This window comes from Garra rufa, chromosome 10 (genome assembly GCF_049309525.1).
Source record: "Garra rufa chromosome 10, GarRuf1.0, whole genome shotgun sequence".
Lineage (NCBI taxonomy): Eukaryota > Metazoa > Chordata > Actinopteri > Cypriniformes > Cyprinidae > Garra > Garra rufa.
The window spans coordinates 28916058-29059421 of NC_133370.1; the positions used below are offsets into that span (position 1 = coordinate 28916058).

Genomic DNA, 143364 nt, shown 5'->3' on the forward strand with positions numbered 1-143364 from the left:
TAATTGTTAATTTTATTTAAGATACTGTAGTTATTTTCTTAATATGTCATGATAACTGACAACTTTATTTTAAAAAAGGCAACAATGTTTAAGAGGTTTTAAATAAACAGTAGAACAGTGTAGCATACTTTCTGATTATGCTTGGTCTTTCTTTGGTGCTGTTAAAACCACCATATCAAACCTGTAGCTCTTTTATGAAATAGTAGTAAATCGCATTTTAAATCGCAAATCGCAATTTTGATCAGAAAAATCGCAATTAGATTTTTTCTCCAAATCGTGCAGCCCTAATTTGGTGGCACGTTATCAATAAAAACAAAACTAATCCAATGCGTCGGGAGAAAATTAAAACTCTTACGTTCACTTTTACATCTAACTACAAAGGGTGAAAATATGCTAATATACGACAGTCTGTCAGCGGTTGTGGGCATGGCCTAAAAATCAAAACAGCTTGATAATTGAAACCATTTTGTTTTTTTGGCTATTAAAAATAGGAGTGAATGGATTTTTATCATTGTAGGATGGTTGTGTCCACACATTTATATACAAACCATGTAAAAGTGAATTTTGCATCCGATGTCCTTTAATATAGTTCTATAAAAAAAAAAAAACATTTATACATCATTCATGGAATGTTTTTTTTTTCAGAGTAAGTTCAAGTTTTTTAGAAATACATGCAATTTCTATAAAGTGGCCCTTTTACTTTGTCGATCAATGGGCTTGAACATGTTGTGATGTTATAGAGATGTGATCTTCATGAAGGCAGTTTTTAAAGACTGATCCATCAGTGTGCCAGCTTGCTGGCTCTCATATTCTCATCAGTGGAGGCATATCCTTTATATATGGGTTATGATCATGCGCTGCTGTTTCCCATTACTCAACACAGCACACTCTGAAACTGTAGGAGACTAAAACATCTGTCAAAGGGAACAATGGGGTTATCATGCCCATAAATTAATGGAAATAACAGACTTGAGTTCTGCTGAACAATACATATTGCGGTTAAGCAGCTCGCAGTTTAATCAAATGGAATAATAAAAGCTTGGTAACCCTTGATTCACATCCAGTCATTACTGCCCTGATAGTTCGGGAAAGGCTAAAGAAAGCCTAATACATTATATCTGGGGGTTCAGTGATATTAGGCATGGATCGGGCCAGGAGAAAATTCACGGAAGATTGGTATGTGAATATGGTTTTTGCAGGCCATGTGTACATCCTAGATCTCAACAAGACTGCCAGAGTAATTTTTTCTGAAAGCTATGAAACACTTTGTACCTCAGTCATCATTGTGGGATAAAGCGAAGAGCATTGCTTGTGTAGAAATAGAAAGGAAAGGAAAAACTCCAATTTGTTTACATTATTTCAACAATTTGTCTTTGTTACATAATGGTGTTTTCAGAGTCGCTTGAGTGCAATATCATAATGTGTTCTTGTCCTTTTCTCATCCTTTCCTGTCTGTTTTTCTATTTCCTCTTTTCCCAGACTCGGACCTTAGCATGCGAACAGTGAGTACGCCAAGTCCAGCTCTGATTTTGCCGCCTCGTTCATCTCCAGGCGTGCTTAATGGCTCCTCCACGTCTTCCTCCACGTTCGGCACGGAAACCATCGCCATGGTTCACACGCCGCCCACTTCCCTCACCCATCCTCAAAGGAGCCTTCGGCAGCCGAGAGAACAGCAGGGGGCGCCCATCGACATCCTTCCGGACCATGCTTTCTTACAGATCTTTACCCACTTGCCCACTAACCAACTATGTCGGTGCGCCCGCGTGTGCCGCCGCTGGTACAACTTGGCGTGGGACCCGCGCTTATGGAGGACTATTTGTCTGACGGGAGATGTGCTACATGTGGACCGCGCACTTCGGGTTCTCACTCGCAGACTGTGCCAGGACACCCCCAATGTGTGTCTCACCCTGGAGACGGTGGTGGTCAGTGGCTGTCGGAGGTTGACCGATCGAGGACTGTACACAGTGGCACAGTGCTGCCCAGAGCTCCGTCGCTTAGAGGTGGCCGGATGTTACAACGTGTCCAACGAGGCCGTGTTTGAAGTGGTGTCACGCTGCCCCAATCTGGAACACCTGGATGTTTCAGGTAATTCATCTTGGGTGATCATGTTTGGTTGTATATAAGTATTTATCTGTCTTAAACATAATACTTCAGTTTCAGCCAGTCATGAGATATTTAAAGGTGACTTATCATGGAAAGCTGACTTTTTTTGTGTTTAAGTGCTATAATCGAGTCCCCAGTGTATCTACCAACCCAGAAAACATGAAAAAGAACAACCCAGTAAATGTTTTTTGTTAAGCCTTTCTCTGTAAGCTTGTGAAAAAATGAGAGCATCAGATTTCGCTTCCCCCGTTATGTAGTAAGGGGATCTTATTGTAATATTACCGCCCCTTAATCTGCACCACTTCCTCCCACGGCGCTGTCATTGTGTTTTTACAAGCGACAATTATGTACCAGCTTTAATGTCATGGCGAAAGTTCAAGCAAAGCATGCTAAGTGTTCTGTTGTTGACTCCACAGATGAGCACAGAACACTATTTAGAGTTCCAGCCTCAGAGAAGAAGAGAGAGCAGTGGATTTATTGATTTATTTACTGTATATTACCCTGCTGACATACAGATCTAATATAAACGTGATTTCTTTCCCAGCTGTTTACCTTTACAGACATAATCGACTGTTTTTGTAACTTGTGTGTTTTTAACATTAACTTGTGTGTATTTGACAGGTTAAGCGCAATAAGACATGAAAGAGAACTTGGTTGGTATGAGCTGTAAAGGCACAGTCCTATTCGTGCACGAAAACAGAGTGTTTCTGTGGTTGTACTCTGTCAAAAACAGCTCTATTCACAGTGACCCATGTCAGTGCATGTCTCTTTAAATCAGAGGTGTCTGAAGTCCGGCCTGCGGAGTAAAACATGAGTAATAATAATTGAGCTGCAATTTCTTTAGCGCATGAGAATTCCTGCACATGCCAAAAGCAGAAGAGTGCTATTTGTTTAAAGCACTCGGTGCTCAAAACAAATGTGTTTACTTGCTGACTGATCTCGATAATGCGACCACTAAACAGCGCTGTGAGATTTGGAGCAGAGGTCTCTGTCTGATACAAACCACAGATGTCGTGATCAGTGTTGGGGGTAACGTATTACAAGTAACACGATTACTTAATCACATTACTTTTTTCAAGTAACTAGTAAAGTAAAGCATTAATTTTTAATTTACAAGACAATATCTGAGTTACTTTTTCAAAAAAGTAATGCCAGTTACATTTAGTTTATTTCCTTTATGTATTTACTCCTATTTTATTAACCAATGTCTTTGCTGCTGTCCTTTGTTGATCCAATTCAACTATACTAATAAGCAAAACTTACTTTAGATTAACATTTGTAACACTTCCTTTTCCTATAGTTCTACTGTACAGATGTGAATTTACTTTTCCTTCAGCCTTAGGCTTATTCATTTTACTTTTTGGTGTGAAAGGGCTTTTTTTTTTTACTTTCCATGAAAAGTAACTATGTAATGTAATTAGTTACTTTTTTAGGGAGTAACTTAATATTACTTTTATTACTGGCTGAAATATGCTAATAAGGTACAATCCTACAGCGGGTGTGGGCGGGGCCTGAGCAATATGACATACTGCTCAGAAAACCAAAACGACTTGATAATTGAGACTGTTTAGGTTTTCTGGGCATTTAAAAAAAAGGAGTGAATGGATTTTTATCACTGTAGGGTGGTTGTGTCCACACACATCTATATGCAAACACCATATAATAGTCAACTTTGCATTCAACGACCCCTTTAATGTTTAATGAACAGTTATAGCAGGAAAAAGACTGCGAAAAATATAAAAATAGTCCGATTAAAAAATGAAAGACATTGTGATTGTTGCATGGTTTGGTTTGGACACAGTGTAAAAGTCATTATAGTAATGAACATAATTATTTGAAATAAGGCCGTGTCGATAATATATGTTTTAAATATATGTTTTAACTAACTTTATTTACTTATTTACCAACTTTATTTCAACTGGTTTTTCTGCATAGCCCAGATTTTATGTTAGACATCAAGTGGCGTCCCAACATGGCACCAAAATTGTTTATTGTACATCAATTTTGTGTCTACGTGATACAGTATTACATGAACTGCATAGGCCGTATGCAAAATTATGTAAGTTATTCATGATCTAGTCTGAATAGGAAAATTGGTCAATTTTGGTTTCTGAAAATCTCTTCAATTTCAGTGGTCTTATGCTCTTGGCAGCCAATAATTCACCGCACATATCAAATTGTGGTTGGCACTGACTATGTCACTGCAAGTGAACCCAAATTTAATCTGGACTGGGTTGTTCCTTTTACCTTGTGACCCATAACAAAATCACTCAGAAATTCTTAGTAAAGTTATTTTGTTCATGTTTTCAAGGATGAGAAACTATAGTTGCATTTTGTCATTTGCATTCATCGTAGATTTTCCCCTGCGGTTCACAACCAGAACAGACCTGTGGCCCAGTTGAGAACCAGCGGTTTAACATTTGGCATAAAAAGCATAAATAATGAAGTATTTGAGTCTGTACTAACACAGCTATATTGAATTTGACATTCTCAACAAAACATGTCAGTAATGTAGCTGTGTTGGTCTACGAACTCTCTGAAAACACAGAAGGATTTTTATTCAGCTGTATAAATGACTTCCTGACTCAGAGCCAAACAGCCTGTGCTTCACCTGCTTTGTTGTCCAGTGCAGAAGACAGTCGACTCTTTTTTTTTCTCACAGAGATTATTCTGAAATGTCCAGGACTTCCTCTTGGAAAAGCTGGAAAAGGTATTAATAGCTCTGGCATTCTGTCTGTGCTCTCTATACTTCCCAAAAGAAACATAAGCCCAAGCAGAACCAGGACCTCTGACTTTAAGGTGCTTAGGGAAAATCTGCTACCCTAATTTAGAGAATCAATGATCAACTGTTTTTTGACTATTTAATGTGCATATAACTTTAAACTGTTTATATAAAATAGCTTTTATATTAATATTTGTCCACCTGTCCAGTATACATTATATAGCTTTCTCTGTTTATGGTTTAATGACTTTACCTGGCAACCTTTGTATCAGTATTTCTTTTCAGTTTTCTTAGAAGCATTATATTTCACAGAGGACTGTATAGATGTTTACAGTTTAAAAGTATGTCAGAAAATACTCCTTCTCCTCATGTCCTCAAGTTCCTTCCCTGGTGTTTTATTTCCAACTTCCTGCGCTGCACTTCCTGTTCAAGCATGTTGTTTTTCCTGTGTGAGTGCAGGGGTCCGGCTGGGGTCCCTCTGCCGTTGGACTGGTGCGCTGCATTCTCAATGTGCTCCTAAAGGAGATGCAGAGAGATCCCATCCCCCACTCCTCCTGATATAACTCATTTCAGATGTCTTTCCAAGGTTTAGATCAAACCCTCCGCTGCCATTTTCATGTTATTCAGATATGCTGCAATAACCTTCAGCTTTAGTTCTACTGTGAAGTCTTTTGTTTGTCTGATGTTGGTGTTTCATAAGTTAAGTCAGATGACAGAGGTGAAAAGCAGACAGCAGAGTAGATACATTTCTCAGATGGCATGTTTCACATCAAGGCTTTCTTCTGTGATTTCTGTAAAAACAGATCTAAAAGCAAACAGTTGGTTCAATTTCTTTTCATGTGCATCTGTCAACATGAAAAAGTCGTCAGTCTTTTGGGAATAAAAAACATCTTATACACATGGTTCTGACAGAAATGTTTTGGGATTTTTCTTTTTCACAATGTCTAAACAGCCCCTATAATTTATCTTCAAAGACACAGTTTAAAGCTGAAATGTGTAATTTTTGTTCAAATATTTTTTCCTATACCGCCTTAATATGCAGAGACAATTATAAGTTTGAAGAAAAAAAATATTATCCAAGAGCACATCTGGTTCTCAAATAAGAAAAAAAAAACTAAGGATGCTCCAGAAAGCGTAAAATATACAAAAAATATATTAGTGTATATATAATATTTCTAAAGTATATATATTATGTCCTTATGAGAGCATATTTTCATATCCAGGTACATTTTGATATTAAAAAGAAAAAATTGTTATTAAAGGGGTTACATCTTTAAAAACACCAGCGTGTGACATCTTTTTAATATTAAAGGTGACATCGGATGCCCATTTTCCACAAGTATGTGAGAGTAGGAGATATTAACTAATATATTAACAAATATATTAAAAATATATATTAATTCCAAAGCTTATATTTGTTGTATATTATTTTTTACATATTTAAGTCATTAATAAAATTTTAAATCTATATTAAAATTTAATGTAATTGCTTAAAGGTAATCCATTAAACAATGTAGACAGACCTAAAATTTTATAAATGTGACCCTGGACCACAAAACCAGTCTTAAGTCGCTGGGGTATGTTTGTAGCAATAGCCAAAAATACATCGTATGGGTCAAAATTATTGATTTTTCTTTTATGCCAAAAATCATTAGGAAATAAAGTAAAGATCATGTTCCATTAAGATTTTTTGTAAAATTCCTACTATAAATATATCAAAATGTAATTTTTGATTAGTAATATGCATTGTTAAGAACTTAATTTGGACAACTTTAAAGGTGATTTTCTCAGTATTTTGATTTTTTTGCATCCTCAGATTCCAGATTTTCAAATAGATGTATCTCGGCCAAATATTATCTTAACAAACCATATATCAATAGAAAGCTTATTTATTGAGCTTTCATATGATGTATACATCTCAGTTTTGTAAAATTAAACCTTATGACTGGTTTTGTGGTCCAGGGTCACATATAATATTTTATTTTTATTTATAAATATAATTACATAGTAACTATATAAAAATAAAAATACCATTGATATTTATCATTACTTGTACTACTTTATTTGGTGATACTAGAAGCACAGAAATTACAGTTTTGGTCGATTTTTAAGATTACGGTTCAGTCTGTGTTCAGTTAAAACAGCACAAATACCGGCCACCTATTATTTTTACAATATGTAATATAAGTCTCAGGTGTTTAATTTGTGAAGTTTCAGCTCAAAATACCCCACATTTCATTTATTATATCATTTTGAAAATGCCTATTTTGAGAAGCAGAAACACAAGGTATGCGAGTACTAAAGATCTCTTTCATGTCTTATTGCGCTTAAACTGTCAAATACACACAAGTATATGTTAAAAACACACAAGTTATAAAAACACAGTTGAGTTTGGTTATGTCTTTGAAGGTGATGATGAAGACAAAATGGTGGAGTGGTGGGAGGAAACGTGCAGATTTAGGGGCGGTAATATTATAATAAGATCCCGTTTCAACATCCCTATGGTAGCAAAATCTGAGCGTCTCCTTTTTTCACATACTTGCAGAGAAAGGCTTACTAAAACAAAGTTACTGTGATTTTCCTTTTTCACATTTTCTAGGATGGTAGATGCTCCAGGGAGCCAATTATAGCACTCAAACTTGGAAAGAGTCAGATTTTGATATTCCTCTTTAATATCCTTCTAATATTCTGTCTTTATTCTCTGCAGGGTGCTCTAAGGTGACCTGCATCAGCCTAACTCGGGACGTGTCCGTGAAACTCTCCCCTCTTCACGGGCAGCAGATCTCCATCCGCTTTCTTGACATGACTGACTGTTTTGCTTTGGAAGACGAAGGCCTGCACACCATTGCTGCCCACTGCACTCAGCTCACCCACCTCTACCTGCGGCGCTGCGTGCGCCTGACCGACGAGGGCCTGCGCTTTTTAGTCATCTACTGCCCGTCCGTGCGGGAGCTCAGCGTCAGCGACTGCCGCTTCATCAGTGACTTTGGCCTACGGGAGATTGCGAAACTAGAGGGCCGCCTGCGCTACCTCAGCATAGCGCACTGCGGCCGCATCACAGACGTAGGCATACGCTACATAGCTAAATACTGCAACAGACTGCGTTACCTGAACGCCCGTGGCTGCGAGGGACTGACGGACCACGGTATTGAGCACCTCGCCAAGAACTGCCTCAAGCTCAAATCCCTGGACATTGGGAAGTGCCCGTTGGTGTCGGACGCCGGCCTGGAGCAGCTTGCACTAAACTCATTCAACCTGAAGAGACTGAGTCTGAAGTCTTGCGAGAGCATCACGGGCCGTGGGCTGCAGGTGGTGGCGGCGAACTGCTTCGACCTTCAGCTGCTGAATGTACAGGACTGTGACGTGCCACTGGAGGCGCTGCGCTTTGTCAAACGTCACTGTAAACGCTGCGTCATCGAACACACCAATCCAGCCTTTTTCTGAGAGCTGCACACATGGACGGATTTGAGAAGATAATCTCTTTTGACCCGGGCCGGTGACGTCTCTGCTAGAAAACACAGCGGAGATTTGCACTGCTGCACCTCTGTATTTAATTTGCATGGTTGGGAGAAATCGTAACTTTTTTTTAATCCATTATTTATATTTTTATTCACTTATATATATTTTTGATTACTCATCTTGTCTATGTCAGATTGTATTACGTGTAGCATGTAAATTTCATCATGAATGCAATTTGTTGACGCGTAGAGGATAACCAGAAATGAAACTAGACACATTTTGCAGAACTAAGGCGGTCCACGCTTCAGATTTTTGTTGTTTACATTTGATATTTCTGTTATGAATGTTTTGCTTTGTTTCATTGTGCAAGCCTTGTAATAGCTTGGTTTCTATCTTGGTTTTCATTGTCCAGGAATATTACCAAACAGTGCCATTTTTGCTGTGACGTTCACCTTTGTAATGGTCAATAAGGCTTTTTCAGGTGTTTAACAAATGGGAGGCCACAGTGGAATAAAGAGGTCTAAGCCATATTAAACAGAACCATAATGTCTGCTTTTATTTAGCTAACCTAATTTATCCGGGTCTTGGAATGAAAAAAAATGGAGCAAAATATGCTATTAGAGTGGTTGTCAACCTGTGGGCTGCAGCCCTGTAAAGGACCAGGGAAGTACTGCAGGATGATTTTGATTAGTTTTAATTTGTTCCTCCTGTAAACAAGATATATTAGTCAAAATAAAATAGCACAGTTTTTTGTTATATTGTCATATTATATTAATCTAATATGTGGGATGCAGACCATTTTGTTGTTGGGAAGGAAGATAACACCTAGAGGTTATTGTGACTTTTCTCAGAATCGTGAGATATAAACTTGCAATTGCAAGTAAAGTCAGAATAGCAAGATATAAATTCACAATTCAGATTTTTTTTTCTCAGAATTGCGTGATATAAACTCAATTCTGAGAAAAAGTCACAACTGAGAGATATAAACTCGCAATTCTGCAAAAAAAGTCAGAATTGCGTGAAATGAACTCGCTTTAGCAAGTTAAAGTCAGAATTGCAAGGTATAAATTCACAATTCTGACTTTTTTTCCTCAGAATTGTGATATAAAATCTAAATTCTGAGAAAAAGTCACAACTGAGAGATATAAACTCGCAATTCTGTGAAAAAAGTCAGATTTGCGTGATATAAACTCGCAATCGCAAGTTAGAGTCAGAATTAGAATTAGAGTCAGACTTTTTTTCCTCAGAATTGTGTGATACAAGTCAGAATTGCGTTTTAGTTTGTATCATGCAACTCTGAGAAAAAAAGTCAGAATTGCGAGATGTAAACTCGCAACTGCGAGGAAAAAAGTCGCACTTACCTTTTTTTTTTTATTCAGTGGAAACAAGCTTCCAGGCATCCTCTAAGGTAAGCATTGTGTGATTTATTTTCAGGCAGTATGTGTCATTTATAATGAAACATTTCAAACAAAGGTGTTTTGACAAAGTTACTTAAAGTTGATCTGTTTTTGCTATCATTTAGTCGCTAATCGACACCTTGGTCAATTGCCACAGAACACAGCTAGCTGGCGAGGCAGTGGTGAGAAAATAAACGGAAATGTAATCAGATTCAGTTGAGTCTGATTCTATTTCCCAGTGATAAAACAGAGAAACAGCAGCACGGTCCAGTGTAATATTACATCCCAGAGCAGCAGCGCAGGCCAGGCTAACAGACAATATACAGCTGATTAACATCACAGCAGTTCAGAATAGCAGTACATAAAACTGAATTTCCCAAACTGTTGGGAAAATCCACAAATTAGGATGTTTTGTATGGAAAAATGGTGGGGTGAAATAGAAAATGATAATTCTTGACAGTTACTGACAATGGAGTTTTTGTTTTTAAATTGTTGTGGGTTCTACAATTGTGGGTACTATTATGGAAAATAATAACCATTGCAAATAGCAAACAAATCAAAGCAGCATTATATTACAGCATACATAAACGCAATGAGGAAATAAAACTAGGAAACAATTATTGAATAAGCATGTCCTATTCTGTGACCTAAACTCCTGAAACAGTGGTGTCTCATATTTTAGAGCAGACTGTGTAATTTGGAAAAGAACTCAATTAAATCTATGTGTGTGCGTGTGAAAATATTCAGCTGAAATTCAGCTGTTTATAATAGTTAACGTTTTCATAAGTAACTGTAATATATTTTCACATTTAATTCCATACATGTAAATAGTTACTCCCCAACACTGGTATTAGTACAATTTCTTAACTTTTTAAATGTTATTTAATGTTTGTACTTTTGGAAATACATCTTTACTACACTCTAAAAAAAACGCTGGGTTAAAATAACCCAAATTGGGTTATTTTGGTAACCCAACGCTGGGTCAAATATGGACAAACCCAGCGTTGGGTTATTTTAACCCAACTTATTGGGTTAAATCTTTGACCCAACACGTTGGGTTGTTTTATTTACCTAGACTATTGACAAAAAAAATACTACGTTGCTGGTTGAAAACAAACCTGAAATATTTAATAATAAAGAGAATAAATAATAATCAAAGAGAATTACTTAAGACAACAAAAAAAGAGACAAAATGAATTTATAAAAGGCTATTTTAATGCAAAATAAAAAATACAATTTGCATTAATAAATGTTAAAATATACATGTGTGTGTTTGTGTGTGTGTGTGTGTGTAGTAAGACAACTTTCTTTTTTATAAACTCATAATTTATCATAGAAGTATGTTTAACAAAGTGGCACAAGTAAAGATTCTAATCTAAGTAGTCTGACAAATTTCCTCTTCATATAAACCCATATTAATTTCAAACTCACATTTAAGACATACATTTTTATATACACATATATATATATATATATATATATATATATATATATATATATATATAATAGGGGTTCTATACATTTAACTTTCAACTTTTCAATTCATATAAACCAATATTAACTACATAAACTCACATTGTAGATGCACATAAATAGAAGTAAATATCAAGTCACAACATTTCAGAAAGGGTTCTTTATGTATATATTAATCTGACAACTTTCCTCTTCATATAAACAACATTTTAGAGAGGGTTAGTTGTTGTCCAGTAACACTTAAAATAGCTACGAAGCAGTTTTACTGAAGGGGATTCTGTTCCTGGTAGTTTGTAGACAACAGCCTCCTTTAGGTACTCCACCATGTTAGTGCCAACCTGTTAAAAACAGAAAAACGTTAAAAACATACAAATCACTTTACACACACAATGCAGCATTAAACAAAACCAATCCATGACAAATAATTAATTTAAAGCTCTCCTGAGCTGATGTTTTTCTTAATAAATACTGTAGTCTGATGTCCACTTATGATATTCGTGTGTTTTTACATTAAAAATCATAAGAATCAATAAGTTATGTTATTTTATACCCTGGTTTTGAGAAACGATCGATTTTAATGGGCGTGTTGCACTAAAGACTTTTGAAGTTAACGCCTAACGTACAGCTCTGTGATTGGATAAGAGTTTTGCGTAGTAAGTTACGTTAGAGTTTCTGTGAATAGACACGCAGGCTACGAGTAATCAGGATCAAGCGGTCTTTTACAGTGCAATATTGACACATTCTCACATTAAAACACTGCATATTACTGTCAGATCAGTTACTGATGAAGCAGTGTTGTTTTAAAAAGTCAAACTCCCTGCAAATGCAACGTTAACCTCCGTTTTGTTTACACAAGAATCGCGTCGAAGTGAACAGACATGCTGCATTTAACTCACATCAGCTAAAACGTCTAATTACATATAATATATAAAGACACGTTTACTAAACGACTCACCAAGTCACATATTCCAGAGGAAATGTTGACCAAAAAGACGTTTTCAATAAATATTGAATATAACTTAAACATGTAAAGGCTGTAACGTAATTACAGGCATACCTTTACCGATTAGCAAACCAAAACGAACTAAGTTAGATTATACTGTTTAATACTGCTAATGTAATGTGAACCGCCAAATTTGGTATATTTTTGCATTTGTTGGTGTAAAGTATTAGTTTCATACATTAAAAACCCACAAACATACCTTTTCTGTCGTCGCTGAAGGACGGTTGTTCCTGAGGTGATTCAAAATGGCCGCGAAGGTAGCGCTTGGCTCGTCGAGTAGGGGGAGTGGTTTACTCTCTTAACTGTCACTTGATTGGATAAAATCAGTAACCCAATGTTGGGTTACACAAAAACAACCCAACACTGAGCAAAACAACCCAACTAAATGACCCAACAGGCTTAACCCAGCAGTTGGGTTAAAAAAACAACCCAGCATTTTTTAGAGTGTATCTACTTAAAGGCCAAATATTTAACATATGCTTTGTGCATTCTGCAAATGTAACTGTCTATGTGTAACTGTTTAGTTTATCATTATATATATTTTTATTATTCATATTGGGTGTTTGCACTAACAGATGGTCAGTTACCCGGATGCACGGCCATATTGGCGATACTCGGATGTAAACAACAGCATGGATTGCATGGTCAATGTACTAATGATAGTTAAGTAATATTCTGACAAACTAAAGTTAATAGGTGGTAAAGATACGTACACACAGTATTAATTGAGATATTAGCCTAATATTTCACCTACCTGACCAGAAATAATAAGAGCAAACACAAATGTTGTCAAGATTTTTGACCTGGAAAACCTGTTTCAGTTTGACCAACTACAAACATTTTGTTCCTCAGTTTTTTGCACTCTTCTCCTTGATTTGTTGTAACTTCAAATGTTTTTCCCAATTTGAATAATTAGTACAGCCCAAAACATGGCAACTGATCATTTTCAGCAGCGATAATCAGCTAAATATGCAAGTTTTGTCCGGTTCAGTGGCATTGTTTACATTCAGTGCCACCATGGCCGATTTATGATGCAAAACACTCACACAAGATGTGTCGTGACCGTGGAACTAACTTAAACGTTTAAAATTGTATTTAAATCAACCCACATGCTAGTCAGGCCTAAATATATCATACATACAAACAGTATTTTGATTACCACAAATAAATATGAATACCTCGAAACCGAAAAGGGTGTCTCTTTTGATAATTGATGATAATAGTGCTCCACTCTGGTCCAGGTTATGTTCTTCATGGTGGTGGGCCATGATGGATTCTAGCTTCCGTTTGGATGCTCTCGTCTTCCGGTCTCCACAGAAATCCATGTCAAAACTAAGTAAAAACTGAGTAAAAAGACATTTAATTAATTAAACTTAAACTCTTTTTTATAACTAAATCTAAAAATGTGCACAGGGTTATGCTGTGCTATTGTTGCCTGATAACAGCAATACGCTTAAAGAATTCCTGTAAAGTACTTGTTTAGCGTTTCAGCAAATCTGTGTAAATTCAACTAACCGCTGGTCGTTGTGTGTCATCTTTCCACTCATTAAACTATGACAGGTGAGTTACTTAAAAAAGACGGTCATTGCGACACAATAAAGTGACGAAACTAAGACACCGTGCTTTTTAAAAACCAGTTTCATAGGTTTAACGTTAAATTATCAGTTTGGAAAATACGTTAATTTGACTAGAAACAGGAAATGTCAAGCATCGTTCCAGTCAGGCGAGACTTTCGCGATCAGGAAAAAAAGTGGAAAGCCACCTCTGTTGGTGACAATAATCACTACACGATTGCATTGATGATATGTGTTTGTTGGGTTTTTGCAGTGTATTTGCGCTATGTTTTGAACATGCTGTAAAACGGGAAACCTTTCGGGGACGGGGACAGCTCCAGATGCTCAAAACCGGGACTATCTTTGGAAAAAGAAGACGTCTGCAGAACTAACTTCCAGTCTGAAACTGCTTGTTTGGCGCTGCTGGCCTGAAACGTACTCGGTTACTAACGTAACCTCGGTTCTCTCAGAGAGGGAACGAGTACTGCGTAAGCTTACGCTTGGGAAAATCCTTTCCGCGAGAGATATTGAAGCCAAAAAATTATCCTTAATTTTGTATTAATGTAAAACGCGTTGCCGCAGTGAGCAGACATAGGCGAGGCGTATTGCGTGCCTATTGGCTGCTCTGCAGCAACTGCAGCACCTATCGAGCGAGGCTTGGCGCGATGCCAGCTCCAATGAGGGCATTTCGCGCCTAATACGTCATCTCCCGCCGAAAGTGGTGTGATCCAAGCCTATAAATATCGCTCGAAGGCAGCTACACTCTTTTCATCATAAAAGCGCCCTGAGCACGCGCTTGCACGGCAAGGTACGCAGTACTCGTTCCCTCTCTGAGAGAACCGAGGTTACGTTAGTAACCGAGTACGTTCTCTTATGAGAGGTCTCTCGTACTGCGTAAGCTTACGCTTGGGGACCCCATGTAAAACGCCGTGCATGCCAAGATCTGATACCATAGACCCGAGGGCGATAGCCCGGGGTTCATATAGTGCTTGAACGTGCTTGAACGTATAAGGGGATTAGCACCCTAGAAACACTGGCTCCTGGTGTATCCGGGCAGGTAAACGACCTGGATAAACTTGGAACATGGGTCTAGATATCTGTTAATATCTAGACCGATAGCAACTTGGCCTGTAGGGCGGGAACCTCCAAGTTGTAGAATCTTATGAATGTAGACGGAGAGGCCCAGCCTGCCGCCGTACAAATGTCTTGCAAGTTAATCCCACTCGACCAAGCCCACGACGAGGCCACGCCCCTCGTGGAATGTGCTCTGACACCCAGCGGGCATTGCATGCCCTTGGACTCGTACGCCAGTGCAATAGCATCCACTATCCATCTGGATAAAGTCTGTTCTTGACGCAGCCATTCCTTTAGAATGCCCGTAAAACGAAACAAACAGCTGTTCTGTCTGTCTAAAAGCAGACGTGCGAGACACATAGACTCTTAGCGCTCTAACTGGACATAAGAGTCTCGCGTCAACCTCTTCATCCACAACCGGTAGAGCAGACAGTGCGATGACCTGTGCTCGAAACGGTGTGTTAATAGACTTTGGCACATATCCATGCTTGGGTTTGAGTATAACTTTAGAGTCGTTAGGTCCAAACTCCATGCATGTCGCGCCCACGGAGAGCGCATGCAGGTCTCCGACGCGCTTCACTGAAGCGAGCGCTAGGAGGAATATAGCCTTAAGAGACAGATATTTTAATTCAGCCGCCTGTAGTGGTTCGAATGGTCCGCCCTTCATAGCGTCCAGCACCACAGAAAGGTCCCACGTTGGGACTGAAGGCGGTCTGGGTGGATTTAATCTCTTAGCTCCTCTAAGGAAGCGTATGATTAAATCGTTCCTCCCTATTGACTGACCTAGCGTTGTCCTCGAGAACGCTGCTATGGCCGCCACATAAACTTTGAGCGTGGACGGGGACCTGCCCTTGTCCAGCAGCTCTTGTAGGAAGGAAAGTACATCTGTCACTCCACAGTCTGTGGGTGAAGATCTGCGGGCTGTGCACCAGTCCACAAATATCGACCACTTCGAGGCATAGAGCCGTTTAGTAGCCTGTGTGATCGTTGATATCACTCCTGTGGGGAGTTCATCATATATTCCCTGGTGACCCATACATGAAGGGACCACAGCTCGGGGTGAGGGTGCCAAATCGCGCCGTCCGCCTGCGAGAGGAGGTCTCTCCTCACAGGTATTGGCCACGGTGCGATGCTCGTCATCTGCATCAGCGCTGGGAACCAAGGCTGGTTCCCCAAAACGGCGTTATTAGCAGTATTGCACACCCTTCCTCCTTCACCCTCTCTATCACCTGAGGTAGGAGAGAGACTGGGGGAAAAGCATAAAGAGGACGGCGGGGCCACGCATGGGCTAGCGCGTCCTTGGCTTTGGAAAAGAATTCTAGACAATGAGCGTTGTCCTGAGATGCAAATAGATCTATCTCCGCTCTGCCGAATATTTTCCATAATAGCTGCACCGTCTGAGGGTGCAGCGACCATTCGCCCGCCGGAACATTGTTCCTGGACAGTCTGTCTGGTCCTACATTTAGGGTCCCCCGCACGTGCGCTGCCCTCAGCGAGCGCAGGTTGCGATGAGCCCATACCAGAAGGCGTTCTGCAAGTGCATGTAGGTTTCTGGACCTGAGACCGCCCTGGCGATTTATGTAAGCCACTACCGATGTGTTGTCGGAGCGGACTAATACATGACTTCCCTTCAATAAGGGAAGAAAGTATGTCAGCGCATTCTCCACTGCCATCATTTCGAGGCAGTTGATATGCAGTGATTTCTCGCGTTCTGACCATAGGCCGAACGACGGTCTGCCCTCTAGCAGCGCTCCCCATCCCGAGGTGGACGCGTCCGTGGACACTACTTTCACCTTCGAGGGTCTCTCTAGAGTGACACCTTTTCGGTACCAGTCGGCTGCTCTCCACGGCATCAGGGCTGTAACGCAACTCTGATTGATCGTGAGACGGAGTCGACCGGACGCCCACGCTCGGCGCGGCATGCGCGCTTTCAGCCAGAACTGCAGTGGGCGCATGCAAAGCATCCCTAACTGTAGAACTGATGATGCTGAGGCCATAAGACCTAACACTCTTTGAAAGGTCTTGAGCGGGGCAGACGTGCTGCAGCAGAGCGCGCTCACTGCGCTCTGAATGTTCAGCGCGCGCACTGACGATAGCTTCGCTGTCATTGACAGCGAATCCAGTTCTATGCCCAGGAAGGAGATATTCTGGCTGGGGTTCAGCGAGCTTTTCTCCCAATTGACTTTCAAACCCAAGTTCTCGAGGTGATCGAGTAACATGGTCGTGTGCTCCCTGAGCATTGAGCGAGATTGCGCTAAAATCAGCCAATCGTCCAAATAATTCAGTATTCGCACGCCTTTCAGTCTGAGCGGGGCGAGCGCTGCGTCCATGCACTTCGTAAACGTACGGGGTGCTAGGGACAAACCGAATGGCAGGACTGTGTACTGATAAGCTTGGCCCTCGAAGGCGAATCTCAAAAATCGCCTGTGACGCGACGCTATCTGTATTTGAAAATACGCGTCTTTCAGATCCACTGACACAAACCAGTCTCCTCGGCACACTTGTGCGAGGATTTTCTTGGTTGTGAGCATTCTGAACTTTCGCTTCACCAGCGCTTTGTTCAGTTGTCTTAGATCTAGTATGGGCCTGACTCCCCCGCCTTTTTTCGGAATCAGGAAGTATTTGCTGTACAGCCCTCCTTCGCTCTGACCTTGAGACAGGGGTTCTATGACACCTTTGCTCAATAATGTGGTCACTTCGGCTCGTAGCAGGTGTGCTGCATCTGCCTGTATCGTGGTCTCGACGCGCGCCGTGTAACGGCGAGGGCGTCGTCGAAACTGGAGCGAATAGCCTCTCTTTATGATGTCCAGCACCCATTTTGAAACCCCTGGGAGTTTTTCCCATGCATTTGCATGTAATGCAAGGGGGTGGGTGCGAAGCGCGCTCCGATCTGTTAATAACGGGGCCGCTTCGGTGTCTGTGACATGCAAGGCTCGGGGTACGCTGACCGCGGGGACTGCTATCTCTGTGTGTGTATGTGGTTGCGTGGTAACGGGCACATTTAACACACTCGATGCAGCTTTTAGTCGCGTAGATGGGGCGTCGTCCGGTTTCGTTTTTACAGAAACCGTAAGACCTGCCTGATGTGATATGTGTGGGCACTCTGGGGTGGGCACATATACCACATGTGAAGCGCAGTCGATTTGGGTCGACTTTATGTGCGGTTTGTATGACAGGATGTGCTTATGTGTAGTGATGGCAACTGGGCAGTGGACATGCGTGCTACACACAAAACACCTTCGGCCGTGGCCGGAATACCCGAAATTACACTCTTTTGAGGATTTATTTGGGTAGCCGTGAGAACGGCTTTTGTGTGCAGACAGACAGGCTGCAGCGCCGGCCTGATGACTGCGGATGATGCTGGAACAGCCACATTTCCTGGAGCTGAGCGAGCGAATACTTTCGGTGGGAGTCTGGCAGCCGCGGGACTCGCGCACCGGCGTTTTCCTAGCTGTACTAGGCCTGCTTCGGAGGGTTAGGTTTCAGCTCAACCTTGGGTCTCTGCGCACGCTCTCCGTGGCGGCGACCTGCAGAGCGGGAACGAGGTCTCGCTCCTTGCGTCTGGTGGCGTTGTGAGACGGCTGCAGCGGGCTGATGCTGGGGTCTAGAGCTCTGCGCTGGCGGCTTTGGGCGACCGGAAGAGCTAGACCGCTTAGGCAAGAAGTGCTTCATCGCCTGAGAAGTCTTCTGAACCTCAGCAAACCTCTCCGTGAAGTCCTTCAACGATGTGCCGAACAGACCCGTCGTGGAAAACGGCGCGTCGAGAAAGGCTGTGCGCTCGGACTCCGCCATCTCTGAGAGCGTGAGCCACAAGTGCCTTTCTGTCACCGTCAGCGCCGCCATGTTGCGTCCAATGGCCTGAGCTGCCCAGGCTCGCCGTGGCTTGGGTTAAAATCCTCATGAGCTCTGACTCGATCGAGGCTCTCGCGCTGGGTGGGGCGCGGGCAGGGGGGGCGATGTCCGCAGAGTTCGCCCAATCCTCGCTGCCTGACGCTGTCAGCGAACAAGAATCCTCCTCCCCCTCCATTCCACTCCCCTCAACAGCGCCTTCGGCGGGGGCAGCGGCTGACAGCGGCTGCTCCGGATCCGGCACCGAGAAGGTGAATATCGGCAAAGCTAGCAGGCGCGCCGGCGAGCTTTGACGGCTGGAGGACGATTCTGGTAGCCTCTGGGCACGGCGCCGCAGTAGGCTTCGGAGCGGGCTGTGAGAAAAAGGCCAAGCGAGTCCTCAGAGTCGCCATGGCCAGAGACTCGCACTGAGGGCAACCTCCCTCGGCGAGCGCCATCACAGCGTGGTCCTCTCTCAGGCAGGAAACGCACACGGCGTGGCGGTCCCCGTCGCTGAGTGCAACTCCGCATGAGTCGCAAGAAGGCATCTTGAAAAAGACGCTGCTCTTTTAGAAGTGGTAGCAATAAAAGGATATAGGCGCCGGAAAGCGCAGCAGGAAGGCAGGAAGGCGGCGTAGCCAGCAGCTTCAGACTCGTCCCGCTGATGAGCTTTCAGTCGACGGCGGCTTCTTCTCCAGCTCCAGCGATGCGAAGGCGTCGCGTGAAGGATGAAAAAATCAGAGTGTAGCTGCCTTCGAGCGATATTTATAGGCTTGGATCACGCCACTTTCGGCGGGAGATGACGTATTAGGCGCGAAATGCCCTCATTGGAGCTGGCATCGCGCCAAGCCTCGCTCGATAGGTGCTGCAGTTGCTGCAGAGCAGCCAATAGGCACGCAATACGCCTCGCCTATGTCTGCTCACTGCGGCAACGCGTTTTACATTAATACAAAATTAAGGATAATTTTTTGGCTTCAATATCTCTCGCGGAAAGGATTTTCCCAAGCGTAAGCTTACGCAGTACGAGAGACCTCTCGTAAGAGAACTGTTGTCTGCAGTTCTGCAGAACTAACTTCTAAGTAATATAATTAAAACAAAAAGAACTACATTAAGAAAAAAGAACTATAGGCGATATATTGTTATCTTGAAATAAAAGTACTCATATTGTAAAAATAACGGCAATTACTGTGCTTGATAATAGACGTCACGGTTTGGTCAGTTATCCGGATGCGCTGCCATGGTGGAGATACTCGGATGTAAACAACAGCATGATTGCACGGTTAATGTAGCCTACTACTGAATAACGTTCAGAACGTTGTTCTACTCATTTAAACGTGTGAAAGCTGCTAAACCATATAGAGAAGGACTTAGTAAGCAGGAAAGAGTGGAATATTTCGGTAATAGGTGCTAAAGATATGTATGAGCAGTATTAAGATATTAGCCTAATTATTTAACCTACCTAACCAGAAATTATAAAAACAAACAAATGTTAAGATTTTTGCCCTGGAAATCCTGGTTCAGTTTGGCCAACTACAAACGCCTTTTGTTCCTCAGGCAGTTTTTTGCACTCCTCTTGTTTTTTTTTCTATATCTTTTGGCACTACAATTGTACTCCAAATGTTTTTACCTGGTCCGACCGATTAGTACAGCCCAAAACATGACAATAATTGACTATTTTATACAGCAATAATCAGCAGAATTTGCAAGTTCAGTTATTTTCTGACAGGTAACCTTTCGCTAACTTATCAATGTTGCAAACATATGCAAACGCAACATTTATACTGTCGTCTGCTGAGGTCTCTCCCTTATGCTGCGTTCACACCGCCCAAACCGTCATGCGTCAGTTGCGGCAAGATTACATGTAAAGTCAATGGTTGAGTCCGTCAGAGGTCCGTCAGAGGCTCTGCGTTGCGTTGTGTCCGTTGGATCCGTCAACTTTTCAAGCGTTACCTGCGTTTCAAGCGTCAACGCAGCCAACGCAAGCAACGCAGAAGTTCAGCTAGTTGAACTTTTGACGGACTTAACGCACTTGACGCAGTGCGTCAACCAATCAGAGCGTCTCACTGTAGCGACGTCACCACACGTATTTTGAATGAAGCGGGAGCAGAAAAAACAAAAACATACAATTCTCTGCGATTGAAGACGGCTACAAACTTATTCTAGCCGTCTGCAATCGCAGAGAATTGTATGATCCGTCCTCGTTGTTGTATAAAGACAGGAATGTAAAGGAACTTGCTTGGATGAAGATCGCTGAAGAGATCGGGTTGTCAAATCTTTTCTCAACGTAATTATTTCCCATTTCGTTAGCTAGCGAAACATGTTCATGAGAGGATTCCAAAATGTCCAGTCCCAATAGTTTGCCATGGTTTATTCAGGGGAAGTGTGCAGAAAACTAGATGCGTTGGGAGCGTTGCCTGACGTGTGCGGTGTGAACGCACCAAAAAGCAAGCGTTGCCAGCTTCAACGTACATGCGTCAAACTAGATGCGTTAGGTGCGTTGCCTGACGCAGACAAAGTGTGCGGTGTGAACGCACCATTACACACTGAAAAACCACATGGATGCAGATTGGGCGTCCAGGCAACTACAGAGAGATAAAGGAAAAACCAAAAAAAAAACAATACAAAAGTCGGCTAGTCATTTTAGACTAGACTAGACAAAACAAAACATTTACTGGTGTGAGGTTTGGGCACCACCTGCTGTCTTGACCTGTTAATTCAAGGCAAGTTTAAAGCGGAGAAAATGTGTTATGAACACAAAATACATAGTGGATAAGTGTATGTGTATTTAATAATGTAGCTGTTTTAATGCAAGTCGTTCATTTTCAAGTTCGGAAATACTTTTTATTCGTGTGACTCTATTTCTTATTGTGTATTTTAAGGTTTTCTCTATCAGCCCGGCTAGCTCAGTCGGTAGAGCATGAGACTCTTAATCTCAGGGTCGTGGGTTCGAGCCCCACGTTGGGCGCACATCTTTTCCACCTCACAGAAAGTTACAACGGATCACCATTTTTGTCCATTTAGTTCCTATTCAACCTCTTAACCATCTCTTTATGAAGTAATAACAACTAATAATCAATATACTTTTATTAAATATTGTAGGCCTACTTATTAAATATCAGACCTAGCGACAGTAACTGGGGTAGGACTTCTTGCATCCCTCCAGCATGTCCTGGTCCAAAAATTTTATATGATAGTAGCGATTTTATATCTCCTTCAGTCAAATGTTTAGAAAATAGCTGAACGTTATAATTTTAAAACAGGAGAAGAACTGTAGTTGTACTAGCCTTGTTCCACCAACAGGGGGCAGTTCTGATACATGCACATATGGTCACCGGTCAGGCATTAAATATTCTCTAATAACAGATTTTGGTTTTAAAACATGTTTTAGATGTATTTAAAAAGATTATAGCTTTGGAAAAAATGATTTCAAAGCTTTGATGTCTCTGATGAGATCTTTTTTTTACTTATTGACGCCTTGTTCATGAAAGGTGGTAAATAAATCAAAGTGAATGGAAACCTGTATTAACAGGAAAGCTTTTTTTGGTTTGTGAGGATGTTACCCTGGACTCTTATTAGCAGTGGATAAGAGAATATTCTGAGGGAGGGTGTTGGTTTGGGTTTTGCAAGAGACACCTGTCGTTCCAGTCCCTGGGTTTTGCTCTATTTAATTTGAAAACTAAAATGAAGACAAAGATAAACAAGCCAATTACATGGAAAAGTAGGCCACATATGTTTAACTAGATGCTGTTAAACTATCAGTCATGCATGCCTGGCCAAATCTGTGTCAGTGAATGCACCACAGAGCTCTTATAGACTTAGGGTGGAAGAGGGTGTGCTGGAGATCAGGCAGTGTTATCATAAGGTAAGCTAAATATTGAATATTATGAATATGACTGTCAGTCAGCTGGGGGAAAGTGTCAGGGTCAATGAGGGATTTTGATATTTTAAATATTGTGGCGGGAGTCCCGAGGAACAATCAGCGTCGCCCTGGCAACTCATCAGGAACACCTGCAACTGCTCAACACGGACCAATCGATCACGGCGAGATCTCCTTTATAAACGAGCCCCAAAGGACAGAAGGGTGAGAAGCTTCTCCAAAGAGCTAAAACGCTTACCGTCTCTCTCTATCGTTCCTTTCACAGACTCGCCGTGACGATTGGGCCGCACCCAGCCTGGACCGCTTTCACTCGGGGTGACCGCACGTTCCTGCACTCACCCCTCACTGGCCACAGTCACCAAAGAGCACGAAGGGACAGAGGATTCACGAGACACCGAGCACCGAAGACGCCACATCGCCCTTTCCCCGTATTATCTCCTTCACTTCTGCACTATTGTCAATAAACGCACCCTCCGGGGCTCACCTAAACCTCTTGTTCTGTCGTGCTATTCCCCGCCCGGCCACAAGGTGGTGGAGAATGCGGGCAACGTGACGGGCCTGGGAAGCCGACGAACAAGACACTCTTTGTTTACACCGCCATCTTGCCTCGTCTCTCACTTCCGGTTTTTTCTGTTTTTCAGGCGCGCTCCTCCCCGGCAGAATGGAGGACATTGTGAAACAGCTGGCAGAGGTTAGCGTCCGCCAGCAACAGTGTTTTGAGCTTTTGACCGAACAACACGGCCAAATTCAAGGTTATTTAGCAGAACTACGACTACCAGCCGCTCAACATATTCCCCTACCTGATCCCCGCGTCACTGCTGCTCGGCTTTTACCCAAGCTAACCGCAGATGATGATATTGAGGCTTACCTCAAAATGTTTGAGTCAGTCGCTCGTACAGAGGGCTGGGCTAGAGGTACTTGGGCTGCGTTACTGGCACCGTTGCTTTCGGGGGAAGCTCAGCGTGCTTACTTTTCATTACCTGCGTCTTCTCAAAGTAATTATAATGAACTGAAAAGAGAAATTTTAGGCCGCTTAGGGCTATCAGCGACCACTGCCGCCCAGCGCTTCCATGAGTGGGAATTCAAAGCGCGGTTGCCAGTACGCACCCAAGCCGCCGATCTGATGCGGTTAGCCGAACACTGGCTGCTAGAGGACTCGCCATCCCCCTCCCAAGTCGCCGAGCGGGTAGTGGTTGACCGGATGCTGAGAGCGCTCCCGCGCTCGATGAGGCAGGCTGCCGGCATGCGGGGCCCAAAGTCCATCGCAGAGCTCGTCGAGGCGGTCGAACTGGCGGACGCAGCCTATCATCGGGAGGCCGGGGAGCGAGCGCCGCCTTTTCCCCGGAGGGTGCCCCAGGAGCGACGGCCGCCAGAGGGCATCCCACGACCAGTGCGCAGACCGTCCAGCCCCCGCGACGAACCGATGCCCACGGACCCACCGTCTCCGCCTGTGAAGCCTTGGATGGCGGGCTGTGTGGTTCACCGCAGGACCCCCCGTGGAGCCCCGATGACCACGGTGAAAATTCAAGGCCGCTCCTGTCAAGCTTTACTGGACTCAGGAAGTGCCGTGTCCCTAGCAAGGCCCGGCACGCTGGAACCCCGGCCTAGTCCCAAAGCTGTAATGCCCATTACTTGTGTCCACGGAGATACCCGCCACGTATTTACTAATCTTCTCACCTTCCACAAAGGTCGTAAAGCCTGGACTCTGGAAGTTGGCGTCCTCAAGGACCTACCTGTGCCGCTGCTACTGGGACGGGACTGGCCGGGGTTGGAGGCCGCCCTAGCCGAAACCACACAGCCCGCCCGTCCACGCCGACGCCTACGTCGCCAGCCGTCGCGGGGGTCTGAGAGCCCACACAGCCTGCTGACAACCGACAGTGGGAGAGAGGGTGAGTCCCCCGCCCGTGATACTAACCTTTTCCATAATGTTTTCCAGCAGGTTACGGGTGGGGGAGACTTTGGAAGAGCCCAGAAGGAAGACGACAGGCTGAAACACTGCTGGCGGCAAGTACGCGTCCTTGAAGGCCAGGACGTCCTTCCGGCCCCTCACCCTCTCCCACACTTCGTCGTGCAAAACGGTCTGCTGTACTGTGTCGCGGAGCGGCGGGGGGAGGTAAAACGTCTTCTCGTTGTCCCCAAGGAGAAAACGGAGACAGTCCTGGAGCTGGCGCATGCTCACCCCATGGCTGGACACCTGGGCGCCCAGAATACCGTGCAACGTATCCGTGATAGATTCCACTGGCCGGGACTCGAAGCAGAGGTCAAGAGGTTCTGCCAGGCCTGCCCAGCATGCCAACGGACATCCCCACGGAAACCTCCCCCCAGCCCACTCATCCCTTTACCCATCATTGGGGTGCCCTTTGAGCGGATCGGGATGGACATCGTAGGGCCGTTGCCGAGGTCTGGCCGGGGCCACGAGCACATCCTCGTCATTGTAGACTACGCCACCCGGTATCCAGAGGCCGTTCCGCTACGCCAAGCCAACGCGAAATCCATCGCCCGGGAACTGTTCCTGCTGTGTAGCCGGGTGGGGCTACCGTCGGAGATACTGACCGACCAGGGAACGCCCTTCATGTCCCGGCTAATGGCTGACCTCTGCCGGCTGCTGAAGGTACGACAAATCCGCACATCAGTCTACCACCCTCAGACCGACGGGCTCGTCGAGAGGTTCAATCAGACCCTGAAGCAGATGTTGCGGAAGGTAGCTGCTGAGGACAAGAAAGATTGGGACCTCCTCCTCCCCTATGTGCTGTTCGGAGTCCGAGAAGTTCCCCAGGCATCCACGGGGTTCACCCCATTTGAGCTCCTCTTTGGACGACAACCCCGCGGCCTCCTCGACGTGGCCCGAGAGGCCTGGGAGCAGCAGCCGGCAGTCTACCGGACCGTCGTTGAGCATGTGCAAGATATGAGGAGTAAAATCGACCGCGTCATGCCATTAGTCCGGGAACATCTGGTGAAGTCCCAGCAAGCCCAGCAACGTCTGTACAACCGGGCGGCCCAACCGCGGGAGTTCCACCCAGGTGACAAGGTGATGGTCTTGGTCCCCAACGTAGCCTGCAAGTTCCTGGCACAGTGGCAAGGACCCTATACAGTGGAGGAACGAGTCGGCCCGGTGAACTACAGGGTAAGACAGCCCGGCCGAAGGCAGGCTGTACAACTATATCATGTCAATTTGCTGAAGAAATGGGTCGGGGACCGAGACCAAGTGGCCGCCCTAGCCGTCCAAGAGCCCGCGGTTGTGGACGCCAACCCTAACCTCTCGGCCGCCCAGAAGACGGAGCTGCGGCACCTGGTCGGTCAGTTCCAAGACGTCTTCTCCGACACCCCCGGCCAGACTAACGTCCTCTCCCATGACATCCACACTCCTCCAGGCGTCGTCGTCCGGCAACGGCCCTATCGAGTCCCAGAGGCCCGCCGGCAGGCTATAGAGCAGGAGGTCCAAAAAATGCTCAAACTGGGGGTAATTGAGCCATCCCGGAGCCCTTGGTCCAGCCCGATCGTCCTCGTCCCGAAGCCAGACGGCACCCTGCGCTTCTGTAATGACTACCGGCGCCTCAATGAAGTCTCTGCCTTCGACAGCTACCCCATGCCCCGAGTGGACGAACTCCTAGAGCGCCTGGGAAGGGCCCGGTATATCACAACACTCGACCTGACAAAGGGCTATTGGCAAGTCCCCCTTTCTTCCGAAGCCCGACCAAAAACAGCCTTCTCCACTCCGTCTGGCCACTGGCAATACCGGACCCTTCCCTTCGGCTTGCACGGGGCACCCGCAACATTTCAACGCCTCATGGATGTCGTCCTTCGCCCCCATCAGACATACGCGGCGGCGTACCTTGACGACGTAGTCATCCACTCGGAGGCATGGGAGGACCACCTGGAGCGGCTCCGCAGGGTGCTGTCTGAGCTCCGTCGGGCTGGACTGACCGCCAACCCCCGCAAGTGTCACCTAGCCTACAACGAAGCACGCTACCTGGGGTTCACGGTCGGGAGAGGACTCATACGACCACAGGAAAACAAAGTAAAGGCCGTCCTGGACACCCCCCGGCCCACCAACAAGACCCAGGTACGTGCCTTCTTGGGGTTGGCGGGCTATTACCGGTGTTTTATCCCCAGTTTCTCCTCTATAGCTGCCCCCCTGACGGACCTGACCAGGAAGGGACAGCCAGAACGGGTCCACTGGAATGATTACGCGGAGCGGGCCTTTACACGCATTAAGGAAGCCTTGACCACGGAACCCGTCCTGAGAGCTCCAGACTTCGGCTGTCCCTTCTTGCTCCAGACGGATGCCTCTGACACGGGGTTGGGAGCCGTGCTCTCCCAGGTCCAGGAGGGAGAAGAGCATCCTGTCATGTACATCAGCCGTAAGCTGTCCCAGGCCGAGAAGAAATACGCGGCCGTGGAAAAGGAAGCCCTCGCCATCAAGTGGGCAGTCCTGGAGCTAAAATATTACTTACTGGGTCGACATTTTACTCTCTTTACAGATCACGCCCCCCTACAGTGGATGGCCCGAGCAAAAGACACGAACGCCAGAGTCACAAGGTGGTTCCTTTCGCTCCAGGACTTCCACTTCGATGTGCGCCACCGAGCCGGCACCAGCAACACCAACGCAGACGGGCTCTCTCGGTCCTGGGCAGCATACGCAGGTCTGTCAGGGGTCACTTTCCCCCCACCCCCAGTCTCCCCCTTTTCTTCTCTCCTCCAGAACCAGGACGTCGCTTGGGGGGGGGAGTGTGGCGGGAGTCCCGAGGAACAATCAGCGTCGCCCTGGCAACTCATCAGGAACACCTGCAACTGCTCAACACGGACCAATCGATCACGGCGAGATCTCCTTTATAAACGAGCCCCAAAGGACAGAAGGGTGAGAAGCTTCTCCAAAGAGCTAAAACGCTTACCGTCTCTCTCTATCGTTCCTTTCACAGACTCGCCGTGACGATTGGGCCGCACCCAGCCTGGACCGCTTTCACTCGGGGTGACCGCACGTTCCTGCACTCACCCCTCACTGGCCACAGTCACCAAAGAGCACGAAGGGACAGAGGATTCACGAGACACCGAGCACCGAAGACGCCACATCGCCCTTTCCCCGTATTATCTCCTTCACTTCTGCACTATTGTCAATAAACGCACCCTCCGGGGCTCACCTAAACCTCTTGTTCTGTCGTGCTATTCCCCGCCCGGCCACAATATAAATATACATATGACTGTCTGAAAACAGTTTGAAAAAGTGCCCTAAAATCAAGATAAACATAAATCCGTTCCATATTTCTAACACAGGTGTACTATAGTCTAAATTGTATGTTGTGCGGTGAACTATACAGCAAATACATTTGTTTTCTGAGAATTCAGATGTCCCCACATATGACTGACTGATAAATGGTTTTCATGTTCATCAATTCTTCCTTTTTTAGACAAAAATACAGAATTGTAATGCAAAAATAAAGGTTATTTCTGAATTTGTCCAACCAAAGATGTCAAGTGACAATAGCTAATAACAACATTGTCAATTATCTGTTAGACATGGTAGATAACAAAGATGATCTGAACAAAGACACATTTTTCCACATTTTTGATAACATCCGAGACAGGAATGTATTGAGGCACAGATCTGGGGAAGGGTACAGAAACATTTCTGCAACACTGAAAGTCCCAATGAGCACAGTGGCCTCCATCAGCCATAAAAGTAAGAAGTTTTGAACCATCAGGTCTATTCCCAGAGCTGGCCTCCTTTCCAAACTGAGCAATTGTTTGAAAAGAGCCTTAGCTACACTCTTAAAAAATAAAGGTGCTTCACGATGCCATAGAAGAACTTTTTTGTCTAAATGGTTCCACGAAGAACCTTTAACATCTGAAGAACCTTTCTGTTTCACAAAAGGTTCTTTGTGGCAAAAGAGGGTTCTTCAGATTATAAAAAGGTAAGAAAGAGATGGTTTTTAAAGAACCTTTGACTGAATGGTTCTTTGTGGAATCAAAAATGGTTCTTCTATGGCATTGCTTGAAGAACCCTTTAAAGCACCTTTATTTTTAAGAGTGTAGAGTGGTGGCCAAGAAGATGGTCACTCCAACTGAGCTCCATGATCATGTGGAGATAGGAGAATCCTACCGAAGGACAAACATCACTGCAACACTTCACCGATCTGGTCTTTATGGCGGTGTGGCCAAACTCAATCCTCTCCTTAGTGAAGACACATGAAAACACACTTGGCATTTGTAAAAAGGCACCTAAAGGACCCTTAGACTCTGAAAAACATGATTCTCTGGTCTGATGAACCTCAATTCTAAGCGTCATGTTTGAAGGAAACCAGGCACTGCGTATCATCTGCAGAGTACCATCACAAAAGTAAAGTGTGCTGGTAGCAGCCTCATGCTGTGGGGCTGTTTTTCAGCGGCAGGTACTGAGGGACTCCTCAGAGTAGAAGAAAAGCTCAATGCACCAAAATATTGAGATTAAGCCTTAATGAAAACCCAGTCCAGAACATTCAGAACTTCAGACTGGGCAGAAGGTTCACCTTCCAACAGGACAATGAACCCAAGCACACAGCAAGAGCGGCTTATAGACAACTCCGCGAATGTCCTTGAGTGGCCCAGCCATGGCCTGGGCTTGAACCCAATCAAGTATTTCTAGAGAGACCTGAAAATATGCGTCTGCCCCCATCCAACCTGACAGAGCTTCAGAGGAATGACAGATAATTGCCAAAAGATGATGAGCAAAGCTTGTAGCATCATACTCAAAAGACTTGGGGCTGTAATTGGTGCCAAAGGTGCTTCAACAAAGTGTTGAGCAAAGGCTGTGAATACTTATGCCCATGTGATTTCAAAGATCTAAAACAAACTTCTTTCACATTGTCATTATAGGGTATTGTTTGTATAATTTGGAGGAAAATAATGGAAAATAATCCATCTTGGAATAAGGCTGTAACATAACAAAATGTGGAAAAAGTGAAGCACTGTGAATACTTTCCGGATGCACTGTAAATAAATCAAATGAAGCACAAATGTAAGCACTGCATGAAAGAGAAAATAAAAACCAATAAACATTCTTGAAAACATGCTCATTTGTGTTTCTAAGAAGAGAGAAAGTCATACAGGTTTGAACAACAGGAGGGTGAGTAAGCTAAATGAGAAAATTGTATTTAATTAATTTAATGTACTAAATTATATTGTTATATAATTGTTAGAATAAAATGAATGACCTTTTACACTACTATTCTAGAACAAATTCTAATTATCATGAAGGCATTTTTTACCTACTTGGTGACAAATCTGATTAATATGAATAATAAAAGTGCTTACAACATATACTTTGTGTCTCATCTTACTTTTAAAGCACATATGTTTGTTTTTTTATTACACAGCAGTGTTGCTTGGGTCCTTGGGCTACGTTAACATTGTTGCCGCGGGTTAAAGCAACCCTAGTAACATGATATTTATCCCCAGGAATGTGAATTTTCCTAGACAGCACACTTGTTTTGGAAGTCATCTGCTGTGTACAAACACAGATGTCAGTTCTACATTCATTCTAAATCATAAACATCTTAAAGACATCTAATAGACGTCTATTTAACATCTGATAGCATCCTATAGATGCCTCTATGATGTATGTGTTATCAGGGTTATCGGGGAACCCCTCCAAAAAACATGTATTTTATCCCCAGAATGTGATTTTTAATGGGGGACTCCTTCGAAACACAATCAGGCTAGTTTTGAGTAGCAGTTGGGCTGGTTTTCTTGTGAAAACTTGGCAACCCTGGACAATAATAAGATCCAAACAGAGAAGTTTCGTGTGTAAAAGCTTAAACATTTGATCTATTTTTTGTATGCACTACATTTCATCTCCAGCAGAGGTCCCTCCAACAACGACTCTAAATCTGACCGACCATGTGCTTCCTGTTGCTCTACTGAATAGGCTGTTTCATTTGACCTAAAGTGTGTTTTCAGACATTTTTGCTTGACCATGAAGAAAAAAAACCTCAGCCTGGCTTCCTTTAGATTTGCTAGTCTGGAAAAACAACAAATATTTAAGCAAAGACATAAACATATATAAGCGCATGCAAAAAATGCATATGAACACACAGCACAAGCCAACAAGTCTGATTTTGACACTTGTTAACATGTTTAAATGTGTGATAGATCAGATTTCATAGCTAAATGTGATTTTTATCATGTGAGACTTGCCTTCTGTGTGATCTACCCTGTCAACACTTTTTCTGAAAGCAGCTAGTGGCTTATTTTACCACTCAACACATATTATAATGCTTAAATGAATTTAAACAAAACACTCCGACTGAACTTCGAGAGTAACAAAAGATGAGAAATAGTCTCTTAGTGCCTAAATATAATTTTATGAATGATTTCTCTCACAGAAATGAGATTACAGAATCACTCTAGATATTTACATATTATACATCAATCTGTAATTTCTGTGCTTTTTAAGTACGCTTTGCTCTTATGTCTTGTTTTATCTCATCAGGCTTCACAGCTTGTCATTCCAAGCGTGTTTATCTGAAACAGAGATGCGCCCCTGTCAGATACGCACTTGATCCGCTGAGGAGGACCGTGGCATCAGTGCAGAGACGTGAACTTCTTCTCCGTGTCCATGACGCATCCCCTCCTCCATTAGCCATCAGGACAGGGGGAGTAGGAGGTGGCCGGTGTGGGGGGAGGAGCTCTTTAGTCCTGAGCGGCGTTGTGGCTAATCTAAAGACCTGTGATGGACGCCTCTCTGGCGGCACAGGCCGCTGGACTCCACCCCTGAGAGGAGCGGGGAGGATGGGGGATCGCGTGAGAGGGCACGGGGGGAGGGGCGGAAGGAGGAGGAGGAGGAGGCGAGGGCTGGGGGAGGGGGGAAGGTCATTAGTCAGCATGGCGAAAAGGAGAACAGCAGGACACAGTGCCACACATTACAGCCCCACCACCTCCTGCATTGTCCTCCCTCACAGGCCAAATGACTGCTGGAGGATCCACCGACTTAAGTTTCTAATCTCTCACGAGGGGGTTGGAGTGGCTCTTTTGTCGTGGTAATCTAGAGTTCTGGGCAGGTAAAGTATGTAACACATGTAAATGAATGAGAACGGAGGAGGAGATGGGGACGTTTGGTTTAGGATTAGGCGTCCAGTCAATAATAAGTATTGAGACCCTGTGATGTGCTTCTATCTTTAGATTTCTATAGGCCGCCCCTGTGTGCGTGACAGCGAAGAGTAAATGCAATATTTTTGTGCCCGGCTCCATCAAAAGTGACCTTTACTGCTCAGCATGGCACCACAGCAACAGACACCTGCTGTTCCAGTCCTCGAAGAGCCGCTAGGCCATCAAACCACACGTCTCTCACAGCAGACACCCTTTCGAAGAACTTCCTTTGTGATTTAGAAAGGTATTTTACTACTGTGGTTGTTTCGAAGAGTGCTGTAAAAAGTAAACTGGCTAGTGTTTGGATGTTGATTCTTAACCATCTCAGTAGAGCATCCATGTGTAGGCAGCAGCCAGAACTCAGGGCACAGACGTGGTCCAGGCTCGCGGCTGGGTTTGTGTGTCACGCTGATAAGAGATGCAGCTGGAGGGGAACCAGCCCATCACTTGGTCAAAGACAACGGCAGAAGATGCCAGAACACAGGAACGGATGAATGGGGTCATTGAAAAGTAGTAAAAATAAAGAGAACTATATCAAGATGGTTTATTCTGAGTAACATTACGAAGTGTATTGTGAGATTCTCAACAAGTGACGGCCCCAGAGCCTTTAAAAAAAAGTCCATAAAATTAATCAGTAAAATGTATTAAAAGATTAATTCAATTCCAGAATAAAAACTTCCTGATAATTTACTCACGGCAATGTCATCCAAGATGTTCATGTCTTTCTTTCTTCAGTCAAATTAAGGCTTTTAAGGAAAACATTCCAGGATTTTTCTCCATATAGTGGACTTCAATGGTGGCCAATGGGTTGAAGGTCCAAATTGGTTTCAATGCAGCTTCAAAGGGCTCTACACGATCCCAGCTGAAGAATAAGGGTCTTATCTAGCAAAACAATCGGCCATTTACTAAAAGTAACTCACAAGTAATGGAAGTTACGTAATCAGATTACTTTAACTACTAAAGTAATGCATTACTTTTAAATTACTTTTTCAAATAAGTAACACCAGTTACTCCCCCCCCCCCCCCCCCCATGTATCAATTGAAAGCTCTCCTATCCCCATGTTTTGAGAAATCGGGAGATTTCAAAATGAAAAAAACAAACAAACAGTGAAAAATGCAACTCAGAATATGACGCAAACCTGCAATAATTAAATATCTTAAATGTGACCCTGGACCACAAAACCAGTCTTAAGTCGCTGGGGTATATTTGTAGCAATAGCCAAAAATACATTGCATGGGTCAAAATTTTTGATTTTTCTTTTATGCCAAAAATCATTTTTTTGCACCCTCAGATTCCTGATTTTCAAATAGATGTATCTCGGTCAAATATTGTTCTATCCTAACAAACTATGCATCAATAGAAAGCTTATTTATTTAGCTTTCATATGATGTATAAATCTCAGTTTTGTAAAATTTTACCTTATGACTGGTTTTGTGGTCCAGGGTCACAAATGTCTTAAAGGATTAGTTCACTTTCATAACAACATTGCACAGATATTGTACTCACCCCCTTGTCATCCAAGATGTTCATGTCTTTCTTTCCTCAGTTGTAAAGAAATTATGTTTTTTTGAGGAAAACATTTCAGGGTTTCTCTCTTTATAATGGATATAGATGGCGCCCCGAAGTTTGAACTTCCGAAATGCACTTTAAATGCACTTTAAATGCAGTTTCAAAAGGCTCTAAACCAGGGGTTTTCAAACCTGTCCTGGAGCCTCCCCTGCCCTGCACATTTTGTATGTCTCCCTTATTAGGCACACCCAATTCAGGTCTTGCAGTCTCTACTAATGAGCTGATGATTTGAATCAGGTGTATTAGATGAGAGAGACAAGCAAAATGTGCAGGGCAGGGGAGGCTCCAGGACAGGTTTGAAAACCCCTGCTCTAAACGATCCCAGTCAAGGAGGAAGGGGAAACGATCGGTTATTTTCGAAACAAATTGACAATTTATATACTTTTTAACCTCAAATGCTCGTCTTGTCTCATCTCTGCGCAGCGCATGCAAAGTCTGTGTGATTCAGATAAATACAGTTAGGATACGTCTAAAAACTCCCATCTCGCTTTCTTCCCTAACTTCAAAATCACCTTAAATCGCTGCAAAAGTACCAACATAGTGTTTACAAAGTGAACATACAAAGAAACTCAAACTCCCTTTACAAAAAAAGGTAAAAACAGCATTATAGGACGATTTTGACATTGAAGACATAAACGAGATGGGAGTTTTTAGATGTACCCTAACTGTATTTACCTCAATCACACTGAGTTTGCATGTGCTGCGCAGAGATGAGACAAGACGAGCATTTGAAAGTAGGGCTGGGCGATTCTTTCGATTTTTTTCGATTAATTCGAATTTACGTTTTAAGACAATTTAATTTTTTATTAAATCGAGGTATCGTGATTTTTTAATAAAAATATTAGATACATTGTAATTGCACCAATGGCAGAATAATTAAGAGGCAATGTTGTCCGACCACATGATGGCGCGCCTAACTAACCGCTGTATTCAGAACGGAAAACAAATAACGCGTTCTGGTAAAATAACGTGAGTCACTAAGGGGACATGATTAGCTGCTTGCTAGCAAGTTAGCCTGTTATATTACATACAATTTCACTTATCACATAAACAGAGTAGAGAGATGATTGAAGACAATAGCGAATTATTTGCATATCAAGGCTCGAGTGCGACCAGCATATTACGGCATATTACGGCCATATTACGGCAGCAAACTTCCTTGACTATTACGCCGGAAAATGTAGTTCCTAATCTTATCAGCCTAGAAACTCGCAGCTTTGCATTTCCACCGGTCTTAGTACACGATATAACTACAGAAGAGTCAAGTTTTAAATACAACAAATATGGAAACTCGTTGGTCATTTTTGAATGCGATGCTATTGGTCTAATAGGATTCAAAGATCTATGCTAAGCTATGCTAAAAGTGATATCGCCAGAACAGGAGAACGGCTGAATGGATTTCAAAACGGTAAAAATCAACTTATTAACTCAGGGGGAGTTGGAGAATGAGCCTATTTCCAAAAAAAGTGGAGTGTTCCTTTAAGTGTCTTTGTTGCTGACCTTCGATGATCCAATTCAACCATACTGATAAGCAAAAATTACTCAAGATAAACTAACAAATTTCTCTTCTTTTTTTATTGCTGAAGAGTGTTGAACTTTGTTCTTCTGCATTCAACTGTACAGAGGTGACTTTACATTTCCTTCAGCCTGAGGCTATGGTATGAAAGGGCTTTTACATTTGCCAAAAATAAAGGAACGTTTTATATTAAAAACAAACAAACAAGCCCTAGGCAGATTTAAAAAGTAACTCAAAGGTAATGTAATGCATTACTTTCCATAAAAAAAAACTATGTAATTAGTTAGTTACTTTTTAGGGAGTAACACAACATTTTAATGCATTACTTTTAAAAGTAACTTTTGGTTAGTAACACTGATCAGTACTCTCGCCTATGTCACACGTGACCTTTCCAACGCGACTCTGTAATGCGTGAAGTTGGGCTAGTGCAGGACAAGCATTGTGATTAAAAAGTATTTAATTTTTTTTTTAAGAAAACGTCTGATAGATTCACTAGATAAGACCCTTACTTCTTGGCTCGGATCGTGTAGAGCCCTTTGAAGCTGCATTGAAACTGCAATTAGGACTTTAACCCTTTGACCCCCATTGAAGTCCACTATATGAAGAAAAATCCTGTAATGTTTTCCTCAAAAACCTTAATTTATTTTCAACTGAAGAAAGAAAGACATGAACATCTTGGAGCAAATTTGGAGCAAATTTTGGGGATTTTTTTATTCTGAAGAGAATGTTTAATATTGCCATGAGCATAATAAAGCATAATTTAAAATGGCAAACTGACTTTTTAGCTTTGTAGTATTTTGACAGAATGTTTGGTTTGTAAACATGTCTTGAATTTTGATTCAGGACTAAATTTCATGCTCTCTAAAGTCAGTAATTGACCGTACAAAACACATTTTGCTTAGCACAAACCATGTCAACCACTATTTAAAGGAATAGTTTACCCGAATTTTTTTTTTTTCATTTCTCATTTCTCATTTTTCATTTGTTCACTTTGAAACACAAATAAAGATATTTTAGTAAAACTTTTTTTGTCCAAGTCCATTTAAGCGTTGATATCATAAAAGAAATAGAAAAACAGTTCGATCCAAGCATTCTGAAGAGACACAATTGCTAAACATGGATCAAATCACATACATAGAACACATCAAATATTGTAAACAGAAGCTTGCCATACTTGCTTGACACGCAAGAACAAACCCCATTGGTTCTTGCACATCAAAACCAATGAGATTAAATCCAGCAGAAATCTCATTAATAGTATCTTCTTTTGTGTTTCAAGGATGAACAAAACATACAAGTTAATAGGTGGTAAAGATACATACCAGCAGTATTAATTAAGATATTAGCCTAATATTTCACCTACCTGACTGGAAATGAAAAGAACAAACATGAATCAATATTTTTCTACTGGAAATACAGGTTCAGTTTGGCCAACTGCAAACGCCTTTTGTTTCTCAGACAGTTTTTTGCTCGATTTGTTATAACTTTTGGCAGTCTATAGTACTCCTAAAAACCCAAAACAATAATAATTTATCATTTTCAGCAGCAATATTTAGCTAATTATGCAAGTTTCACTTGATTCAGTGGCATTGTTTACGTTGAGTGCCGCCAATATGACCGATTGAGTGAAAACACTCTATTCATGATTATTTTGTTTAAGTTCATTGTATTATTAGCATTGTTGCTATCCACAATTGAATCAGAACAGTCAACCTGACAATTTATTACATTGAGACTTAAGGATTTAGGATACATTTTTCTTCAGAGATGAGAAACTGCCATGTGTTAAGTTATGCATTCCTCTCCTCCACCCTCATTTCAGCAGAAGTTGAGCAAAACATTCTGCCGCAAATCTTCCTGGGCCAACGGGGTATAATGAGGGTGTTTGTGTAGCGCAGGAGCGTTTAATTTCACAGTGAAATACAGCCCGTCTCTGGGGCCACACAGCTCACAGACACCGACTTTGGGCAACATGGCTTCTGATGAGTCATACCTGTGCTAAATAATCAGTTTTCATCTCAACTGTGTGAGAAGCACAGCCCAGCCAGCAGGATCAATCGGCCTCTCATAAAGACTGTTTCCTTTTATTGTATATCCATTTATTTGATCAAAAATACAGAAAAAGCAATATTATGAAATATTATTGTAATTTAAAATAACAGTTCTTTTTACTTTAATATACTTTGAAACATAATTTATTTCTGTGATGCAAAGCTGAATTTTCATCAGCCAGTGTCGCATAATCTTTCAGAAATCATTCTAATATGCTGATTTATTATCAGTGTTGGAAACAGTTGTGCTCCTTAATATTTTTTGGAACATGTGATACTTTTTTCATTAAAAAGTTACTAATTCTTTGATGATTTCTTTCAAACCCCAACCTTTGAATGGTAGTGTATGTTGTTACAAAAGATTTCTATTTTAAATAAATGCTGTTCTTTTTAAGGTTTTATTCATCAAAGAATCCTAGAAAAAGTATCAAAGGTTCCAAAAAAGAAAAAAAAAATTAGCAGCACAACTGTTTCCAATATTGATAATAAATCAGCATATTAGAATGATTTCTGAAGGATCATGTGACACTGAAGACTGGAGTAATGATGCTAAAAATTTAGCTTTGTATCAAAGTATTTTAAAATAGAAAACCACTATTTAAAATTTCAATAACATTTCACAATATTACTGCGTTTTCTGTATTTTTAAACAAATAGACGCAGCCTTTAAAAAAAACATTAAAAATCTTACCGACCCCAAACTTTTGAACAGCAATGTATAGGTGTAAAATGTTTGTGGGCATCAGTGTTGTTTATTTATTTGGTAACACTTTACAATAAGGTTCTTTAGTTAACATTAGTTAACCACATTAGTTAACTTGAACTAATAATGAACTGCACTTATACAGCATCTATTAATCTTTGTGAATGTTAATTTCAACATTTACTAATACATTACTAAAATCTTGTATTAGTTAATGCAGTGTGAACTAACATGAACAAACAACGAACAACTGTATTTTCGTTAACTAACTTTAATGAAGATTAGTAAATACAGTAACAAACGTATTGCTCGTGGTTAGTTCATGTTAGTTAGTACATTAACTAATGTTTAACTAATAAACTTTATTGTAAAGTGTTACCTTTCGTTTACATATGAACTAGGATTTTCCCCTCGAAATGAGAATTGTGTCGCCATTTACTCTTTCTTTCAATAAATACAAAATTAGATGTTAGATGAAATGTTCATGCTGCTCTTTTTCATACAATGAAAGTAATATGACATATTTAAAGCTGCAGAGGATATTCTCAAGATATGATATGACTTTCAGACGACTTAAAATGTAGTGAAAGTTGAAATTCTTTCATGTGTTTTCGTGTTTTAGTCTTTTTTTTTGTCACTTATGTTTTATGGAATAGAACAGCGTGAACATTATGCTAAATTTCTCCTTTTGTGATTCCTGTAAGACAGAAACACAAATGGGTTTGGAAGCAAGACCCTTTTTTAATTCTTTTATGGATAGGCTATAAATTTTCTTTACTTGCAGTACAGAGTAATTCACAAGCCATATGCGCAATAAAGAGAAGCTTCACTGAAAAAGCGATAGACATTTGCAAGGTGGTTTCAATGGATTTTTGGCAAGTTTCCACCTCATCCAGTGCTCATCTATCTATCTATCTATCTATCTATCTATCTATCTATCTATCTATCTATCTATCTATCTATCTATCTATCTATCTATCTATCTATCTATCTATCTATCTATCTATCTATCTATCTGCGTGTCTGTCTTAAGAAAGACAAAATAAATCAGTATGGCATTGAATGATCTTTATTTATTTATTAACAATTTTGGCATTTAGTTCTGATTCTAAACAGCTTACCAAAAACTTTGCGGAAATATTATCAGTGAAAATTATTCTCACTTCGGTGTAGGGTCATCTCCATTGACAGATAATTTTACAGAGACACAGAAGTAATTTACCGGGGCTCGTGTCCCATAAAAAGGCTCTAGCGACGTCCGTTTTTGTAACGATAGGAGGATGTGCAAATGACATGATTTTTGAGAGAACTATGTCTTTAAAACATATTTCTATTTTTATATCCCTCGCTCTTTTCTTCGAGATGCTGTCGGTAGTTTTAAGTTGACATCTGTTTGCACTACTGAGTGAGAGCGTGCACAAGTGTGTGTGCGCGCAGTTTGAGAAACAGGCCAGGCGAGCAGTCGGCATGACACTTATCACCCAGTCTGCGATTGATGCTCTGCCTCTCGCCCTCAATGTCACGCACGACACATCCGTCTCCGGGGGAAACAGGAGGTGTGAGAGCGTGTGACAGTTTTAAATCCCCTCAGCCGGGGAGAAGGACATCGGCGCTGCATCTGATAGAGCCCGGCTACGTCCCTCCCCCCCTACCTGTGTCACCGGCGCGGGATACTGTGATCAATCACGTAACCAAGACGGCGAGGCACTAGGTCGTCAAGGCGACCGCAAATCGCTCTTTATCGGAAAGCTGCAGAGACAGGCGGCCTGGCCAACTCCAGCTGGAAATGACATGTTTATTGGCTCAGAATAAGAATCAGCTGGCCAGAGCCTGACATTTGAAGAAAACAGTAGTTTTTGGGGCTCATTGGCTGGGTGGTTTCGTGGGGGGCCAGAGGGATAGATGGTGTATAACTCATGCTTTTTGTGACACATCCCCTGGAATAGTGTAAGAGGAAACTGTAGGTCATCGAGATCACATTCCCGTGCATTACTAAAACCCTGAAGGCTCTCCGATGAATATCAAATCAGTTCTGCAGCTGAACGGAGCATATAGTCAACGTATTAAGAGATGCAGGACCTCTGCTGGTAGATGCAAGCACACAGAGCCCCAGGCTTCAGAGACAGACCTGTCACAACAGCTAATGAGCTGCTCTCATTAAGGGAGCGTCTAACAATTAGCTGATTATGTAATAATAATTTTGATTAGTCGCACCTCGATGCCCCGGGTCATTTCTTCTGAGAGACCGTACCTGCGTCCCTGAATCAATGGAACATTAATATACTGTCAACAAGGTGATAAATCTCCTGATGTGCATTGGAACTTTTTTGATGATACAGTGCATCTGGAAAGTATTCACAGCACTTCTTTTTCCACAGTTTGTTATGCTACAGCCTTATTCCAAAATGGTTTACATTATTTTTTTTGCAAACAATACCCTATAATGACAATGTGAAAGAAGTTTGTTTGAAATCTGACACCTTTGGCACCAGTTACAGCCTCAAGTGTTTTAAAGTATGATGCTACAAGCTTGGCACACCTATTTTTTGGGCAGTTTCTCCCATTCTTCTTTGCAGGACCTCTCAAGCTCCATTAGGTTGGCTTGGGAGTGTCCGGTGCACAGCCATTTTTAGATCTCTCCAGGGATGTTCAATTGGGTTCAAGTCTGGGCTCTGGCTGGTTTTAAATCGGTTCTTTATCTTTCGGCACCAAAGCACCAGCTCAGAACCAGGAAAAGTGGTTCGTAAGTAGCACCAAAACGTTTTTGGCCTAGAAGTAAGTACCACTTGCGTCAGGGGCAGGGTTACCATAACCAACAAGATGAACAGAAACTTGTTTGGGATTTAAAAAAAAATAGCAGCTAAACATGAACACAATGGATTCCCCGTAATTGGATGCTGCTGATGTAGATTAGCAAAGTCATTGTTGATATTAGGCTTTTCGGGATGTGTCGGCACTGCGCGGATCGGTCACTTTGTGGCGTTGAAGTACTGAGAGAGCAATTTAAAAGCTTAAAGAACCTTCTGCTCTCCAATCGCTTTCGCAGTGCTTTGGTGTCAGTTGCGCGGGGGCCGATGCATCTCGTGGATCTCTAGCCTGTAGAAAAGCAAACAGGTTCTTAGAAGGCTCGCCAGTCGAACCAACTCTGAACTGGCAATAGCACTAGCTCTGAACTAGCACCCAGTTCCTCACAGAGTTGTCACATAGCTACTCCTCCCTGCTGAAAAAACCAGCATATGCTGGTTTTTTCAGCAGGGCTTTGTTATCTTGGCTGTGTGCTTAGAGTCGTTGTCCTGTTGAAAGATGAACCGTTGCCCCAGTCTGTGGTCCAGAGTGTTCTGGAGCAGGTTTTCATCAAGGATGTCTCTGTACATTGCTGCATTCATCTTTCCCTCGATCCTGACTAGTCTCCCAGTTCCTGCCGCTGAAAAACATCCCCACAGCATGATACTGCCACCACCTTACTTCACTGTAGGGATGGTATTCGCCAGGTGATGAGCGGTGCCTGGTTTCCTCCATGACATGACGCTTTGCATTCAGGCCAAACATGGAGGCCCTGTGCTCATTGGGACCTTCAATGCTGCAGAAATTTTTCTGTACACTTCTCCAGATCTGTGCATTGATACAATCCTGCCTCGGAGGTCTACAGACAATTCCTTGGACTTCATGGCTTGGTTTGTGCTCTGACATGCACTGTTAACTGTGGGACCTTATATAGACAGGTGTGTGCCTTTCCAAATCATGCCCAGTCAACTGAATTTACCACAGTTGGATTCCAGTCAAGTTGTAGAAACATCTCAAGGATGATCAGTGGAAACAGGATGCACCTGAGCTCAATTTTAAGTGTCATGGCAAAGGCTGTGAATACTTTTTATTTTATATTCAATAAATTTCACGTTGTCATTATGGGGTATTGTTTGTAGAATTTGGAGGATAATAATGAATTTAATCAATTTTGGAATAAGGCTCTAACACCTTTCTCCTGTGTAATAAGCCATGATGGATTCTAACTACCATTTGGATGCTTACATGTTCCAGTCTCCATATAAATCAATGTTTAAATGGGGTAAAAAGTTAGACTGAATTAATTAAACTAAAACTTTTTGAATATATCTAAAAGCTGTGTTTTAATTTGACTAGAAACACCAGAGACTGGAAATGTAAAGCTCTTTCTGTTATAAAGCGAGATATCCGCATTCAGGAAAAAGATGACGGATAACTGTCACTTGACGCCAAGCTTACAGTTAAGGGAGCTAATTACTTTTTTGTAGCCTGAAAAAAATTCCACCTTATTTTGAACATACACTCTTAAAAACAAAAGTTCCAACAAGTTTATGCAGAGATGCCATAGAAGAACCATTTTTAGTTCCCCAAAGAACCTTTTAGTGAACAGTTCTTAAAAGAACCATTTTAAAGAACATTTTTAAAAGCTAAAGAACCATTTTTGACTATAAAGAACCTTTTCTGCATTTGAAAGAATCCGTGGATGTTCAAGGTTCTTCATGGAACCATCGATGCCAATAAAGAACCTTTTTTTCAGAGTGTAAAAGTAGACCAGCAGGTGAAAAGATGTAGATATGAAAAGTTAAAAAAGTGATACAAATCTAGTGACTGTGGAGGCCATTTCAGTTTAATGAACTCATTGACATCTAGTTCAAGAAACTAGTTTGTCATGATTTAAGCTTTGTGGCATGGTGTGTTATCCTGCTGGAAGTAGCCATCACAAGACAAGTACATTGTGGTTATAAAAGGATGGACATGGTCAGCAACAGCACTCAGGTAGGCTGTGGAGTTTAAAAGATACTCAGTTGGTACAATGGGGCCCGAAGTGAGCCAAGAAATTATCCTCCACACCATTACACCACCAGCACCAGCATATACTGTTGATACAAGGCAGGATGGATCCATCCATTAATGTTGTTTACTCCAAATTCTGATCCGACCATCTGAATGCCGCAGCAGAAATCAAGACTCCTCACACCAGGCCAACTTTTTCAAGTACAATTGTTCAGTTTTGGTCAGCCTGTGCAAACGGTAGCCTCAGTTTCCTGTTGTTAGCTGACAGGAGTGGCACCTGGTGTGGTCTTATAGACCAATTTGGAGTAGACGTCACAGTTATGTCACCGGAAGCTGCGTGCACATTGTGATAGAAAAACACTGGTAACAAGTAGAGGGAAACAAGTAAAATCAATGGAATCAAAGGAAAAATGTATTGTTGTGCCTTTGGATGTCAGAATCAGAATGCAAATCATTAGAATAGAATACTGTCATCAAACATGCCATTTAAAGCTAAACGCAAAAGACTATGGATGAAACCTGCTATGTTCAAAGGGGGCATATCGTATTACAGTTGCAGAATGAAATAATATTTAAACCTGTAACATATTACATAACATTTACCTATTTGATCTCACATTTCTGACTTTATAACTTGATTTTATTCAAAAATAGCTAGTTTGTCAATTCTGAGGAAAAAAAAAACAAGAAGTGTGGGTTATAAACTCAAGATTCTAAGCCGGTGATTTACTTTATTTTTGGTAAATTACTGGTAAATTACTGTTAAAGGGTTACTCCACCCCAAGATGAAAATTTTGTGATTAATCACTTACCCCCATGTCGTTCCAAACCCGTAAAAGCTTCGTTCGTCTTCTGAACACAATTTAAAAGACTTTGGATGAAAACCGGAAGCTTTGTGGCTGTCCTAGTGACTGTCAAGTAAATAACACTGTCAAGGCCCAGAAAAGTATGAGAGACGTTGTCAAAATAGTCCATCTGCCATCAGTGGTTCAACCGTAATTTTACAAAGCTACGAGAATGTTTTTTGTACGCAAAGAAAACAAAATAACAACTTTAACAATTCGTCTCTCCGCGTCACCGTAGCACCATTTTGGAGAGTATCCCCTGGGGCCTCATTTATAAAACTTTCTTACGCACTGATTTGATCTTAGAGTGTTCGTGCGATCAAATCCACGTCAAAGTACAGATTTATAAAAACCGTCTTTGACGTGGAAAAGTACTTATCTCCACGTCAGATTCCAGCTTGGCGTACAACCGTTTCCTTGTGGTAATGCCTGGTATTGCAGATAGTTCAGCCTCACTATAATTTGATTTCTTGCGCTCCTTTTTACTTGCCATTGTCACAGAGTTTTTGCTTTAGGAATGAGCTCATGTTATATGTTAATTAATTAAGCAGGGGCGTTTCAACGGCGGAACATTCAGCTGCACACAATTCCACGATCATTTGTGATTTATAACCGAATGACTGGCGTACGCATGGATTTCGCCTACGTTCGTTTTCTCTGAATCGCTCTTACGATCAAATCAGAAAAAGTTCTTAGATAAAATCAAGGATGGTTTCTACGCAAGTCTTTATAAATGAGGCCCCTGGACTCAAACAGCGTACGTTGTTCTCTGTCAGCTGCGTCACACGGATACGCTGTTTTCGTTCGAATCAAAGCGTACATAAATGTAAATTGTCGTTAGTGTGGTCTGTGTGAACGTAGAATGAAAGATTACCGGTATGAGCATGTGGGTTGTTGATGTGACATGGCATTTTCACTGTCCCACAAGATAAAATTAATATAATTATTACTGTCCTTATTTAAAATGCTGTAAATTGTAAAACATTTCTTTGTCCTACATGGGCCTGTTGTTATAAAAGCTGCAGTGTTATTTTATTTATTTATTTTTTTTTTTTTTGGGCCAAATATCAAAATTGTCCTTTGTTGTGACTATCTCAAGCATGATTCAATAAATTACAACTTTTATAAATTAAAAAGAAAACATAAAAATGTTAATAAATACCCCCGCCATAATTGTGCAAGTGTCTATTTTAGTAAATGGCAATCATTTTTGAATTGTTCAAATATTTAACTTTTTTTAACCATTACAAAAGTTTTGTTTTGTTCATTGGACACCGCTAAATTATATATTTTTAATTAAAAATATAATAATGTATGTTAAACTACATAATCATGGAAAATTCTGCAAAAATGTGCTCTGGTTTTAACCGCTAATGACAGGTTAGCTCGGAATAGCAAGATTATTAATTGACACAAAAGGCTAAAACTTCCTTTGGTGTGTGTGTGACAGGTAATGTCAACCCGTAAGACACCTGTATTGTCACACCACAGGACAAAGATGTCACACCAGTGGACAAGGTCTCTTTAAGAAGCATTTTAAATAATTAATTAAGGTTTGTTTAATTTCTTTTTATTCTTTTTTTTGATCATTATTCACAGCTTCTGCCACTGAATAAAAATAAAAAAGGTAATTGCAACTATCTCACAATTCTGACTTTTTTTCTCGCAATTGCGAGTCTACGTCATATAAACTCGCAATTCTGAATCTTTTTTTTTGCGAGTTATAAAGTCAGAATTGTGGGATATAAACTCACAATTGCAAGAAATGAAGTCAGAATTTCAAGACATAAACGCAATTCTGACTTTTTTCTTGCAATTGTGAGTTTGTATCTTGCAATTCAGATTTTTTTTCTTCTCAGAATTGTGAGATATAAACTCGCAATTACCCAGTTCTGAGGAGAAAAAAGACTGATATGATAATTAAGTTTATATCTCACAATTCTGACTTAACTCGCAATTGCGCGTTTGTCACAATTCTGACTTCATTTGTCAGAAATGCGAGTTTATATCTCGTAATTCTGACTTTACAACTCGCAATTGTGAGTTTATATCTCACATTTCTGAGAAAAAGAGTCAGATTTGTGAGATAAGTTGCAATAACCTTTTTTATTATTTAGTATAGCTATTCATATATTATTTTATTAATGCTTTGTTTGTTTTGTTATGTCACACCATAGGACAAATTTATGGTACAGTTCAGTAAAAATATATTTTTTTAAATTTAAGAATTGACTCTGTGATCCTTTATTTATTTTTTTTTTTCAAAGATCAGACTTATATATTAAATATATGCATTTCTTGGTCAAAAATGTCTTAAAAATAAGCATTTTTTTACTGGTTTGTTAGCTACCCAGGTACAAGTTTAGAACACGCTGATGTAAGACATCGACTCTGGGCCAATCATAACATTCTGAAGCAGTTGACGTATTTACTCCACGTTGTGTAGTTTGGTTTAAAGTTGTAATACGATGTAACAAAAACACTGAATGCGTTTGGAGGCACAGCCATTTAGAGGAATTACCAGTTATTGATGTCACAGAATTTACCGGTATTTTGAAACTGATGTGTGAATGGTGCTTTACCGGTAAAAAGACGTAATTTCATTGCCTGTGTTAACAGCTCATTTTTATATATTTACCATTTACCAAGTAGATTTTGATCTTGATAGCTGTACATGGCTAGAAATACTAAATTTTTAGTTGCAAATTATGGTCTTGCCTTTAAGGGATTTTGGAAAAACAGAACAAGCGTTTTTGTTTTGGCTTGAAGCACGGATTAAAACAACGTGATTTTCTGACATACTGAATATCACTGGAAAACAATACATATGGGTAGACGTTGATATCACCCTTTCAATGCAGGAGCCCTTGGTCGTCTATTACAGACTACTACAGCAGCACAGCAGCAGTCGAGGGAAGCATTCAATTCGGCCTTCCCGAGAAAGGGCCTCTCCCAAGGGGAAGCTGCCAGCTCTAATCCCAGCGGCCCAGCGCTAGTGAACTGTGCTGTGTTGCCATGTTTGACGCTCAGTGGCTAACCACAACCTGCCTCCTCGCCAATGACAGACTTCACACCCAGCAGTCAGTGGTTTGTGAAGGAGGCACGATGCCGGCGGTGACGAGCCCTCTGCGAGCGACTGCGCCATGTGTCAAGATGGCACATAATGACTAGGAACCACAGAAGATTTTCACTGCCACAAAAACCGCTCTGACAACACGAGAACTCGCTCTTCATTAAAAACAGGAAGCGGAGAAAAACCATTCGACAAGCGCAACGGCTGCTCACCGTTATTTGCTTATAAAGGACAAAGGGAAAACAGTTCCCACGTCCAAAAACTCAATTAACGTACATTAACACCTCAGGACTTCCACGGCAACAATAAAAGCCATCATTTTGACAACTCTGTGCACGAGCACCTCCTGTCCAAATCTCAAACTCCAACTCCTGCCAAGAGCTGCATGCTGGGTGCACACGAGACCTATGGATTTCACGAGCCACTTCATCGGAAAGTGCAATTATGAAAGATGTCTGTCGAGAGCGGGGGAAAAAAAGCCTTGTTCCAGGCGTTAGGCTCATAATGGCTGGCTACTGGAGCGGACAGAGAGCCCCTGCCATGTCCTCTCGTCCTGTCGGAGCGCGTTATGTCAGCCGCTCCACAGGACTGATGGTGTTTATGATGGCTAGAGTAAACAGGCCTGTCGGAGCCTCTCTTTCCCTGGCAACCAGGTCATGCAGTGCTACTGTATGAGGCATCTACTGCACAATCCTTCAAATAATTCTGGTTTCGAAATTGATTTTTCAGTATTAACATTAAAATATATCAGATTTTTCACTACACGATTATCTATAAAAATCTTGACAAATTAAAAGAATAAATACATTTTTTGACCAATAAATCACACCATTGCATACAAAAGGAACAACTACACTAAACAGAAGTGAAATGACAACTAATGAGAATAACTACATATTTTTACTCCAAACTTGCATTATAGTGTTTGGCATAACTTCTTTCTGTGAACTGATTCTTATTTTATAGTATTCTATACAGTGATAAATACAGTTGCAATCAAAATTATTCAACCCCCTTGACCTGCAAGACATTTTGCTGCAGAGAACAAAATTTTGTGAAAACAATTCAACAAAGGCATCAGTACACTATTAGAGAACGTTTATTCATACACTTTTGAGTAATTTTGAGAATGTAAGTTGATGACTAATGAAAGAAAATTAAATTGGCTCTAAATGTTCATGTTCAAAATTATTCAACCCCCAAAAGTAAAATCTGGTGCAGAATCTTTTATTCTTTAAAACTAGCAATAAACACTGCTTGAAAGTATTTAGAAGCTCTTGTCACCTCTCTACTGCAATCTTGGCCCATTCCTCGCCTGAAAAAGCTTTTAGACCACTGATAATATTTAGTTTCACATTGCTACTGCTTTCTTCAAATTCAACTAAATATTTTCAATGAGAATTAAATCTGGAGACTGAACAGGCCACTCAAGAACATTCTATGACTGATCCCTGAACCAAGCTTAAGTAGATTTGGATGTTTACTTTGGGGTGACTGTCCTGCAGGAAAGACAATTGATTAATAGCTTCAGCCTTTGCACCAAAGGCATCACAATTCTTGCAAAAATGTCCTGATACTTCAAAGAATCCAGGATGTCCTTCATACAGTCATGTTTTCCACTTCCTGCTAAAGTAAAACAACCCCATAACAGGACTGATCCACCTCAATGTTTGACGATGGAGATGGTGTTCTTCTGCTTACAAGATTTGCCTTTTTTGCACCAGACATACCGCTGATCCATGGGTCCAAAAAGTTCTTCTCATTCTTCCAGAACTCCACAGGTCTATCCAGATCAATTTTAGGATGTTCAAGTCGGCCTTTTTGTTCTTCTTGGTCAAGAATGGTATTCGGCAAGATGCCACAACATGAAGGCCATACTTGTCTAGTGTTCATCTTGTGCTCTGCATTGAAATGTTTTTCCTCCTTTCATTGGGTCATCTTGCAAGTATTTGGCTGTACATTGCAGGTTTTTCTCAGTTGCTCTGATCAAACATTTTATGATATTGTGTTTTTTTGTTCAACACCCTCAAAGGTTTTCTGGTACAACACACTTTAAACTAAAGAATAATGCTGCCAGCTGTGTCTCTAGGAACTTTTAAATGTCTTGAAAATCTTCATACAGCCTTAGACTTTACAATATAATAAAACTATTTCTTCTCTATAGCTTTTGTGAGAGCTCTGTTGACTTTACCATATTTGCTACTCAACTTCAGCACATGCATGTACTAACTGTATGTATGTGCAACAGCTCAAGCTCATTCTGTTTTTAAATAGTGTTTCTAAAGGCTTTATTGTGTTTTAAGGCAATTTTGTTCCCCACCATAAAAATAACTGACTAAAAAACAGCAATGTTGAACAGGGGTTGAATAATTTTGAACATGAACATTTAGAGCCAATTTAATTTTCTTTCATTAGTCATCAACTTACATTCTCAAAATTACTCAAAAGTGTATGAATAAACTTTTTCTAATAGTGTACTGATGCCTTTGTTGAATTGTTTTCACAAAATTTTGTTCTCTGCAGCAAAATGTCTTGCAGGTCAAGGGGTTGAATAATTTTGATTGCAACTGTATGGAAGACAGTTACTGCCACTGAATAGAAAATTAAAAAAGAAAAAAGGTTTCAAATTTTTTTTCAAAATTGCGTGATACAAATTTGCAATTGATTTTTTTTTAGAATTGCATAATATAAACTCACTATTCTTGACTTTTTGTTCTCAGAATTACATGATACAAACTCGCAATTGTGAGTTATGAAGTCGGAATTGCGAGATATACTCACAAATGACTTTTTCTCAGAATTGTGAGATATAAACTCAATTCTTATTTTTTTTTTCTCAGAATTGCATGATACAAACTCGCAATTGTGAGTTATAAAGTCAGAATTGCGAGATATACTCACAAATGACTTTTTCTCAGAATTGTGAGATATAAACTTAATTGTTGACTTTTTTTTCTCAGAATTACATTATACAAACTTGCAATTGTGAGTTCTAAAGTCAGAATTGCGATACAAACTCATAACTGATTTTTTTCTTCAGAATTACATTATACAAATTTGCAATTGTGAGTTATAAAGTCAGAATTGCGATACAAACTCATAACTGATTATTTTTCCCCAGAATTGCATTATATAATCTCATAATTCTTGATTTCCATGAAGCCCATATTTATAATACATTATAAGGGTATTCTTAAGGCATTATAATGAATGCATATTGCATTATAAAAAACCTTATAATATGTTGTATCATCTCATGAGTATTCATAAGAACAGTTTTAATGTATTATAATTTTTTACTTATTTGTGGTTATAGCTTTTAGGAGTATGATTACCTCCTCATAGTTAAAACGTATTATAAGTCTCATATCTTGCCATGTTACTCATGTCACTTTACTTAAAGCATACAAAGACCACTAAAAATATTAATAATTAATATTTCTCAAAGAGCCATAAGATCAGGTATCAGATCAGATGAATGTGTAATACGTATTATCAGTTTGATTATTTTAATGCTACCCTTTAGACAGCTTTTGATAAGTAACTAGCTGATAAGTAATAAGTTGAGATATATACTTAAAATTGCGAGTTATAAAGTCAGAATTGTGATATACTCACAATTGACTTCTTTAAAATTGCATGATAGAAACTCAGTTCTTGACTTTGTTTCTCAGAATTGCATGATACAAACTTAACTTTTTCTCAACTTTACTGCTCAGAATTGTGATATAAACTCAGTTCTTGACTTTATTTCTCAGAATTGCATGATATATACTCAAAATTGCAAGTAAAAGTCTGAATTGATACAAACTCACAATTGCATGATAGAAACTCAAAATTGCGAGTTAAGTCATAATTGTAAGATATAAATGAAAAAATTGAGCCTTTTCCTCAGAATTGCATGATAAACTCACAATTGCAAAAAATAGTCTAAATTGCGAGTTAACAAGTTTATATCTCGCAATTTTGACTTTTTCATCAGAATTGACTTTATAAATTGCAATTGCTAGTTTTTATCATGCAATTCTTACTTTATAACTCTCAATATAAACATACTATATGAAAATACCAGAGATGGCTTGAAGAACAACATGCTGTTACAGTCGTCTGCTGATTCTCAACAAATTCTCTACAAAACATTTCTTTCTGCACTTTATTCACTTATTGCACTTAACTTGTCTATATAAGGGATTTCCAGGAAAGTAATTTCATTACTTCTATGAGTCTCTGGTACCGCTATCAAGTGTGAATGAAACAAATCACACATGCAAGTTTAATGCTTCATAACGGCGGTAGGTTATTATTATGCAATATTTTGTGTCACGTGTACTATACATTTTTAAATATTGCCGATACTGGTATATTGGAACACCCCCTAATCAACAATATTTCACGGTTGTTGTCAATACTGGTATATCACAACACCCCTAGTTCCAAGTGTAGAAATAAAGTACTTTGCACCTAAATTCAACATTGCTACAGCTGGAACTACACATTTGGTGCTAATGATTAAAAAAAATCTTTACAATTATTTCAAACAAATCTAATTTAGCAGATCAAATAGATGTAGGCATGAAGTGAATGAACAATTTATTCTGGTAGATATATAAAAGGTTAGTTGCCATCAGAGGATGCTGTTTGAAATCCCCACAGAGCTACACAAACACCGTTTTGGTTTCCTAGGCGAATATTGTGAGTCACTTTTATTAAAAGCATCATTACTACAGTTGGCAGCAATTTACAGTTCATCATACATGATGGTTTCAAAAAAAAAAAAAAAGAAAAAAAAGAAAAAGGACACTCACAAAAGAAAAAAAAAAAAAACATGTACAACATTTATGTCTGTAAACTTCAAGGCTAGTTAGAATTGAGGTAATGCTGTTCAGCTTTGTGGCTAAAGTAACAAAAGTCCATTCAAATAGATAAAGGTACCTGATTTTATTCTTACACCAGTGCATTAACATGGATACAATGAGACAATTTGACTGCAGTAATTTATTTCATGTCGCTTTTTCACACTTTCCGGTGTTTAGTCAAGAGAGTAAAATTGAACATTCAAAAGCTGCCTTCGTTATTGCTGTCTCCACAGGTCGAGAGGTCTCCTCACCCGTTTGGATTGTCAGTGTGAGAGACTGGGAACAGTCCGAGTGTAGGCTATGATATGTGAGAACTTTGCCCGCTCCTCTCAGCAGAACAGTACAACGAAAACCACGATTCTTCCTCAGCAGCGGAGAGTGTCTTAATGCCGTTAAATTGTACACCACTGAATATTACGAGATGCTACTCATTGTTACAATATCAACAGTAGAGAGAGAGAAAAAAATATGACAACAAAACAATAATATTAAAATAAGGAGAGAGCAGCATAGCACTATTGGAACGATTAATTCCTATAATATTTCAGGAAATTTCCATCTCATCTAGAAGGCACCCACACAGTGCCAAAGACTTCAAGAAAAAAAAACAACAACAAAAAGTAAGGGAAAATACAGGAAAAAACACCCTTTTGACATCCGCACAACTGTTCACGTCATCCCTGGCTATGCTAATGGTTACAGAGACAGCTTATTTGCTTTCCTCTCAACGTTACCTGTCAACAAAAACCAAACGACCAAAGTGTTTTGGATATTGAGTTGGCATGTAAACAACTGGAATAACCATTCTGTCAGAGTTCAGTCTGCGTCTCCATAGCCCTGGGGAAATGTTAGAAGGCCTGATTCAGTTCATTTTTTAGTCACTTTTGTCATCCTCATCAGCAGGGTCATCATCCTCATCATCATCATCATCATCGTCCTCATCATCCATTCCACCCTCCATGGAGTCTATTTCCTCTGCCGGCCCTGCCAGGTCATCATCTAGTACTGATGAATCAGCAGTCTTGTTCTGGCTCTCCTCTGAGTCACTGTCTTCAAGTGTGTTGTCAGCAGTTTCCACGTCAGCCGTGGAGGCGTTCTGGTCCTGATTTGTGCGGGGCCCTTTACCGGGCTCCTTGTCCTCGCCGGCGGCCCCCAAGGCTCCGGACACAGCGCTCTGGAGGTCAGCTAGAGAAGCTTGGGGGAAGCCTGGGATGCCCAGGCCGCCGAGGCTGGGGGGTAAGAACATGGATGGGTAGAAGAGGCCTGGGGCCATGGTGGACAGTAGGAAAGGGTTGAAGGCTAGCGGGTTGGTGGACATGCCGGCGGCGGTGGCGGCAGCGGCTGCTGCGTTCAGCGCGGCTGCATCGCCGGTTCCCTCTGCAGACTCTGTTTCGGTCGATTTATCCTCTTCCTTCTCCTCATTCTCATCTCCTTCGTCCTTGGTCTCCTCGTCCATCTTCGGCTTGGGATTCTCCTCAGATTCTGCCTGTTCTGCGCCGTTGGTGGCCGTCGCTGCGGCCGCCAGGTTTCCTCCAAACAGACCTCCCAGGCTGAACATGTTGGGGAGGCCACCCATGCCAGGAAGCATGAGAGGCAGCATGGCTGCGGCGTGCTTGGCGTCCACTCCCCCTCCGAGAGCAGGGGGAAAGCCCATGAGGCCAGCAGCCAGCTGGAGACTCTGGAGGTTCTGCAGGCCCTGCAGACTGGTCAGGTCCATACCTCCAAACAGCCCATTCATCAGTAAAGGATTAACGCCGGATGTGGAAGCCGCCGCTGCTGCGGCAGCCACCTGGGCTGCTGCTGTCGCCTTGGCGATCTCTGATTTGGGTCGCCTGCCTCTGCGGCGCACACCCTCCTCTCTGACTACTGGCCCAGTCAGAAGACGGTCAAACATGGCCTCTGGGAGAAAGCCCTGGAAATAAAAAGGAAATATTATAACTTGAGTATATACAATAACAATGAAAAGTTTGCCATTAGTATGATTACGCTTTAAAAAAATGTGTCATTTGGGAATGCTCCAAAATTAAAATTCTGGATAGAAACCAAAAATTCTGGCAGCACTTGGCCGTAATAATCATTTACCATTTTGTTAAATATAAAATAAGACTTTTTAAATTTAAATGATACTGAATTAAAAAGCCAATAAAAAAATTGGGCAGAAAACATCTTAAATATCAATATATTATTTTTGTTTTAAACTGATTTTTTTGTTGTTTAATTATTCAAATAAGTTACATTCATTTTCAGTGCATCTCTAGTCTCTTTGGCTCTTCAAAGCTCCATTTATTTGATCAAGACTACAATAAAAACAGTAATCGTCAAATACTTCAGTTTAAAGTGCTTCTTATTTATTCCTGTGATGAGGAAACATGTCAGTCTTCAGTCAGATGATCTTTTAAAGATAAATATGCTGACTTATTGCTCAAAAAAATTTCTTATTGAAAGTTGAAATCTGTTGTGCTGCTTTATATTTAAAGAATTCTGAAAAAAATGCAGTTTCCACAGAATTTTTTTTTATATATAGTTCATTTGCAAAAACAGGACATGCATTATGCATTCCAATTAATCTCAATCAAACTGCAGTTGGGTTATTTTGATTAAGTAAAAGTAACAAATTACAGCTAACTAACAAAAAAAAAAAATCATAGAAAAACATGATTTTTTTGAAAAAAAAAAAAAAAAAAAAAAAAAAGATCAGTTTTGGCGAATAAACTTCATATATTAAACCGAAATCTTTTGTAATATTACAAAATGCGGTTTGCTGAATAAAAGTATTTAAAAGAATAACATTACTCAACTTAAACGTTTGAGTGGTAGTATAGTACATAATTTTTTTAAACAAAGTAATAAGCAATTTTATTTATGCCAATTACTAATTATTTAAACGTAAATAATCCAAACGTAAATAAAAGACTCACTGATTGCTTCACAATATCCGTCCAGTCTGGGGCGATAGCAAATTCTGGATTTTCAACCAGCCAGCGGGGTAAATCCTTCATTGGAGGTGCCATGGCTCCTCCCATCTGTAGTTACACAAGTTAAAAACGTTATAGCGAGTGTAAAGAATATTTTGTGGGAAATAAACCAGCTCCATTCATAAACATTAACACTTGCCTTTCTTCCATTCCTAACATTAACAACAGGGACCCTCTCCTCCCCAGTCAGCGTATTAATGTCGATCTTGTTGGGATTGCGGCATCTGTGTCTCTTCTGTTTGGGCTTGGCAAACTGAGAAAGGAGGTGGTCCTCATTCTTCTGAAAGATAAGAAGAGTGCTCAGTAAGATAAAACACAGGACATCCCCACATCAGCCAACAGGGGAGGACAAAAAAAGAAGAAAAGAAAAAAAGGAAGTTGAGTGGGCACAAAGAAGTGAACTCACTGGTGCATATCCAGGCATATCCATAGTGTAAGTGGGGTGCTGTCTCAGCCACTCCCGTAGGTCCTTAGTGCTGGGTCCATCTTCCCCTGTAAGATGGCTTCCCTCTTCTAGAGCTTCAACAGGAGCTTTATGTGCAGGAGATGACATGGGTCTGTTTGCACGCCCATCCACAAAAGCTTTGGTCCCATCGGAATTTTCCTGTAGATGCAAAAGGAACAGAAAATGTGCTTAATGGGTTAAAATGATGAGTCAATGCAAAACTCCCACATCACATCCTGACAGGATACGTACCGCATTGAGTTGTCCTCTCTTGTTCTCCACAAAGAGCAGCTCCAACCCCTCCACATTTTTCCTGCGACCTCTCTTTCTCCGGTTGGGGAGTTCAGAGTCAAGTAGAGAGCCGTTGGCTCTTGGTCTAGAGGAAGCGCCTGCTTGCAGAAGCTCCATCTGTGCTTTCAGGGCTGCGGAGGAGGCCATGGCTCCAGGGAAGGCGGAGGAGGAGGCGGACACGCCGTGCAAGGCCTTGGTCAGGTCCATGGCCTGTGCTTGGCCTTCTGAGGCATGAGACTCTCGTAACTGAGCGACCATCTCCATGAGGTTCCTGCGCTTGGCAGCCCGCTCTGCCTCGATCTCCACCTTCCTCCTCCTGCGTCTGCGCTGCCGAGGTACCGACAGGCTCAAAGCATCGTCCTGGACCAAAACAATGAGAGGGTGTTTAATAAATGTATTTTATAATGTTAAACTTTTTAGACAACAGGTGCATCACCACCCATAAAGTGAATCTCAGGGGGCGCAGTAGGCCAGGTTGGGGGGGGACTTGCCTTGTTGACCTGTGGTGACATGGTGAGGTCCTCACTGCCACTATAGCTGGTCTGACCCACCATTGAGAGATCACCAAGACTCCGCCTCTGCAGGGGGCTGTCCGTTGCCATGGAGCTGTAGCCAGGCAACAGGCCTGGGAAGTCAAAGAACTGCCTCCTGTTGGAAGGCCACTTGCCCTTCATGACCGCATCACAGATGTTGTCCATACGATTGATCATTACCCTGTCCTGAAGTACAAACACAAGAGCAGCACAAGTGTGAGTGAGTGTGTGCGCGTGGATGCATACATAATGAACTAGAGGGTACACACAAAGGGTATCTCATTTTCTCCATTTCAGCTCCGGTTTCATGTCCCAAGGATCTTATAATGCAATTTTGCTGTTATTAAAGGAGGAAGCTCTGAACCCATCAATACAGTCTTTTCACTATGCATCACATCATCATGTCTTCCGCAAAGCTTTGAGCTTGGCTTCATTTAGCTTTAAATCACTTTTGTGGCAAATTATATATGTATATTAGTACATGCTAGAAGAGGGGGGAAATGGATGTGTTAAAGGAGAAGTTCACTTCAAGAAACAACATTTGCAGATAATTTACTCACTCCCTTGTCATCTAAGATGTTCATGTCTTCAGTCGAAAAGAAATTGCATTTTTTGAGGAAAACATTTCAGGATTTTTCTCCATATAGTAGACTTCAATGGTGCCCGCGGGTTTGAACTTCCAAAATGCCGTTTAAATGCAGCTTCAAAGGGCTCTAAACGATCCCAGCCAAGGAAAAAGTATCTTATCTAGCGAAACGATTGGTTAATTTCCAAAAAAAACAAAAAAACAACCTTACTATTTATATATATTTTTTTAACCTCAAAAGCTTGTCTCGTCTAGCCCTGCGTCCTACAAAAATAGTCCTAAATTGCTGCAGAAGTACCGAACCAGTGTGTACAATGTGAACACACAACGAGGGTCCAAAGCCCTTTGCAAAAAAAACAAACAAAAAAAAAAAAAAGGTAAAAGGGAGTGTTTCAACATAACCTAACTGTTACGAACCAGAATGTACAGTTCCCGCAGAGCTAGACAAGACGAGCATTTGAGCTTAGAAAGTATATAAATTGCTTTTTTAAATTTTTTTTAAATTAACCGATCGTTTTGCTAGACAAGATACTTCGTCAGCTGGGATTGTTTGGAGCTTTTTGAAGCTGCATTTAAAGTGCAATTTTGAAGTTTAAACTCACAAGCACCATAGAAGTCCACTATATGGAGAACATTCCTGAAAATTTTTCCTCAAAAAACAGTTTCTTTACGACTGAAGACAAACAGACATTAACATCTTGGATGACAAGGGGATGAGTAAATTATCTGTAAATTTTTTGTTCTGGAAGTGAATAACTTCTTTGATGCATAGAGTTAATATATATATAAAAAAAATGTAATTGAAAATATGGGAAAAATCGTTTAACTAACCTTGGGCCAGAAGGAGAACAGTGAACGTTCACTGAACATCTGAGAGGCTGACGGCTCAACGTCATCAACGCTGAAGCAGTCCCTGGTCTCATCACGGGCCGTGCTCAAGGAGGCGTTACTCTCCTCATCGAAATTCTTCCTCTCAGAGGCGGCTCCAGCTGCAAATAAAAATGATCTTTTAATACAAGCTAGCGCACAATTAGACTTCTCAGATCAAAATCAATGCCGTTTTGCCAAATACAGCATCTTAAAAAGGTCAAGTGTGTAATTTCTTTCTATCCCCAGCAAAATATGAAGAGAAAGCTTCATTTCCCCTCCAAAATAAATAAACGCTTTCGAAGTGTTACTTTTTAGGAATCCTGACCAGCCAACAATTTGATACTGGCTCAGTAAAGTAAATTTAGGGCAGGGTAATCAGTACAATTGATTTTTCTTTTATGTCAAAAATCATTAGGATATTAGGTAAAGATCATGTCCCCTGAAGATATTTTACTGAAAGATATCCGACTGGAAATATATCAAAACTTAATGTTTGATTATTAATATGCATTGCTAAGAACATTAGGACAACTTTAAAGGCGATTTTTCAATATTTGGATTTTTTTTTGTTTTTGCAACTTTCAGATGATATATAAATCTCAAAATAAATTGATCCTTATGACTGGTTGTGTCACATTTGTATGTTTTATATTAATATTATAATTTATAGCCTATGTTTGACACATGATTTAAAGGCTAAAATGTGATAATTTTTTTGTTTTGTGAACACTTGTATCTGTACTGTAAACTAAAGTGCAGTTCTGTTTCCTGTACATTAGACATACAGAAAGTACACACTTCATATATTTTATTAGGAATTTGAAGCTAATTTAAGGTACTCCAGCAAAGTAACATGAAAGAGGATGTAGTGGATTTAGCCTAATCCTAGATTAAGTAGTCATTTAAAGTAATTAAAAAAAAGCTTGTTGTAAAACTGGTTTGATTTGCTTTGGGATCATACAACAGTGTCTTGGGCATGTTTCTCTGATGCACAATGAACGTAGAGTCAACAGAAATAAAGTACTAAATAATGCCTAACATTCACCTTCAGCTTGTGAAGATTTTTCTGATTTGTCATCCTCATCTATCTTTTCTTCCTCATCTTCTTTACAGGTTTTGTCAGTAGAAAGTTTAGTTTCAGTGATTGAGGGTGGCTCTTTCTCATCCTGAGCCATTTTGTCCTCAGGGGTCGTGGGCTCCTGAATCATGGGCTTCTCATCAGCCATACCATCCACAGGACAACCCTCCTCTACCTTGGTCTTAACCTCCATTGTATCATCTTTCTCCTCCACTTCCATCTTTTCCTCTTTAGGCTCGTGTTTAAGACCCAAATCGTTTGCTTCCTCTTCTTTTTTAGGAGAGAGGGCTTCAGGTTTTTTTTCTTTGACCTCTTCCATGTCACCATTCTCAACTTTGGGCACCAACACATCTCCCTGTTCTTCCTTCACCTCCTCATCTTTAAGCAGGTTCAGAGGTGTAAGAGGATCAGAACCGATGGGCAATTCTGCACCCTTGCCCTGTGTGAACTTCCTATGAGCCTCCAGGAAGCTCAACTCGGGGTCGTTGAGGATGTGATAGTCAGTACGGCTGACACCGTGCTTTGCGGCACCCCGCAGGAGGTCTCGGTCATGGCGTCCGGGCTCCCACCAGGCTGGGAGGTCGGGGCTCGGTTGGCACAGACTCAACCTCTCATCTAGCTGAGGGTGCGGCAACACCTGCTCCCTGATCCGTCGCAGCAGCTCGATACGATAGAGCGTCCGTGAAGCCCGTTCTTCTGTAATGGGGTCAATGATAAGGGTGGGGTCTGGCAGCTCTGTAAGCAGAAAGATGTCCGGTTGCATAATTAATAGGACAATTAAAAATAAAAAAACACAGCAAAATAAGAAAATGTTATACTGTTTTGTATGAAAAAATAAAATAAAATAAGAAAAATCGCCTTTAAAAGTTTTAAAGTTAACTTTTAAAGTGCAAATAAAGCTCTTAGTAATGCATATCAATCAAAAATTAAGTTTTTATATCCTAATGATTTTGGCATAAAAGAAAAATCTATAATTTTGACCCATACAATGCATTTTTGCTACAAATACACCTGCACTTCTCAACACTTGTTTTGTGGTCCAGGGTCACATATAAGCTAATATCAATACTGTTTTGAAAAACTTGCATGTATGTTTCTTTTAGGGATGAAGATGTAAATAGACAAGGAACTGGAGCTACTTAAAGGTAGCGGAAGCAGGCTAGGTTGTGATCACAATGAAGAAAAAAAATGTTGAGACTAGACAAAAACAGACAATGACGACAGAAGTTTACCTGTTTCGGATTTGACCTGCATCCGACACACCCGCTTGCACATGGCCACAAAAGAGTAGTAATATTTTTCCAGGCTTTCGTCTGTCTTCTTGTCTAGACGAGCAAAAGCACGGAACTGGGACCAGTCAAAGCACTGTCTGTGCACATCATAAACCACACCGAATGTGGATACCACACGGTAGAAATCGGCCTCTTCACGCCTTGTCCATCTGGAAAACAGATGTTCGTAAATGGAAATGAGGTGATGTGTGACTAAAGAATTATAGACTTTTCTTATATGAAAGATCTAGACGTAACTAACCTCTGCCGTCTCTCTTTAAAATAAGCCGCTCCGTCAGCCAGCAGGGCGGCGCTGTCAGGCATGAAAGGTGATCCCTTGGCCATGAAAGGCCCTCCTTCAGCCATAAAAGCCACCGCTCCATCCGAAGCATAAGCTCCTCCCTCTGTTACCATAGCAAGGATGTCATCGCGAGGACGGCCTCGGCGCCGGTCGGGTTTGGTCATGGCTTCCTGCCTCAGTTGCTCACGCTTGTGAGTGCGCTGATAGGCCGTGATGAGGCGGCGCAATCGGGCTGTCAGGGCAGAGGCCGGTGGCCAGTACAAATTGCCTGCTTTCCCATTCTCACCAAGCTTAGGCACTGAGAGTGGACAAACAGACAGGAATAGTGAGGAAAAATCTTAAGTATGATGGGTAAAACCTGTGTGCTGGGGAAATAAATACCTTCCCGAGTCTCGCCATCCATCCCATCGTCTTTATCATCCAAAGGAGAGTTTGTAAAATCCTGTGAACATGGCAAAGACGACATATTAGTCTATTACCAATGCTGATTTTAGATACAGTCAAGACTAATATTTTCCGAACTCACATCCAGATCATCTTTGAATGGCATCCGGAGTGGCTTGTACTCTGGGTCCTCATCCTCTCTATTGTGAAAAAGAAAAAGGCTTTTAGTATGGGAGAGAAAACAAAGAAAAGAAGCAAAAGGAAAGCGGGGTGAGGGATAAAGAAAGAGGGAGAGAGCCAGAGAAAGAAAGAGCAGGAGGAGTCCCTCTTGCTGGGGCTGTGATTTCGGGCCAAACTTACCCCTCGACACCATCTGCCATCATGTCCGCTCCCCTCTGCTCGGCAGCGATGGCCTTGGCATCGGGCATGCCCACCCTCTCCAGGAAACACAGGGTGGGGTCAGCACGCATAGAGTTATACTTCTCGTAGCCTAGCGGAAGAAAAGAGAGCAGCGGTGAACATAAAATATGCATAATTACAGGCTGGGCTGTGGGCTGGGGAGCTATTATTTCCCCTGGTGATGTGAAAGCAGGGAAAAAGTATTACTGGTGTGTCAAATGCAGTTTAAAACTAAATTGAAAAAATTAAACATTTAAATAAAACATCAGTTGTGTGAGGTGGTAAAAACCTCTTCGAAAAGCTACCAAAAGAAAAAAAAAAATCCTTGAAAAAAACTGATAAAGTAAACCTTTTCAAAAATGACCAGAAGATTAAATCAAACCAAAGAACAAAAAAAATTAAAAGAGACAAAAGGCCGAGCCAAAGGAAAATGCCCGTTGAAACTGTCCAAGCAGAACAGATTCGAGCCTGCGGATCCCTACAGTGCACAACAGGGGAGGCGATTGGCAGGCTGGACCCACTTCAGCTGAGCCGCTGATCAGACGGGGCTTGAGCACCCCCCCTCCCCTGCAAGAACATCACATTTCAATTAGGATTTATGCGGTGACACATTGTTCCTAACTGCCGCCGCGCCCCGAGCCAAACTGTAATCATGAGGGGGTTTATAGGCCATCACTCTTTCCTCTGCAGTCCAGGCCTGCCACCTCTTCTCTCCCTGTTTCCTCCCCAGACCTCCCTACTGAATTGGGATTATGATTAAGAACAGGCTGCCTGTGTTATATACACGCTCCTGTGTGTGTGTGTGTGTGTGCATACGCATGTACGGAGGCCAGCTGAGTTAACGAGGTAGCGCAGCGCACCGGGGGAGACCAGAGAGAGAGCTCTCTGTACACACATTTACGAAAAAGACCAATCTGAGAGAAGCATAAAAACCCCTCGCCAAGATTAATATCGGTGGCGAGAGGAGCAGACATTATTAAATAAAGCAGCTATTACTATACTTAATACAATTAAAAGTCAGCAGCTGAGAAACCCCTCTCCATCTCTCTCTTTCTCTTTTTTTTAAATACAGCTTTTGGCCCTGTTTTCCGCAAAAGATAAATTGGGACAGCTGCGCAGCTTCACAAAAGAAAACAATCACGTCCCAAACTGGGAATTTAGCAGGTTCTCCCAGAACACTTCTTAACACTGCGGGTCAATGTTAATAAAATGTGCTGAGAGGTGCCTGTTGCCTCTGATGGATTAGATCTCGGCTCTTTCCCCCATCCATTTTCCCAGCCGCCCTCCATCAGCCATTCGGAAAATATCACAGATCAATCTCTAGGCGATATCACAATAGGTCAACATTAGCAATTATTGTCGCCTGTCACCGCAGACATACCAATCAGAGAGCGTCAGCTGAGAAGAGGCGGAGCTTACCATGTTTAAAGACGCCGATTAGGAGGGACTTGTCCGCTTCGAGATCCCACCAATCAGTGGGGACGTCGGCGTGGAACGGTTGTGGGATCCAGATATCCAACTCGCTATAAGACAAACAAACACAGGAAAGAGTGATTAAAACCAGGAGATGGCCACAGCGGCACATAATCTAATGAGAGCAGCATTAATGTCTATCTGCAGACATCTGGTAGGAAACACGAGCATTAGCGAGCCGCATCTCATTTAGGCCCATTTCTCATCTTGTTTATTCAGGGCCAACCTGATTACGGCCAGAGATCTGAGCCACTCGCTTATCTCACCCCGTGCACTTGCGTGCACACGCGAGCCCCTCGCAGTCATTAGAACTTCAGTCGAGTCCTTGAGAGCATCAACATGGCAAGCACGTTTGCACATTATAAATGCATGCACATCTGGGTGGGGGTGTTGTCAGAAAGAGGGGGAGGAGGAGGAGGAAAAGGTGATGGAGGGAGAGGAAAGATAACAGCAGGCAGGATTCGGTGGAAGGGAATGGAGAGAGATGCCAACCTTGAATCAGTTCCCTCCAGGATTCTGTCGGCGTGGTCTCCGATGACTTCTTGTCGCAGATAGTAGAGCATGCGGACCCGCAGCAGCACTCTGTCAGAGATAGAACGAGAAAAAAAAAACACACACAAAAAACAAAGATGAGTTGGGGTTAATGGAGTGACACACAGATTGAAAGGAAGGAAAAAGGGACAAAGGGAAGCGGAGAAGGCAGAAAACAAAAGAGTGAGTAAGTTTGGCCAGCTCTGAGCTGTGCCAGCAGCAGTAGCAGCAGCAGCAGCAGCTCTTTGGCATGTGCCATGGCTCATCCATCATGCTGCCAGGGCTGATTAGCCACGCTGTGCGGCAGCCTCCACGCCTGACAGATGGCTGCACATAATCACCTCTGTGTGTGCCGCCTTTCACCCGCTTCCAACAGGTCTGCCTGGCACCTGGCCTGGCACCGCGCCGCTGCGCTTGGGGAGCCGCCCGTACCCACCCTCACCCCCCTCCACGCGTACACACTCCAGCACCTTCATCCTCTCGTTTTCATTTCCTTCCTAATGCTGTTAGGGAAGTTGGGGAGGTGCTAACGGGACGCCTCCAAAGTACAGAGGCAGAAGTTTGCAGTGCGGCGAGCAGATGGTTGGCGGTCTAAACACCTCGCATTTATCGTCTCGTAACGTTTCCTCAGCTGTTGCTCTGTTCCCATTCTCTGGATGCACATCAGAGCCAGCAGTGTAAACCATGTATTGCTTTCTCTCTCTCTCGCTGTCGCTGTCTAGCGTTAGGCAGGACACAACAAGAATGCTGGCCTGGCAACAGAAATTATTTATCAAATGAAACCGGAGAGGCCTCGCAAAACAAAAGACGCAAGCCGGCGGCACACAGGGCATAATAGACGTGCGGGGCGAGAGAAGAAATCGTCATGTGCGGCCTGATGAGCTGAATGATGAATTATTGAGTGATCTTAAAATCTTTAATTTCAGCTTTGAAAAAGATTCCTGTCATTCATTATTTCAGGGACTTGGCAGAAGCCTTTGCCAGAAAGATGGAACTCTTATTTTTTTTTTGCCAGATTCTCTACAGCTGGCCATTTTTTAACTGACATTCATTAGTCAAAGCTAAACTACGGAGGAGCCAAGCAACTTAATGAAACATCTGCACCACAAGGTAACAGCACTAACTCGCTTTTGGACACGTTCAGCTAATCGTGCAAGTTTGCTTCAATTACTTTTTCAACTTGAAAAGCTCTTCATAAGCTTTCAAATGCACCTGCTTCTGAGGATATCAGGCTTGGAAGGCAAAAGGTTACTTTCAAACAAGACGGCAGGAGATAAAAACTTTTGAACATAGGCTTTTCAGTTTTTTTTTATTTTATTTTTTTAACTTAAATTACTGAAATGATTTGTTTATATATGACCCTGGACCACAAAACCAGTCATAAGTAGCAAGGGTATATTTGTAGCAATAGCCAACAATACATTGTATGGTTCAAAATCATTAGGATATTAAGTAAAGATCATGCTCCATGAAGATATTTTGTACATTTTCTATAGGAAATATATAAAAAAATTTTATTTGTAATATGCATTGCTAAGAACTTAGTTTGGACAAGTTTAAGGGTGACTTTCTCAATGCACCCTCAGATTCCAGAATTTCAAATAGTTGTATTTCAGCCAAATATTATCCTATCAAAACATAAAATGACCCTTAGGACTGTTTTTTGGTCAATATTTTGAATAGATCTATATTTAACTAGTGTACCAATGCCTCCAAAAAGACTTTCAATGGAGAGATATCCCGTTGCCCTATGGCTCTTACTCAATTACTTTCAATGCGCAACATATTGAGAATGAAATATTTAAAGTAGTGGAAAACAAGGGTAAAAATGGTATATTAACCATTACACAAATGTCAGTAAAGGTGGGAAAGAGCAGTCTGTGAAATGGTACATACTTGTTACAGTGGTGTTTTAGATGTCTCTTGTAACTGTCCTCTTGAAGGAGGATGTCAGGATTACAGTCAGCAAGCCAGTCAGCTTGTGGCAAGTGAGTTTGAGCAGCCTGCGGCTTCCCCTTCTTTCCTTTACGCCCTCGGGGCACCGGAGCAGACAGTCCTAAAAACCAAATAAATGCTATTTTTAGCATGTGAAGAGGTAGATGCTGAGAGCAGAGCAAAGAAATTATGCTGTTTTCAGACTGGTTTCGAATCCGTGTCCTACCAGAGTGGTTGGTCAGTGTGCGGCTCTGGCCATCTTCGGTAGGGGTTATGAGGTCCCAAACGAAGCTCTTGATGTTCTCGTCTCCACGGTAGTGAAGCAGGCAGTAGGCCAGGAGTGCACGGCAGATGGTCTCTACGTCTCGCTCCCTCAGCGGGCGCTTGAAGCGTCCATGGGACAGGATGTCACCCCAGCGGCCCCAGCTACGCACAACAGAAGAGAAGTTAGCCAGAGCAAATATAGCATGTGAACATTTCAGTCATTTAAAAAATTCAACCCATGGATGGAAAAAGTCACTGACAAGACTAGTTAAACTAATTCAAACAGTGCATTTGTACTGTCTGGGGGGAAAAAACCGAGCACAGTGTCAGGATCGTTTAAGCATAGTATTACTCTATGATTGTGCCATTTCTCACAAACAGTTGGAGGAGGAGGAGGGGTGGCACCACTGCATTGCTGGCATGGTGCATGACCATGAGGAGACCCAATGCCCTTGTTATTTGATGGAGTACTCAAGCACTCTCTAAGCACAGGCCTAAAGGGCTTTTTGGGAAGAGAGAGGCGGGGGGGGAGGTCTGCTCTGATTTCACAGCCCTACACTGCTTTTCCAAAAAAACCATCAGAAGAGACAAAGCCCTCAGACTTGATGGATCTAATTTGCCGTATAGCCCAGGGGTCTAGACGCGTCTGACTGAAAAGAAAAAAAAAAAAAAAAAATACTGGTCAGACATGGTGCGTGCAGCCAGCCATGATTAGTGCTGAGTGCACTGAGGCCTGGCGCTTAATTAACTGTGTGCGTTAGATAGCGCCGTGTCTGCCACTGCCCCGGGACAAGCAAGCGTGACAAACTCGGCCACTGCACTGGTGGGCTGTGAGCTACCAGATATTCTCATTCCAAATGGAAAACAAGACGAGACAAGGGGAATTTGGATTGCGATAAAACAAAGCAGGAAGCTGAATATCCTGTCTCATGGCACTGGGATGGACTTCCTGCTAAATCTGGTTTTCATGGCGAGCTAGGATTGAGGGAAATGGAGATCTGTTAAAGTTTTTTTTTTAAGGGATATGGACTGAGAAAGTCTGATGGATAGAAATAGTTGGCAGCAATAATTTTAACTTGTATGTTTCTATGTGGGAAATGCATGGGGACTTTCTTTTTCCCCAATGGGGGCGCATTGTTGCCCTGTAGGGTCATGTATAGTTGGTGCTCTCAAAGCAGCTTTTGAGGAAAAAAGCATCTGCTAAATGGCAACTAATTATAGGGATAGGCCCCAGGGACTGCTCAAGTGCAAGATGGTGATTTAGCACAATCTCAGTAAATTTTCAGGCTACAGCAGCCCACTAAAAAGGAGTATGAAGCTGTTAAAACCAACATCAATGCTTTAATATGCATATCTCTTTAATCACGCAGCGGTATATAGAGTAAAAAATGCACAGATCTGTACATAAATCTAATTTAAGTCTTATTATTTAAATGTTTTCTGTTCTCATGTCAGATATGTATAAAACAAAAAACAAAAAAACGTATTCCTTGTGTGTCTGTACACACATAGTGAATAAAGCCAATTCGGACTCTGATATGACCATTTCCAGACTGCACTCACCCATACACCAGCAGGTTCTTCTCCACTCTGAAGCACTCACTGCGGGGGTACCCCTGGGCTCGGTCCTGGGGCCTCCGTGGTTTCTGAATGGGCTTGTCTTCTGAGTCACTCTCAAGCTCTGAATACTCCATCAAATCATCCTCCTTCATAGAACTGTAGTGCCGAGTCTGCTTCCGGACCCGAGGAGTGTCAATCACCAGATTATTCTGACAAGAGATACGATCTGGGGTTAGAATGTTCCCTCAAGGGTTTAAAACGGCAGAAACGGATTCTGCACATTCAGCACTTTTAGTACTATACCATAGTAGCACTATGATATAGGTGGCTGCTAGACAAGATGGAAGACCTCTGCTCAAGGACACATGCAGAATACTGTGATAAAGCATTTTTATTTAGACATAACATGGCGTTTCCCTTCAAGCAGATATAAGCTGCTTAGCGCTTCCAATTCTCCCGAGTGCAAAGAACAGTGGTAATTACAGAAAATGCTTCCCATGGCCAAGTTTAAACAATTCTGCCTTTGCTCAATTACGGCTACATTCCACGCACTGTTAGCCTAGGGAAATCAGCCTCATTAATTATGCCCAGATAGCATATTTATGAGGAGTGACACCACCGAGTGTGGTGGAAACTAACCAGATTTGGATTCACACCATCTACAGTTATCAATTGTCAGACAGAATTATGAATATCATACCTGTCAAAAGCTGCTAATGCATGACCCCGGCATTAATGAAACAATGAATAATAGTCAGCTGTAAGTGCTCCACACATGATTAAACAAGAGAGAGGTGCTACAGATTAGTGCCTCACTTCATGCAACATCTCCTGCGAGGCATTTCACAGCACAAGAGATCTCTTTTTGCAGCTTACCCTGCCGCTGATCGCATCCAGGTCCAGCTCTGCTTTCTTTGCCCATTTCTGCCAGAAATCTGGGTCCTCCAGAGAAATGTCGCTTCTGTTCCCAGAGGCCACAAAACTTGCCTGGTAGGGGAAATATTAATATAAATAGTGAGATCAGAGACACTTACCCTTTAGGTTGCACTATTTTAAGAGCAGGATGAAATGCGTAGTATGCTTATATAAAGTTAATTATGCAACAACATTGATAGGTGGGTCATTTTTTTTTGTTAATATCATCAATACTTTAGCCACGGCAAAAAGATTGAAAGATTTTAAATGTCATCACCTTAGCAAACGTTGAGCCTTTGCCTTCTGACTCAATGGTAATGGTCTGTGTTCGTCTCTGTAAAATCTGATCAATGTCTTCTTCACAAAACTTAGATCCTTCGTCCTCCTCTTCCATTAGAGCGCCATATGCTCCTTTTCTTAGAAGGTCCTCAATCTCCTTTTTAGAGAGCTGCTGAACCTAAAAAAAAGGGGGAAATGAATGAACTTCACATAATACAGATCTCAATATATTGACTGTTTTCATGGAGAGGACAAATTTAAGCAGACGGTTAAGAGAAAAATAAGGCACAGTGCACCGGAATTAGAGGTCTTTCCACTGACTGCCAACATGTGCAAAGTATGTTTGATTAATGAACCATCTGGAACACTGTTTCAGTGAAACACCACAAAATGGTGGCGCTGTGTACAGTTCATACCCCATTGGCGGCATTCTCCCTCCCGCTCATGGACTGAAGCACAGCCTTGTCCAATCCTAACTTCAGACTGGCCTTGTCAAACATCTCTCTTTCGTAGGAGTTTCTGGTGATCAGGCGGTAAATCTTCACAGCCTTGCTCTGTCCTATCCTGTGGCATCGAGCTTGCGCCTGAAGGCAACAGCACAAAATGGTCACACACATTGCCTCTTAGGACTTGCACACACGCACACACACACACAAAAACTGCTAAGGTTGCAGCGGAGTACTTCCAGCCGAGTTACTAGCTGGAACGCAGCTAAAAGATGTTTTGTGAAATAAAATGGCTTCTAATAAAGGTACAGCAGTTTCCCATTCACAGGCTAATAGGGTAGAAAACATCTATGCTTACCTGCAAGTCATTCTGAGGGTTCCAGTCAGAGTCAAATATGATGCAAGTATCAGCTGCAGTTAAGTTAATACCCAGGCCTCCAGCCCTGGTGCACAGCAGGAACACAAAACGGTCAGAGTCTGGTCGTGAAAAGCGGTCAATAGCTGCCTGGCGGAGATTTCCTCGAACTCTGCCATCAATACGCTCATATGGATACCTAGAGAACAGGAAGGGAAGATTAACTACCATTTTATTAAGCGGTTTCTGTTAACCAAATACTGTTATTTTTCCAGTTTCTACTCAACAATACAATCGAAACCCATTGTAAGGCATTTCTCAATATGTTGGCAATTCTACAGGCTCAGGCATCCTACCGTCTCTGGATGAGGTAGTCCTCCAGGATGTCCAGACAGCGCACCATCTGGGAAAAGATGAGCACACGGTGACCCCCAGCCTTCAGTTTGGGGAGCAGCTTGTCTATCAGCACCAGTTTTCCTGCAGCCTGGACCATGGCCTGGAGGTGGAACTCTGGGTGGTCCAAGGGGTGACTCTCCCTGAACTCCTCCATTATCTTCTCCTCAGCTCCTACAGACAGAGAAAAGAGTGAATTTTCAGTCTGGCTGACTGAGCAAACATTTAACACATAAAACAAGTTTTCTGTTCACACAGTTTTACATCAGAGTCTATTGCTCACCATTGATGAGGTAGGGGTGATTACAACACTTTCTCAGCTCCATCATGGTGTTCAGCAGGTTGGGAACATTGGATCCTCCTCCACCTCCACCGCCGCCTCCACTTTTGGACAGAAAGGCAAAGTTCTTCTCCAAGATGGCACGGTAGTATTTCTTCTGCACATTGGTCAGCTCTACTTCAATGATGGTCTCTTCTTTCGGTGCAAGATTTTTTTCCACGTCCTCCTTCAATCGTCGCAGCATCATGGGCTTCAGAATGCCCTGAAGTTTTTGCACCTGAAACCAGAAAGTGACATCCATTAAAAACAAAACAGGCATTTCTGAAATGCATCACACACCAATTGTGGTGATTTAACAATTATAACAGATATTTCATACCTGTTCTTCTGTTTTAAGATCTCCAAACTCCAGCATAAAGGTCGTCTCAGAGGGAAACCTGTCAGGCTCCAGGAAATGAAGGAGACTGAAGAGCTCCTCCACTGTGTTTTGTAGTGGGGTTCCAGTGAGCAGGACTTTGTGTTCCTATAGAAGATAGATCATTTCATTAAGTGACTGTTCTTTTTAATCAAAAGAAAAGTCTTTCCACCATTTTTACGAGTTTCTATTAATTTCCCATGTTCCAAGGTTTTTTTTTTTTTAATTCAAATTCAGATTGATTCATTCAAGCATTCAGACCAATTTACAAATTGACAGATTTTTTTTTATTTTTCCATAGCTTGAAAATATTCAAATTCACAAGTTTTGCAGGTTTACCAGCACCGTGGGAACCCCGTATCTAGTAAAAGTGAAGCTATAGCGACATTTAGAGCAGGCTATTTTGAGCAAAATCATGTTTCTTATGTGGAAGGGGAAGCACTAACCATGTCCATCATCTTTAGGCCCTCAAGCAACTTGCAATTCCTGTTCTTGAGCCTATGAGCCTCATCAATGATCACACAGCGCCACGGCACACTCCGTAGCTCGGGGCAGTCCGTCAGGATCATCTCAAATGTGGTGATGATTGCATGGAATTTGTAGGCTCCCTTTATTACACGACCCTGCAGGAAGAGAGCTTTTACTTACGATGAAGGGCACTTGAGAACACAACCCTATGCATAGAGTCATGTACAATGTTATAAAACGCATATCAAATGACAAAAGCAGCATTACGCACCTGTGTGTCTCTGTAGTACATCTCGTAAGCCTGAATAGTCTTTCGGCTGGCCTGGCTTCCATGATAGACCACTACGTTTAGCTCGGTCCACGTCCTGAACTCCCTCTCCCAGTTGGGAATGGTGGAAAGAGGTGCAATCACCAGGAAAGGACCGTGGATTCCTTTTAGGTATATCTCGTAGAGGAATGTGATGGACTGGATTGTTTTGCCAAGACCCATTTCATCGGCTAAAATGCAGTTTCGTCTGAGAGCAGAAACAAATTGCTGGTAAGAATATGAATTTTAATTTTAAATGGTATCAAAAAAGCGCTTCAGTCTGTGCCTGAGTGAGCAGTGCAGCTGGACGGCTGGGTAATTGCACACATACGTGTTGAACCAGTTGAAGAGCAGCCAGTTGACTCCCTCCAGCTGGTATTCCCTGAGCGCATTGCCGTTTTTATATTCTCTGGAACTCTCGGATTTCTGCCAGTCGCTGGCGGGAGGTCGCTCCTGTTTCAAATAAAACAATTCCCGTTAGTGGTTTCCGTGCAACCGCAAGAACGTGGCCCTCTCCCCTCACTTGCTCAGCACTCCAAAGAGAAAATAAAGAGAGGGCTAGAGGAGTGCCAGTTCTTACCACACGCTTCAGCTGCGGCTCACGCTCCATCACTCTCTCGAACTCCTCAATCTTTCCTTGATCGATGTCAGCTTTTAACTCCCACGTGCTGTCCTCGTAGGGCAAGGAGCACCACTTCACCAGGTACAAAGTTACAAGCTGCAGGAACACACATCAAAACAATAGTTATCCAAAAAGAGGGTTCTCACATTTTTCTAAATTTTCTGGGGGCGGTCTGACTGACATCTTCACAGCTGCAAAATATCTACTAGAGCTTTAATCAAAGGTAATCTACGGCATTTTGAAAGACAGATGGTTTGAGAACGATTGAAGTGGATGGATAAGAGAGAAGTCATACCTCTCCATTTTCATCGGTGCTTTCAGACACATCCAGAACCCTGTCCACCTCCACATAATCTGGGTTGAAGGGCTCATCATCCATCTGTCAATAAGAGTGTGATTGATTGGTTAGATGGAGCATTGCAGAACGGCAGCTTCATTGCCGCAACTACTACGAGGCTCTAAATGAGAATCTAGCAGGTGGAATATTTTCAGAGCTTTCTGATGTGGGTGGCATAAATCTCTCTGGGAAAACCCCACTGGGGTTTGATTGAAAAGCCCTTTCGAATGTAGTGTAGAGTTGCAAACCAGAAATGAAAGTCTTGACACACATTTCAACGCAACTGCTTGAATTACTTTAATGTGTGAGCTCAACTAGACAGCATGTGCTGAGAGATTGCGTACAACAGAGATAAGAGCTTTAAGTGAGCTGTTTTATTGCCTTTGCATGCTTGATATTGTTCAAGAAGCCACTATAATACCAGCACAACACACCACTGTTGAGTGTACATACTGCCACCATTATCAGTGAGGGCCATAAAATGAGGAGAAAAAAACTGAATGGGAAAAAAAAGGACAAAATGGTGGATGACATGGAAAATGGCTGATGCTAACCTCACTTAGGAAGTTACTAAGGGCCTGCTTGGCCTTGAACCTCTTGACCTTCTGCTGGATTCTCTTATCCTTCTCCAGCTCTTCAATGTCTGACCAGCGACAGTGCAGGTAAGAGCTAAAAAACAAAAGAAAAGAAAAAACAAGTCATTTCCTGGATGACCTCAGCAAAACTATTATTCAGAAATTATGTCAGATAAACAAGACTTAATGTGTGTGTAGAAGCACAGTAAGGAATCTTGTTCTTAATTAGCAGGTGTATTAAGCGGCTATGATTCATCGGCATAAGTGGTTTTTGACAACATACGCATAGTTTAGTAGCTTGTTAGGGTTTAACTTTAAATCTAATAATTCTATAACATCCTTCATTATACAAAAAAGTGATATTAGAAGGCATGCTATAACAGATACTCACAAGCCTTTGAATTTGACATAAAACTCCTCAACGTCAACCTCTTCGCCAGACGCCAACTGTAAAATAAACGGCAACAACATTATTTGGTGATCAAAAAGTGTTTGTAACATGTTTAGAGCCTTCAAATCACTAGTGTGCATACTTTCCACCCATCACAAGTTTAACCCATTTCCTGTGACAAACAACTATGCGTTTTGGCATTGCTCTCAACTGTAATGCCCCAGGACAAAGTAGTATGACAGCAGAGACTGGGAGGAGATAAAACAAAAAAAATAAAATAAAAGAGCAATCCTCCTACTCATATTCTTTTTCTCCAGCTAGTAGTACGCTGCGCGGCTGAGTCATGAATCACTTCAGCTCCTCTACCACACACAGCCCCATTCACAGGGAGCTGACCCGGGGCCTGGCTTCCTGCCAAAACCACAGCGCTACGGCAGACGCCAAACCTACCATTTCCTCGGGCGGGAGCCCATTTGCAGCTGCGCTACTAAGAGCCATGCACGGCGTATTATTTTTGGCCAGGCTTTGTTTTGTGGAGCTGTTTCAAAGGAGTAACGTTGCACGCTGCCACTGTCTGCGTCTAAGGGCCTGAGATTAATCACGCTGAGAGACAGTTTATTCTTACATGGCTTCATCTCAAGACCTTGCGCCGGCTTTGCTCTGAACCGGCCATGGCCTTCACTGGATTAATACTACTACTGTCGGGCTGAAGACAATATCAGCCCACTCAGGCATCTTCCTGGCAAGCAAAGGGTCTGGGGCAGGATTTGAGACAGCTGTTAGGTGTAATCTGCCCTGATCCGGTAGACAGCAGTGGTTAAAGCTCATGTGAACGGCTTGCGACGGCTCAGCTCACCTCTTTCTTTCCCATGCGCATCCCCATGATCTTCTCCACCACAGGGCCCTCTGCATCCGGCAACTCCTACAGCACACATGGGAATGAAGGACACAGAGTCAATGCGAGAACATCAATCATGCATAACAAACAGCAGGTTACATCAGCAGTTTTCCAACTCTACTGTGGGGATTGTTAATCAGCGTAATGAACAAATTTAACACACAACACATCTGTAAGTTCTCAAGATAATGACCTGCTGCTCAGACATGGTTGAAGGAGACTTTGGTCCATTAGAATCATCTCCATCGTCATCAGAGATTTTGAACTCCAGGTCCTCAGTGTAGCGTTTCCTCTTCACCTGCCGGCTAGATCGCCTCTTCTGTAGTAAACATACACACAAAAAATAAAAATTACCAAAAAAAAAACTGAATAAGAAAAACGTACTCAAATAATTGGCCATAACATTTTTTTGTATGTACATAATCAAATCACCCATCATGCGCAATCATTTGAAATAAGTAGGATAATGACGGCATTTTATAACCATTATCTAGTCAATCTTTAGGTATCAGTTTTAACCACTGAGTAAAAAACAAAAAAAACAACATATTGGTCAACCACCATAAAAGGACATTCAAACTTTTCTTACAATAACTTTCAGACAAATGTCAAGTGATAACTTCAGCTATGTTTACCTGAACACCATCATCTTCCTCTTCCTCCGGTGAATGTGGCGGTGATTTCTCAACATCAGAGGTGACTGAGGGCTCCCTCTTGCGCTTTGCGTCTTTCTTGGTGCTGTTACTGGACTCCGAGTCAGACTTTTTAGCACTGTGGGTGAACAGGGAGGTTTGGTTAATGTAGCAGTTACACCAATAAACCACAGATTCGTCTGGTTCAAAAGTCAAATCATTACACTGCTTGGCTTTAGTAAAGAACAGAATAGCAAAACAACCAGTCCCATCACACCAGTCCAAAAACTTTTTCAATGCAGATATTTCTGTTCAGTCTGATTTTTTATTACAAAAAAAAAAAAGTTTGCCTTAGACTAGATGTCATAAACATGTATAACTGCACAAGAATTAGTAAAATGCCGTTATAGGTGTATAAAAATCACAACAGAGGATACTGCTGTTATAATATGTGCATATGTGACCCTGGACCACAAAAAACAGTCATAAGTAGCACGGGTATACTCATAGCAATAGCCAAAAATACATTGTATGGGTCAAACTTATACCTTTTTCTTTTATGTAAATAATCATTAGGATATTAAGATAAGATTATGATAAGATTATGTTCCATGAATATATTACTGTAAATACACTTACTGGGATCAGCAAGTTTTTTTTTTTGTTTTTTTTTAAGAATTCAAGAATTCTTGATGCTCATCAAGGCTGCATTTACTTGATCAAAAGCACAGAAAATATAATAATATTGCAAAATATTATTATAGTATAAAATAATGGTGTTCTATATTCATACATTTTAAAATATAATTTATTCATGTGATGCAAAGCTGAATTTTTGTCAGCTATGCATAGAAAACAGTTACACAATATTACAGTTTTTTTTCTGTATCTTTGATCAAATAAATGCAGCCTTGATGAGCATTAGAAACGTCTTTAAAAACCACTAAAAATCTGATCCCAAACTTTGGCAGTGTATATCAAAACTTAATTTTTGATTAGTAATATGCATTGCTAAGAACTTGGACAACTTTAAACTCGATTCTCAATATTCAGATTTCAGATTTTTTTAAAATAGTTGAATCTCGATCAAATAAAAAGCAGAATAAGCTTTCCTTTCCATTGATGTATAAATCTCAATTTCCAAAAATTTAACCTTATGACTGGTTTTGTGTTCCAGAGTCACATATGGCCAACATTAATTCAATGTCTGTTCACAAGAAAGAAAATGATGGTCATCCACAGTTTTGTACTTTCTCCATGCTACCTTATGTTCCCACTTACAAAAAAAGAGAAGCCCTTGCCCTCTTAAGTTCAGTTTCAAACACATAAATGAGGGAATGAGAGGGAAGCCTAAAACTAGTTAACTCCACTTCCAGTTCAGAGCCGCGCTCTCTCCCTGCCACAGATTACACAATGCCCTGGAGGCTCTCGCACTCGCTCGCTCTGGGGCCCCCCTCTCTTTTCATTCGCACGCCAAGAGCAATCAAATCGCCCTGGTAACCGGCGGTCACGTGACCCGCACCTGTTCCTCTGGCTGGACGCCACTGGCTAAAGCCATCTGCTTGCCTCAGTCAGAGTCTCTCTCTCCAACACTCCTCAAGCACCTGCAGCCGCACCGCTCTGTGGCTTTGGGTTTCATACTGTCACTGCTCAGCAAACACAGCCAGAAATAAGGAGGAGAAAAAAAAAAAAAGGCACATACAAAAGGAAGAAAGAAAAAAGGGATGGAAGAGAAAAAAAAGCCACGAGGGCAGGAAGAACACTCCGTTTAGGGGGAGGGATGACAGGCTTCCTTTCGATGGCTGACCTTTATAAATCATAAAAGGCAAAGAGCTGCTATAGGACGCAGGACACGCTGAAGATCCAGTCGAACAGGCCGGCAGGGTGGGCCATGGCGCGTGTAGTCTTTGAGGCGAACGGGCACAGAGAGAGAGGGGCTAATAGGCATTAGTAGGGGGAGGACGCAGGCCCCGCTGCAGGTTTGTATGAGCCACACCGCTCCAGTGCTGACACTCAGGAGGAGGAGAGAGGGCCAGGGGGTTAATGGGACACCTGCCGTCGCCAGTGAGATGACTCATCTTCAGCTGGACCCCCCCACGGTGCTCACTCTAACAGCAGCTGCTCACACGTATACACACACACACACACCAACGACTGTTTACCCTCAACAGCTCTTTCGCAGCATTGCACAGGCACAAACGTAAACACACGTACACAAATAAGGACATAAAACTGCAGAGAACGAACATGCTACGACAAGTTAACAAACGCAAACAAAAACGTACGTGTGTGTCCTTCAAAGCGAGCAGGCTAATTAGGAACCACCAGACAAAACAAGGTCACTTTTTTTTTTTTTTTTTTTTTTTTTTAAAAGGAGACAGGACTTGAACACCCTGTTAGTCACAGAGAGTGCTAGTGAGTGGAATCAAAGGAGGCGGTGCAATTAAAATCACGCCAAAACGTGCCTGAATTAGGGGAGGGGAAATGCCTGAGAGTGTGGGACTGTGAGGGAGAATGTGTGGAAAGAGGATGTGAGTGGGTGACTTGAGATATGTGAGAGAATGAACACAAACTGTGCCGTGGAATGAGAGGAAGGGCTAGAAAGAGACTCGGCAGAAGGATCGCAAGCGCGTGATAATAGTGGAAAAGGACAGTGTAGGCATGCAAGAGAGTGTGAAAGCGTTAGAGGCCCAGTCGAGGAGAAACACAGGAAGAGAGTCGGGGGAAGCAACGGCATTGAGTCTTGCGCTCTCAGAGCAAGGTCAACCATGTTGGGGAGCCATTCGATTACTCTGCATCACTGAGGAAGCAGGTTTATTACTTGGAGCACAACCACGCATAGAAGCGAACGCGACTTGTGTTTCGAAAACAAAAGCAACATGCACCTTAAGGTGGTTAAATTCCCAAGTGGCCATTCAAGAAACTTTTTTTAACCTTCTACTTTTTTAGTTTCACAGCGTAGCGTCTTTCATGTGCATAGTGTGGGGGGCGGCTGTTTGTTTTAAGTGAGGGAGTCTTTGATGGACTGCAATGTGATTTTTTCACTCTTGCTTGTCCCCCAGTGGCTGCGCATTCAGCACAATCCATTCAGCACACACTTGCTCACTCCTTTGAGGCAGTGGCCTGTCTGATCACCAAAGCAGCAACACAAGACTACACAGGACCTGTGTAAGCCCTGGTGGGACAGGCCTGCTAGTCTTAGAAGGATAAAATAAACAGGGAGGACAAAGTTGGATGCTTGGCCCTTTCCTTCTGTTGTGCCATCCACCTCTCTGCACTTTGTCTTTGAGGTTCAATGTCACACAGAATCCAACTTTTTTTTCCCGCTAGAGCCTGGAGGGAAGACAAGGCGGAGCGCTTGTTTGAGGACAAATAAGAATGCAGTGTGGCGTAAAGGTGCTGTAGTTAGACTCACGAGCAAACAGGCATGCTGGTCCCGCAAGCGAGGAGCTTTGAGTACACACACATTGCAGCACTTCCTATGCAACCGCGACTGTTGTGGTTTTCGTATCTGAGCGCACAGGATGTAGCTAAGATAATCTGCGAAAGAGAAAAAGAGGCTCTGCTTCGACACGAGATGGAAATCAAAGGGTCGACGGAACTGCCCACCCAGGTTAGGTGGTTATGCAGTTAGAAAACAACCCCCCCCCGACTAAAAAGGGGGCTTTGCTGTAGTTGCTTGGGAACCTGCCAATAAACTGAAGGTGAGAGGTGCATATTTGCATTGCAAAGCAGTTTTCTCGTGGGGGGAAAAGAGCCACATGCAATGCAGCACTGAGGAGGGATCTTTCTGAATCTTTCTGTTTGATGGCTGCGTGTGTGTATATGGAAAACAAACCTGGGCACACAGACGCTCACATTTTACCCTGGGTGCGGCCTGAGAATGACTATTTATAGTTGTACTTTCTTTGTCAGATAAGAACACCAACAGATACGAGGCCAAGACTTTTAATGTCCAACCTAGTTTCCCTGACTCCACTCGCATTAAAAGAGCAGCTAAACTAGGAAAATGGTAAAAGCGCTGATAAGACAAACAAATGGAGATGGGGGAAGGGAAATGAATGACATACTCACATCAAATGCGAGACGTGCTAGCCCATTTTTTGAGAAATGGGGACACGGTTTTAAAACTATCCACAGGGGCTCGCCAACGCCACACATCCAGCTCTGTAGCAGATTTGGTCAAATTCAGGCCGGCATGATTAATGAGACAGCATTGTGGACTAACTAGCATTAGGTGCCATTTTGAATGGAGACATCCCCCCTCCCCTTTTCCTTTTTCAAAAACACACACACACTTTCATCCCTCCTCCCCCTTCAGATGACCTACTGCTCTGGCACTGCGCTGCAGATGCGCTCGCTTTGGCCCGGCCCTTTTCCTCTGGATGAAAGGGACGCGGCAGTGGAGTGACGGGGATTCGGATGGGCGGGGGGGAGGAGGTGGTTAAGGGGGAAGGCTGACACATTCCTCAGCCGGATCATGTTACTACCTCCGCTAGAGGAAAAATGGCCATGCAACCTTGCTCTGCATATTCAGGATGGATGCATTTTCTTTTCTTTCTTCTTTTAAGGGGGATGGGGGTTGAATGGAAAATGTGATAAGCACCATTTAAATGTGATAAGCACCATTATTGTGAACTGTATCCAGAAGAGTGTGTTTATGATAGTATATTGTTTTAGGCAATATTAATAATATATAAACTGACTAATGGTTTCACATCAGCAAAAATGAAATGCAAGTGTTTTTTCATAGGCCTCCAGAATGCAGTTCAGGTAACTAGCGTAGGTTTTATCAGAGAGGTGTCAAGCTTGTGGTTTAGCGCTTGTAATTCAAAGAAGTAGAAAAAACACTGAAGCAAGACTTAGACAATTTCAAGTTCCTTGTCTCAAAAGTGTATTAAAACAGAACAACTTTGAACTGACTGAACTCTGATACAGCAACATCAGCTTGTACCTAGAAAGACCTAGAAAACAACTCATACTAAACATATCTACAGTTCAATGAACCAGATGATCGCATGAGGCTTTGCGACTCCATCCACATCAGTACACAAGCAAGCACATATAGTAAAGATGGAGATTTCACATTTGGAAGCTCATGTAAATATGTAACCCTGGACCACAAAAGCACGTGTATGTTAGCAGCAACCGCTAACAATACATTGTACGGGTCAAAATTACAGATTTCTCTTTTATGCCAAAAATCATTAGGATATTAAGAACATGTTTCATGAAGATATTTCTTGAATTTGACCATAAATATATCTAAACTTAATTTTTATTAGTGATATGCATTTCTAAGAACTTCATTTGGACAACTTTAAATGCAATTTTCTCAATATTTTGATTTTTTCACCCTCAGATTCTAGATTTTCAAATAGTTGCATCTTGGCCATACCTATACCTAACCATACATTATCTGAAAGCTGAATAAATAAGCTTTCTATTGGTGTATAAATCTCAATAATAATAAAAAAAAAACCTTATGACTGGTTTTGTGGTCCAGGGTTCAACTATGGGGTACATTCGCAACATTTAAAAACACAACACAGATAAAACTGTAGATGAGATTTTCAAAGGCTCAGATTTCACATACCTGGGCTTTTTGGAGCTCTTGGGCTTCGGAGTGGCTGTCTTCACTTTTTTCTCCTTAGGTTCCTTAGGTTCTTTGGGTGTCTTGGGAGTCTTCGGGGTTTTGGGAGTCTTGGGCTCTTTCGGTTCCTTGGGCTCCTTCTCCTTTGGTTTCTTTTTGCTCTTCTTTTCGACGACAGGCTGTTCGATGGGAGTCATAAGAGAGTCTCCCTCGTTCATCAGAGAAGCCGCCTCTCCTCCGGCCTCACCGCTGATGTCGTTACCCTCCTGGCCTTCGCTCGTCTTGGCTTTCTTCTTTTTCTTCTTTTTTGGCTTGAGCTCGCTCTCCGTCTGCTGTATGTCACAGTTGGCTGGTTGGAGGTTTGGGCCCGAGGCAGGTGTCTTACTAGATGTTATCATCTCCAGGGAAGGGTCTGATGGAGAATGCTGATGACGAGGAGAGAGAGAGAGACAAGGAGATCTGTTAGTACCAAGAACAAAGAAATATGTAAGGAAGAGGAGCGGACTTCCTTCTTGCATTTTTGCATATATCACAGCCACAAAGAAGCCAAACAAAGCTCATCGCAGCTTCATTACAAGTCGCAAAACATTTTTATCCTCCAGAAAAGCTAGGATAAGACATCTTCACATTTTAATGTACTTAAACAGCTGCCCCTGCTGCTATCGGCCCTAGAGGCAAGACATGTTATATTTGGTTTGATTCCCTTTGCTCCTATTAGTGCCAGTGTTAGCCATAGCTCGGCAGAATTAACGCAGCAACGGTTTCGCCTCTCTCCTTGCAGTTATCTCCGTTCTCCTCTCCATTCATGGCAAAGACAGACTGACAGGAAACATGTTGGCAGCTGTGCTAAGCGTCCAGCTTCCCAGAGTCCCTGCAGCAGATGGGACTGAGGCATTATGACACTAATAAATTATATCTATACTTCATAAATGCCTCGGTTTTAGACGTCAGCAAATTTAATGCAATATGCTACAGCTTTCAAAAGGCACACGCAAAAAAGCTGGCCTGGTGAAAGCAGTTTCCATCCTGGCAAATCAGGAAGAATATTGTGTATTCTCTGGAAGCCATGTGTTGATTCTAGTCTAGAGTTTTATTGCATACCATGCACTTTGCTTTTAAAACAAAAGACTTTGTAAACCACAGCATTGTGGTGATGAAATGCATATTTCCTGTAAACAACAGCATGAGAAATAAGAGTGCACCATGCATGCCAAACAGTGGCAAGGTCACAGAAAATGCCCAACACCCAGTCCAACGGTGATCATTAGAGCAGCTGGAACAGCGTGTGTTCTGCCGCCGCTTTAACGGATAAATGTCTCTCCTCTTGCCAAGCCTCCCCAATAATCAATTGCATGAATGACAATAGGCCTACCGCACGCGCTCTCTGCATTTCTAATTTGACAGCAGCAGTCCAGAATACAATATGTTCAATATAGGATTTCATCTCTCGGAGGGGGAGACTGACGTGTCAGTTAATCTAGCAGGCAAAGTGCTCACTCGGTGAGCTAAATACTCCCTGAAGGAGCAATGCGCTTCGGCTCGGCACGGCACGGCAGGCTTTTTGCAGGGCGAAGCCATGAGTTAACACCCAATTCATCTGATGAAAAGCTGGCTCCCAGACACAGAGCCTAACCCTCGCTAAACTTTATCTTCAAGATTCATTGCTTACTGCTGTTGAACTTCAGTCTGCTTCTGGCTGAGAGCAAATCTAAATGAGCTACAAATTTATGGCACTGAAACACCTTGATACTGTAAGCTACTGACTAGCAGCTAACCACTCCAAATAAAACTCCCACAGAAGAAAAATGCTTAAGGATGCCAAAGTACAGCTGTGTCAACTTTAATAACCTATATAACAGACAACAAAAAAAGCCAGACAGAGATACTAGAACATTTACACACTTGCCATTTTACCCATTCTGTCGCAACTTCCTTTTACAACATTTCGTTTGTGCAAATTCAAGAACACCAAGTACTAACATACAACTGTGCCCTCCTGGCTATATACCGAATATTTAGGAAGTACTGCTCTGCTTGCGTCTGACCCAGAGAGAGTGCAACACCACTAAGATGGCAGGCAACTGCTGTCAGCAGAGAGTCTCAGGAGGCTGGCACCTTGCATGAACTGCTAAACGGGAAATAAAGGAATCATAAACATGGCATGCATGCATTCCCATCTGCACTTCTATTTTAGTTCTTAAAGCCCTGTGTGATGCAGTGAACACTTGCGCTTGGTACCAGTTTGACTGGAGCCACAATGAATAGTCTGTTCCCTCAGATGAAGCACTGCTCTACTTAAAGGTCACTCTCTCATTTATTTCTCAAACCTCTCAATATTCCACGAGTGACACAGCTCACATTGGTGTTTAACAGCGCGAGAGGTGATCGCTGTACGTTCTGAGAAGTGCAAACGGGGTCTGTGTTTCTTTGATAACTTGAGGTGTGCGAGAAAGTGAACTGCACATGACTAATGCCAACTTATACCAAGTTAAGGGGCTTCTATGAATCACTTGAACTATTGGTTATGAATGGAATTTACAGTCTGTTCCTGCTCAAACATTTTTTTTGCTCAAATGTTATCTCAGCTGGTCTAAAATGAAGAGTTTTTTTTTCTTTTTTAACATTTTAATTTTTCTGGATTCCACTTTTTTCCCTGTTTTAAGTTTTCTAGAAACTGCTTTAAAAGGTTAAAAAAAAGATTAAAAAGCATGTCTAATTAATTGAAATCATGAAACTTGCAGGAATTAACAGCAATTTATTTATTAACAAAAATTACATTAAAGCTCTATAAAGCAAGTTTAGTTTTTAGTTTTTTTCTTAAATTTAGTTTTATTTGTACCAAATTTTAATCAACAGCATCTCAAATTAATTGATTTGATTTAAAAATGTATTAGGTAGTCCTAAATGAATTCTGGTAAATATTCCTTAAAATAATGTTTTAATAATTTTATTATTTTTAGTAGTACTATCATAACATTAAGTCATATTTTTTAGGTTACTTTAGGTTAAACCATTTGTTAACATTAATATATTAACATGAATGAACAATGAATACATTTATTGCACTATTTATTAAGCTTGGTTAATGTTAGTTAATAAAAGTAGTTGTTTATTTGTTCATAGTGCATTAACCAAAGTTAAACAACTTGTGATTTTAATAATGCATTAGTAAATGCTGAAATTAACATTAGGATGAATAAACACTGTAGAAGTATTGTTCATTCTTAGTTAATGATATTTAATGAAGTTACCTAATGTTAACTAATAAACCTTATTGTAAAGGGTTACCAAAATTGTCAACATTAAAGGTTGTATCAGCGATTTCAAGCCTAAAACATAAAGTGTCACTTTCAGCTGACCTTTCTTCAATATCTGCTCGCTGCCTGCCCCATAAATTGTAAAAAAAAAAAAAAACGCATCTCTGTGGTCAGACTAGGGTCCGAGATATGCCAAAAAAACAATCGGCTGACCACAGAGACGCGTTTTTTTTACAGACAATTTATGGGGCAGGCAGTGAGCGGATCGTGAAGAAAGGTCAGCTGAAAGTGACACTTCATGTTTCAGCCTAGAATCGCTGATACAACCTTTAAACGGACTAAATGACAAAAGACGTGTCACCAGAAAGGTCTGTTGTTTCATGGTAGCAATTTTTAATCAGTTATGAAAATTGGATTAAAAATCATGGTCAAATACATTGTTTAAAAAAGATGAATTGTTCACAATCTTAGTAACATGCATTTAGAAAACCATAGTAGATAATATGTTAGGATTAAATGTCTTTAGGCAACTCATGAACTGGACAAAAACAAGATGGCTTATTAGTTTCAGTGAAAGCGGTCCACTTAAGTGCATGTGCTTCATCTAGGTCACAAGTGAGGTGGATGAATTAATACTGACTGATCTTAAATGTCAACCACAAAACTTTAATATCAGCACACAATCAGCCAGACACAACCACTGACATCGAGCCATGGCTGTCAACGGTGTTATGAGTGAGATAAAGAGAAACAAAACTGCTATGAGCAGGATGTGCACGCTGGAATAACAGCAGCCATTGTGTGTGAATGGGTCACCAGAGAAAGAGGCTTTCAGAGCAAAACAAGCTAATGGCATCAGAAGCACGTGACACACAGCTATTGAGAGCTGCTAACCTCCCTTTCCCACTGGCTCCCTCCTCCACCCTCCCAACAGGACGCATCCTGCTGTACGCCATTAACTCACGCATGAGTCCTCCGAGACAGGCAAAGCAAACAGAAAGAGCAGAGCGAGAGAGAGAGACAGAAATGATGCAGACAGAGCGAGCAAGAGCGAGAGGGGAACGGAAGGAGTGCAGACGGGGGAGGAGAGTGATGCTTACTGCGAGCAGGAAGGGAGCATTTCCCCTTCAGAGTGGGAAGGGGGGAGGGGTGGGGGTTAGGAGATTAGCACTGTGGCGCCTGTGTCTTGGGGAGGGCCAGGATATGCAGCGAGGAGGAAACAAACAGCTGTAAAAATCCATTTCCACACTTGTGGGGCACAGGCGGCACCGTAGCTGGTAAGAGAAACCCTCAAACGGGCCTTCTGCCACCCACGTGCACAACACTGACTTTCCAAAAGACTTTTAATGGCAATGGAAGGCATGCTTCATTTGCACAACTCACCTGCATGTGAGGCACTTTCTGCATGGGTGGAGGCGACTGGTGAGGAGGTGCCCATGCCTGCTGAGACGGAGGAGAGCTCTGGTGGTGCGCAGCCAGGTGTGTCTGTGATGGGGGAATCGAGGGAGGGGTGTGCACCTGCTGCAGCTGTTGCTGCTGGAAAGGCAATGGGGGCGTCTGCAGCTGCTGGCACTGCACTTGTTGGGCGAGCAGCCTCTGGTCCTGCGGCTCTGTGTGGTTTGCACCCGGGCCGGCTGGAGGCCTTCCTTGAGCGCCCGTTGCCCTGTGATTGGGCGACAAAGCAGCATACATTTGGGTCGGCGGAGGATGCGGGTGCGAGGGAAGCGACGGCAGCTGTTGGTGGGGATGCTGCTGTGCTGCGTTTACTGGGCAGGCTCCTCTCTGGGCATGAGCCATCGGGCCTTGAGATTGATGTGGCACACCGGGGTAGCCGCCCACATCGGTTCCCAAGCCTGCGCTAGGCGGGCGGCCCTGCTGGGGAGGAGGGGTGCCTGCAGGGGTAGCAAGGTTCCTCATGGGTGACATGGAAGGAGGGGAGGCATATGATCCCTGAGGTGGAGGTGGTAGATGCTGTTGCTGCAGCTTCTGCTGGGCTGTAGCCTGGTTCTGAGCTGGATGCATAGGCTGGGTGCTGATTTGGTTCACATGAATGGGCTGCTGGTGCATTGGTCCCTGTTGAGCCCCAGGTGTGGGGTAGCGCTGGGGCCCCGTCGGGGCAGGGTAGCGCTGCACCTGGGTCACGGGAGCATTAGGGTTGCTGTTGCTGCTGGTGGTAAGGCTCAAGTTGGGACTCATCCCTGAAGTGTTGGCTAATCCCTGATTAAGGTTGCCGTACGAAGGATAGGGAGGGTACTGCCCTGAGCTGTTTACAGTGTTGGAAGGGACTTGCTGGTTGTGCATGTTAAATCCCATGTTTTGGTGGGGTCTTCCGCCCATTGCCTGCTGCTGCGGTTGTTGTTGCTGCTGCCGCGAAGGGCTTTGTGGGAACTGGGGGTTGTGGCTGGCGACAGGCTCTGGATGAACTGAACCCTGGCCGGGCCTGTGGAGAAATTGTTGATTAGGTTGCTGATGCTGCTGAGGTGGCTGTGCTGGGTGACGCATGGGGGGTCCTGACATGCCAGGATTCTGAGTCATCCCCACGTGACCCATGAAATGATTGGCTTCCTGAGGGAGGCCTTGGGGAAAGTGGTTCATTCTGGGAGGTGTTTGGGTCTGGTTGTGGCCTTGCATGGCATAGTCACCACGGGCAATAAAAGAGCCCATTTGGTGGGCGTGTCCTTGTGCTCCGGCAGGGCCGTGCTGATGAGACGAGGCTTGTGGGGGTTGCTGCTGGAAAGGGGGTCTAGCTTGATCGGGCACCTGCATTGCTTGAGTGCCCCATGCGTTTCCGCCATCTGGGAATGACTGGCTCCGTCCATCTCCCTGTGTCCCCGGGTAGACATGATGCCCTGCAGACGCTCCCGCACCTGGCGGAGGACCGTGATAGCGGGAATGAGGGGAGGACATGCCGTTTACTGGTCCGTTCCCCATCATCCGGCCCCCCTGCTGGTCCATTGGATGCATCTTGGGCTGCTCATACTGATTGAAGTGGTCAAAATGGTGGCCAAGCTTGGCCTGTCCAGGTACAGCAGGTGAGGAGAGGTGAAGAGAAGAGGGGAGCTGCCCGTAGCTTTGGTGCTCATGGGGCATCTGTTGACTCATGGGATTTGCTTGACCTTGGGGGTAGCCACAGTCTCCCAGGCCCTCCAACTCATCAGAGAACAGATTCCCGTCGTCTCCGAAGAGGCTCATCATGCCCGGGTCAGCCATGGCTGCAGTGCTCCTGCTGTGCAGCCAAGCTTCAGAAGCAGGACAGGGAATGTGTGCTCACACAGAGGTGGATGTCCTCAAAGCCGCTAATCCGCTAACTAATCTGCAGCATGTCACTCCATATTTCCTTAATTCTCTCAGAGAACGCAGCGTCAGGCAAAGTCAGGTTACAGGACCTGGAGAGGAAAAGGGAGAGAGAGAGAGAGAGGGAGTATTAACACAAACAGATCTAGGTGAGAGCAAGCCACTTCCATTTTATTCACTTTAACCATTCTCTATTAAATTTTCAGCCAGTGAGTCACAGCTGTTGAGAGATACAAGAGCAGTTGAGGGTGGTGAGACTGAGTTTTTCTCCCTTTTGCAGTTAAATCAGTTGTAACTGACTCTTTGCCAACCTTTGATCCCAGCCCCCACCCTCTGTTCCTTCTGCTTCCAAACAAAAGGGCCAACACACACAGGCACCAAGCCTAAATTCATTCATTCTTTACAATTCGTTGATGGTGGGGAAAGAACAAAGGAGTTTAGAGTGAGGCAGCAGCAGAAGCAGTGGTAGTTAAACAACAGCAGCTGCCAGACCAGGCAGGCAGATGTAGGAACACAAGCAGGCGGCCCACCTGCTGAAGCCACGTCTTAAAACTAGCCGCCTGCATTTGTGCATTTCTGAAGCATTCTGGAGTATGAGTAAGGTGTGAATTCACATATACTTTCTATACCTAACCAGCTCATCCCAAGTGCGAGGTAATCAGATGAGCAGGGGGAATTATGTAGATGTGAGATAAACCAGGCAAGGGTGGGGGAAAATGCGGCCTGCTAAGATGTCCTACTCAACCACAACTACCTCCATGTGTGTATATGAGTTAGTGAGTGAATATGCACATGTAGGGGGTGTTACGCATACATGAGGGGGGGCGGGGGTGGGCGAGGAATGCGTCGCCTCAACTTCAACTACCCCAAGAAAAAAAATTTTCCACCCCCGTCAAGCTCCTCCCATTCGGTTCCTCCTTCACCCAACCCCCAATTTTTCTCCTCCTCTAAACCTCTCCACATTGCTGCTAAAACTATCCTGGTGAAAATCTATACTGACCAGCCTAATCTAAAGATCAAAGAGAGCCACACTGAAAAACAAGTTTCAGCATGTTGTGTTTTAGGCATCTTAACCCCCCCCCCCCCAAAAAAAAACACTGCCACAAAAGTTGAGAGGACATGAAACTAGCTATGCAGCACTATGGGAACAAATAACAAAAAAAAAAAAAAAACTTTTCCAGCCATAAACTAGTGTGACAAAAGAGTGAGTAAAACTAGATAACTTCATAATGAGCTAGTGGTCGTGCAGCATGGCAGGAGGCGTCATGACTTCCTGTAAGGCAATATCATAGCATACAGTCAAGGCTACAAACCACACAAAGCAAATAAGTGTTACAGACTTGCATAACTTCACCAAAGCCAGTAGACCAGCACAAATATTCATTCATCCCCTTTGAGGGTGGACTTAACGGAACCATCCTTGAGAAGCCCTAAAAGTGACACAGGCTGACCATTAAAATCCTAACAGGAGGAGAAATCAGAAGGAGGAGAGATGTCTGCCTGTGGGTGACAGCACCACAGCTTTAATCTCCTCACAGCTCTAGTTAAGAGCAGGAAGAGGAGTCTCAACACCACAGCCATAAATCAGTCCCTATTCACCAGAGTACTACGCTAACCTTGCTGCATCTGCGGGGGAGGGTGGGAGATCCTACAGAGCCATGCCAAAAGCCGCAAATTTGAATCCCTATGATCAGATTTGGCGTCTAAGCCGGCAGGCTGACCGTTCACCCAATTCTCTTCAGAGAGTGACAGATGTGGCGGAGTGCCAGAGCGGCTCCTTCTGGAGCACCACACCCCTCAGGAGGAGCACAAGCCATAGAGCACTATGACGTAAACACTTACTCACAGCATAACCACAGCGAGTGGGTGGCCAGGCTTGCCCCTGACCAGAGGGCAGAACGAGAAGTGAAGTTGCAGCCAATTACAACCACGAATATACATAACGTCACTAAAATAACCTTGGCAGCTCAAAACAAACATATTTAAGCTGTGAATAATATTTGCATCCTCTAAGATATAAGCCTAATAGACACAAGTTCACATTTTGAGCCCTTTGAAGGAAGCAGAGGCGCTTTTGATTTGTTTGCACCAATCAATTCTGTAAGGAAAGCAAATTTGGCTTTTAAAAACACTAACTGCCACATTAAGACTGTGAAAAATGAGGGATAACGCCATCGTGGAGTCATAATCCGTTTTAAAAATCGTACGTCGTAACTCAGAAAGTCAAGAGGATAAGACAATGCACTGGGTGAGTAACAAATACTCTGTCAACATTACAACATCCTCCTGTGATTACAGTGATTCATAGCCCAAGTTATATAGGGTAAAAAGCCCAGAGCATGTGAAAAGTGTGGTTCACTGTGCGACCACTGCACTGCATAATAAATCTGAATAAAGGTCCACTCAGGGGCAAGTTACTGCCACAATTCCCAACCCCTCATTGAGAATAACTCATGCTGGCAAAGCAAAACTGGAGTATTCTCAAGAGCCACCCATGCTAATCATGTGATCTTCTGGTCAGTTTAGACTTCTCAGTGCATTCTCTACATAAGCAGTTAGTTACAATCAAAGCACAGCAGCTCTTTGCTTAAGCTAGTGCTTATCTTCTCTTATTGTCTCATGTATATTATTTTTAAAGGCTATTTACACCTTTGTACACTGCTTCGTTGTATGCTTGCTCAAAGACAATGAACTGTAGTCTAATGTGCATGCATACTAGACTCCACAAAAACGGAACTGTTGTCAGGGGGACTTAAACATTTAAAAACCCAAAATACTGCTTTAAGGTCCTTATACACAAGAGTCAGAAATTCTCGACTCGGTGTACAAAAAAATAAATACAACCTCATGTTGTGTCACTGATGTTTATACACTGCCTCCAAAACTTTCAGAGTGGGTTCAATTTTCTGCATCCGTAGCAAGCATTTTAAGAGGCGTTTTGAAAATTTTGGGCTACCGTGATGTAGGGGTGTGTGATTGACAAAAAATAAAAATAAAAATAATTTTTTTCTGGCTTTTTATCGCTAACAATAATTTTTCATTTTTTTTTATATTCTTCATATATTGCGTCGTTCACAGCAGTGACAGAAATTAATCTTTTCCAATAAGTTTAAATTGATTTTATATTTTATGGGCATTTCTACCTTTATTAAGCCATTTTTTCTAAAAGTGTGCATCATCTTGAGTCAAATTCTTACATTTAACCAGTCAATCATAAGACATTTGGGCTGTTACCAAGCAAATGAAATCAGCATCAACAAAATTCATCTTTGCATAAAACAATGAACACTTGATATTTGAAATGATTTAAAAAGGATAAGATACTTTAAATATAAAATGAGAAACCACCAGTAGGTGGCAGCAAGTCACAGTTAAGAGAGTCATTGCGATTGAAGCGATACGGTCAATTCAGGAACGAAACACCGCCATGTTGCTCAGAAACCATGGTGTGGCTGCTTTTAGGGTATTTTGTTTTCGAAATACAGCAAAAAGTCTTTTAATATTAAATATGTATTATATATTAATATTATATGTCACACCTCTACTGTGGCGTTCTACGTGCATGACAAATTGACGAATATGAAAAAAACGCACATATTTCAGACTCAGTGTGCAAGGATCTTTACTCCGACTTAAACTTTTAAAAGAACATGCAAATATAATGAGACCATAACAACATGAGAAAGGTCTCATTGAGGATCAAAACACCCTGCAAGAGCTACACAAGATGAATACACTTTTAAACAAGTACTGTTTAGACGTAGACTTGCCGACTATATGCGAATGAAGGGAACTCGCTATCGGTTTCAAAATCAGTTTCATAAGAGTTAAGTTACACAATACGTGTGAAAGCCAATCAGTCACACTACTAACTGATTATCTGACGTCACATTTGCTACATGAGTATGGGGTTATTTTTGTGTCTTTATTATTCAAACAAACATACTGTGTTTGAGAGTAAAACTAATTATTTTGTAATTAAATAAGTTTGCAAAAAAAGTCTTCTTAAATCTCAAAAATAAAGAAATTGATAACAAAATTATTTGCAGTGCGTGTAAATTTTTTTTACAATCTTTATTTTTCTTTGTGCACTTCAAACGCTTTTCATCGCGAAACCACAAAAGTTGCTCTCTTTTCTGCTGTCTTTTTTTTGCGGGTCTAAATTTTTTGTTTGCGAGTTGAAAAGTTTTGCTTGCGAGTAAAGATGAATCTCAGTGGGCGGTCTCCACCTACCAGGATGAAAGGCCTTTTTCTATTGGTCACTCTCGATTGAAGTGACCACGCCCATTACGTTTCCCCGCTGCTGCCGCAGTCAGTCTGACTGAGGAGCGAGTGAGTGAGGTTCTATCAGCCATGGTGAACAAAAGGGTGTTTACTGAGGAAGATAACTAATTTAACGTCTTAAACTGAGTGACAAGTGAATTTATGTAGTCTCTCTTCTCATGCTCACCCATTTAAATACGTAACATTAGCTAAGCTCGTCTGTAGTTCGGTGATACCGTTGAATAGGTTTAATTAGCCAGTGTAGCTAACGTTAGCTGCCAGAGCCCCCAATAGTAAAGCATCAGGCCATTATTTTAATATTTTAGATTAGCGAGCAAGGTCCTGGCAAATCGCTAGGTTGGGTCCTCACAGATGAAAAAAGAAAAGGGTGTTTTGGAGCGTCTGATGCCCATATGTACATAAACACCACTGATCCTGGCAAACTTATTCAAAACACGTGAGCATTCATTATAAAACACTCGCTGAATATAACTACGTGAATATACTGAACTGTGTTCAAGCAGAAATATGATGTATTGTAGTTGCATGAGTTGCTCACTGAGGTTGATGATGCTCCTCATACAAAATATAGAGGAGCATGTGGTATTCATGGGATAAACAAACCACCATGAATGTTTGATAAAACCTTATACTGCGAATACATATTTGATGAACATTATAGGTCACACTGACATCCTTTTCCATCTTGCATTGACAGAATCATATATTGGAGATCTGGTTAACTGCAAGAAACAAAAAAAGGCAGTTTGCTTCCGTGTAACGGGTGCCACAAAACAAAGATAATGCAAACTATAAGCTCACGTTTGTATAGGTGAACAAGTTCACACTATCTTTCATTCATCATTCAACAATCTTCTTTTGACAAGAGCGATAAACATAAAAGCAGTCTGAGCCGGTTTTCAGCCATCTGTGTCAGAGCACCAACCCGCATTGTTTTTTCCTGAAACCAAACCAACCAACATGGCCTTGCCAAAAGAGCAATGCACAGTGATACTAGCACAGAAAAAAAGACTAAAGGAAAAAAAAAAAAAGTGGGGGAGGAAAGGCCCACCAAGTGCGTGTGATTGCAGTCATTAACACCGACAGTCTCTTTAATGCACTCGGCAAGCAAGTCACTGATTAACCAATCCTACCTCCCCAATTTTCCCATTTCACAGGGAGCTTTAAAACCCTGTTAAGAGAGGGCAGGTCTATGGCCACCTGTGGTTTGTCTCTTGGGTTTAAGCTTAACATACACGAGGTGTGCATCATAGCAAGAAGGAGGGGCGGCACTCAAAACAAGCTCCTTGCACAAATGCTCTCCAGCAGCATTCCTTTTATTTCATTCCCCTCTTCAACAACCCCCACTAGAAGCTGTAACTGCAGCTGGGCATAATTTATATCCGTGCTCCTCCACATTATATGCATGGGCGGGGGTTTGAAGGGGGTGTATCTGTGGCAAGTAACTGAGCACAAAGACAGTGTGACGGTGACACAGGATGCGACGGGTGGGTAGCTGGAGAGCGAGCGGGGGTTAGGGCCGTAGAGCTGTTGCATTCATGTGAACTAACACTGCTGTAACTAAACGGATGAGTTTTTTTCTTTCTTGCTTTATGGTGCAACCTCACACATATGGGTTAAAAACTGTTGCTTGGAGAGCTGTGCATTCTCTATGTGTGCCGCGTGATGTAATGCTACTCATTTCACACCAAATTTTAAGAGGTTACTGTTAGAAATACTGGTTAGGCGGCAACATTTGATAATGGATAAAAACAAGAGCTTGCGTGCGCTGAAAGTCACAGACACAGGCGGATTTGGAAAAAAAAAAAAAAAAAAAAAGAGGAAGAGAGAACTTTGACCTTCATTTCCAGACCTGCTGTCACCCAGTCTGCCTCCGGCACTTGTCTGCGTACCAGCTGAGGACCTGCAGGAGGGTCAGCTGGGGCAAGAAGCCATGAAACTTCACTGTTTCTCTAGCAGAAGATGGTTAAAAGCTTTAAAGCACAACCATGAGACTGGCATAGTACGGAGGAAGCTTTGCTAGATCTATTTCCTGAAGGTGATACGTTAAGCTGAACATACTTATTAAACAAGGATGCATTAAATTAATAAATCAACATTAAAAACATTTGTTACGACAGTTTGCTACTTTAAATAAGTACGTAAATGTTCTTTTAGACTTTATATTAAAATATATATACTTTAAAAACAAAAATATTAAGTAGCACAACTGTTTTTAAGATTGAGAAATGTTTTCCAAGCAACAATCATATTAGAAGAATCATGTGAAGACTGGAGTAATCAACACTGGTTTCACAGGAATAAATAGATTTTAAAATATATGAAAATAAAATTCTAACAATGTCTCACTATATACACTACCAATCAAAAGTTTTGGACAGTAAGATTTGTAGTTTTTTTTTATTTTTTATAAGAAATCTCATCTGCTCACCAAGCCTGCATTTATTTGAACCAAAATACAACAAAAGCAGTAATATTGTAAAATATTTTTACTATTTAAAATAACTGCCTTGTATTTGAATACTTTTTTAAAATGTAATTCATTCCTGTGATCAAAGCTAAATTTTCAGCAAAAAGTGCAAAAACGCAAAAAAAAGTGCTTTAAAAAAAAAAAAAAAAAAAAAAAAAAAAAAAAAAGAAATTACAGAAATTAAAACTTTAATTCAGCAAGGATGCTTTGATTTTTTTTTTTAATTTGAAAAAGTGATGATAAAGACATTTATAATGTTACAAAAGATTTCTATTTCAGATAAATGTTGGTCTTAACTTGTATTCAAAGAAACCTAAAGAAATTCTACTCAGCTGTTTTCAACTTAAATGTTTTTGGAGCAGCAAATCAGAACATTAAAATGACTTCTGAAGGATTATGTGACTGGAGTAATAATGCTAAAAATTCAGCTTTGAAATCAAAGGAATAAATTACATTAAAATATATTCAAATAGAAATCAGTCTATTGTAAAACTATTTTACAATTCAATATTGCTGTACTTTGGATCAAATAAATGCAAAAAAAAAAAAAAAAAAAAATCTTACTGTCCAAAAACTTACACTGGTAGTGTGTGTGTATGTGTATATGTGTGTACGTATGTATGTATATACACACACACACACACACACACATATATATATAAAAATACTGTTTTACTGTATTTTAATCTAATCCTACCAACCCCAAACTTTTGAATGGTAGTGTATTTATACTTAAAAGGCACTCATTTGAAATTGGTGACACAAACTGAAATATACTAATGCAATAGCCTTCTAGATTATGATTTTTTTTTTTTTTTTTTTATCTAATCATAAGTTGTCATTTCAACATTACGTGTGCAAGACTCATTTTGACATTCCCTCAGGGCTGATTTTAAGGTTGTATATCCTGAGGCTCTGACGACTGCCTGTAGCCATATGGGACACAGAAGTGACCTGAAGGGAATTACTACATTAAATCCACTACCAAAAAGCCTGGGGATTCAGAGAATGTAGCTTTAAGCAGCAAGTTGCTATGAGTGGAAAAAGGTTGCCTTGTTTGACAAAAAAAAAGGGAAATGGCACAAAAACGTGCATGAATTGCATGCACGTCAATATTAACAGCGGATGTGATTATGAAAGCGTCTATAGATATTTTGAAAGGTCTGATAAAACACTGACAGAGAAACTCAGAACGGTAGCAAATAGATTTATGATTATTGTTTTAAATTATATCCAACCACTCTGTTTGCAGTTCATACATACAAAGAAAAAAGTGTTTACAAACTTTACAAAATAATAAGGCTATCACATGAATCAAGTGCAGCATGTCTCTAAATTTAGAAAACTTTACTATACATCCAAACTCACTGAGAAACAGCTTTGGCCATTAAAGCCCAGCAGCTCTCATTTGAATATTAGAAGACTCATCCATTCCAAGCTATTCATCTGAAACTGTTCCTCCATCTTCTGTGTGGCAGGGAAGAGGGGGATGGTCAGCGAGAAGGGGAAAAAAGCCTGCTTGTTTTGCAGCACAACAGGCCACTGCAGCCCTCCTGCTAACCCACGGCTAGAGAGGAGGGGCTGGAGGGAAGGGCCTGCACGCAGCGCTGTTCCTGGCGTAGATTGAAAGCATGTTGTCAGATAACTGAAATACCAGCCTTGAAAGCACCGTCCAGTACCAGTGTTTGTGTGCACATGTGTCAATGCAGGGGGTGCCTGACCCACATCTACCACGGTCCTACAGATTTGTCACAGCCAGTCATTGGCCTGTTAGTAGCAGGATGATTTGCATGAATTTAAAATGCTTAAAAATTGAGATGATTAATTATATCCATGCTATGTTAAACTACGGGATCGATTTCAATGTTAGCTGTATCATTAATGTCTGCAGGAGGTTTTTTTTTTTTTTTTAAGTTTCATTCAGGCACATACTAAAGATATGCATCCACAGATATTTCAATTGCTTGAAAGCTGTAGTGTTAAGGTGTCTTAAGGCGAAGGTAAAGCATTCAACTACCAAAACAACACTGTTTATCATACTTGGGAGTTGGTGAACATAGCTAGGCAATGCACTTAAATGATTTTGAATGAGTTACTTTTGCACTTGCATTGTCACATCTATAACATTAATTCAAATCTAATTAAAGAATAAAAGTTTTACACGTCAATAAAACGATGAAAACATCGCCTTATCGTTCATTTAAAGTGTTAAAAATGAGTTTGAGAACGAAGCTGCTATCGAAAACCCTGTTAGTTAAATAAAAAGTTAAGTGTGCTAAATTTGATAAGAATTTCTCTGAACATGCACTTCAATTTTGAAGTTTGTCTAACTCACACAAATGATGTTTTCTCTGAAATCACTCCAGTATTTTGATAAGGGCGAAGTTATGCTTTGTAAGCGACTTTGCACGAGATAGGAAACGTGTACTGGAACAACATGTTGGATTCAAAGTTTTCTCTGAGGACAAAAGAGGAACCGGCACTTGACTTTTCGATTTGATGCAACTAGTGAACAAGCCCCGGCAACCACAAGAAAAGGCAAGCGAGATGAAAAGCCTAAAGCGACTACAAAGCAGTCTCACATCTGCTCCGCCATACCGGCTTCATATCTGCTCACTGAGTGGACCGATACACATTAAAAGCTGCCATCTTAGGTTAAAGACTTGAGAGAGGCAGCGAGACAGCGACGATACCATCTTCAAACGATTCTTTGTTAGTCTGTTAGTCGAAATAGTTTTTAAACAACTTTCTAAACAGTAAATATTTTTCTTTTAAAGTTTAAAAACATTAGAAGGGCATTAGAAACACTATAAGATAGATTACAAATTAGCTTTTCTTTTCTATTCGTAGATTCAGAACGCTAAACGAAGCAGGTGCTTTTCAAGTTTCGTGTTAGGTTTTAATATAAAAACTGCATACTAACCCTCGTTCGACTTGACGCACAACACGAGATAAACAAAACCAAAAGTTTTGAAAACAAGGAAACTCGTTCAATAATAAACCCAGGTGCGTTTTTTCAGTTCCCCCTCACGTAAAGTGTCGTCCGACCCCCTCCCTCCCTTTAAAACCCGTCTACCTGTTGAGGGGCAAAGGGGACAAAAGAAACGCGAGATGAGTTGTGTCCAGCTAGCTAGTTAGCTTGTTGTGAGACAATGAAGTCGACGTTGTCCGTCTCCCATAGCAGATCGGCCACTTGCAACCAGCTAATTACCTCTGCGCACGCCTGCCTCTCCAACGCACTTCTTCTCACAGCCGACCAAACGATGAAAATATAAAACACTTACCCATCCTAAAAAACCAAGGCAGTTCTATGAAGTAATAATAAAATACATAAGCGCTTTAACTCACATAAACGAATGAATAAAGAAAACGAGGGAATGACCATCTGGCCTCAAGCAACCTTCCCCGGTATCTATATTGTCCTTCGGACGAGCGCACTTTCCGACTCGCTTTTCTGTTTCCACATACCATTTCGAGGCTCTTCCAGTGTTACAAGCGAAAAAGACAAGCCCACCAACTTTGATGTTATCCTCACGTCCAATTCTGTACGTTTGAAAACTATTTTTGACTATAATTGTTGATACTAGGGGTCGGGGATCTCCCTCATTCAGCTCGGCCAATGACTCACCTCTACGTTCAAACCACCTCGTGTCTCAACAATTAGCCTGCTAACGAACGCTCACTTTATGTGATTTTGAAAAAATAAGTTTTGCCCATTTGTAATGGGTATGAAGTACACAAGCGATGTTTTAGTTCTTAAAACGAATTAATAGCGTGTACGCAATTTAACTAACATATTTCTTGCCTCCACTCCTATAGGGATCCGTGCGGCTCTATACAATGCAGTGCGCGTAAGCTAAACGAGCTAACGTTAGCATGTGCTCGAGGTACTTTGGGATTCTTCGATAAGTTAAAAAACAAAGAAATGATAAAACTAGCTGCGGTTTGTGTTTCCCCTGTGAGGATTTGAATTAAAACAACTTTTCGCCGTTTCAAAACACTGTTTACACAGCGGGTGCCACAATGGTTGAAAACAAGTTAAATGTACGCTCAAAAACACTTTTCTCACAATGAAAGTGCGGGTGTATTTGTACAACAATGTTTGAAACGCTTAAAACTATCTGATAAGTTTGTGTAGGACTGGTAAAGTTCATAGATTCGTATTGTATCATTAGAAAGAAAGGCGATTCCTTACCCTACTCAAACGCGGGTCAGTTTAGGGTTTTCACCAATTAACTCCTCTCCGTATATCCCGAAAATCCGTTTAAATAAGCGAATAACTGTCGAAATTCAAACTCTTTCGGTCAAGTCGGCGTCTCAGTGTCCCGTCCTCGCCGACTCTGCTTCTCTCCTTTGTGTTAATTTCACTCAATTCGAGTTTAATCCGATCGATCCAGGCAGTCGCGTTCTCGTGTCCTCTCCTCTAGACACTCGCGCTCACCTTCCACAGGCAGGGGGCGCGTGCATGACTTGCTGGATAAACATGCGTGCGCGTGAGTGACCTCGCCGGGCTGTGACGCAAGTGCCTTTTTCCCTTTACTTTCCAGGTCTTTATAAACATTTTTGTGAAACGTATTGTTTCTATACTGCAGTTTTTCGGGGTCTAATTATTTTATATTTTCATACCATATTTGGAGTTTTTGAAACTTTGTAACGTTGTGTTTTAGTAAAAGAACATTATGTGTACTTACAAACACTTGATATCTGCCTTTGTGTTTTATCACTATTTAATACGTTTTAAAACATGTTTGTGTGCTGACTGAGAAACTCGTGTAGAGATTATAAAGTACTGTTTTTATGTAAACAAATGTGTGCACGAAGCATTGTTTTTACTGGTCTTTTGTGCATTTTTCTTTAACAGATAAAAGAAAAACATTTTCTGTGGTTGGTTTTCGATTCATAACTTTTTAATTATTGAAACATATTTGCTTATATGCATCCAAGCTATACATCTACAAGCGGAATTTACCTGTATTGTTAACTAGCCAATCCCTGTTGGCGGCGGTATCCCGGATGTTCAGGGCTGCTCTTGATCTTTACGTCAGATCTATATGGACATAAACACATTTGGGTTTTGTATTCCTCTGGCGCCATCGTTCACACAATGAGTTGTTGTTATAAGTAGTGGTCATACGTTGTGTTATCAGATGATTTATTGCAAAAAATAAACATTAATAGTAAGAAACAGCACATATATTTATAATTTATTAGGAAAAACACATTTCTGTAGCATGCTAACCACCACAGAGCTAGCCCCGTCGTACAACAACAAACAAAAAAAAACTACACACGAGCGAAGTGAGTTTAGAAGGTTTTATTATATTTTTTTTCGTGATAGCATTTAATTTGAGAACACAGCAAATAAAGTCGAGGGTCACAAAGTTACTCCAGGTTTGGCTTTATCACACCCCTTTCACAACAGACAAGATGTTCACCGTATATCTATTAACAACATAGTGCCAAGAGAAAGCAAGTCTTTACACAATCACTCAGACACCTAAATTAATGTGGATCTGCACTGACTTTACACAGCGGACTGCATGGGAGAAAATTAACTTCGAAGAGAAGAAAACAAAACCAAAAAATAGATATATTTATATGCATACAAATGCATGCATATGTGACGACTCGTATGGATATATAGGTATAGGCATGTATGCGTGAGTGTCTGTCTGTCTAATGGATAAGTGAGAGTCTAGCGTTATCATATGCAATATACAATTGCACGTAATTACTGAAATGAGCCTGTGTAACATGAATATGTTATCTTTTTTGAAGTCCCAAAATCTTTTAAGGCAAACAGCAGATCTAGTTCTGGAGATGTGATCCATATCTGGAGCCATGATTTTTTTTTTTTTTTTTTAGAACACAGGTAAACACAAATTTGGCATTAAAATAGGAATATAGAGCCAGAGTTTCTATACAGTGGACACGGATACGAGGAGTCAAGGCAGATGACAGGACCAAACTAAAAGAACCAAGTAAAAGACTACCTTAAAATGGTGTCGAAGCAGTTTTGGAAATATCGCAATACTGTTGCAGTTTCAAGCTCTATTCATACAGTATAGAATTTAAGCAAATTCAGTACAGAATTCTAGCTCGGTCAACGTACACCAAAGCAAGAAATGATAACTATATATACAGAATGTGAATGATAAATACAGATTTAAAACAGTCCTGCTTTTTTCTTCTTCACTTTGATAACAGCTGTATCTCTTTTAGACCAGCACTACGTTCCTTTTATTTTGACTTCAGGGTTCACCACAGTTTTCATTGAATTCACCCACATAAACTGATTAAAATACTATAGATGACTTTGTAGTGTTTAATACAGTTCAGCTTGAAGTCAAATGGGCAAAAACAAACAAACCAAAAAAAAAAAAAAAAACTTGCTGAGAAACAAACATGAATATATTTGCCATAATAACTCCAAAGCTCCTGTCTTTTGCTTTACTAGTAACCATATAATGTCTGCTGTAGCCTAAACAGGCTTCAGGAGTTGGTCAGGAGGTTTGAAGAGGACCTGGACTTTATAAATATTTCTTTTTTGTATCGTTTTGGACAGCCATCTAACATATGATTTGAATCCGGGGCCTGGGCTGTGGGAGGTTAAGAAAATGTTAGTGAGCCCGACCAGTCCAGTAGAAACGTAAGGGGCGGAGGGGAACATGGAGGAGACTGGAGGGTAAAGGGTAGTGCTCAGCAACAGCCTCCTCCGGCTTGCTGTCCTCCCTGACTGCCGCCCATCGTGGAGTTGGTGGCAGCATGCTGGGGTCCAATCTTGATGCCGTTAGCCTGCGAACACAAATAAAACACACATAAAAACTCATTTCCATTTCAGATGAAAAGACTTTTCCACTTTCAGAAAAAAAAGCCCCATGTCATCCAAGATATTCATGTCTTTCCTTCTTCAGTCGCAAAGAAATTAAGTTTTTAAGAGGAAAACATTCCAGGATTGTCCATATAGTGGACTTCAATGGTGCTCAACGGATTAATGGTTATCAAAGGGCTCTAAATGATCTCAGCTGAGGAATAAGGGTCTTATCTAGCGAAACGATCAGCCATTTTTAAAAAAAATAATATTTATACACATTGACCACAAATGCTCGTCTTGTCTAGCTCTGCAATGCACATGAAATCTCCCATCTCATTTTCAACATCACTGTTTTACCTTTTATGTAAAGGGTGTTTGACCCTCCTTGCACGTTCACTGGTTTAGCACTTCTGCAGCGATGTAGGACAATTTTAAAGTTGGGGAAGAAAATGAGATGCAAGTTTTTCGACATACCCTAACTGTTTTGAACTGGAGTGCACAGAGTGTGCATGTGCATCACAGAGCTGGATATGACGAACATTTGAGGTTAAAAGGTATATAAAATAATATATATATATTTTTTTTTAGAAAATAACCTATCGTTTTGCTAAATAAGACCCTTATTCCTCAGCTGGGATGTGTGAAGCCCTTCGAAGCTGCACTGAAACTGCATTTATAACCTTTAATCTGTTAAGCACCATTGAAGTCCACTATACGGAGAAAAATCCTGGAATGTATTCCTTAAACAATTTCTTTGTGACTAAAGAAAGAAAGACATGAACATCCAGGATGACAATTATCAGGATTTTTTTTTTATTTTGGAAGTGGAATAAACCGTTAAAAGAACTCATAATGGTGATTTTGTACTGTCACGTAACGCTGTATTATGCAGAAAATACCAGCCCCTGTAGGCTTGAATTAGCAGGCCGCTTTTGTCAGTACTGAGGCGGGAGAACCTCTGGAGTGTTATTCCAGCGGCAACACAGAGACGCAGGGAAACCTGCCAGAGATTTAAAAAACACACACACCCAAGCTGGTGGCACTTTCATTCATCACACAAAGGTATCCTCCGTGCCAACTTCTCCCTTAAGCGGGCTCACGTTCAAAACAGACACGCCGTATCGAGGCTGCGCTTTTGAAGCATTCTCAGGAAACTACATTGCGCCAAATCTGATTTATAGTGATCTTGGGTGAGCTCACATGTGAGGTTCCTGGCCAGGATCTCTATCAGCTGATGCGGTTTGGACTCTGTGCCTTAACTTTTTTTTTTTTTTTAGTTTTCTTCCTACTCCAATAAAATAGCTGCAGTGGGCTCACCTCCATCAAACTGGCTGTAACTTACAATATGTGAGGAATTTATGTGTTGGCTACCAGCCAATAGAAAGAAACTAAAGAGCCGGAGGGCTTGTGTGGAGCTTTCCCTGGAGTACATCTGCGTTCCAGGTAAGTCATCGTCTTGCTCCTTCCTCTCACTTCAGTCGTACTTCATATCACTGTACAAGCATTCCCTATCATTACATTTCTGAACATTTTAATCACTGTTACAATGCCTGCAATCACATGCAAACAAGTACAGTAATAACTGCTATGCTCCATCAGCTATTACATCTGCATTTGCATAGATCTGAAGACAACAATGTGGCTACTGTGGGAAAACATCACCACAGTGCAAAGGGTATCAGCCATCCAATGAGACTCTTGTATATGATTTTACTCTTTTATTAAACTTTTTTTTTAAAGTGTTTGTCATTAGCAGCAATAGCTTCTACTAAAATTAAAGGATTAGTTTGTTTCCAAAATAAACAATTCTTGATAAATTACTCATCCTCATGTCATCCAAGATGTTCATGTCTTTCGTTCTTCAGTGGAAAAGAAATTAAGGTTGAGGAAAACATTCCAGGATTTTTCTCCATATAGTGGACTTCAATGGGGATCAGTGGGTTGAAGGTCCAAATTGCAGCTTCAAAGGGCTCTATACGAACAGAATAATGGTCTTATGTAGCAAAACAATCTGTCATTTACCAAAAAAAAAAAAAAAAAATTACAAATTTCTATACTTTTAACCACAAATGCTCCTTTTGCACTAGCTCTCACATTAGAAAGGTCAAGTGTGGTTAGTTCTTCGTCTGTATACTCCGGTTCAAAAAGGTGAGGTAAAGGGTGAAAAACTCCAACTTCAAAACTGTCCAACAATATTTGTTAGCACATTATTAGCGAACGAACAAAGAAAGTCAAACACCCTTTATAAAAAAGGGTGTTTGACTTTCTTTGCATGTTCGCTTTGTAAACACTGGGTTGGTACTTCTGTCTACGCCACACGTCACCTTTCCAACATGACTACTTAATGCGTCAAGCATTTGTGGTTAAAAAGTATATACATTTTTCTTTTTTTTAGAAAATGGCCAATCGTTTAACTACATAAGACCCTCATTTCTCAACTGGGATCGTGTAGAGCTCTTTGAAGCTCCACTGAAACTGCAATTCGGACCTTCAACCCATTGGCTCCCACTGAAGTCCCACTATATGGAGAAAAGTCCTGTAATGTTTTCCTCAAAAACCTTCATTTCTTTTTGACTGAAGGAAGAAAGAAAAAGACATGAACATCTTAAATGACATTGGGGTGAGTATTTTGTTTTATTCTGGAAGTGAACTAATCTTTTAAAGGTAAAGAATGCAATTTCAGTGCCATTAGCATCACCAAACTGTGAAAAAAAAAAAAAAAAAAAACCTTTGGATAAACAGGTCACAGAGCCACAGTATTCACTTTTTAGTGGTAAATAAAATCAATCATTCTATTATGACTGTCCCAGTATATTAAATAGGGAAACTAGTAAGTATTTTAACACAGGGAAAAAAATTAACTTCCTGGATAAGGTTTGTAAATCGATCTAAAATTGAATCAAACTGTGCAAAGTTTCTAAATCTAACCACTAGACCGTACATAATGGATTTCAGTGTAATGCTACAGGAAGTACTCTTGACCCAATTTTTTTTTACTTGTAACAGCAAACAAAGAATGTGCTTCCTTGTCATATGGGTTACCTCGTTGTTTATATCAAAGACTCCCTCCTGGATCTTTTCATAAATTTCCTTGGCCGTGTTGATAAATGCCTGAAACACAAAAAGAAGCATTTTTTATCCTTGTGATTAAAATGCCATCCTTCAACTGCTTACGCTGATAAACTCAAACAGTACCTAAATGAGACGCAAAACACAACCAATACTGGACACAAAACAATACTGCATATACTGGAATCAATATAATTCATGAATAAATTAGATCAGCTTGACATATTCGAAGAGTCAGAGTTTTTACAGTTGATGGCTGGTGCCCCCATCTGGCTGAAAGTGATGGTGTCTATTATTATTGGAATGAGCACACGTTGGTCACCCAGAGAAAATAAACATGGCCGTGTGCACGGCTCACCTTTAAAGTGTTAAGACCTGCCACTGGCACTTTGTAGCCTAATTAACAGAGCTGCTTTGCTTTTTGGTGCAACTGCCTTTTGGCTCTCCGGAGCAATCAGTCCTCTGCGGCTCAATTACCACCAAGAGAGAGAGAAAGAGATGGCTGAGCGAGTGCCGCAGATGTGTGCGCTCATATCCGTGCATGTGTGAGTGTGTGGCAGGGAATCTATGAATATGCATGAACCTTAAATAGGAGATTGAAACGTCATAAAGGGGTGGGGGAAGGGTCAGGAGAATTCACACGACACTAATGAGACAAATTAATCATTGAGGCGTCTTATAGTGGGAGGATGGGGGAGGGACTTCCACAATTTAACACCCCCGTTCTTTTAAAGCCAGCTCTAAGCCTTGCCTTAGCTTCTTGGCTTCCACAGCAGAGATCCCAATGTTTTTCTCCCCAGTCCGTGTGTCCCTAGGGTGTTATCTATATGCACGTATGTGCACATGTTTTCACACAAGAAGCCAAACATAAATCACGACACAAGCTCTGAAGACCTCTGAGCCACACAAGTGCTGTTTTACCTCTTCTACGTTTGATGCAGTCTTTGCAGAAGTCTCCATGAAGATCAGTCCATGTTCTCTGGCAAAGGCCTCGCCTTCCTCTTTCTTCACCTCTCTCCGTGACTCCAAATCACTGCCAGGAGAAAACAAACCAGATTTTAGTTCCGAATACACTGGACTGTGAAATAAGATAGCGTTTAAAAAGTTTAGGGTTTAACGTTTTTTTAAAAATGTTTTTAAAAGCCTCTTATGTTCACAAATGCTGCATTTATTTGATCAGGAATACAGTAAAAACGGTAATATTGTGATATATTACTACAATTTCAAATATCTGTTTTTATTTTAATATTTTAAAACAATTTTTGCAGTCATGTCACGTGAAACTTCACAAATCATTCTAATATGCTGATTTGGTCCACAAGAAACATTTCTCATTATTATCACTGCTGAAAATATTCAGAATTATTTGATTTTTTTGTAATGCCACTTTAGATCATTTTAGGTTGTCCATGCTTAACAAAAGTATTAATTTCTGGGCTCAACAATAAGGACTGCCCGATGACCAATTGGTACTGAAATGTAAAAAATGTGACTATACCAGCATGTCCTGTGAGTATTTTGAGCACTGTTGAGCGGATTTTTAAACACTTTTGTGTTCACACGCTCAACAGATATGTCTGTGATAGGCTACAATGATCATTGCTTCACGCTCTTCACTGAGCGCTTACATAGATACACATGGGAGCGTTTGAAAGCCGCGTCTATCAGAGGATCCATCTATGAGCAGATATATTAGGAATCCACTTGATCGGGCCACTGATGCCTCGTCACAGAAGTTTATCATTTGCATGTGTTAAGCGCACAAGCCAACTCCATTCAGTACTGAAGTGTTCTTTTATGTCTGACAACGAGATGCAACTATTTGAATATCTGGAATCTGAGGGTTCAAAAAATAAATAAATAAAATTATTCAATATATTGAGAAAATCGCCTTTATAGTTGTCCAAATGAGGTTTTTGCAATTTTGTAAAGCATATTACTAATCAAAAATTAAGTTTGATATATTTACAGTAGGAAATTTACAAAATATCTTCATGGAACATGATCTTTACTTAATATCCTAAAGATTTTTGGCATAAAAGAAAAATTGATAATTTTGACCCATTCAATGTATTTATGGCTATTGCTACAAATATACCCCTGCTACTTAAGACTGGTTTTGTGGTCCAGGGTCACATATAGAGCTGCGTGTTGGGCAACGCAGTTTCTTGCGATTGATTGAACAAAGAAAAATCACACACTGCTCTTGACTGAATAACTTTTGTATATTAAATTGCACAATGATTAATCAACATTTAAAGGAGAACTCCGGTGTGATATTGACCTAAAGTGTATTGAATCATGATACCGAGTGTGAACGTACCTTGCATATTTCATCTCGGTTTGTGTCCAGCTGTCCGAAATCTGGGGTCAGTTAGCCGATGCTCACGACAGGTTGTCAATGAAAGTCAATCGGGCATCGAAGGAGCCATGTAAATAAATCACTGTTTTGCGCTATTTACGAGGCACAAAGTAGCTCCACACTTCATCGGTAGACTTCCAAGGGCCCTGACATTTAAAACGAGACATTGAGAACTCAGAAAAAGCACCGGTAGTTTATTTACAAGAAGATTTATACAGACAGTATCTGGAAAAGAAAATCCGGTCGCCGCCATCCTGAACTTAGTCACGATAAATCGAGTGTCGAGCACCAATGAATTTATCAGGTTATCAACGTATCAGGTTGTAGTTTCCTTCGTGCTCGACACTCGACTTATCGTGCCTACATTTAAGATGGCGGCGACTGCTCTGTTCCTGGTGGAAGATGTCTGTATAAATCTACTTGTAAATAAACTACCGGTGCTTTTTCTGAGTTCTCAATGTCTCGTTTTAAATGTCAGGGCCCTAGGAAGTCTACCGATGGAGTGTGGAGCTACTTTGTGCCTCGTAAATGGCGTAAAACAGTGATTTATTTACATGGCTTTTCCGATGCCCTGTTCACTCTCATAGACAGCCTGTTGTGAGCATCGGCTAACTGACCCCAGATTTCGGACAGCTGGACACAAACCGAGATGAAATATGCAAGGTACGTTCACACTCGGTATCATGATTCAATACACTTTAGGTCAAAATCACACCGGAGTTCTCCTTTAATTTATACAGTGAAGGAAATGCCATGTTATTTTACATTTGATTATCTCATTTCTGTACTTGAACACCTGCAAAACTTGAAGCATTGTTTAATTTGTATTTACTTGTGCTATCAATTTACTGACTTTTCACTTGTCTTTAATAAAGTTTTAACTTTTTATTTGTTAGTAGTTTTTGCTTTGGTATTAAAATTGGAATCAAGAATTGCAAAACTCAACTAGTATCTATTGGTGTCATATAAGCTTATTAGAAAACAAGATAACATGGGTCAAAAAACAATGACAGCAACAAACTATTTTATGTTTTGTGACAGGGCAAGTAAAAAAAAAAAAAAAAAAAAGTAGGCACTGGCCCAACTGGGCCAGTATTAAAAAAAAAAATATTTGGTGTTGAGCCCTAAACAATCTATAGCATTTTCTACATATTAGTTACCACTATATCACTCAAGCAAATTAATCTGCTAATATTTAAACAAATTATTAGAGATTATGAGCATTAGTCAATAATCATGCCTGCTTAAAAAACATGTTAATGGATAATATATTGAAAGGTTAAAATGTGGTATAAACTGGTGCATTCAACAACAGAGTTTAGAGCCACAAGTCATTTCAGAAATGTTGAGCTGCAAAACGATTAGTCGCAATTAATCGATTTAAAATACAAGTTTATGTTTGCATACTATATGTACTGTGTATATTTATAGTGTGTATATAAATACATATTAATATGTTTTTGGAACCTGTGATACTTCTCAGGATTCTTTGATCAATAAAATAAAAGAACAGCATTTATTTAAAATAGAAAGACTTTAATAATACGCACTACTGTTCAAAAGTAATATACACGTATATATTAAGGAAAAATGTTAGATTTACACTTCCGCTCAAAAGTTCAGCATCAGTAAGACTTGTGATGTTTTTTAAAGAAGTCTCTAATGCTTATCAAGGCTGCATTTATTTAATCAAAATACAGAAGGAAAAGGTAATATTGCAAATGTTGTTAAAATAATGTTTTTATTTTAATATACTTTAAAATGTGTCACGTGATCCTTCAGAAATCATTCTAATATGCCGATTTATTATTAGAATGATCAATGTTGGAAACACTGATAATTCTAACAATTCGAACAACAGCTGCCAATTTTTTTTTTTCAGGATTCTTTGATAAACAACAAGTTAAAAAGAACAGCATTTCTTCAAAACAGAAATAATTTCTAACAATGTAAATCTATGCTATTACTTTTTATTAAATTAACAAAGAAAGAATGAACATTTACTGACCCTAAACGTTTGAACAGTAGTGTATAGTTAAAAAGCCTTTCTATTTTAAATAAATGCTGTTCTTTCATTTTATTGATCAAAGAATCCTGAGAAGTATCACAGGTTCCAAAAAAATATTAAGCAGCACAACTGTTTCCAACATTGATAATAAATCAGCATATTAGAATGATTTCTGAAGGATCATGTGACACTGAAGAGTGGAGTATTGATGCTGAAAATTCAGCTTTGTATCACAGGAATAAATGGCACTTTTAAAATGTATTCGAATAGAAAAGAGTTATTTTAAATTTTAATAATATTTCACAATTTTACAGTATTTTTAATCAAATAAATGCAGCCTTAATGAGCATAAGAAACGTCCTTAAAAATCTTACTGATTCCAAATTTTGAGCGGTGGTGTATATGTAAAATATTTATATTTATATATAATATAAAGTGTTTACATACAAATACACTCAATACAATATTAAAAAAAAAATATATATATACACATATCACAGTACACAAACCTATAGTATGCATACATACATTTATATTTTGAATCGATTAAAGGCAACTAACGATTAGCTGCAATTAATCGATTCAAAATAAAAATGTATGTTTGCAGCTCTATTCTGTACTCTTGTTCTCTTCTCATTTAATTGTGTAATTAACATGTAATTAAACTGTTATGTAATTAAAAAATACAAAGACAATTTGTATCAATATGTAATAAATAAACAAATAATATAATTACCAATAAAAATAAAAACGTATACAGACCTTTTATTTCCGATGAGCATGATGACCATGTTAGAGTTGGAATGTTGACGAGCATCTTCTAACCAAGTTGTCAAGTGGTTAAAGGTGTCCCTTCTGCAAATATAAACATCCACACAAATAAATGTAATAATTTTAATTGAATTCAACCAGAATAACTACTACAGTGAAGTACAGAATCTAGAATAGACAAGAAAACAATGGAGCAGAACAGAAATATGACCACCGTATGAGTTCGGTCTCACCTTGTGATGTCATAAACTAGCAGAGCCCCAGCTGCACCTCTGTAGTAGGACCTGGTGATTGAGCGGAAGGACTCCTGTCCGGCCTGAAACACACACAGACAGACAGACACAAGGATCACACCTCTAGTAAAAGCCTGTTTATGAGGAACAATCAGGTGCCAACAATGTCCACTGGGTATGTTGCGTCTTCACTCTGTGCGTCAACTATGTTCACCACAGTCCCTCCGGGCTCGTGTTGCCCTAGGAACTCCAGCTCTAAAAGACCACAGTGTCTTCTCACCACCGACTCTCCTTCCCACAATGCTTCTCTGGAGCGTGACGCCCGTCCAATCTGCCGGCCCCCAGTGCACGGACACTGTTCATCGGCGTGTCACAGTGCAAGATGGCCTCTGGTCAACCCAGCCCCTTTGACAGCAGGCAAATAAGCCAGGAGCACGTATTTGAATTCAATAACCCATTCCCCGGGGCAGCTGTTAACATTAGAGTTAATGGAGCCCATTGTGAATAAATGATGAATGACACCGTTATGCCTGCCATCTGCTGGAGTGAAAGGTTACAGGAAGGCCAGACATGCAGATTTCTCCTGTTACTTCATCCAACACTCCCCCATCTTCTCTAGTTTTATCACACAGCTTGTTGGAATAACCTTGAAATAAATTATTTATGGTGCATTTCAAGACACTACAATCTAGGTGACATCATCGCAACAAAACCACACCGAACAACCACCGCATGATTACCCCTAATTATCCTGACATTAGATTTTTCATGAGATAGCCTCACCCATGCTAACAGCCTATTAACATGAAAACATCTTATTTAACTTAACATAAATAACTGGGTTGCATCTCTTAATTAGTTTTTAAAAGAGTACAAGTGTACAAATAGAAAAAAAGACATTTTGATGTATAAAACAAACATTGGCGCCATGACCACAACATCATGGACACTGATACGTTGTCTCCCTCTGCTGGCTAAAATCTTTATGTGCTAGGATATTTTCTTTCACCTACATTGTTCTTAAACAAGGAAGATTGAACAAGTCTGCTCCTGAATGTGTCAAAATATTGACTGGTGTACTGTACAAACATTTACACATGTTGGCAAAGCACTGATCCATGTCGATTGAGACGTTTTAAAAAGCTCCATCATTAAAACAGACACGCACTCAATAACAAGGAATGTGTATTAAAATAAAGTACTTCTCAAGGTGGCATATTTTGAAAGACATAAAATGAACTATGCAATTCACTGAAATGTTTTGTATTTAGGTCCCTATGTTTTTTCCCTATGAAGAGCTGCAGCTGTCACAGAAAAAAAGAAAGAAAAACAACCTTTCAAAAGATTTATGACAATAAGGAATTTACTAAAATAAATTAAATTGATTAAAAGTAACGAGAGATTTCTGATGTTACAAAAGATTACCATTTTAAATAAATGCTATTCTTTCAAACTTCAAATAGAAGAATCCTGAGAAAATACATTGTTTCTTCAGATATTAAAGGGATAGTTTACAAAAAAAAAAATCTATCATTACTCACCCTCATGTCATTCCAAACCCTGAATATAAACCTTTGTTTATCTTCAGAACACAAAGAACACACAGATTTTTTTTTTTTTTTTTAATCTGAGAGCTGTCGGAAAACTGACTGAAATGGAAGATCAGAAATTGTTGAATGTTGTTATTTTTGGTTTCTTTGCGCACAAAATGTATTCTTGCTGACTATGCAGGGTCAGAAAGCTCTCGGAATTCATCAGAAATATCTTAATTTGTGTTCTGAAGATGAACAAAAGTCTTATGAGTTTGGAAGAACATGAGGGTGAGTAATTAATGAGAGAATTTTCATTTTTGGCTGAACTATCCCCTTAAACAGCACAGCTGCTTGTTATAATGTTTTTGAGCAGCATATTAAAAGTATGCTTTTTTTCTTGCAATTGTGAATTTACATCTTGCAATTCTGACTTTTTTCTCAGAACTGCACAACACAAACTTACAATTCTGGCTATTTTTTTTTACCTCAGAATTGTTCTATCTAAACTAGCAATTGTTATAATGTTGTTATAATGTCGCTTTCCTCAGAATTGCACATTTGAATTTCTAGGGCCTTGTTTATAAAAGGTGCGTACGCACAGATTTGATCTTTGGAGTGCGTGTATGTTTAAATCCACACCATCGCTCATACTTTGATAAAACTGCCTTTGACGTGGAAAAGTGTTTAGCGTTACGTACACACTTTTTCTTGTCGGAGTCCTGCAGGTTTTTGGAAATGTAAGCTGTTCTTGCAGCTTATTATTCTGAATTAAGGTACTTGGACGATGACTGGTGATCTTTTATGTTAATGACATTAATTAGGGGTGGTTTACAAGTGAGAGAGCTGAAACCATTCAGTTACACGCAAGTTCAAAATTCTTTGCGATTCACAGATTTCACATCTGAAAGAGAGGCATACGTGAGTTTTCAGTAAGCAGGTTCATTTTATGAATCACACATACTCATATTTTAGAAATGTTAGTACGATCAAATTTAGGATGGTTTCTGCGCAACATTTTATAAATGAGGACACTAGTTTATATCTCGCAATTCTGAGATAAGTCAATTGCAAGAAAAAGTCAGAATTACGACATAAACTTGCAATTGTAAGAAAAATGTCAGAATTGCAAGATATAAAATCACAGCTGCAGGAAAAAAAAAGACTTTTTCTCGCAATTGTTAGTTTATAGCATATAGTTCTGAGGAAAAAAGTCAGAATTGTGACTATTTCTTGCAATTATGACATTATATCTCACATTTCTGAGAAAAAATTCAGAATTGCGAGTTTGTATCACGCAATTCTGGGGAAAAAAAAGTCAGAATCGTGAGATTAAAAAGTCACAATAACCTTTTTATCTTTTTATTCAGTGGTGGAAGCGGGCTTTTATATACACTTAATTTTAAAATATATTAAGATATTTTTATTATTTATTTTATTTTATTTTTTAAATCGCAACAATTTCACAATAGTACTGTTTTTAACTATTTTTGATCAAATAAATGCAGCCTTGGTGAACATAAGAGACTTATTGTACCTTTCTGAGACCTACATTACTGTGCATATACACAATCATGATTAAACACTAAAGGAAGCATTTAATCACTTTAAAAGAGTTTAACTCCTTTCCTGAAAAAGAGACTAGAGTTTCTTGCTGTATTGGCTGAAGATATTGGCTAAACATAGTGACATTTTTTCCCATAGCAGCACTGGCATAAATTAGCATATTACCAGACAGCTGGGACCAGCCCATGGCATAAATGTTTTCCAATTAGAAACATTTTCTCCCTGTAAATCATTTTGAACCTGACATCAGGTTTGTTGACATGTCTATGGAGGGCAGGGCTTTAGAAGGGAAGCATGCTGATGAAGCAAGGGAAGCAGGTAAGGGTAGTCACATTGGCCCCTGCTGGCTAAAGTTTTTACTACACAATTTGGCTGCAAAAAGCATCTTCTACCACTAAAAGCTATTAAATAAAACTGATTCTGAAAACAAAAATCTTTTGCAAGTAACATTTACATACAGTAGACAATTTTGTAAGGGCTCTTAGAAAGTTGAAATTGATTGACTTTGACCTCAGAGCTCATGATAGATACGTTTAAACTGCATTAGACTGTTATGGTGCCAATCAACATCGTCATGGCATCTTTTCCTGTCTCTAGAGTCATTAATCACATGACGTTTAGGTTCAATATCATGTGCCCTGGCAGCCGCAGGCATATTGCTGCATGAGCATTTTTGTATGGCCAAATCTGTGTAATCAGGAAATGCATGTTACCACAACACTGTCTCTACTGTGTTAGTTTCATATATCAGCCATAGTAACACTTACTAAACAACATTTACTGAGGGCTGACCAACTTGAATAATCACAGAGATCAAAACAAACCTAAACTGCAGAGCAAAAAAGCAAAATCATTCTCTACACAAATAAGGTGCGTGAAAAATCAGACGATTTTTAATCTTACCGTATCCCAGATCTGAAGTTTTATCTGTTTGCCATCTATAGTGATCATTCGCGCTCCAAATTCAACACCTGTCAAGACAAATGAAAGCAGAGCTTGAGTCGTGACTCACAGGGCACTGAACGCATCTCCTCAGATTTGCATCAATGCTACTGATCAGATCTTTCATTTTAAGCATTAGTGAGATCAAACTTGACAATACAGTTATCAAATGCCAGCTTTAAATAAATTTGAATACATGGTGTAGATAAAGCCTATTTATCCACACCACAAATTTCACTACTATAATGTGGTTTCAGAAGATTTCTTACAAAAACACTTCAAGGAGACTGGCACCAGCCTGCTTCCTGTGCTAATGAGACTCATTCCTGCTGTTTTAATTAATGAGAAAATATGTGGTTGGGTTAAAAGAGCCTTACCGATAGTGAGATCATGCACTGGCTGAAAGCGCTTATCTGTAAACTGTAATAATAGGCACGACTTCCCCACACCTGCAAAACAAACACACAGGGTCACACGTGAATGGCCACAATTAGCCTCAGGCCTATACATCTGCTGTATCTCATTACATCAAAATCATTTGTTCAGGCTGTAATTGAAAAACTGCACAAAGTGACAGGGCTATTTCTGTTTTGAGACAAAAACAGGCGTAACCCTCTCATCTTACTTCCAAACAATGTGCATAAACATACATGGTTTAATTAAAGTCAATGTAAAACCAGATTATTATTACAGAGAAATAACTATATAAAATAACTAATGCACAGAGATCAATATCAGACAAATAATTAAAGTAAGTCACATTAGGGCAGATGAGTTTGATACAGCATCTAAGACCAATTACCTGATGGATGGATAGCAAAAACAAAGACATCTCTCATATTCAGTTTTCTTTTTTTCACATTTAATTTGTTTAAACTACATACCTGTGCACCTGCTACTTAGATATAATACCATATTGAAATAAACTAATCAGATAAAAGCATCAGTTCAAGACATTTTATATTTCTGGCTTAACTAAATAAACCCATCCCCCGAAATGAAATTAGAGGATCTGCCATGATACGCAAACAGGTTAAATGCTTATGACATTAGGAGGAGGCATTACCGTGAGCAACAGCCGTTGCTAAGCAAACAAGCAGCATTCAAAGAGCGCTCACAAGAGAGATGTATGGAGACAACACAACAATGATGTAATTACAATGTGTAATGTGCAGACACACCTACAACAAACACTACACTCGACCTACAGACCAATATAGTAACTACCTTGGAAATAAATAGGGTATAGAAAATACTTGTGAGACCTGTTGTTTTGTCTCTTGAGAATAACGGTGACAACATAAACTGGTAACAGCTGGATGTTATCGCTTTAATCAAACCCTTTAGTATTATATCTATGCCAATATGGTCATGGCAAGCAGCTGAAATTAAAGTAATAGGGATGAGATGCTTTCAAACACTTAATTGTGTTTAGTTTCAGTTTAATTGGTTAAAGCGAGTTTGCATATACACTACCAGTCAAACTTTTTTTTTTTAATGTTTTTTAAAGTCTCTTCTGCTCACCAAGCCTGCATTTATTTGATCGAAAGCACAGTAAAATTCTGAAATATTTTTAGTATGTAAAATACCTGTTTTCTATTCGAATACAAATTTTAATTTTTATTTATTCCCGTGATTTCAAAGCTGAATTTTTAGCATCATTACATCAGTCACATGACTCTTCAAAACCATTCTAATATTCTGATTTGCTGCTCATAAAACATTTAACAGCTGAGTAATTTTTTTTTCAGGTTTCTTTGATGAATAGAAAGTTCAGAAGAACAGCATTTATCTGAAATAGAAAACTTTTGTCATACATCATAACATCATGAATGTCTTTATCATTACTTTTGTTTAATTTAAAGCGTCCTTGCTAAATATAAGTTTAATTTCTAGAATTTCTCACTATTTATTTTAGATAATGCTGATCTTTGGATTTTTCTATCAATCAAATAATCCTGAAAAAAGTACTCAACAGTTTTAAATATTAGGGGTTGATGGGGAAAAAAAAAATCGATTCACATAGAAATCACGATTCAGCCTTCAAGCGATTCACATTGAAAATGTGCTCTAAAAAAATTCTCTAAAAAGTGCAAAATTTGATCATTTAGGAATCATAATTAAATAAAAAAAAAAAATTGTGAATTCAATTTTTAATGGAATCGTGACCCTAAAAATCGATTTGAATCAAATCAATCATAAGTTACCAAAAGATTCCCATTCATAATAAATATTGATAATAATAATAAATGTTTCTTAAACAACAAACCAGGATATTAGAATGGTTTCTGAAAGATCATGCGACACTGAAGACTGAATCAAATAAATGCAACTAACACTACACTCAACCTACAAACCAATATAGTAACTATCTTGGGGGAAAAACAGGCTACACAAAACACAAAAAACAAACATGATTAAAAATCAAAAAATCGTGAATTTGACTTTAATTGAATCGTGACCCTTAAAAACAATTTAAATCAAATCATAAGGTACTGAAAGATCCCCACCCCTAATAAATATTGATAATAATAATAAATGTTTCTTGAACAACAAATCAAGATATTAGAATGATTTCTGAAAGATCATGCGACACTGAAGACTGGATCAAATAAATGCAACAAACACAACACTCGACCTACAGACCAATATAGTATCTTGGGTGGGAAAAAACAGTCTTTATAAAATACAAAAAACAAACATGATTAAAAATAAAAAAAAATTGTGAATTCGATTTTTATTCAAATCGTGACCCAAGAATCGATTTGAATCTAATCATAAGATACCAAAAGATTCCCACCCCTATTAAATATTGTTAATAATAATAAAATAAATGTTTCTTGAACAACAAATCAGCATCTTATAATGATTTCTGAAAAATCATGCGACACTGAAGACTGGATCAAATAAATGCAACAAACACTACATTCGACCTACAGACCAATATCTTGGGAAATAAAATAAATGCAGGCTTGGTGAGCAGAAGAGAATTCTTTATAAAACGTTAAAAATCTTACTATTCAAAAACCTTGGACTGGTAGTGTAAATGTGGTTTGTCCTAGAAATCCAGCAAACCCTCACCTAGTGCCAGTTTTAGCACTGCAAACTTACACCTCAAGCATGAACAGAGACTGGGCTAGATGCAATCTCACGATGCCTAGTAATGACTAGCTAGCTCAAGTTTCAGAGGAGCATCATCTGACCTGGGTTGAGCAACATACAAAGGCATAAGCTTGTTTACACATTGTTTTTACAACCACAACTGCTTAAAAAGTGATTGTCACAAAACCAATTTCAATGTTGTTCAGCATTTTGTAAAATGCATTAGGGATTGAATAGTTTATGTCGGTTGCTCTTGATTTAAGCACAGTCCAAGGCCTGATACAAAAGAAAGAAACTCTCTGGACAACTGCAGGTGGAAGTGTCAAGTTAGGTAAGATGTTGAAATGCACTGCCTTCATAACATACTGATCATTAGATGTCATGGCACAACCTGTATTATGGCCTAGCTGGGAAGATTAAATGAATACTCCACCCAAAAACTAAAAAATTATTTTAATTTACTCACCCTCATATCATTCCCAAACCTGTATAACTGACATTCTTCTGTGGATGATAAAATGTTATTTTGAGAAATGTGTGATTTTGCCCATATCATAGAAGTCAATGATCACCAATGCTGTTGGGTTACCAACATTTCTCTAAATATCATCTTTTATGTTCCACAGAAGTAAGTCATATAGGTTTGAAATGACATGAGGGTGAGTAAACAACAGAATTTTAATTTCTGGGCGAACTATACTTAACTCACTTACGTCGGCTGTCATGTTTTGACCAAACTCGCATTGAAAGACACAGTTTAGATGTACATAAAAAGGATGTGTATATATATATATAAATAATCTACATGGTTTAGTTTTCCAAAAAATGTAGAGCACCACCACTACATCTCCACATGAGGTAGAAAAGAGGCTTCTCAGTAAACAAAGCAAACTTACCTATTATTCGGTCAGTGAAAAGCTTGATAAAGGTTACATTTGCAACATAAAAGACCCCAGTTTCCAAAAAGCATTAAGTACAACAACAAAAGATTCTTACTTATGATTATTTTGATGCTGCAACAAACTCTTCAACACAAAATTGGTCCTACAATTGAATCTAGATCTTACCAATGTTGAAAAACACTGTGCAATTATTATAGGTATTGTATCGGAGAAAAAGTTCTCAATCCTACTTTATATTAAGTGTCTTTAACTACTATGTACTTACATTTAAAAAATTGCATTGAAAAACACTTTTCTGCTATTGAGGTGAGATACGGGTAAGGTTAAAGAGAAGTTTTATGTATGAATAGGTTGAAGGGTGGGTTAAAATGTACTTGTAGTGCAATTACAGATGTAACTACAAAAATTACTTACAGATGTAATCAAACATGAGTTTTTAAAAAATATATAAATACAACAAAAACGTGTCTGTGCACATAAGTGCACTGTACCAAATTATTAATTTTAATGTTAGTGCATGGTAGTTAAAGACACTTAATATGAAGAGGTTCTGAAAACGAACAAACCAAAGCAAAACCTGTAACCTGGAATGAAGTAGATTCAAAATCATACCGACAGTGTTGGGTGGCATTAAACATCATTAGCATTATATTAATGTGTTTCTTATCTAGCAAAATATTAATTCTGTAAAAACAAAAAATATAAATGACAAATTAATATTTGCCGATGCTGTTGCCGTATCTCTTGGGGAAAGGCCTACATTGACAGAAATCTGATGAGAATACTAACGTTAGCAGGCCACAATTATACGGGGTTGCCAACATCAAAACACAAATTGTACGATTCTGACTGATCAATGTGAGAGTTTAGCAATAAAACAAAAAAAATATATTCGATAGTCATTGCTTATTAAACGTGTTTATCATCTGAAAAACGCAAATGAGCCAACGCCATTTTCAGAAAGAGTAAATAGCTGCTAGCGGTGTTGGCTAACTAGCCAGGCTGTTGTGGCCTTTAGTCAGGGTAGAAAAAGACGTAAGCAAAGCAATCGAACATTGAGCCAGACGCACTGACACGTCCATAGCATGTTGTTTTTTCACACTACATGTCATGCTAATAGAAAGCGGAGATGCTGCTGTTGTTATTGAGGCAGACAGCTGATGTGAAGCAGCGGTTAGCTTGTTTGCTAGCTCCCCCCACCCAGCGGAAAACAAAAGACCGTGACAGCCTTATAACCGCACACCGCTGCCGTGACATGCAGCACAGGCTTAGGAATTGACTTTATGTAAGCGATAATAGTAAGACTAAGAGCTAATGAGGCAGATGGAGAGAAAGGCAGAGAAAAAATCAGGCTGTCAGTCCTCCCACCCCTCGCGCCTCTGCTTGAACCACGTCATTGACTCCAACACTGCGGAAATAACAGACTCACTGTCGCTGCTTACCCGTGTCTCCGATTATGATGTATTTGAAGAGATACGCGTACGCCATGGCCAAGCGGTCCTGTATTAACCTGTTTTGGCCTTACTAAAATGGCTCCTTGAAGCTAAAACCGCAGGGATAGTGTGTGATATATGCCTCCGCTAAGCCAGCCCTTTTCTCTCCTCGACGGGAAGGAACAATAAACACCTCGGAGCTCCAGCCGGCCTACGTCACACACGTCCCGCCTTCGCCACGCACGCAGAACAGAAGAGGCTGTGGACCTCACCGGAAGTTCACTCACCGAACCGCTATGTGTCAGGCCAATGTTCTTTGAGAGGGCAGAGGCACAGTATGTCCTTTGAGGGTCACGATTTAGGGTTTTATTGTTTTCTAAACATTTTCTAAAATAATAGCTATCCTTCTAAAATGTCAAACTTTATAGTGTTTACTTGAAAGTGATAGTGGGTGAGTGTCCCTAACAGAATGAGCATTCCTAACAACTTTGAAATAGTAAAAGAAGACTTTCCCATTTAAAACAACAACAACAACAAAACAATATTAATCAACAACATTTAATGACATTTATCACTGAAAAAAGCACAAAAATTGGGGCAGTACCTTTAAAGTGGCATTTTTTTTTTGCCCCCAGAAAGATTTATAGACTAGCAGTAAATGAAAATGCTTTTATTTTCTAATTGCATGTTATCTTTGCAATTGATGCATGTCTTTAATTTGTAAAGGAAAACCACACTGACACAGATAGAACATGCAGACCTTCCTGCAACAACAAAGAGTTATATATCAGGGTTTGGTCAATTACCCGGATGTGTGGCCATTTTGGCAATACTTGAATGTAAACAACAGCACTGATCGCACAGTTAATGTTCTACCAAATACGTTGTTCTGCTAATTTATGTTGTCTCAACCACGGAAATAAAATATGTGTGGAGGCTGCTAAATTTAATATATATATATATATATTAGTGGTGGGCCGTTATCGGCGTTAACGTGCTGCGTTAACGTGAAACTCTTATCGCGCGATAAAAAAAATATCGCCGTTAATCTATTCTCAAATTTGGGTTGGGAGCTGGGTCTAAACTACGCAAGCTATGATGACTTTCACCTTGATAGTTTAACGCGGATGTATACCGAAGACTGTAGTAGAATATGGTCGCGCGTTTAAGTCTCCTCCGCCAAAACACAGACAGGATCGCGTCATCCTCCATTCATAAAAACCGAATCTACTATAGCGAAATGCCACGTAAATTCGTCGTTTTTTGGATTCATAAATCAAATGTTGGTCAGTCACTTAATTCAAATCGCGATATGGACTAGTGTCTGTGAAAACTGAAATGCAAAAAGACCGTTTTAATAGGAATCCGATATGTTCCGTTTGCCTAGCTGTATGTATGCATTGCGGAGACGAGCTTTTACTACACGCATACTGAAACACACGTGACGCTCCCGGTAATTTTTGGCATTTGCATCTCACATGAACAGATAAACTCAATCTCCCAAACTGCTGTGAGTGTCACTTTTACCGTTTCATTTGAGAAAACTAGCATCATATCATACTGTATACACAGAAACTTCTCGGCAACCTGTCAAAATAAAAGTACGGTGTAACATGTAATGGGCTGGGTAGGTGTTGACGTTAAAAAAAACACAATCTAATAGGTAGAAAAAATAATTTCATTGTTAGTTAGTTAGTAAACACAAGTACATCTAATTGAACAATTTATTTTCATCAACAAATTATCATAGAACAGCTTCATGAGCTTTATGATCCATTCTCAAAGACTTTAAGTCATTATTTGGGTAGCACACATATTCTGAATGCCTTCAGCAGAATTCAAATTAGCCATTTTAATCTAGATTAATCTAGATTAATTCCAAAATTTAATCTAGATTAATCTAGATTAAAAAAATTAATCTATGCCCACCCCTAATATATATATATATATAGAGAGAGAGAGAGAGAGAGAGAGAGAGAGAGAGAGAGAGAGAGAGAAGGACTTACTAAGCAGGAAAGGGTGCAATATTTTGACAAACTGAAGCTAACAGGTGGTAATAATACGTACAAGCAGTATTAATTAAGATATTAGGCTAATATTTCACCTACCTGACCAGAAATGATAAGAAGAAACATGAATGTTGTCAAAATTCTTGCTCTGGAAATCCTGGTTCAGTTTGGCCAACCACAAACGCCCTTTATTCCTCAGACAGTTTTTGCACTCTTCTTCTTGATTTGTTATAACTTTTGGCAGTCTATAGTACTCCAAATGTTTTTCCTGATCCAAACGATTAGTACAGCCCAAAATTTGACAACAATTTACCATTTTCAGCAGCAATAATCAGCAAAATTTGCGAGTTCTGTTCGGTTTAGTGAAATTGTTTGCGTTCAGTGCCGCCAATATGGCTGTTTGATGAAGTGAAAACACTCTATACTTTAAGTAAAAATGGCAGACTTCTTTCAGGTGATATATGCAGGACTTCTTCATTTATTTAGTCTACTTAAACCCACCCCTGCAAGTTCACATTCATCTGCCTTCACATTTGCAACAGCCACATATGAAAATCCGATCAACAACCAATGCATAGAAGTCCCCACCCTTCATTTTTGCAATAATCGGTTACTCTCAGATGTATATGTCACAGTGCAGAGGAGGAGATCTTTTTCAGTTTGTTTTTCATGACTTTGAAGGGATAGTTTACCCAAAAATGAAAATTTTGTCATCATTTACTCATACTGAAGTTGTTCCAAACCTGTATGAATTTCTTTCTTCTGTTGTACACAAAATAAGATATTTTAAAGAATGTGGGTAACTAAACAGTTGACTGCAACAATAACTCACATAGTATGAAAAAAATACTATAGAACTCATAGTCAACTGTTAACTGTTTCAGTTTGAGTAAATGATGACAGAATTTAAATTTTTGGGTGAAATATCCCTTTAAGGTTACATATCACTACTCTAAGGTACCAATATGCACCTTGTGACAAGCTGTTGTATTTTTTTACGACAGTGATTATTTTGGGGACTATCCTATGTATTAAGAAATTACATTTTTAGTAGGTTCTGCAAAACTTTTAATCGCGATTAATCGCATTCAAATAAAAGTATGTTTACATACTATATGCGTGTGTACTGTGTATATTTATTTTGTATATATAAATACACGGACATACATGTATATATTAAAAAAAAATATTTGTATGTACAGTCAAGCCCGAAATTATTCATACCCCTGGCATAATTCTGACTTAAAGTTACTTTTATTCAACCAGCAAGTTTTTTTTTTTTATTAGAAATGACACAAACGTCTTCCAGAAGATAATAATGTACAAGAGGCATCATTGTGGAAAAAATTATTATTCATCTTTTATTCAGTGATGGGCAAGCTACTTGGAAAATGTAGTGAGCTAAGCTAACAGTTACTCTTCATTAAATGAAGCTTAACTACACTAAAGCTACAGCCTTGGGTAATGTAGCAAGCTAAGCTACAGCATCATGGCAAAAGTAGTTCACTACATCTAAGCTATTTTTTTAAATTTCATTTTTCTATTGAACCAACATCATACAAAGTCAGTGCTCTCTCAGTGATCAATTAAATTGTCAGTCATACAGGCATGCAAGTTCAGTTTAATTGTTTATTCAACCACTCTTCCAAACCAATTTGGCAACAAAAATCTGTATCATGTACAGGGCTGGATTTATCTCATATTCTGGGGGGTTGAATTCTTTCTTGAAAAAAATAAAAACAAAAAAGCAATGGCACCAGTCTCACAATATTAAACGAATAAAACAGGGAAAACACAAAATTTGTAAATAAAATAATTTTATACATATTATTGAATAACATAGTCTATATATGGATGGGTGTTCGTCAACTGATTGCATGTCGTCAGAGTTTACAGTGTTGACAGCTTCGTAATAAATAGCCTAAAGGAAGCGCTGTAGATTTGTTGTATATAGCTACTAAAATATGACAGACCGCACAAAAACAGCACTTTAATTTACTGCCGTGTTTGAACAAAGATAGTGATTGATTTCATGAATACAGGAGCCTGATTTTTTTAATTGTCAGAATCTATAGTACATAACAAATACAAAAATAAAAACAAATCACAAACTTTTGCAGTCAAGACTGTGAATAAAAGACAAGTGTGGAATGTAAGCCAGATTTGGCCCAGACTCTGTTACTATCTGGGAAGCAAAGCTAAATTCTATTGTAAATTTGTTAACTGACAGTAAGAATATATAACCGAATCAAGCGGCTATTTTCGTTTGCAGAAGGTAAAATGCATTAACGTAAAAATTTAACCGACAGGTCACAGCGGCTAGGCCTATAAGTCACATTATATTCTGAAATAAACAGGCCTACAGCATAATGTTATGACATTATTTCCCTCACTCCACAACAAATCCTTTAACTTTAATCTTATTCAGAACAGAACAATGATGAAATAAATAAATAAATAAACAATCCAAAACAAATTAAATGTGAAAGTAAAGATGGGCTTATGTAGACTACCTCTCTTGCCACAAATACAAATGTTTCCATATCTGCAATGTATTTGAAGCAAAATTATTATGCATTGGGTGCTTTGTACTTCATGCACGTCGACGGAAAATATCATGATGAGCAAAAATGTGCCACAGGACCGGTGGTCATGCTGAACTGCATGTTATACACACTATTTAAATTGACTAGTGTAACTTTTGGGTGACTGTGTTTTATTTTTCAAATGAACATAGTGTGCGCGTAAGACACGTAAGACACCAGCGCGACCAAACAGCTGAATATCATATTCTGTCATGTTGGTCATAGTCATAGGCGTAATTCTATGGGGGGACAGGGGGACACGTCCCCCCCAATATTCAAAGAAGGACAATTTGTCCCCCCCAATATTTGATCATACTGTATGATTATGCGGGCGATATCGATGTGATTGCAAATACGTCTTTCTTTCCAGCTCCGAAAATATAAAATCCCGGCCGGTCCATTTCCCAAATCCATTCGACTGGCCTTACACTATACATTAACAAAACCTGATCCATGTCATGTTTTCCCCTATACCTTTAGTAGGCGCCACCGTCAGTGAGTTAGGAAAAAACAAACAGAAGAAGAGCGCGAAATCTGACAGACATTTGGCACATATCTATATGGTGTTTTTGGCTGACATAATCCCTTAGATAACGACCAGGTGAATTTCACTAGAATTTCGAATTGTAGAATTTGTAAATTTCGACTGTAATATTATACAGCTTGTATGAATGGGTCTATTGACAAGCTAGCCGACAGCTAGCTAACGTTACTGTATACACGCTAGCATGTAGCCTGGCTTTAAAGCAAACTGGGATAGCGGTCAGTGACAGGCTTGTCAAATCTACTGTACCAAACCCAGTTTTTACAGCTAACGTTAGCGTTTTGAGCCACGGTCCTGTTCTCTGAATTGGGTTTATCTAGCAAGTTATTTTAGAGTCCTGTCATTTGTTCTTTCTTACTTCACCATTTTCATCCCTTGGAATTGCGTTGCTGTTATATTTCACAGTATTGGCCAAAAATGAACAAGAGAAAGACTGCAGCAGCTGACATCTGTAATTTCTTTGGAAAGAAAAAGAAAGTAACGTTACGTTTCTGGAGATTTTAGGCATTTTTAACAGAGAAGTGAGAAGTAAGGTACTAAGGTAACGTTACCGGACAGCATGACATTAATAGCTCTTAACCCTTGTATGGTGTTCGGGTCTGTAGGACCTTTACTCTGTCCTCCTCCTGTCAGGCCTTGCTGTTATGTGTGTGTGTGTGTGTGTGTGTGTGTGTTCTTGTATAGTATATGGTTTATGAGGACACAAATGTGTATAATGACTTGGGTATTACAACGTAAACATGGTTTATGAGGACATCTGTGTCCTCATAAACCAAACGGCTAAAAAACATACTAAATGGTGTTTTTTGAACTTCAAAAAAAGGCCAAAAGTTTTCTGTGATTGGTAGGTTTAGGGGTAGGGTTAGTGTAGGGGCATTGATTATACAGTTTGTACATTTGTAAAACCATTACGCCTATGGAGATTCCCTGTATGAACCACATATCTGTGTGTGTGTGTGTGTGTGTGTGTGTGTGTGTGTGTGTGTGTGTGTGTGCATGCATGTGAGAGAGAGGTTGTGTGTAAGTGTGAGAGAGTGTGAGTGCAAAAGTGAGTTTTGTTTCTACCCCTGCCGTTCCCGCACAAGGTTACAATTCTTAAATGTGATCTAACAAAGCTAGAGAGGAAATATTAACCATAAATGCTGTTTCTATTGCTTGTAATTGGGATGAAGTAGCCTAAATATCTGTTGAATATTTTAACATAAATTGGTTGATTATGTTGAATTAAAAACCCCAAAATGCAGCGGGTCCACCAGACCCACGAACACTGGCTGAATAACAAAAATATGAACACCACACAAGGGTTAACTCACATTCATTGTGAGTGAATGTAACGTTATAGGGTAAGATGTGGTAACAAGCTGCCCCTTAGAACAATGTTTAATTACTGAAACAAAAAAGCAAAGTTTAGAGGAAATAAAATATGTGGATCATGGGCATTCTTATGAGAATTATGAAGGGAAAAAGACGTTTAGATTTTTAGAAAATGTGATTTTTTTTTAAAGTATAGAACAAAATAAGATATTTTGAAAAATGTCTGTAACCAAACAGTTGATGGACCCCATTGACCTACTATGGAAGTCAATGGGGTCCATCAACTGTTTGGTTACAGACATTTTTCAAAATATCTTATTTTGTGTTCAGCAGAAGAAAGAAATTCTTACAGGTTTTAAAAAACTTGAGGGTGAGTAAATGATGACAGAATTTTCATTTTTGGGTGAACTATCCATTTAAATTCAGCTTTGTGACTTAATAGCCTGTATGCTGATGCTGTAATCATTACAGGGTGAGTATACGTTGGTTTGACGATCAGATGTAATAAAATTCCTTGTTGTGTTATACAATTACAAACATTTGGACTCTGGCTTTTTTTTTTTTTTTAAATGTGTGCATGCGCAAACACAAAAAGTCCCACAGCTGTCCCCCCCAATGTGTGATTGACAATTTCGCCCTTGGTCATAGTAAAGGCATAATTTGCTACTGCAAAGTCCAAAGCAGTTTGAAGTATTCAGAATATTAGCAAAGATTATTATAATTCGTTTAGACTAGAACACGGTTTCATTCTTATTTTGCTATGGAACCTGGACGTTTTTTGTTTGTTTGTTTTTACTAACGAACCGAAATATTTTGCCTTTCGCCATGAATTTGACACCCACTCTCTGCCCATCTTGTACTTCTGAGTTTGAGATCTTCCCAGAGCACTAGCCTGCTTCAAATACTAAAATCAAGGCGCCCATCACTAGCATTGCAGATTATACAGTTTTCTGTTGCTATGTGGGCGCTCAGTTTTTTTCTGACATTTAGCTAAAATATCGACAACAAAAGTCTCGACAACCAGTGCTAGACTAAGACACACTTTTCTCATATCTTCGAATGCAAAAAAAAAAAAAAAACATTAGCCTTTATAAATGTACTTTCAATCAACACTTCTTTATTTACCTCAAGTCTGCAAACACGCTGAGATGCTTCAAACTGCGTGCCGCATTTCATTGACGAGAGAGGCGGGAGGAATAATACGGTTTGACTGACAGTTTAATGAGCCAATGGCATCACGAGGTTTAGTGGCGGTGGCGTCGCTTACTGACCCAGGATCAGTGATCCGTAGCAGTTATATTTCCGATTTGAGCTTAAAGTATAGAACAATATATAGCTTGTAGCTTTTGTTGACGCTACCGCGTTACTTGATCAAAATAATAGCTTAGCTACTGAAAAGCTATTTGATTCAGAAAACAGCGACGCTACCACCACGCTACTGAGAAATGTAGTTAAGCTAGTAGCGTCACTACTTGTAGCGACGCTACTGCCCAACACTGATTTTATTTACATTTGAACAAAAAGTGGCATGTCCAAAATTATTCATACCCTTCTCAATAATCAATAGAAAAGCCTTTATTGACTATTACAGCAATCAAACGCTTCCTATAATTGCTGACCAGCTTTTTGCATGTCTCCACTGGTATTTTTGCCCATTCATCTTTAGCAATGAGCTCCAACTCTTTCAAGTTGGAGGGTCTCCTTGCCATCACCCTGATCTTTAGCTCCCTCCACAGATTCTTGATTGGATTTAAGTCAGGACTCTGGCTGGGGCACTGCAAAACATTAATGTTTTTGTGTGCTAACCATTTCTTCACCACTTTTGCTGTGTGTTTTGGGTCGTTGTCATGCTGAAATGTCCACTGGTGTCCAAGGCTAAGTTTCTCTGCAGACTGCCTGATGTTGTTGCTGAGAATTTTGATGTATTGCTTCTTTTTCATAGTGCCGTTTACTGTGATTAGGTTTCCTGATCCACCGGCTGAAAAACACTACTAAAACATTAGGTTCCCAGCACCATGTTTGACAGTGGGGATGGTGTTCTTAGGGTTGAAGGCTTCTCCTTTTTTACGCCAAATAAAGGCTACATCATTGTAGCCACAAGTCAATTTCTGTTTCATTTTACCATAAAACAGAAGACCAGAAGTCTTCTTCTTTGTCCAGATGAGCATTCGCAAAGGCCAAGCGGGCTTTTGTGTGCCTTATCTGGAGAAGTGGTGTCCTCCTTGGTCTGCGTCTGTGGAACCCAGCGGTGTTCAGTGTCCGTTGGACTGTCTGCCTTGAAATGTTGCCACCAGCAGAGCCCAGATTCATCAGGATGGCCTTGATGGTGATCCTTGGATTCTTTTTTACCTCTCTCACTATCCTCCTGGCCAGCACAGGTGTCACTTTTGGCTTCCGATTTTTCACAGTGCGGAATGTCTTGTATTTTTTAATAATACTTTGCACTGTAGCCACTGGAACTTCAAAACATTTAGATATGGTCTTATAGCCCTTTCCTGACTTGTGGGCAGCCACAATGCGCAGCCGCAGGTCCTCAGTGAGCTCCTTTGTCTTAGCCATGACTGTCCACAAACCAACAGCAGAGAGCTTCTGTTTTTTTTTTCTGTTGAGTTGATTAAAACAGCTGTTCCCAATGAATCAGGGTAATTAGGATGCTTTAGAACAGCGTGGACTATTTAGAATGGTATAGAACTTTGGATTTTCCCATAGACTGTGACAGTTTGCAAAGGGTATGAATAATTTTGGACATGCCACTTTTTGTTCAAATGTAAATAAAAGCTGAGAAACATTTTTTTCCACAATGACGCCTCTTGTACATCGTCTTATTATCTTTTGGGAGAAGCCTGTGTCATTTCCAGTCAAAAAACAAAACAAAAAAATTGCTCGTTAAATAAAAGTAACTTTAAGTCAGAATTTGCCAGGCGTATTAATAATTTCGGGCTTGACTGTAAATATATATATATATATATATATATATATATATATATATATATATATATATATATATATATATATATATATACACTTGTATATAATTTATATGATATATAAATATACATATTTTATACATAAATCTAACATTTTTTCTTAATATATACATGTGTGTGTGTGTGTGTGTGTGTGTGTGTGTGTGTGTGTGTGTACCTGGTATTCATCACGTTGTGGGGACCAAATGTCCCCACAAGGATAGGAATACCAGTAGATTTTGACCTTGTGGGGACATTTCTCAGGTCCTCATGAGGAAACAGGCTTATAAATCATGCACCTGTGAGGGCTAGGTTTAGGTGTAGGGTGATAGAAAGTACGGTTTGTACAGTATGAAAACCATTACGCCTATGGAATGTCCCCATAAAACATGTAAACCCAACATGTGTGTGTGTGTGTGTGTGTGTGTGAGTGTTTATATATATATATATATGGTATACATACATAATAAATATAAACAAAACACACACATATGTAAACATAACATTTTATTTTGAAAGCTTTTATTTTTATTTTGCAGCCCTAAGTTTTAGCTTCGTATTATTGTATATTTAGGCACTGTCTTCATGTAGAAACCTGTCCTGGTGTACAACTGGGAATGTTTCCCAGGCACTGTGACGAGGAGGGCCCACTAAGGTTCTTTATGGCATAGCCTACTCTTTGAGCCTGGTGGAGAAGGGTCCATGAAAACATAGTCTCGAGGGCTGTGTAAATTTGTGAAGAAAAGAAAAGAAAAAGAGCCCCAATTTTTTTCAAGATTTTTAAGATTTCCTAACATTGAAAAGAATTTTCTCAGGGGGGAAGTATAAAATGAGTTTGTTTTTCAAAATTTTGTTGTGATTTCCTAACATAGAAAAGGATTTTCTCAGGGGTGCTGTATAAAATCCATTGATTCACTGATTAACTGTTTTCTTGATGGAGGAGTCGACTTCACATTCATTTGTTCCTGACAGTTCCAGCCAAAAGTGTGAAATAGTTATGATGAAATGAATTAAATAACTCAGTATCCCCTAATATCCAAATACTTTTCAAATGCTTTTTTGCACCAATATCTTGAATTTTAATGCATAACTGCAATTATAAAGTTGTTGCCCTGCATTATATTTGTCAACAGTCAACTGTATGAAATATAAGATAATGTACAGGTCTGGGGGCGGGGCCAGCACGTTAACTGTGTTACAATATTGTAATCACGTTATTTTTTTATAACTAATTAATTAAGTTAACGCATTAAACTGACAGGCCTAATTTTTAATGCTTTTAGTATACAGATGCACATAATTAAACTGTAATTTTAGTTATATAAATTAAATTGTGATTTTTGAATAAATGTGAATTATTTTTATGTAGTGTATTATATGTAGTGTAGTATATTCCATTAATTAAATTATATATATATATATATATATATATATATATACATACATACATACATATATATATATATATATATATATAATTTTTTTTTTTTTTTTTTTTTTTATCGTGCACACAGATGCACTAATACATTTTTATGTCAGTAAAGCCTGTCCATCAAACTGAAAAGACATGGTTATCCTTGTCAGACACAGGAGTCAAAGTGCATGGTTAACCATACTCCAGAGCCAATAGTGCTATTTGGGGTTAAGTGCTTTGCTCTGGGCCACAGTGATGGTGTAGAGCTGGATGGTTATGGACTCTAAACTATTTCATGCATGAAGGGGCAGACAATGTCTACAATTAGATATTGATGCACTATCAGTGGACGTACTCTGAAAATTTCTGTATAGTCTGTCTTTGACTCACTTCACATTTTGTCTTAAATGAACAGTTTACCCAAAAATGGAAATTTGTTTACATTTTAATCACTCTCAGGCCATCATAGATGTGAGTTTATGATATAGTACACACGACTACAAACTATCAATTAACGTTTTGTGAAGTAAAAAGCACTGTGTTTATAAGGAACAAATCCATTAAAGGGATTAAAGGGATAGTTCACGCCAAAATTTAAAATTCTGTCACCCTCACCCTCATGTCGTTCCAAACCCGTAAAACCTTTGTTCATCTTCAGAACACAAATTAAGATATTTTTGAAGTAATCCAAGAGCTTTCTGACCCTCCATAGACAGCAAGGGTCCTACCATGTTCAATGCAATCATGGCGCTAGGGTGACACAGGAAGAAGAATTGTTAAATAAAGTTGTTATATAATTTTTTTTTGTGCAACAAAAAGTATTCTCGTACACTGTAAAACGATTTCACTAGTTTCAACTTAAAAACTTAAGTTCAGCAGCTGCCTTAAAATTTTAAGTTAAATCAGCTTAAAACTTATTAAGTTATTATGTAGCTTACTGCATTCGGTGTTTGAAAAAGAAAAAACATTAATGATCATTCTGAAATATCTTGTTGAGTATCAGCAGGCTAGGCTCTCTCTATGGCTCTGAGTTTGGCTACAACGATACATGACCGTAGTTATCTGTGATTGGCCTGGATGTGCGTCACTCAGAAAACAACAGGCCAATCAGAAGAGAGGCTCATGAATATTAATTAGATGGGCCAAAATCGACCTGTTTTTGACAGAGCTCCTAAAAAAGGAGCTGTAAAAATATATTGAGATGGATTTTGGCACTTATACCGCAAATATATATTCTTAAGGACATCAACAACTAAAATAAACCTCCAGAAATGTGTACAATATGGGACCTTTAAGTTGAAACTGATGCCAACTTTTTACAGTGTAGCTTCACAAAATTAAGTTTGAACCACTGATGTCACATGGACTATTTTGTTGATGTTCTTGCCTCTCAGATTAAAAAAAAAAAATCTTAATTTGTGTTCTAAAGACGAACAAAGGATTTACAGACCACATGGAATTTTCATTTTTGGGTGAACTATCCCTTTAAGGGCCTGATTTTACAGACAGGGTTTAGATTAAGCCAGGATTAGGCCATAGTTCAGTTAGGGCATTTAAGTATCTTTTATAAACGTGCCTTAGAAAAAACATTACTGGTGTTTTTCTTGAAACAAAATATGGCACTGACATGTTTTAAGATATGTCATTGCAAGTTTTAAAAGTGACATTAGATGTTGAATTTACATTAAATGTTGGTCACCCGATGTTGTAACCGAAATTTAACCAAATATCAATGCCTTATGTCATGGTGTACCTGCTGGGTAGACATTATTTATTGGGTCATACCTGGTATCCAGTAACATTTTGGCTCCATAATTCTTGAAAAAAAATTTTTTTCATGTTTTTGGCATTCTACATAAATGTTTAACATGTTTAACTATTAGGAATACATATTGGTCAAGCTCAGGGACTCAAAAATAATAATTATGTCACATCCCCGGACTTTCATGTTGGTTTCTCCCATTCTCCCCCGCAGTTCAGTGTGTGTTTGGTTCCTCCTTCATTGTCTCCACCTGGATGTGTAATCAGTCTGTGTATTTAAGGTGTGTGTTTTCCCCTGTACTCTTGTCGGTCTTTGATGTTATATGGATGTCTTACCCTGCTGTTCCTGTGTCTGCTTGTATTCCGTTGGATTTATTAAATATTCGTCTTTTACTACGTCGTTGTTCGTGTGTTCCTGCCTACATCGTGACAGAAAGACCGACCAAAACAGATATTTTGTTGACGTGTTCACCTCCGTTTTGTTTGCCGTTCGTTTTTCCCAGTCTTTTTGTTTCCGTTGTGTGTCTTTTATGGATCCCCTACTACGTCCAGAATTCATCCTCCTTCGGCTGAAGCAGGGGGAATTGCCGCTCGAGGGCTACACGTTAATGTTCCAGCTAGTAGCTAACACCACCAGCTACTCGGACGACACGCTCTGCGCGTTCTATGACGCGAGTCTAAACGTGTCATGCAGAGCGCCGTCGTCCGAGGACGGCCCTCGAGCCGATTTTGCCTCGTTTGTGGAGTGGACACTGGCGAGAAACTGATCCTCGTTTCCCGCCTGTTCCAAGGAGAATCTCGCCAGTGTCACTCCAGACCCAGAGCCCAGCCAGCCACCCCGACCGACGGATTATGAGCCCATCGTAGACGGAAAGCCCGAGCCCGGAGCGACAGCAGTGTGGAGCGCCGATGGGGTCATATCGTCCGACCAGGTGCGAGAGCCGGCCACTACATCTGCGACGGTGGAGTGCTGCGTCAAGCAAGAAGGGGCGGTAGAGAGCCCCGCCCACTGCACCATCACTGAGGGTGAGTTGGAACAAGATTTTGGGGATGTAATTGACTGTCATGGAAATACCTATCTGCCTGGACTACCCACCCACCCTCCCTCTTCTGCCTAGTCCTGAATCTCCGCTGGTTCTGCCCAGCCTTCCTGAATCCCCGTTGTCGACTGTCTGTCCCCTTGCTCACCCTCAGTCCACCATCTGTGCGGTGGGTTCGCCGCGGGTCTGCCAGTCTCCATCGGTGTCATGGCTGGAGGATCCCTCACCATCGCCTCCAGCCTCAGAGTCCTGGACTCCGCCTCGGCCCTCCGACCCTGCGGCTCCACCCCGGCTCTCTGCTCCCTCGTCTCCGCCGTCGCCCGTCGATCCACCAGCTCCACCGGGCACCATCGGCCCTCCGGCTCCGCCCTGGTCAGTCGTCGCCCCACCTTCGCCTCTGGACTCTACTCCTCCGGCTGTGCCTCGTCGCGCCGTCCCACCGGCTCTGTGGACCTCCTCCCTCCAGCGGGCACAGCCTCGGTCCTCTGTCGCTCCGGCTCCGCCGCGGATCTCCGGATCTCCATCTCCGCCTTGGTCGCCAGAGCCTTGGGTTCCACCTTGGCCCTCCGGATCCGCGGTGTCACCCAAGATCATCGGCTTTCCGTCTCCGCCTCGGGCTCCTCTTGTCGGTCTTTGATGTTATATGGATGTCTTACCCTGCTGTTCCTGTGTCTGCTTGTATTCCGTTGGATTTATTAAATATTCGTATTTTACTACGTCGTTGTTCGTGTGTTCCTGCCTACATCGTGACAAATTATGGGTAGATTGTTCAGACACTGTGACAATATTCCACCCTGTTAGGGACATATACATAATTATCACAAAATGTTTATAACCTAAATGCTTTTCTTGGATTATATGTTCCTTATACCATGATAGTATTTTTTTTTTTATTCTTGAAACAATAACAAAACAATTATTGATGAATAGAATCTGTCTTGATTATTAGGAACAGGTACTTTTTCTGTGCCCATTTTTGCCAACAGGATAGTAAATAATTGAAAAATTTTGCTCAGAAACATATATATGCTGTTAATGCTCCTCGCCTCACAAAACAAGACAATTATGCCAAATATTTAACTTTGCTGTCAAATTTTTATTTAAAATGACTTGTCTAACAGGGTGAAAATGAGCATAACAGGGTGGAACACCACTGTTAACAGGTACTAAAAGTGGATGAGCTTTCTGTCATTGTCCTGCATACTTAACTGCATCAATTATAAAATAAATATAGACTAATCCATATTAGTACCAGCATTATATATATATATATACAGTGAGGTCAATAAGTATTTGATCACCCTGTGATTTTGCAAGTTCATGGAGGGGTCTACAATTTTCAGCATAGGTGCATTTCCACTGTGAGAGACAGAATCTAAAAATACAAATCCGGAAATCACATTGTATGATTTTTTTAACAATTTATTTGTGAATTACTGTGTCAAATAAGTATTTGATCATTTGAGTCAAATTTTTTTTAATATTTGGTACAGAAGCCTTTGTTAACAATTACAGAGGTCAAACGGTTCCTGTAGTTCTTCACCAGGTTTGCACACACTGCAAGAGGGATTTTCTCTAGATCTGTCAGGTTTCGGGGCTGTCGCTGAGCAACATGGAGTTTCAGCTCCCTCCAAAGATTTTATATTGGATTTAGATCTGGAGACTGGCTAGGCCACTCCAGAACCTTGATATGCTTCTTACGGAGCCACTCCTTGGTTTTCCTGGCTGTGTGCTTTGGGTCATTGTCATGTTGGAAGACCCAGTCACGACCCATCTTTAATGCTCTGACTGAGGGAAGGAGGTTTTTGCCCAATATGTCACAATACATGGCCCCGTTCATCCTCTCCTTAATACAGTGCAGTCGTCCTGTCCCCTGTGCAGAAAAACACCCCCAGAGCATGATGCTTCCAGCCCCATGCTTCACTGTAGGTATGGTATTATTGGGATGATACTCATCATTCTTCTTCCTCCAAACACGGCGAATGGAGTTAAGACCAAAAGTTCTATTTTGGTCTCATCTGACCACAGGACTTTCTCCCATGACTCCTCTGGATCATCCAGATGGTCCCTGGCAAACATCAGACGGGCCTGGACATGGGCTGACTTAAGCAGGGGAACCTTTTTTTTTTTTTTTGACTGGACATTCTCCATAACTAACAGGGTGGAACTTTAAGAGAGAGTGACAAGCAGGATGAAAAAATAAAATAAAATAAAAAAAATAAAAAGGTAGGAGTGAGAGTTGACACTTACCTCAGTTTGTAAAGTTAAATTCAAGTGGGAAAAATAAACAACATGACTTCCTGAAAATGGTCTCAATAGAAATTGCAGTCTATTTTGGATGGTGAGAAAGTACATGCTAACGGGGTGGAAAGTGACTTTAGGGACATGGTAAATGATTAAAAAGGTGTGTAAAAAAATACCAAATAGTATTTTTAATGTCTATTATCTCCATTGAAGTGATAAATAAGACCTAAATATATAATTTAAGCCATTTCTTTTAAATATGTGACTCAAATGTGACTAAAATATGAGTAAGTAAATCATAGAGACAGAAAAGTCACTGTGCATGTGCAACATGAATGACTCTATTTCGATGACTATTTATTTTATTTGTGTTTTGTTAGTAGCTTCATAAGCAAATTCAAAGGTGAGCCAGAAATGAACACATTATTCTATTAATAGGTTTCTGTACCAAACCGCTTGTATTCCTGGTCTCTGAGCATACTGTCATGACTTATAATGTCCACCAGATGACAGTGCTGTAATCTGATGAACCTGCGCTCAAACAAGAACTATAAACTCAGTTAAACAATTATTAAAAGTATTTAGACGAATTCAAATTCCCTTTAAACACCATAGCACCACACCTTCCTGATAAAATGCTTGTTTTGATACCTGCTAATGCAGATTTCTAAATACATCTGATAAAATATAGATTTAACATAGAGGATGCTAAAGTCACATGACAGCCCTGTTCTAGTCCCTAAGCTTTGGGGAGTAAAACGACCTACTTATAATTAATTAGGTAGTGATTGCACTTTTGTGTAATGTGCTGCTTTTAATTTTAGAAAATTAGGGTCAAAGTAGTTTCTTAGTATAGAATTCAAGACGATACGCCATAGTGTTCACCTCCTCCAGTTATTACAATTTTTTTATCTGGGTCAATCAGTGCATGTGGGAGACTTTCATACATCCATTTAGTGGAAGTTCAAACTGTTCTTGATAACATAAGCTGTTGTCCAGCAGATAAAATAGCATTTAGCTGAAGTGAGATAAGATGTGACTGGGTTTGACTTCTGATTAAAGTTGGTAGAGCTGTCTCTGGACTTTTGTTTCACCAGTGAACAGGAAAGAACATGCGTGGAAAGCACCGTATGGGCCCCTCTCATCCTTACCTTGAAAACACCATCAGTAACGTGCAAAGCAAACAATAACAGACCTTCCATCTCTTCAGCCTCCCCTTCTTCACCCTCCCCCTGGTGGGTGTTTTTTTTAACCACACCCATTTCCTCCATTGTGGGAGGAACTCTCCAAGAGCAACATCACTCCTGCATTCCTGCCAGTGTGCACTGTGCTTCCCGTGGCCTGACTGTAAACCAGGCCAGACTGCTGAGCTGTTTCTATGGTGCTACATCAGAGACTTAAGAGTCACTGCACACAGCCAATCAGATGGCTTGTGGGGGGACCGTGTGGGCTGTAGTAGCTAAGAGAGTGAGTTTGTGAACTTACTTGTGTTTGGTACAGAGAGGACAACTTTCCTAGAAGAGAACAAGAGAAGAAAAACTCATCATTTCCAATGGAATGAAGACTTGTTTCGGTTGGCTGCAGTTTCAGCGTGGACATTGTGTTCAATCACTTCCACTTGTATTGTTATAGACCACTTTCTTCATGTTTTATTGGTGGACAGTGAACAAACGACGAGGAAGACTTTACCCTAAATACAGGGTCAGAAAGAACTAGTTTTTGGCATCTGCTCAGGACAGAACGTAAGCCGCATAGAGAAAATTCAGTTGTCATGGCAGATAATGTTATTGAGGAGACCGATAACTACCCTGGCAAAGATGAGCTGGACTGGGGCTATGAAGAAGGTAAGAATTCAATGAGAGAATCACTGGCTAATTCTCTTCTTTGTGAAACATGAAACTTTATTGTCACACCCATGATCAGGAATTACCAAAAAAACAATACTGTTTCACTTTGTCTGAAATACACAGACAAAATTAGCTGTGATCTGTGACCGCACACAATGCTGTGTGTGGTCACTTAATAACCACTCCAGAACTTTTTTTGAACAAGCACTCTAAATTTTTAACTTGTAAAGTTTTTATTAAACAAGTGCATACATAAAAATTATGTAAAAGAAGGAAAAATGTCATTTAAATAGATTAAGACCAAGTTTGTTATTTTTGTGTTTATCTATTATATAAGATATTCTTTAGTAAGGTTTTAGATAAAAAAATTAAAATAAAGGAGTGATTATTACATATAGACAGGGTGAGATGAAAAGCAGAGGGAAAAAAAAGAGCACATCCTGTATCCCCCTGTGTCTGCTATTCCTGTTGGACCCCTCAGTAATGACTTTGAGGCACTGGAGCACTGGCAGCCTTCATTTAGATTCAACATTGGGACAAAAAAAATAGACCACTGTTTATTATCTATGGCAAGGCCAAATATTTGATGTGAATTGACACACAGTATCACGGTGCAAAAGTTTCAAGGTTGGGCCGCAGGCTAGTGGGTCATGAACAAGGACAGTGTTATCCACTCAGTATGCTTTGATAACTGCATCAGAATAAAATGTTATCACCATTTAAACATTGATTGAATCAACTTTTTGTCTTTTTTTGATTGAATCCAGGTGTTGAATGGGGTCTTCTGTTTCCTGAGGCAAATGGAGAGTACCAGTCTCCCATAAACCTTAACTCTAGAGAGGCCCGTTATGACCCGCGGCTCCTGGAGGTGGGGCTTAACCCCAACTATGTGGTTTGCAGGGACTGTGAAGTCATTAATGATGGGCACACTGTGAGGATCATGCTCAAGTCCAAATCAGGTATAACATGCTGACAATTCAAAAACCCAAGTTTGTTTGAGCCTGTTTGGTCATATTTTGGGCAGTGGCGGCTGGTCAATAGGGCTGCCCCCCTCAAGTTAGCCAAGGAAGAAGACTACTTTAACATGTTAAAAATAAGTTTAATATATATTGCAAAATATACATTAAATGTATGGAGACCCTCCCACTTTAGATCTTAGCTAATCAATATTGTTTTTATATATTTTGTCCTCATGTGATTGGACTGTTCTCAAATGTCAAATATGCGCAATACCTTTTCCGAGATAAAAGTAAATTCGATTTTATCTTTTAAAAAAAAAACTTTCATAAGCCATTCAAATGAAGAAAAAAATAAAATAAACATACGAATCATCAAGCTTGGATGGAGTTTGCTGGCTAGATGCCATGAGTCATGCCTTTTATCGTTTTCCCTGTTTGTTATTTCAAAGTCCTGTCACCGAAGCATTGTGGGCAACTACACCGAAAGTAACTGAAACAATGCAGTTTAACTCGATCGTCGGGGTACAAGTACAATGGTTTGTGTAGATGATGCAGTTACACAAGACATGTCTTTTTTCAAGTAAATTGTGAGTGTTAATGTTAGTATTATTATAAGCACAATATTAAAATAGATAGATAATATAGAGTTTCCTTTAATTGGACATACATTCAGTTATATCTAACAACTTGACAAATAAATTGTCAATACCATTATAATTAGGTTAAAAAAAATGAATGGTCTAAAAGTATTTAGTATTCACAGTTTTTGCATAACAGTTACTTATTATATTGGACTTTATTAAACTTTATGAAAATGAATTTATATGCAATGTTTTACTACAAGTCAATGTATTTTCACTGTCTTTAAACTGAGATCTATCCTCGTGTGGATAACATTAGTATTATGGCCTGAATCACAGTAATATAAATGGCTAATATTTTTTTTAATGATTACAAATGTTTAATGATTACTTGACTGATAATACACCCAAACTCAAATTCACTGATTTGGTATCTTATTTCATGCTTCAGTCCTGCTGCCTGCATTAACAGTGTGATTCAGTTTGTTTGCGCCCCTCTAAAATTTTTTTAGCGCCACTGATTTTGGGTTGTTTTTTTCAGTGGGTTCATTGGGTTAGTGGCTGGGTCATTCTCTCTGACAGCTTCAACTATACACCCCTCCCTCAGATGAAACAACCCAGCGTGGGTTTACTTCAACCCAGCCATTGAGTTACACTCGTAGCGTGGGCTTTTTGCATCCGTCCCACGAGAGGGCGTTTCTCAGAATTTTTAGAGTGAGGGACATCTTAAATTTGATTACAAATATCATTTGATTACAACTTATAATATGACTTATAATAATAGTGCCCAAGTCAGGTGCAGGCTTATTATAGATAACGTCTAGGTTACATACGTAACCCTTGTTCCCTGAAGGAGGGAACGGAGACGTTATATATGGGAACTCGCCTGAGAGACCTATCACCTCTGAGCTAAAGAGAAAAGGCCAATGAGAATTGGCGAGTGGAATTTGCATGCACAGCCACTCCCCCGTACATACGGGTATATAAGATGGAGGCGTGCATCCACTCATTCAGGTTTTAGCTGAAGAGCCGAGCTGTAGCTCAGCCTACAGCGCAGTTCAGGATTGTGGCAAGGGGATGTAACATCTCCGTTCCCTCCTTCAGGGAACAAGGGTTACGTACGTAACCTAGATGTTCCCCTTCAGTCGTTTCACTACAGCGTTACATTTGGGAACAGACCCATGGAAAACGCCACAATCCTCAATCCTGAACAGCCTCTTGATGACCGTGGAGATTCTGAGACATGATGCCACAACCAACTGGGCGAAGGAGACCCAGCTGGAGCACAGTCGCGGACTACTCCGTCTAGTCCGGGCTGTGGGCCATGGAGGAGCCAGAGTTCCACTGGGGGAATAGCGCATGGATCCGTGAGGAATGGCGCAGCAAGCCGACACCGAACCGGCCTCCTGCAAATTACCTGATGTTACCTTAACACACGGGAGGACACGGGCTCAACGCGGAGATTGAGGCAACACTCCAGTGAAGTGAGCTCGAACTCCTAGGGGGCACGGCTCACCTTGGGAATCGTAAGCCAAGGTGATGGCATCAACCACCCAATGGGCCAACCTCTGCTTGGAGGCAGCATTCTTCTGCTGCTGTCTCCCGTAGCAAACAAAGAGCTGCATGGAGCGCCTGAAGCTCTGGGTGCGGTCCACGTAAACACGCAGAGCGCGAACGGGACACAGCAACAGTAAGGCTGGGTCAGGGGGCAGAGCTTGCAGGTTCTCCACCTGGTGGGAACCTTGGGCACATAACCAGGCCGGGGTCTCAGGCTAACATGAGAGTCGGCCGGCCCGTATTCGAGGCATGTTTCATTGACAGAGAAGGGCTTGTAGGTCCACTACCCTCTTGATGGAAGCGAGCGCAATCAGAAGCGCGGTCAGGAGTGATGTCTTAATCGACAAGAATTTAAGTTCGACTGAAACCAGTGGCTCGAAGGGGGCTCTCCGAAGGCCCTGGAGGACAACAGAGAGATCCCAAGAGGGTTCAAGGTGTGGTCTAGAGGGATTCACCCTTCTCGCAACTCTCAGGAACCTGACGACCAGTTGATGCTTCACTTGGAATGCTCCGTCCACTGCATCGTAATACGCTACAATAGCTGCAACGTAAGAGTTGAAGGGGACAGCCTGCGCTCCAACTTCTCTTGCAGGAAGGAAAGCACCACTCCGATCGAACATCTCTGAGGGTCCTCTAGCGGGTGCCAAATAGTGCCCATCCCCTGAGAAAGAAGGTCCGTCCTCAAGTGGATCTTCCAGGGAGGGGCTTCCGCAAGGAGGTCGGCAAACCAGGTCCGGGTGAGCCAATACGGCGCAACCAACAGAACCTGCTCCTCGTCCTCCCTGATCTTGCACAGGGTCTGTGCAAGGAGGCTCACTGGGGACCCGGGGACCAGCTGTGTGCCAGTGCACCCTGTGCACCCTGCTGAGGGAACCTCATTGAGGGAGTAAAAGAGCTGGCAGTGGGAGGATTCCTGGGAGGCAAACAGATCTATCTGAGCCTCCCCGAATCACCTCTAGATGGGGATGGAGTCGCCATTCTCCAGGATGGGTGAGCTGCCGTGATAGCATGTCAGCTGCACGATTGAGCTCTCCTGGAATGTGAACAGTGCGCAGCAATTTGAGCCGTGTCTGACTCTAGAGGAGCAGATTGGGGGGCGAGTTGCGACATACGGCGGGAGCGTAGACCACCCTGATGGTTGATGTACGCTACAGTCGCAGTGTTGTCCGTTGACATCTGTTGACTTTGCAGATAAAAAATTTACAGATAATGTACTCACCCCCTTGTCATCTAAGATGTTCATGTCTTTCTTTCTTCAGTCGTAAAGAAATTATTTTTTTGAGAAAAACATTTCAGGATTTCTCTCCATATAGCGGACTTCTATGGTGCCCCTGAGTTAAATGCTTGTCTTGAAGTTGGAGGAGAAAACGAGATAGGAGTTTTTCGACCTACCCTAACTGTGTTGAACTGTAATACAAAGAGCTGATGCAGAGCTAGACAAGACAAGCATTTGTGGTAAAAAAGTAGATATATTGTAATTTTTTTTTTTTCAAAAAATAACCAATCGTTTTACTAAAGACCCTTCTTCCTCGGCTGGGATCATTGAGAGCCCTTTGAAGCTGCATTTAAACTGCATTTTGGAAGTTCAAAATCGAGGGCACCATAGAAATCCACTATATGGAGAGAAATCCTGAAATAGCAGGCATTATTAAAAGTTGCCCACTATTTAGAACATATAGGTGATTAAATAATGACAGGATTTTTATTTTAGCCTTAGTTATCTCTTTAGCAAAAGTGGAATCACACAATGTGTCGCTTTTCTAGGGCACAGAGAGGTTAAGTGACATAAATCTGCTGTCTGTGAGAAACCTATATATGTAAAATGATCTTGTTTTATGACATTTCATCCTGTTCTCTCTTTTGTGATATTTGTAATGCTGTCTCAGTTGTGACCGGGGGTCCGCTCCCTAGTGACCACGAGTATGAACTGAGTGAGGTGCGCTTCCACTGGGGAAAAGAGAATCAGAGGGGATCTGAACACACTGTCAACTTCAAGGCTTTTCCTATGGAGGTCAGTGTCACATTTTTGTCCGTATCAAGCATTTGCTTTTGTTGGTCCCCTCACTTACTCATTCATTCTGATGTTTGAGGGACAGACTAAAACTAAAAAAAGCCTGCTTTATACCACACACATAAATAGCACATATTTATTTTGAGGCCTGTATTAACAGGTTACAGTATTCACACTGCATAAGCAATGCAAATAACACCAGCACGTCAGCTGCAATTTGACTTCTAAGGAAGGAAGCCTTTTTTAGCTACAAAAGTATAAAGTGGGACCTCAATCAATGTCAAAAACAACAGTACCGCAAGCTCTCAAAAGGGATTTAATCGTCGAGTGATCTATTCAAATCACCTGTTCCTGGCACCTGCTCTCCTGGTCTTCTGTACACAAGCAGAAAGATAAGGACCTGTTCTCAACATGTTACCATGTTTGTCATCCTGTTACCATATCGCGTTTTCTCAAGCTGTTGGCACAACTGCGAGTCAAACCAGTCTTTTAAAACAACACGGAACTGGCATGATTTTAGAGTTCAGTTTATTGCGGATCAATAAATTAATAATAAACATCTTTCACAGCTTCATCTAATCCACTGGAACTCTACATTATTCAACGGTGTGGAGGAGGCCATGGGCAAGAAAAAAGGCATTCTCATCATCGCCCTATTTGTGCAGGTATCACATTTTACTTCTCCATATACTAGAGGTCATAACAGATACTTAACTAGTTGTGTTGTGTAAATAAACATGCCATTAGTGGTGTAAATACAGAAGGCCTTTAAAGAGAAAGGCTTTTTGTGTGTCTTTGTGCAGTATGTCATGCTCAGCAAACATTAGCCCCTTTTACACATGCAGTCTTTACTGGTAAATGACCGGTAAATTACCATTAAGAGATCACCTTTTCAAAAATACACTCTTAAAAATAAAGGTGCTTTACGATGCCATAGAAGAACCTTTGGTCTAAATGGTTCCATAAAGAACCTTCAACATCTGAAGAACCTTTCTGTTTCACAAAAGGTTCTTTGTGGTGAAAGAAGGTTCTTCAGGTTATAAAAAGGTAAGAAAGAGATGGTTCTTTAAAGAACCTTTGACTGAATGGTTCTTTGTGGAACCAAGAATGGTTCTTCTATGGCATCACCTTTTAAAGCACCTTTAATTTTAAGAGTGTACTGGAAAATTCATTTTGGCACTAGTATTTTACTAGTAAGTTACTAGTATTTGTTTAACACAAAATTTACACAATTTACATTTGACACAAAAATGAAAACATCAGCAAAAAACACTGACTGCATATCCCCCTTCATGTTTACAAACACAGCATAAGGAGGCGCAGCCGTTTAGAGGTAATTTCTGGTTAATGATCTGGTTAATGTCACAGAATTTACCGGTATTTTGCAAGTGATGTGTAAATGGTGCTTTACCGGTAAAAATACATAAGGTTGTTTCCTGTGTGAACAGCACATTTTTGTATTTACCAGTTATTTTTTGGCAATTTATTAGTATTACTGTGTGAAAGAGGCTATTGGTGCTCTAATTTGTTTTATGCAGATTGGGAAGGAACATCTTGGGCTGAAGGCCATCACAGACGTCCTGCAGGACCTGCAGTATAAGGTGAGCATAAGAGCTGGCTCACTAGAGACTATATCCAAAAATATGACTTACATGCTTGTGACCTAAAAAGTCTTTTTTGTCTGTACAGGGAAAGACAAAAATAATTCCATGTTTTAACCCCAACACATTACTGCCTGGTAATTTTGAGTTTATAATCTCTTATACTGATATTTGTGTTTTATTTGCATGTTTTGATATTTGACCTTTGGTGACAACATCTTGATAAATCCTAGTTAAAGGTTAGCAGTGTGTATCTGACTGCCTCCGTTGGTTTGCCTACTTCCTCAGATCCTCTCTTAAGAGATTACTGGGTGTACGAGGGCTCTTTAACCACACCGCCATGTAGTGAGAACGTCACCTGGATTCTTTACCGTTACCCCCTTACCATCTCTCAGATGCAGGTAACACCTCAACAACTATTGTAAAATATTATTATTATGTATGTAATACAGTATAGTAATATATAGTAGTGGCCAAACAAACTCTTAAAAATAAAGGTGCTTTAAAAGGTTCTTCACAGCGATGCCATAGAAGAACCTTCTTTCGCCACAAAGAACCTTTTGTGAAACAGAAAGGTTCTTCAGATGTTAAAGGTTCTTTATGGAACCATTTAGACAAAAAAGGTTATTCTATGGCATTGTGAAGCACCTTTATTTTTAAGAGTGTAGTGACAATAATTTTGTCAGTTAAATACCTTAAGATGACATATCATAAAAATCTGACTTGAAGTGCAATAATCAGGTCCCTGGTGCATCTACCAATCCAAGAAAACGTGAAAAAGACCAACCCAGTAACTTTGTTTTGGTAAGCCATTCTCTGCAAGCTTGTGAAAAAACGAGCCACTCCGATTTCACTCTCCTTGTGATGAAAGAAGACTTCTTATAATATTACCGCCCCTTAATCTGCATGTTTCCACTCACAGTGCCACCATTTTGTTTTTGCAAGCAACAGCGGTGTATGAGTTCTAACGCTATGGCGAAAGTTTGAGCAAAGCATGCTAACTTGTTGTTGGCTACACAGACGAGCACAGAACACTGTTTAGAGTCCCAGCCTCAGAGAAGACAAGACAGCAGTGGATTTATTGATTTATTTAGTGTATATTACACTGCTGCCACACAGATCTAATACAAATAAGCAATTTATTTCCCAGCTGTTCACCTTCACAGACATAACCGACTGTTTTTGTAGCTCCTGTGTGTTTTTAACAAAAACTGGTGTGTATTTGACAGTTTAAGCGCAATAAGACATAAAAGAGAACTTAGTTTACTCATGTCATGTGACAGCCGCTTTCTGTGCATGTACCTCAAAAGTGTGCGCTCAGAAAAACCTATATGAAAAGTTTAAACTAATATGGTTTGCATGATTTTAGTGTGACATGATAATTAAAACCAAACAGATGATTTTGGCAGAGATCTGAGATACAAGCTGTAAAGGCACTAGGGATTCGTGGTATACCGGTACTGGAAAAATACCAGTATATATTTCACGAGTTCGCCCTTACATCTAATCTGCTTGAGCGAGCATTAAGCATATTTTGGCGTGCTGTCCGGGGGAAGGGTTCCGGGCCGGAATACAGGCCGGAACCAGAGAACTCCCCCTGCTAGTGTAGGATCGAAACAGATTAGAAGTGGGGAGTAGGGGTGGAGGAGGGATGCCAAGAAACTATCGCTGGATGGAGGTAAGACGGCTGGTAATATATAGAGGATGCGCTGATTGAATGATTGGTTAAACAGGTTGCACCTGTGCCGAATGGGTTGATTATCTGATCGTGCTCCTCCTGAACCTTGTTTAATCAAACATCATTTAATTTCAAACGGTTCGATAGTAACATTTTGATCAATTCGGTATTTCATATGCTGTTGTTCTGAAGTTCACCTGTAGTGCTTCCCAAATTGCTGCAAAACAAGTAAACATGACAACAGAACAATGAAACACGCTCGAAACTAGTAAATAAAGACAACAGTAGAAGTGAAATATGGCATTAAGTTGCATACAAAACAGATGATAAAGGTGGCATACAGGAGGCAACACATCCAATCTTGCCGAGCATTTGTCACTTGCTCATCCTGATCT

The 143364-nt window shown here is 40.6% G+C and overlaps 4 protein-coding genes and 1 non-coding gene across 6 annotated transcripts in view; 3 read left to right on the plus strand and 2 right to left on the minus strand.

Annotated features, from left to right (window-relative positions):
* Nucleotides 1-8814, plus strand: part of fbxl7 (F-box and leucine-rich repeat protein 7) — a 49935-nt gene extending 41121 nt beyond the window's left edge. The window contains exons 3-4 of the mRNA XM_073849658.1: nucleotides 1480-2085; nucleotides 7533-8814. Coding sequence (XP_073705759.1) covers nucleotides 1480-2085; nucleotides 7533-8269 — 1343 coding nt within the window. The 3' untranslated portion in view covers nucleotides 8270-8814. The remainder of the gene's footprint in view (nucleotides 1-1479; nucleotides 2086-7532) is intronic.
* Nucleotides 8815-21504: 12690 nt separating this feature from the next.
* On the plus strand, nucleotides 21505-21577 carry trnak-cuu (transfer RNA lysine (anticodon CUU)). Its single transcript has one exon. It is a non-coding gene; the product is annotated as a tRNA-Lys (tRNA).
* A 29510-nt stretch (nucleotides 21578-51087) lies between these two features.
* chd7 (chromodomain helicase DNA binding protein 7) lies at nucleotides 51088-96474 on the minus strand. Of its 2 annotated transcripts, none has more exons than XM_073849921.1 (38): nucleotides 96323-96474; nucleotides 83463-85465; nucleotides 78826-79247; nucleotides 73233-73368; nucleotides 72791-72916; nucleotides 72556-72621; nucleotides 71700-71755; nucleotides 71288-71402; nucleotides 70692-70775; nucleotides 70355-70492; nucleotides 70106-70227; nucleotides 69739-69982; nucleotides 69446-69622; nucleotides 68964-69107; nucleotides 68588-68861; nucleotides 68268-68478; nucleotides 67915-68110; nucleotides 67527-67694; nucleotides 67109-67288; nucleotides 66793-66903; nucleotides 65920-66125; nucleotides 64319-64518; nucleotides 64054-64213; nucleotides 62119-62208; nucleotides 61573-61676; nucleotides 60115-60244; nucleotides 59897-59954; nucleotides 59752-59812; nucleotides 59332-59668; nucleotides 59031-59239; nucleotides 57766-58533; nucleotides 56682-56839; nucleotides 55223-55450; nucleotides 54693-55091; nucleotides 54402-54599; nucleotides 54135-54272; nucleotides 53939-54043; nucleotides 51088-52932 (listed from the first exon to the last, which is right to left on the minus strand). In XM_073849921.1, exons 2-38 carry the CDS (start codon nucleotides 85287-85289, stop codon nucleotides 51895-51897), a joined length of 9384 nt encoding a protein of 3127 aa, XP_073706022.1. In that variant the 5' UTR covers nucleotides 85290-85465; nucleotides 96323-96474; the 3' UTR covers nucleotides 51088-51894. The 2 variants fall into 2 exon arrangements, with proteins under 2 accessions (XP_073706022.1, XP_073706021.1); XM_073849920.1 differs by having other exon boundaries at nucleotides 54135-54275.
* A 952-nt stretch (nucleotides 96475-97426) lies between these two features.
* On the minus strand, nucleotides 97427-117073 carry rab2a (RAB2A, member RAS oncogene family). Its single transcript, XM_073849008.1, has 8 exons — nucleotides 116868-117073; nucleotides 111799-111870; nucleotides 111383-111450; nucleotides 107385-107467; nucleotides 107143-107235; nucleotides 102932-103043; nucleotides 101984-102052; nucleotides 97427-98922 (listed from the first exon to the last, which is right to left on the minus strand). The coding sequence occupies exons 1-8, from the start codon at nucleotides 116911-116913 to the stop codon at nucleotides 98827-98829; spliced, it is 639 nt and encodes a 212-aa protein (XP_073705109.1). The 5' UTR covers nucleotides 116914-117073; the 3' UTR covers nucleotides 97427-98826.
* A 16995-nt stretch (nucleotides 117074-134068) lies between these two features.
* Nucleotides 134069-143364, plus strand: part of ca8 (carbonic anhydrase VIII) — an 18335-nt gene continuing 9039 nt past the window's right edge. The window contains exons 1-7 of the mRNA XM_073848960.1: nucleotides 134069-134579; nucleotides 135350-135541; nucleotides 139566-139690; nucleotides 140260-140355; nucleotides 141229-141291; nucleotides 141380-141428; nucleotides 141580-141692. Coding sequence (XP_073705061.1) covers nucleotides 134507-134579; nucleotides 135350-135541; nucleotides 139566-139690; nucleotides 140260-140355; nucleotides 141229-141291; nucleotides 141380-141428; nucleotides 141580-141692 — 711 coding nt within the window. The 5' untranslated portion in view covers nucleotides 134069-134506. The remainder of the gene's footprint in view (nucleotides 134580-135349; nucleotides 135542-139565; nucleotides 139691-140259; nucleotides 140356-141228; nucleotides 141292-141379; nucleotides 141429-141579; nucleotides 141693-143364) is intronic.

Coding starts and splice junctions, on each gene's coding strand:
- chd7 (XM_073849920.1), bottom strand. CDS start 85,289: ATGGCTGACCCGGGCATGATGAGCCTCTTCGGAGACGACGGGAATCTG. Junction 72,622..72,790: donor CAACCATGTCTGAGCAGCAG/GTCATTATCTTG, acceptor TGTGTGCTGTAG/GAGTTGCCGGATGCAGAGGG. Junction 71,403..71,699: donor TATGTCAAATTCAAAGGCTT/GTGAGTATCTGT, acceptor TTTGTTTTTTAG/CTCTTACCTGCACTGTCGCT.
- rab2a (XM_073849008.1), bottom strand. CDS start 116,913: ATGGCGTACGCGTATCTCTTCAAATACATCATAATCGGAGACACGG. Junction 103,044..107,142: donor ATGCTCATCGGAAATAAAAG/GTCTGTATACGT, acceptor TTCTCCTGGCAG/TGATTTGGAGTCACGGAGAG. Junction 102,053..102,931: donor CTGCATCAAACGTAGAAGAG/GTAAAACAGCAC, acceptor TTTGTGTTTCAG/GCATTTATCAACACGGCCAA.